The sequence below is a fragment of the Carassius carassius genome, chromosome 46 (genome assembly GCF_963082965.1).
Source record: "Carassius carassius chromosome 46, fCarCar2.1, whole genome shotgun sequence".
NCBI classification, from domain to species: domain Eukaryota; kingdom Metazoa; phylum Chordata; class Actinopteri; order Cypriniformes; family Cyprinidae; genus Carassius; species Carassius carassius.
In genome coordinates, this window is record NC_081800.1 from 1,075,561 (window position 1) to 1,219,739 (window position 144,179).

At 41.4% G+C, this 144,179-nt stretch overlaps 1 protein-coding gene across 1 annotated transcript; it reads right to left on the bottom strand.

The window, feature by feature from the left end:
• Positions 1-26,331: 26,331 nt before the first annotated feature.
• LOC132129673 (structural maintenance of chromosomes protein 1A-like) lies at positions 26,332-105,701 on the bottom strand. Its single transcript, XM_059541325.1, has 26 exons — positions 105,304-105,701; positions 97,708-97,896; positions 89,458-89,570; positions 60,777-60,980; positions 60,424-60,662; positions 52,901-53,159; positions 52,336-52,476; positions 52,168-52,250; positions 51,994-52,093; positions 51,211-51,318; positions 50,935-51,120; positions 50,676-50,855; positions 50,267-50,413; positions 50,038-50,175; positions 49,565-49,681; positions 49,367-49,473; positions 47,634-47,775; positions 46,370-46,515; positions 46,122-46,275; positions 44,847-44,960; positions 44,593-44,749; positions 31,601-31,755; positions 28,973-29,124; positions 28,821-28,890; positions 27,149-27,259; positions 26,332-26,859 (listed from the first exon to the last, which is right to left on the bottom strand). The coding sequence occupies exons 1-26, from the start codon at positions 105,410-105,412 to the stop codon at positions 26,785-26,787; spliced, it is 3,696 nt and encodes a 1,231-aa protein (XP_059397308.1). The 5' UTR covers positions 105,413-105,701; the 3' UTR covers positions 26,332-26,784.
• Positions 105,702-144,179: the final 38,478 nt, after the last annotated feature.

The window sequence follows — 144,179 nt, forward strand, 5'->3', positions numbered from 1 at the left end:
ACTGGTCTCAGAAACCTGAAAACTGACAAACCTGATTACTGAAGCTATAACATGAGTTTTTGTGCATATAACTTCTAACACATGAAAAACTGTTTTACAGCATTGCAGAAAACATTTTATTTCATAAGACAAAAGCATCTTTCAGTTTGGCAAGTTTTGCACTAAGCATTGATTGAAGCAGCTTTCTCTCATTGTAAGAGCTGCTTTTGAGCAGATTTGGGCTAGATTTCACTTCATTTGAACAGAAGCACTATTTAAACATTACTGGTCTCAGAAACCTGAAAACTGACAAACCTGAGCATTGAAACTCTAACATAAGTTTTCGTGCATATAACTTCTAACACATTAAAAACTGTCTCACTGCATTGCAGAAAACATTTTATTTCATAAGACATAAGCATCTTTCAGTTTGGCAAGTTTTGCACTAAACATTGAATGGAGCAGCTTTCTCTCATTGTGAGAGCTGCTTTTGAGCAGATTTGAGCTAGATTTCACTTCATTTGAACAGAAGCACTATTTCAACATTACTGGTCTCAGAAACCTGAAAACTGACAAACCTGATCATTGAAGCTCTAACATGAGTTTTTGTGCATATAATTTCTAACACATTAAAAACTGTCTTAAAGCATTGCAGAAAACATTTTATTTCATAAAGACATAAGCATCTTTTAGTTTGGCGAGTTTTGCACTAAACAGTGAATGAAGCAGCTTTCTCTCATTGTAAGAGCTGCTTTTGAGCAGATTTAGGCTAGATTTCACTTCATTTAAACAGAAGCACTATTTCAACATTACTGGTCTCAGAAACCTGAAAACTGACAAACCTGAGCACTGAAGCTCTAACATGAGTTTTTGTGCATATAACTTCTAACACATTAAAAACTGTCTTACAGCATTGCAAAAACATTTTATTTCATAAGACAAGCATCTTTCAGTTTGGCGAGTTTTGCACTAAACAGTGAATGAAGCAGCTTTCTCTCATTGTAAGAGCTGCTTTTGAGCAGATTTGGGCTAGATTTCACTTCATTTGAACAGAAGCACTATTTCAACATTACTTGTCTCAGAAACCTGAAAACTGACAAACCTGATTATTGAAGCTATAACATGAGTTTTTGTGCATATAACTTCTAACACATTAAAAACTGTCTCACTGCATTGCAGAAAACATTTTATTTCATAAGACATAAGCATCTTTCAGTTTGGCAAGTTTTGCACTAAGCATTGAATGAAGCAGCTATCTCTCATTGTAAGAGCTGCTTTTGAGCAGATTTGGGCTAGATTTCACTTCATTTGAACAGAAGCACTATTTCAACATTACTGGTCTCAGAAACCTGAAAACTGACAAACCTGATTATTGAAGCTCTAACATGAGTTTTTGTGCATATAACTTCTAACACATTAAAAACTGTCTTACAGCATTGCAAAAACATTTTATTTCATAAGACATAAGCATCTTTCAGTTTGGCGAGTTTTGCACTAAACAGTGAATGAAGCAGCTTTCTCTCATTGTAAGAGCTGCTTTTGAGCAGATTTAGGCTAGATTTCACTTCATTTAAACAGAAGCACTATTTCAACATTACTGGTCTCAGAAACCTGAAAACTGACAAACCTGATTATTGAAGCTATAACATGAGTTTTTGTGCATATAACTTCTAACACATTAAAAACTGTCTCACTGCATTGCAGAAAACATTTTATTTCATAAGACATAAGCATCTTTCAGTTTGGCAAGTTTTGCACTAAGCATTGAATGAAGCAGCTATCTCTCATTGTAAGAGCTGCTTTTGAGCAGATTTGGGCTAGATTTCACTTCATTTGAACAGAAGCACTATTTCAACATTACTGGTCTCAGAAACCTGAAAACTGACAAACCTGAGCATTGAAGCTCTAACATGAGTTTTTGTGCATATAACTTCTAACACATTAAAAACTGTCTTACAGCATTGCAGAAAACATTTTATTTCATAAGACATAAGCATCTTTTAGTTTGGTGAGTTTTGCACTAAACAGTGAATGAAGCAGCTTTCTCTCATTGTAAGAGCTGCTTTTGAGCAGATTTGGGCTAGATTTCACTTCATTTGAATAGAAGCACTATTTCAACATTACTGGTCTCAGAAACCTGAAAACTGACAAACCTGATTATTGAAGCTATAACATGAGTTTTTGTGCATATAACTTCTAACACATTAAAAACTGTCTCACTGCATTGCAGAAAACATTTTATTTCATAAGACATAAGCATCTTTCAGTTTGGCAAGTTTTGCACTAAGCATTGAATGAAGCAGCTATCTCTCATTGTAAGAGCTGCTTTTGGGCAGATTTGGGCTAGATTTCACTTCATTTGAATAGAAGCACTATTTCAACATTACTGGTCTCAGAAACCTGAAAACTGACAAACCTGATCATTGAATCTACAACATGAGTTTTTGTGCATATAACTTCTAACACATAAAAAACTGTCTTACAGCATTGCAGAAAACATTTTATTTCATAAGACATAAGCATCTTTCAGTTTGGCAAATTTTGCACTAAACATTGAATGAAGCAGCTTTCTCTCATTGTTAGAGCTGCTTTTGAGCAGATTTGGGCTAGATTTCACTTCATGTGAACAAAAGCAATATTTCAACATTACTGGTCTCAGAAACCTGAAAACTGACAAACCTGATTACTGAAGCTATAACATGAGTTTTTGTGCATATAACTTCTAACACATTAAAAACTGTCTCACTGCATTGCAGAAAACATTTTATTTCATAAGACATAAGCATCTTTTAGTTTGGCGAGTTTTGCACTAAACAGTGAATGAAGCAGCTTTCTGTCATTGTAAGAGCTGCTTTTGAGCAGATTTGGGCTAGATTTCACTTCATTTGAACAGAAGCACTATTTCAACATTACTGGTCTCAGAAACCTGAAAACTGACAAACCTGATCATTGAAGCTCTAACATGAGTTTTTGTGCATATAACTTCTAACACATTAAAAACTGTCTTACAGCATTGCAGAAAACATTTTATTTCATAAGACATAAGCATCTTTCAGTTTGGCAAATTTTGCACTAAACAGTGAATGAAGCAGCTTTCTCTCATTGTAAGAGCTGCTTTTGAGCAGATTTGGGCTAGATTTCACATCATTTGAACAGAAGCACTATTTCAACATTACTGGTCTCAGAAACCTGAAAACTGACAAACCTGAGCATTGAAACTCTAATATAAGTTTTCGTGCATATAACTTCTAACACATTAAAAACTGTCTCAATGCATTGCAGAAAACATTTTATTTCATAAGACATAAGCATCTTTCAGTTTGGCAAGTTTTGCACTAAACAGTGAATGAAGCAGCTTTATCTCATTGTAAGAGCTGCTTTTGAGCAGATTTGGGCTAAATTTCACTTCATTTGAACAGAAGCACTATTTCAACATTACTGGTCTCAGAAACCTGAAAACTGACAAACCTGAGCATTGAAGCTCTAAAATGAGTTTTTGTGCATATAACTTCTAACACATGAAAAACTGTTTTACAGCATTGCAGAAAACATTTTATTTCATAAAACATAAGCATCTTTCAATTTGGCAAGTTTTGCATTAAAAATTGAATGGAGCAGCTTTCTCTCATTGTGAGAGCTGCTTTTGAGCAGATTTGGGCTAGATTTCACTATATTTGAACAGAAGCACTATTTCAACATTACTGGTCTCTGAGACCTGAAAACTGACAAACCTGATCATTGAAACTCTAACATAAGTTTTCGTGCATATAACTTCTAACACATTAAAAACTGTCTCACTGCATTGCAGAAAACATTTTATTTCATAAGACATAAGCATCTTTCAGTTTGGCAAGTTTTGCACTAAACAGTGAATGAAGCAGCTATCTCTCATTGTAAGAGCTGCTTTTGAGCAGATTTGGGCTAGATTTCACTTCATGTGAACAAAAGCACTATTTCAACATTACTGGTCTCAGAAACCTGAAAACTGACAAACCTGATTACTGAAGCTATAACATGAGTTTTTGTGCATATAACTTCTAACACATGAAAAACTGTTTTACAGCATTGCAGAAAACATTTTATTTCATAAGACAAAAGCATCTTTCAGTTTGGCAAGTTTTGCACTAAGCATTGATTGAAGCAGCTTTCTCTCATTGTAAGAGCTGCTTTTGAGCAGATTTGGGCTAGATTTCACTTCATTTGAACAGAAGCACTATTTAAACATTACTGGTCTCAGAAACCTGAAAACTGACAAACCTGAGCATTGAAACTCTAACATAAGTTTTCGTGCATATAACTTCTAACACATTAAAAACTGTCTCACTGCATTGCAGAAAACATTTTATTTCATAAGACATAAGCATCTTTCAGTTTGGCAAGTTTTGCACTAAACATTGAATGGAGCAGCTATCTCTCATTGTGAGAGCTGCTTTTGAGCAGATTTGAGCTAGATTTCACTTCATTTGAACAGAAGCACTATTTCAACATTACTGGTCTCAGAAACCTGAAAACTGACAAACCTGAGCATTGAAGCTCTAACATGAGTTTTTGTGCATATAATTTCTAACACATTAAAAACTGTCTTAAAGCATTGCACAAAACATTTTATTTCATAAAGACATAAGCATCTTTTAGTTTGGCGAGTTTTGCACTAAACAGTGAATGAAGCAGCTTTCTCTCATTGTAAGAGCTGCTTTTGAGCAGATTTAGGCTAGATTTCACTTCATTTAAACAGAAGCACTATTTCAACATTACTGGTCTCAGAAACCTGAAAACTGACAAACCTGAGCATTGAAGCTCTAAAATGAGTTTTTGTGCATATAACTTCTAACACATGAAAAACTGTTTTACAGCATTGCAGAAAACATTTTATTTCATAAAACATAAGCATCTTTCAATTTGGCAAGTTTTGCATTAAAAATTGAATGGAGCAGCTTTCTCTCATTGTGAGAGCTGCTTTTGAGCAGATTTGGGCTAGATTTCACTATATTTGAACAGAAGCACTATTTCAACATTACTGGTCTCTGAGACCTGAAAACTGACAAACCTGATCATTGAAACTCTAACATAAGTTTTCGTGCATATAACTTCTAACACATTAAAAACTGTCTCACTGCATTGCAGAAAACATTTTATTTCATAAGACATAAGCATCTTTCAGTTTGGCAAGTTTTGCACTAAACAGTGAATGAAGCAGCTTTCTCTCATTGTGAGAGCTCCATTTGAGCAGATTTGGGCTAGATTTCACTTCATGTGAACAAAAGCACTATTTCAACATTACTGGTCTCAGAAACCTGAAAACTGACAAACCTGATTACTGAAGCTATAACATGAGTTTTTGTGCATATAACTTCTAACACATGAAAAACTGTTTTACAGCATTGCAGAAAACATTTTATTTCATAAGACAAAAGCATCTTTCAGTTTGGCAAGTTTTGCACTAAGCATTGATTGAAGCAGCTTTATCTCATTGTAAGAGCTGCTTTTGAGCAGATTTGGGCTAAATTTCACTTCATTTGAACAGAAGCACTATTTCAACATTACTGGTCTCAGAAACCTGAAAACTGACAAACCTGAGCATTGAAACTCTAACATGAGTTTTTGTGCATATAACTTCTAACACATGAAAAACTGTTTTACAGCATTGCAGAAAACATTTTATTTCATAAAACATAAGCATCTTTCAATTTGGCAAGTTTTGCATTAAAAATTGAATGGAGCAGCTTTCTCTCATTGTGAGAGCTGCTTTTGAGCAGATTTGGGCTAGATTTCACTATATTTGAACAGAAGCACTATTTCAACATTACTGGTCTCTGAAACCTGAAAACTGACAAACCTGATCATTGAAACTCTAACATGAGTTTTTGTGCATATAACTTCTAACACATGAAAAACTGTTTTACAGCATTGCAGAAAACATTTTATTTCATAAGACATAAGCATCTTTCAGTTTGGCGAGTTTTGTACTAAACAGTGAATGAAGCAGCTTTCTCTCATTGTAAGAGCTGCTTTTGAGCAGATTTGGGCTAGATTTCACTTCATTTGAACAGAAGCACTATTTCAACATTACTGGTCTCAGAAACCTGAAAACTGACAAACCTGAGCATTAAAGCTCTAACTTAAGTTTTTGTGCATATAACTTCTAACACATTAAAAACTGTCTCACTGCATTGCAGAAAACATTTTATTTCATAAGACATAAGCATCTTTCAGTTTGGCAAGTTTTGCACTAAGCATTGAATGAAGCAGCTATCTCTCATTGTAAGAGCTGCTTTTGAGCAGATTTGGGCTAGATTTCACTTCATTTGAACAGAAGCACTATTTCAACATTACTGGTCTCAGAAACCTGAAAACTGACAAACCTGATCATTGAAGCTATAACATGAGTTTTTGTGCATATAACTTCTAACACATTAAAAACTGTCTCACTGCATTGCAGAAAACATTTGATTTCATAAGACATAGGCATCTTTCAGTTTGGCAAGTTTTGCACTAAGCATTGAATGAAGCAGCTATCTCTCATTGTAAGAGCTGCTTTTGAGCAGATTTGGGCTAGATTTCACTTCATTTGAACAGAAGCACTATTTCAACATTACTGGTCTCAGAAACCTGAAAACTGACAAACCTGATCATTGAAGCTATAACATGAGTTTTTGTGCATATAACTTCTAACACATTAAAAACTGTCTTACAGCATTGCAGAAACATTTTATTTCATAAGACATAAGCATCTTTTAGTTTGGCAAGTTTTGCACTAAACAGTGAATGAAGCAGCTTTCTCTCATTGTAAGAGCTGCTTTTGAGCAGATTTGGGCTAGATTTCACATCATTTGAACAGAAGCACTATTTCAACATTACTGGTCTCAGAAACCTGAAAACTGACAAACCTGAGCATTGATGCTCTAACATGAGTTTTTTGTGCATATAACTTCTAACACATGAAAAACTGTTTTACAGCATTGCAGAAAACATTTTATTTCATAAGACATAAGCATCTTTCAATTTGGCAAGTTTTGCACTAAACATTGGATGGAGCAGCTTTCTCTCATTGTGAGAGCTGCTTTTGAGCAGATTTGTGCTAGATTTCACTTCATTTGAACAGAAGCACTATTTCAACATTACTGGTCTCAGAAACCTGAAAACTGACAAACCTGAGCATTGAAGCTCTAACATGAGTTTTTGTGCATATAACTTCTAACACATGAAAACATCTCGGTTACGTATGTAACCTTGGTTCCCTGAATAGGGAACGAGATGCTGCGGTGACGTCACCACGTATGGGAACACCTTCGGTGTGACGAATGTCTGAAGCCCTATACCATCCCGCCAATCCTATTGGCCAAATAGCGCGTGGCACCGCCCAGCATGCGTAGGCATATATATACCTGGTGCCGCGCGCCATTTACCTCAGATTTCATGACGAGAAGAGAAGAAAGCTATCAAGGTACGGCACGGCCAGAACCGCAGCATCTCGTTCCCTATTCAGGGAACCAAGGTTACATACGTAACCGAGATGTTCCCTTTCATAGGTCACTTCGATGCTGCGGTGACGTCACCACGTATGGGAACGCTATACCATCACGCCTGACGTACCTGATAGCTTGGATCCAAGGAAGCATCTGCTCAAGCGGAGAGAACCCGGGAGCCAGGAGCCATCCTCACATCCAGACTGTAAGACCTGATAAAAGTGCTCGGTGAGGACCAGCCTGCCGCAGCACAGATATCATCCATAGAAGATCCACTGAGAAAGGCTTGAGAAGAAGCCACTGTTCTCGTGGAATGACCTTTTACTCCTAAGGGCGAAGCGAGCCCGCGCGCCTCATAGGCCAAGGAAATAGCCTCCACCAGCCAATGGGACATGCGCTGTTTCGTAACTGCATGGCCCTTATTCTTATGTCCAAAACAGACAAACAGCTGGTCAGACTCACGCCATGGGGCAGTGCGATCCACATAAGTCTTCAACGCCCTCACAGGGCAAAGACTTAGATCTCCAGACTCTGTCGCAGCAGGAGAAAAGGCCTCCAGGACCACCTGCTGAAAATGAAAAGGATTAGACGCGACCCTAGGAACATAATTAGGCCTAGGTCGCAACAACACTTTCACAGAGCCTGGTGCAAACTCCATGCACGAGGGTGAGACAGAGAGAGCCTGTAAATCCCCAACTCTTTTAAGGGAGGATAAAGCCATGAGAAGAAGTGTCTTCAGAGACAGGAGCTTATCCGATACAGTTTCCAGGGGCTCAAACGGATGCCCTGACAAACCCAGTAACACAATGGATAAATCCCATGAAGGAACTCGCACAGGGCGGAAAGGCCTCAACCGTCGCGCACCCTGTATAAAGCGAGAAACCAGTGGATGACGACCCACTGAAACACCACCTATATGCTCATGGTGAGCTGAGATAGCTGCCACATAAACCTTCAGGGTGGCTGGTGTCAATCCCTCCGAAAAACGGTCTTGAAGAAACTCCAGTACTGAAGCCACAGGGCAGTAAACTGGATCCACATCATGAGTTTCACACCATGTCATAAACAGTTTCCACTTGAAAGCATATAAGCGTCTCGTAGAAACTGCTCTAGAGTTCAGTATAGTCTCGGTAGTTTCAGCAGAAAGACCGGGACATATCAACTCACTCCGCTCAGAGGCCACGCCCACAGGTTCCACAGATCTGGCCTGGGATGCCAGATCCGTCCCTGTGCTTGCGATAATAAATCCCATCTGAGGGGAATCTCCACCGGAGAGCCCGCTAACAGATTGATGAGATCCGCAAACCACGGCTGTGTGTGCCATCGCGGAGCCACCAGCAACAGCTGTCCCACTCTGTCCCGCCGTATTCTGCATAATACCGCTGGGACCAGCCGAATCGGAGGAAACGCATACAAGCTAGTCCTGGGCCAGCTGTGAGCTAGCGCATCCAGACCCAGGGGTGATGGAGGGCTTAGGGAGAACCATAGCGGGCAATGCGTAGTCGTGCTCGACGCGAATAAATCCATTTCCGCTTCCCCGAAAATATGCCATAGGTGATTCACCGTTTGGGGGTGTAATCTCCATTCCCCTTGTTCCAGAGTCTGCCTGGATAATAAATCCGCTCCGAAGTTCAGTCGTCCGGGGATGTGAACAGCCCGGATCGACAGAAATTTGTCGTGAGACCAAAGAAGAATCCGCCTCGCCAGTCTGCACAGAGGGCGAGAACGTAATCCTCCCTGATGGTTCAGATAAGCCACGACCGCAGTGTTGTCCGTTCTGAGAAGCACATGACGGCCGGTCAGTAGACTCGAAAAATACTGGAGAGCCAGAAAAACCGCCAGTAATTCCAATTTGTTTATGTGCCAGCTGCGTTGTGCCGCTGTCCACACTCCGTGGGCTGGGCGCCCCTGACAAACAGCTCCCCACCCGGTCAAAGACGCGTCTGTCGTGACAGTCTCTCGGGAAGCGCAAATTCCCAGCCGAACCCCGGTGAGGAGAAATTCGGCTGATGTCCATTGTTTTAACGACATCACACACCTCCGCGTCACCGAGATCGTTCGATGCGGAGAACAACGGGGTGAAATATTCTGTCGTTTCGTCCACCACTGAAACAGGCGCATGTAAAGGAAACCCAGATGAATCACGGGAAGCGCCGCCGCCATTAGACCTAGTAGTCTGAGGCACAGTCTCACTGTCACTGTGTGACCCGCCCTGAAGTGCTGAACGCATGACGTAACCGACTGAGCGCGCGGGACAGAAAGCTTTGCTGTCATCGCGCGAGAGTCCAAATCTACTCCCAGAAAGGTAATCCGTTGAGAGGGGATTAATACACTTTTCTGGAAGTTTGTGCGTAAACCCAGGCTGTGTAAATGATTTAGCACAATATCTCGATGAGAGTGTGCTTGAGTCTGAGATTGCGCTAACACCAGCCAGTCGTCCAGATAGTTTAACACACGGACGCCCCGGAGCCGCAACGGGGCCAGAGCTGCGTCCATGCATTTTGAGAATGTACGGGGAGCTAGCGCTAAGCCAAAGGGAAGAACGCGGTACTGATACGCTTTGCCCTCCAAAGCGAATCTGAGGAACTTCCGGTGTCTCTCGATGATCTGAATATGAAAATAAGCATCCTTCAGATCGATCGTGACAAACCAGTCGTTTGGTTGAATCTGAGACAAAATAGATTTTACCGTCAACATCTTGAATTTGCTCGACCTGAGTGCAAGATTTAGACGGCGTAAATCCAGAATGGGTCGTAATCCGCCGTCCTTTTTTGGTACCACAAAATAACGGCTGTAAAACCCTGACTCCATCTGAGAGGGGTGTACTTCTTCTATAGCCCCTTTGCTCAGTAGAGCTAACATTTCCTGTCTCAGCACCGCCATGTCCATCGGTTTCATCACCGTGGAGAGAATTCCGCGGAAAGGGGGCGGGCCTTTCCGAAACTGAATGGTGTATCCGTGACAAATTGTGCGTAACACCCATTGAGAAATGCCGGGCAAGCGTTCCCACGCGGCCCGAAACAATATTAGCGTTTTTTTTTTTTTTTTTTTTTTTTTTTGTTGTGTATAATCCTGAAGCGTATCCACGGCAGGATTTAATCCAACAAGATAAACATTGGGCCACGCTGCTAGCGAGAACGCGGCAGCTGTGTGAGCCGTCATACACTGGCCATCTTTGCCAGCCTCCGCGCCGTCCCTCAAACTCTGAGGGCTGGATTGTGCAGAGTGTCTGAGGGGGCGCGCGAATGAGAGCTCAGTTCAATGACGCTCGAGGTGCCTTTGCTGCGAGACAGTCAATGTTAGAGAACATGAAGGAAAACGCATGCATCAAACTCGCTGCGTTTCGTTGTGTATAATCCTGAAGCGTATCCACGGCAGGATGTAATCCAACAAGATAAACATTGGGCCACGCTGCTAGCGAGAACGCGGCAGCTGTGCGAGCCGTCATACACTGGCCATCTTTGCCAGCCTCCGCGCCGTCCCTCAAACTCTGAAGGCTGGATTGTGCAGAGTGTCTGAGGGGGCGCGCGAATGATAGCTCCGTTCAATGACGCTCGAGGTGCCTTTGCTGCGAGACAGTCAATGTTAGAGAACATGAAGGAAACGCATGCATCAAACTCGCTGCGTTTCGTTGTGTATAATCCTGAAGCGTATCCACGGCAGGATTTAATCCAACAAGATGAACATCGGGCCACGCCGCTAGCGAGAACGCGGCGGCTGTGTGAACCGTATACACTGGCCATCTTTGCCAGCCTCCGCGCCGTCCCTCAAACTCTAAAGACTGGATTGTGCAGAGTGTCTGAGGGGGCGCGCGAATGATAGCTCCGTTCAATGACGCTCGAGGTGCCTTTGCTGCGAGACAGTCAATGTTAGAGAACATGAAGGAAACGCATGCATCAAACTCGCTGCGTTTCGTTGTGTATAATCCTGAAGCGTATCCACGGCAGGATTTAATCCAACAAGATGAACATCGGGCCACGCCGCTAGCGAGAACGCGGCGGCTGTGTGAACCGTATACACTGGCCATCTTTGCCAGCCTCCGCGCCGTCCCTCAAACTCTAAAGACTGGATTGTGCAGAGTGTCTGAGGGGGCGCGCGAATGATAGCTCAGTTAAATGACGCTCGAGGAGCCTTTGCTGCGAGACAGTCAAATGTTAGAGTGTGGAAACTGCAGTGAGAGGCTTAGATGTGCATTAGCAGTCCAACAGCGCTCTCTGGAGGCGGGCACAGTCCTAAGCAAACATGAAGGAAAAACGCATGCGTCACATTCGCTGCGTTTCGTTGTGTATAATCCTGAAGCGTATCCACGGCAGGATTTAATCCAACAAGATAAACATCGGGCCACGCCGCTAGCGAGAACGCGGTGGCTGTGTGAACCGTCATACGCTGGCCATCTTTGCCAGCCTCCGCGCCGTCCCTCAAACTCTGAAGACTGGATTGTGCAGAGTGTCTGAAGGGGCGCGCGAATGATAGCTCAGTTCAATGACGCTCGAGGTGCCCTTGCTGCGAGACAGTCAAAGTTAGAGTATGGGGACTGCAGTGAGAGGGTAGATGTGCATTAGCAGTCTAACAGCACTCTCAGTGAAGGGCATAGTCCATGGCATATTAACATGAAGAAAAGCGTGTGCGTCAAACTCGCTGCGTTTCGTTGTATATAATCCTGAAGCGTATCCACGGCAGGATTCAATCCAACAAGATAACATCGGGCCAAGCCGCTAGCGAAAACGCGGCGGCTGTGTGAGCCGTAATCCACCATTTGAAGAGCAAAAACTGTTGATTAACGCGCTCGAGTGGGGGAGAGCGAGCACATGGAACTCCAGTGCATCACTGTATTCATATTCAAGCCGCACATATCGCCCCTAACCAACACCTCGTGCGGGGCCTCGGCGACCGCAGAAGCGAAACGGTGGGGGTTAGACGCGAGGCGACTTAAGAAATACACTCCAGAGCGCGGATACTTCCTAATGGCGTTAGTGCACAGGGGAAGTGTATGCATATTTTACTGTAGCCATAGGCTATCAAGGAGAGAACCTGTAGAGAGGCTGCAACGAACCTCTCATAAGTGCCTCCTCGTGATAACCCATCATACGGCTCCTACCTTTCGTTGACTCATCGCGTCCGCGGAGAGGAGTATACTGCTCGTAGATGATCGCTGAGAACGCGAGATAATAGGGCACAGAAGATTCGCTTCGTACTGAAGGAATGAAATCTGAGGTAAATGGCGCGCGGCACCAGGTATATATATGCCTACGCATGCTGGGCGGTGCCACGCGCTATTTGGCCAATAGGATTGGCGGGATGGTATAGGGCTTCAGACATTCGTCACACCGAAGGTGTTCCCATACGTGGTGACGTCACCGCAGCATCGAAGTGACCTATGAAAGGGAAACTGTTTTACAGCATTGCAGAAAACATTTTATTTCATAAGACATAAGCATCTTTCAGTTTGGCGAGTTTTGTACTAAACAGTGAATGAAGCAGCTTTCTCTCATTGTAAGAGCTGCTTTTGAGCAGATTTGGGCTAGATTTCACCTCATTTGAACAGAAGCACTATTTCAACATTACTGGTCTCAGAAACCTGAAAACTGACAAACCTGAGCATTAAAGCTCTAACTTAAGTTTTTGTGCATATAACTTCTAACACATTAAAAACTGTCTCACTGCATTGCAGAAAACATTTTATTTCATAAGACATAAGCATCTTTCAGTTTGGCAAGTTTTGCACTAAGCATTGAATGAAGCAGCTATCTCTCATTGTAAGAGCTGGTTTTGAGCAGATTTGGGCTAGATTTCACTTCATTTGAACAGAAGCACTATTTCAACATTACTGGTCTCAGAAACCTGAAAACTGACAAACCTGATCATTGAAGCTCTAACATGAGTTTTTGTGCATATAACTTCTAACACATTAAAAACTGTCTCACTGCATTGCAGAAAACATTTGATTTCATAAGACATAGGCATCTTTCAGTTTGGCAAGTTTTGCACTAAGCATTGAATGAAGCAGCTATCTCTCATTGTAAGAGCTGCTTTTGAGCAGATTTGGGCTAGATTTCACTTCATTTGAACAGAAGCACTATTTCAACATTACTGGTCTCAGAAACCTGAAAACTGACAAACCTGATCATTGAAGCTATAACATGAGTTTTTGTGCATATAACTTCTAACACATTAAAAACTGTCTTACAGCATTGCAGAAACATTTTATTTCATAAGACATAAGCATCTTTTAGTTTGGCAAGTTTTGCACTAAACAGTGAATGAAGCAGCTTTCTCTCATTGTAAGAGCTGCTTTTGAGCAGATTTGGGCTAGATTTCACATCATTTGAACAGAAGCACTATTTCAACATTACTGGTCTCAGAAACCTGAAAACTGACAAACCTGAGCATTGAAGCTCTAACATAAGTTTTCGTGCATATAACTTCTAAAACATTAAAAACTGTCTCACTGCATTGCAGAAAACATTTTATTTCATAAGACATAAGCATCTTTTAGTTTGGCAAGTTTTGCACTAAACAGTGAATGAAGCAGCTTTCTCTCATTGTAAGAGCTGCTTTTGAGCAGATTTGGGCTAGATTTCACTTCATTTGAACAGAAGCACTATTTCAACATTACTGGTCTCAGAAACCTGAAAACTGACAAACCTGAGCATTGAAGCTCTAACATGAGTTTTTGTGCATATAACTTCTAACACATAAAAAACTGTCTTACAGCATTGCAGAAAACATTTTATTTATAAGACATAAGCAACTTTCAGTTTGGCAAGTTTTGCACTAAACATTGAATGAAACAGCTTTCTCTCATTGTGAGAGCTGCTTTTGAGCAGATTTGGGCTAGATTTCACTTAATTTAAACAGAAGCACTATTTCAACATTACTGGTCTCAGAAACCTGAAAACAGACAAACCTGAGCATTGAAGCTCTAATATAAGTTTTCGTGCATATAACTTCTAACACATTAAAAACTGTCTTACAGCATTGCAGAAAACATTTTATTTCATAAGACAAAAGCATCTTTCAGTTTGGCAAGTTTTGAACTAAGCATTGATTGAAGCAGCTTTCTCTCATTGTAAGAGCTGCTTTTGAGCAGATTTGGGCTAGATTTCACTTCATTTGAACAGAAGCACTATTTCAACATTACTGGTCTCAGAAACCTGAAAACTGACAAACCTGAGCATTGAAGCTCTAACATAAGTTTTCGTGCATATAACTTCTAAAACATTAAAAACTGTCTCACTGCATTGCAGAAAACATTTTATTTCATAAGACATAAGCATCTTTCAGTTTGGCAAGTTTTGCACTAAGCATTGAATGAAGCAGCTATCTCTCATTGTAAGAGCTGCTTTTGAGCAGATTTGGGCTAGATTTCACTTCATTTGAACAGAAGCACTATTTCAACATTACTGGTCTCAGAAACCTGAAAACTGACAAACCTGATCATTGAGGCTCTAACATGAGTTTTCGTGCATATAACTTCTAAAACATTAAAAACTGTCTCACTGCATTGCAGAAAACATTTTATTTCATAAGACATAAGCATCTTTCAGTTTGGCAAGTTTTGCACTAAGCATTGAATGAAGCAGCTATCTCTCATTGTAAGAGCTGCTTTTGAGCAGATTTGGGCTAGATTTCACTTCATTTGAACAGAAGCACTATTTCAACATTACTGGTCTCAGAAACCTGAAAACTGACAAACCTGAGCATTGAAGCTCTAACATAAGTTTTCGTGCATATAACTTCTAAAACATTAAAAACTGTCTCACTGCATTGCAGAAAACATTTTATTTCATAAGACATAAGCATCTTTCAGTTTGGCAAGTTTTGCACTAAGCATTGAATGAAGCAGCTTTCTCTCATTGTAAGAGCTGCTTTTGAGCAGATTTGGGCTAGATTTCACTTCATTTGAACAGAAGCACTATTTCAACATTACTGGTCTCAGAAACCTGAAAACTGACAAACCTGATCATTGAAGCTCTAACATGAGTTTTTGTGCATATAACTTCTAACACATTAAAAACTGTCTTACAGCATTGCAGAAAACATTTTATTTCATAAGACATAAGCATCTTTCAGTTTGGCAAGTTTTGCACTAAGCATTGATTGAAGCAGCTTTCTCTCATTGTAAGAGCTGCTTTTGAGAAGTTTTGGGCTAGATTTCACTTCATTTAAACAGAAGCACTATTTCAACATTACTGGTCTCAGAAACCTGAAAACTGACAAACCTGAGCATTGAAGCTCTAACTTAAGTTTTTGTGCATATAACTTCTAATACATTAAAAACTGTCTTTACAGCATTGCAAAAACATTTTATTTCATAAGACATAAGCATCTTTCAGTTTGGCGAGTTTTGCACTAAACAGTGAATGAAGCAGCTATCTCTCATTGTAAGAGCTGCTTTTGAGCAGATTTGGGCTAGATTTCACTTCATTTGAACAGAAGCACTATTTCAACATTACTGGTCTCAGAAACCTGAAAACTGACAAACCTGAGCATTGAAGCTCTAACATGAGTTTTTGTGCATATAACTTCTAACACATAAAAAACTGTCTTACAGCATTGCAGAAAACATTTTATTTATAAGACATAAGCAACTTTCAGTTTGGCAAGTTTTGCACTAAACATTGAATGAAACAGCTTTCTCTCATTGTAAGACCTGCTTTTGAGCAGATTTGGGCTAGATTTCACTTCATTTAAACAGAAGCACTATTTCAACATTACTGGTCTCAGAAACCTGAAAACTGACAAACCTGAGCATTGAAGCTCTAACATGAGTTTTTGTGCATATAACTTCTAACACATAAAAAACTGTCTTACAGCATTGCAGAAAACATTTTATTTATAAGACATAAGCATCTTTCAGTTTGGCGAGTTTTGCACTAAACAGTGAATGAAGCAGCTATCTCTCATTGTAAGAGCTGCTTTTGAGCAGATTTGGGCTAGATTTCACTTCATTTAAACAGAAGCACTATTTCAACATTACTGGTCTCAGAAACCTGAAAACTGACAAACCTGAGCATTGAAGCTCTAATATAAGTTTTCGTGCATATAACTTCTAACACATTAAAAACTGTCTTACAGCATTGCAGAAAACATTTTATTTCATAAGACAAAAGCATCTTTCAATTTGGCAAGTTTTGCACTAAACATTGAATGAAGCAGCTTTCTATCATTGTGAGAGCTGCTTTTGAGCAGATTTGGGCTAGATTTCACATCATTTGAACAGAAGCACTATTTCAACATTACTGGTCTCAGAAACCTGAAAACTGACAAACCTGATTATTGAAGCTATAACATGAGTTTTTGTGCATATAACTTCTAACACATTAAAAACTGTCTCACTGCATTGCAGAAAACATTTTATTTCATAAGACATAAGCATCTTTCAGTTTGGCAAGTTTTGCACTAAGCATTGAATGAAGCAGCTATCTCTCATTGTAAGAGCTGCTTTTGAGCAGTTTTGGGCTAGATTTCACTTCATTTAAACAGAAGCACTTTTCAACATTACTGGTCTCAGAAACCTTAAAACTGACAAACCTGAGCATTGAAGCTCTAACATGAGTTTTTGTGCATATAACTTCTAACACATTAAAAACTGTCTTACAGCATTGCAAAAACATTTTATTTCATAAGACATAAGCATCTTTCAGTTTGGCGAGTTTTGCACTAAACAGTGAATAAAGCAGCTTTCTCTAATTGTAAGAGCTGCTTTTGAGCAGATTTGGGCTAGATTTCACTTCATTTGAACAGAAGCACTATTTCAACATTACTGGTCTCAGAAACCTGAAAACTGACAAACCTGAGCATTGAAGCTCTAACTTAAGTTTTTGTGCATATAACTTCTAACACATTAAAAACTGTCTCACTGCATTGCAGAAAACATTTTATTTCATAAAACATAAGCATCTTTCAGTTTGGCAAGTTTTGCACTAAACATTGAATGAAGCAGCTATCTCTCATTGTAAGAGCTGCTTTTGAGCAGATTTGGGCTATATTTCACTTCATTTGAACAGAAGCAGTATTTCAACATTACTGGTCTCAGAAACCTGAAAACTGACAAACCTGAGCATTGAAGCTCTAACATATGTTTTTGTGCATATAACTTCTAACACATTAAAAACTGTCTTACAGCATTGCAAAAACATTTTATTTCATAAGACATAAGCATCTTTCAGTTTGGCGAGTTTTGCACTAAACAGTGAATGAAGCAGCTATCTCTCATTGTAAGAGCTGCTTTTGAGCAGATTTGGGCTAGATTTCACTTCATTTGAACAGAAGCACTATTTCAACATTACTGGTCTCAGAAACCTGAAAACTGACAAACCTGAGCATTGAAGCTCTAACATGAGTTTTTGTGCATATAACTTCTAACACATAAAAAACTGTCTTACAGCATTGCAGAAAACATTTTATTTATAAGACATAAGCAACTTTCAGTTTGGCAAGTTTTGCACTAAACATTGAATGAAACCGCTTTCTCTCATTGTGAGAGCTGCTTTTGAGCAGATTTGGGCTAGATTTCACTTAATTTAAACAGAAGCACTATTTCAACATTACTGGTCTCAGAAACCTGAAAACTGACAAACCTGAGCATTGAAGCTCTAATATAAGTTTTCGTGCATATAACTTCTAACACATTAAAAACTGTCTTACAGCATTGCAGAAAACATTTTATTTCATAAGACAAAAGCATCTTTCAGTTTGGCAAGTTTTGAACTAAGCATTGATTGAAGCAGCTTTCTCTCATTGTAAGAGCTGCTTTTGAGCAGATTTGGGCTAGATTTCACTTCATTTGAACAGAAGCACTATTTCAACATTACTGGTCTCAGAAACCTGAAAACTGACAAACCTGAGCATTGAAGCTCTAACTTAAGTTTTTGTGCATATAACTTCTAAAACATTAAAAACTGTCTTTACAGCATTGCAAAAACATTTTATTTCATAAGACATAAGCATCTTTCAGTTTGGCGAGTTTTGCACTAAACAGTGAATGAAGCAGCTATCTCTCATTGTAAGAGCTGCTTTTGAGCAGATTTGGGCTAGATTTCACTTCATTTAAACAGAAGCACTATTTCAACATTACTGGTCTCAGAAACCTGAAAACTGACAAACCTGAGCATTGAAGCTCTAATATAAGTTTTCGTGCATATAACTTCTAACACATTAAAAACTGTCTTACAGCATTGCAGAAAACATTTTATTTCATAAGACAAAAGCATCTTTCAGTTTGGCAAGTTTTGCACTAAACAGTGAATGGAGCAGCTTTCTCTCATTGTGAGAGCTGCTTTTGAGCAGATTTGAGCTAGATTTCACTTCATTTGAACAGAAGCACTATTTCAACATCACTGGTCTCAGAAACCTGAAAACTGACAAACCTGAGCATTGAAGCGCTAACATGAGTTTTTGTGCATATAACTTCTAACACATTAAAAACTGTCTTACAGCATTGCAGAAAATATTTTATTTCATAAGACAAAAGCATCTTTCAATTTGGCAAGTTTTGCACTAAACATTGAATGAAGCAGCTTTCTATCATTGTGAGAGCTGCTTTTGAGCAGATTTGGGCTAGATTTCACATCATTTGAACAGAAGCACTATTTCAACATTACTGGTCTCAGAAACCTGAAAACTGACAAACCTGATTATTGAAGCTATAACATGAGTTTTTGTGCATATAACTTCTAACACATTAAAAACTGTCTCACTGCATTGCAGAAAACATTTTATTTCATAAGACATAAGCATCTTTCAGTTTGGCGAGTTTTGCACTAAACAGTGAATAAAGCAGCTTTCTCTCATTGTAAGAGCTGCTTTTGAGCAGATTTGGGCTAGATTTCACTTCATTTGAACAGAAGCACTATTTCAACATTACTGGTCTCAGAAACCTGAAAACTGACAAACCTGAGCATTGAAGCTCTAACTTAAGTTTTTGTGCATATAACTTCTAACACATTAAAAACTGTCTCACTGCATTGCAGAAAACATTTTATTTCATAAGACATAAGCATCTTTCAGTTTGGCAAGTTTTGCACTAAACATTGAATGAAGCAGCTTTCTCTCATTGTGAGAGCTGCTTTTGAGCAGAATGGGCTAGATTTCACTTCATTTGAACAGAAGCACTATTTCAACATTACTGGTCTCAGAAACCTGAAAACTGACAAACTTGAGCATTGAAACTCTAACATAAGTTTTCGTGCATATAACTTCTAACACATTAAAAACTGTCTCACTGCATTGCAGAAAACATTTTATTTCATAAGACATAAGCATCTTTCAGTTTGGCAAGTTTTGCACTAAACATTGAATGAAGCAGCTTCATTCAATGAAGCTGAAATATTTTATATATTCAATCTATTGCCAAGTTTGTGTGAAAGTATATTTACACAGATTCTTCAGAGGTGACGATGAACTGTAAAAAAAATGGATAAAATTGCCAGCTGATTCTATGAAGGAGCGACCATTGAGGCAACCACATGTGATGACCCCGGGCTGGACTCCGCTTCGGAGTGGATATCATCCTCTTTTGGAAGGCCAAACCAAGGTGGTGGCGGCAACAACAATACTACAATGAGAATAAAAGGTACGCCTTCTTTCTTTGCGTGAATATTTGGGCGGTGTTATGCAAATCTTCTCACATAATGACATAGACATGTGGTTGTGTGTTAGAACGAGCTGGGGTATGGATGAGTCTTAACTTTTATAAAGAATATCTCTTTGGATTTGAGATTTTAGTCTTTGCAAATTTAAAGATGTTCTCTATATACCAATAGCTTATAATGCTCCAATTTAGTAAATCTGTTTTTTTTATATTATATTATTTTTTTTATTGTGTAAACAAATGCTAAACACTAAATTTAAAACCTGCCTCTCTGTTTTCTGAGTTCTGTTTAAGCTATTTTAAAGATAATCTATTTTAAAGATATGAACTCCAACCTTGATCAAACTCACCTGCCAGTAACTTTCCAATAAATCCTGAAGACCTTGTTTAGTTTGTTCAGGTGTGCTTAATTCGGGTTGGAGCCAAACTCTGCAGGATATTAAATTGCTCAAAATTGCATTAAATTGAAAAGCATATTCAGCTTTAAAATAAACAAATATTATACCAACAATAACTTTTGAAAGGTTAACATTAGTGTTGTCAATCGATTAAAAAAATAAAAAATAAATCACACATTTTATTATTAAATTAATTGCGATAAATTGTACATTAATATATTTATGTTATCATAATTTCACATTGAACCTCCAAATTAATGAATAAACAACTTAAATATTGTATATTTTAAATAAGCTTTAATGGCATCTTTTTACTAACTGCTAACAAAGGCCAGTATCATTGATAGTAATGTTACTGATGTCTCTATTAAATTAATTTTCCCTAATTTTTTGCCAATAATTATAGCCTTTCAACATTACAATATAATTGAAAGCCATTATTTTTAAGTTAATAGGCTCTGAAAAATATGACAACTTTTAATTTAAGTGAACTTAAAACAATCTTCTCATAAACTGCAAATTGTATAGGTAGAGTGAAGTCGTGACCTAATGGTTAGAGAGTTGGACTTGCAATCAAAAGGTTGTGAGTTCGAGTCCCGGGCCGGCAGGAATTGTGGGTGGGGGGAGTGCATGTACAGTGCTCTCTCCACCTTCAATAACACGACTTAGGTGCCCTTGAGCAAGGAACAGTGTTGGGAAGGTTACTTTGGAAATGTAATAGGTTACAGATTACAAGTTACGCTATTTAAAATGTAATAGTAGTGTAACTTTTTTAATTACTTTAATAAAGTAATGTAACTAATTACTTTTGAGTACATTTTGATTACTTTTATAAAATTCTAATGAATATTAATTTGCAACTGTTAATCATCTTCAACCATTTTACACCATGCAGGTTTAACCTTAAAGTAGTGCTCAATACTGTCAGACTTTCTCCATCCTTCATCACCTGAATTAAGATGATCACATTTGAACACATCCACCACACAATCAGACTTTAGTACTGCCTTTTACTTTGAGATTAATCTGAAGTTCAATGCAGATTTAAAATCTAAAGAAATAGTTTATAGATACTGTTTTTGAAACCAAATCTTTGCATAACTACAGGCATCTAACTGCATCTAACAATGGTTTGGGGAAAAATAGTTAATAAAAAAATAAAAGCATCAACTCAAATACGGTTATCTAATAAGCATGTGTCCTATTTTGTGTACTAAACTCCTGAAACATTGGTGTCTTTTTGAAACACTGCTGTCTCTTTGTATATGATATGATGATAGTTTCTCAAAATAAGTAAAAAATGCTCATGAAGTGACTGTTCTAGAGATTAATTTCCATGAGGGGTGGACTGGGAAAAAAATAGGCTGGGAAATCTCACACTCATACACCTACAACCCATTCTGAAACATGGACAACCTTATTTTTTTTTTTGGACCTGACATGAAAAAAGATTTGAATCCTTAGGTTGGGGACATGCAACATAATCAAGAGTTCTCTCCTGAACTGCACCTTCATTTCCATTATCCACCCATCTCTCTCATGACTTTAATACTGAAGATTTTTATTTGACTTTTACCATGTTTTGTAAGTAAAATTTTGTTTTTTTGGCAAATTAATTACCACTTGTATTTATTTTTACTACAAATTCCATAGTTAAACCACGGTTAGTGCCATACCATAGGCTACATTAATTTTCCTAAGGGTTGTGTTTTTGTATCCACTAGCTCCCTCTAAACCTATGATAAAATATGATGATTTGTCTGCTAACTTACTACTGTAACATTACAATAGATAATAATGACGTCATTTATACAGTATTCTGAGTGAGTGTGAGCAATGTGCTGCTGCTGCTTGACTAAGTAAACAAAGACAAAACTACATTAGCATATTTACAGATGAAACTGACCTGCACTGCAAACCCTGAACAGAAGTGTCGCTTCTCTGCTCCAGCTGTGCGCTTACACAGTTCACTCCGGTCTCTCTCTCTCGCATTGATTACTCGGAGTCTGATCCAAACGGTTCGGCGGAGGCGCGGAGAGCGCGCGAGCCCAACCATTGCCAGTCACGACTAACCGATTCATGATTTATTAGAGATTTAATTATCGAATGGCGGATTCGGAAATAATCGCTTTAGTATATTCGGCCTGCAATTATACAATAACAATATTAAAGTAGAAGTCCAAATCGTCTGCCAGGCCACCGGGAATAGTCCCGGTTCTCCCGATGTCCAGTCAGCGCCTGATTTCCACAGACACGCAGAACGTGCAGGATTCATATTCAGTCTTTTTGCGGCTTAATATTCACAGACATCAGTCCATATCGGGTTTTGATTCAAGTGTACTGACCTACTTTTGATTTATTCGTCCAAAATGTGGCATATTGCGTCCGCGTTATAGGCTGAATTCCATTTTTATGACTGGATTCTACGAATGTGTTTTCCGCGTCTCGGAGATTATGGGCCATATGTCTTAGTGCAATTTGGGAAAGAAATAAGCTGTATGTGGATGTGTGTAAATATTCAAATGTAATCCTCTTTGTAATCGTTACAATTTTCACAAGTAACTGTAATTTAATTACTCATTTTTTCTTAGTAACTGTAACTGATTACTGTTACATTTATTTTGTAATTAAATAACGTAACGCCGTTACATGTAACTAGTTACTCCCCAACACTGGCAAGGAAGGCACTGAACCCCCAACTGCTCCCCGAGCGCCGCAGCATAAATGGCTGCCCACTGCTCCGGGTGTGTGTTCACAGTGTGTGTGTGTGTGTGTGTGTGTGTGTTCACTACTCTGTGTGTTTGCACTTTGGATGGGTTAAAAGCAGAGCACGAATTATGAGTATGGGTCACCATACTTGGCTGTATGTCATGTCACTTTCACTATAAAATTAATGTAAATTAATCTTTATTCAAATTACAAAAGTTAATCAGCGACTAGATTAGTGAAATTAATCTCCTCAGCAGCGTATGTGGAAAATTGAACGTGCAGCCTTTCAAATTCCATTTGAAAATCAAGTTATTTAAAGTCGCTTTGGTACATTTTTTCGAATCATTTCTCAAAACAACTCGTACAAAGAGCAAAACACAATGGATTACCTGCAAAAGCCAGTCTCTTGCTGAAAATCCTTAGTTCATCTCTCAAAAATAAATATCTGTGTCAATGAACATGTCAGTCCCATCGGAATGACAAGTCTTTGTGTCATAGTTTATGGATAAGACAGTCAAATTGCTTAGTTATGTTGTCAATATAACAGTGTACTCTGGAGGATGTTCTGGTGTATACTATGGCAACATATTGGATGACAGTTACTGTATTGAACAATATGCCATATGCTTATTTATGTATGCCATATAATCATTTCAAAAGTACAGATTTACACATTACTGTATGTGGGGCATTGACTGAAAGAGACTGGATAGAATTCCCAGTTACACTTTTACTAGTGGTCTGACAAAAAAAAAAAAACCTTTACAATGTCATTGTGATATAGAAAAGGAAAAAGAAATATAGGCACAAAGATGAAAATAATTCCATTGTCAGAATTTGTAACTCTTGTGTTGTCCTCTGTCTATACAGTATAAGCTTTCCAACTGAAGATTCATGTTAGATTACATGACAACTAGATTAACCATTTTGCATTTAATGGCTTATACGATGAACTAAAGACTAGATGTTTTGAGGTTAAGACTATTTGCACAGAAAAGTATATAATACATTTTTAAGTGACATGACATTATTAAATGATAATGTAGGAAATCCCCGATAAATGTGCGTAATCAATTGCATGAATGTACAAAAGCAATCGCAACTTGTTCAAAAGAATAAGAAACCGGTTTTATGAACGCACGAAACGGAAGGGTAGGGGAAAGGGGTAAGGGCTAAGGGGTAGAATTGTGATTGGGCCTCTAAAACGACAGTAACAATCATGTTTACACAGCGCACACCTGTGCACTTTCTGTGCACACCTGTGATTTCTTTCAACATCAGAATGGGGAGCTGTTAGTCAATAAAAGGGAAAAGTCACTTATTTGAAAAATCTCAGATATTTTCTTTTAAAATAAAAAGTAACGCTTTATTTTACTATTTACTTAAAGTAATCCGATTATATAACTCATGTTACCCCCAACACCAGTTGCCATAGTGGGTGATTTATATTCACTTGTGCTAGTTGCTAATTATCTCTCTCTCTACTCATGAGTACATTATCGTGAAGTGAGTGTCAGAGCAGTTCTGTAAATTAAGTTCATGTGTTCATGTGGAGATGACATTTGCAACGTGTGCACAGTTTATTCACACAGAGACCACTGTTGACAACTCTCTCTCGAGACAATGAGCAACCACGGCTCCGAAAACAAGAACAGTATTATTTATTATCAACTATTTAATGCCAATAAACAAGTATGCAACATATTAAACCAAAACCCTTTTATTTGAAAAACAGAACAGTATTTTACAAAAAATGTAAAAAAATAAATAAAAGAGGATGCACCTTCTATCCACTCATCTCCAATCACCTGTGAGCAGAACAGTACAGGAGAGATGGAAAAAAGGAGATGAAGACAAGAGCTTGTGGCTGTAACATAGCCACATACACTCACCTAAAGGATTATTAGGAACACCATACTACTACTTTTTGACCCCTTTCGCCTTCAGAACTGCCTTAATTCTATGTGGCATTGATTCAACAAGGTGCTGAAAGCATTCTTTAGAAACGTTGGTATTGATAGGATAGCATCTTGCAGTTGATGGAGATTTGTGGGATGCACATCCAGGGCACGAAGCTCTCGTTCCACCACATCCCAAAGATGCTCTATTGGGTTGAGATCTGGTGACTGTGGGGGCCATTTTAGTACAGTGAACTCATTGTCATGTTCAAGAAACCAATTTGAAATGATTCGAGCTTTGTGACATGGTGCATTATCCTGCTGGAAGTAGTCATCAGAGAATGGGTACATGGTGGTCATAAAGGGATGGACATGGTCCGAAACAATGCTCAGGTAGGCCGTGGCATTTAAACGATGCCCAATTGGCACTAAGGGGCCTAAAGTGTGCCAAGAAAACATCCCCCGCACCATTACACCACCACCACCAGCCTGCACAGTGGTAACAAGGCATGATGGATCCATGTTCTCATTCTGTTTACGCCAAATTCTGACTCTAACATCTGAATGTCTCAACAGAAATCAAGACTCATCAGACCAGGCAACATTTTTCCAATCTTCAACTGTCCAATTTTGGTGAGCTTGTGCAAATTGTAGCCTCTTTTTCCTATTTGTAGTGGAGATGAGTGGTACCTGGTGGGGTTTTCTGCTGTTGTAGCCCATCCGCCTCAAGGTTGTGCATGTTGGGGCTTCACAAATGCTTTGCTGCATACCTCAGTTGTAATGAGTGGTTATTTCAGTCAAAGTTGCTCTTCTATCAGCTTGAATCAGTCGGCCCATTCTCCTCTGACCTCTAGCATCAACAAGGCATTTTCGCCCACAGGACTGCCGCATACTGGATATTTTTCCCTTTTCACAACATTCTTTGTAAACCCTAGAAATGGTTGTGCGTGAAAATCCCAGTAACTGAGCAGATTGTGAAAATACTCAGACCGGCCCGTCTGGCACCAACAACCATGCCATGCTCAAAATTGCTTAAATCACCTTTCTTTCCCATTCTGACATTCAGTTTGGAGTTCAGGAGTTTGTCTTGACCAGGACCACACCCCTAAATGCATTGAAGCAACTGCCATGTGATTGACACATTGTCAACTGCATTTTAATGTAACAGCATGTGCTTGTGTGACTTTATGAGCTCTACATATGCCCAGTAATATGCTGCATGTGTCTATTACAACATTAAGACCACAAAGCAGTTTATGATGAAGAATTCAAATGAGATATTCATGTGCAATATTACTGGGAAGCAAATTTTATTTTCCAAGAGAAAATTAGTTAAAACTTGTAATAAAAAAAGGACAAATACAGTCAATACAAAAGTGGTGATAAAACTTTTACCAATCAACAAAAACAATGAATTAAACTGCAGGTCTTAGTCATTACATAACCTCTATTGTAAAGTTTCACATTAAAAAGCTTTAAAGCCAATCATGCGGAGTTAAACATTTTAGAAAAGTCATACTAATATTGTTTGATTAAATTTATCAAAATTACATGATTTTCAAAAACACTAAACAAAAACACATTTTGACTTTAGCAGGTGTAAAGGGGGAAAAACAAAGAGAAAAACAATCATAATGATTAAATTCAAATCTAGCAAGGGACAGTAATGTGTAATCTTTGAAACAAAACACACTACAGAAACAAAACAGACAAATGTTTCTAGGTATCTGAATAATGTCTCATTCATTGGTATTGGCATCAGGATACTGGGAGAGGTCAAAGGTCAGGACTTTACTGATGACACAGTCTCCTTGCTGTTAAGGAAAGGAAGACAATGAGTGATAAGCACATAAAGTCAAGTCACTTCATTATACAGCGGTTTTCAAAAATACACACGGTTTCAAAGCAGCTTTACAGAATTCCATACTGTTCATGTTTTTGTACTGTTCTTGTATCATGTTAACTTCTTAAGACCTTTAATTTCACATTAATATATATGTATATAACATTAAGCAGTTTAGAGGTGCATAGTAGTTGATTTAAACTCATGCCACTATATTTTACAGTATAGTGAACAACACAAGATGTTTGTGTGAATCTTACCTCTGGATAAACTCCGATCAGGGAGTCTGCTTTGGTGTAAAACTCCTCTTTGAGGGAGATAACTATAGCCTGGAAGTTCTGCTCTGACTGATCCTTGATGTAGTTTGCAACCTACACAACACACATGCACAGGACAATTTTCTATCATTTTGACAGTATACAGTATGACTTGTTAATCTGTGTGCTTACCACTCAATTTCACCTCAGAATTTTTAGGTTATGACAATCAGGAGCTATGATTCTATCTTTGGTTAATGGTAATTAGCAAATGCACTGGTGCTTAGTTCACACAAACAATGATTCTGTCATTATTTTCTAACCCGTATGTCATTTCAAACCTGTATGACCTGTATGATATTTTAAAGAAAGTCAATCTTTTGTTCATTATCTGGCTCGGCTCGGCGTTCATCTTCAGTTGTCTCTTCACAGCAGTTCAGTCAGTGTACTGTTTGAGTAAATGAATTACTCCGGCATATTGGTTTGTTTGAACTCAAAGGGAGTGTCAGCCACATTAAAAAAAGTTGACAGTTTATTTGTGGATTAATGCTTATTGGAGACGTGAACCATTTTAAACGATTCAGTTCGATTTGGTGAACTGGTTCAAGAAGATCTGGTTACATCGAGCGATTCGTTCGCAAACCGGATATCACTAAACTGTAGTGCTGTGAACGCGCTCACAACAGACATGGAAGAGAAGACAATGATGAATAAAGTCGTAGTTTTTGCTATTTTTGGACCAAAATGTATTTTCGATGCTTCAAAAAATTCTAACTGACCCTCTGATGTCACATGGACTACTTTGAAGATTTTTTATTACCTTTCTGGACATGGACAGTATACCATACACACACTTTCAATGGAGGGACAGAAAGCTCTCGGACTAAATATAAAATATCTTTAACTGTGTTACCAAAGATAAACGGGTCTTACGGGTTTGGAATGACATGAGGGGGAGTCATTAATGTTTGGTATAAATGACAGAGAACATCTAAAGTGAATTCTAATTTCATACATCGCAGTCTATTCATTAATTAAAATAAAGTATAGTCAACTAAACATATAAAAGGTTACACTGGTGAGTTTAAATAAATAAAAAGTCCTTAATGCAAATTCTACAGAAGAAACTCAATCCTACGAGTCTGGGAAGGTGTTTATACATATACCGTATTTTCCGGACTATAAGTCACACTTCTTTTCATAGTTTGGCTGGTCCTGCGACTTATAGTCAGGTGCGACTTATTTATCAAAATTAATTAGACATGAACCGAGAGAAATGAACTAAGAGAAATGAACCAAGAGTTCACATTACCGTCTACAGCCATGAGAGGGCGCTCTGTGCTGCTCAGTTCTCCTGTAGCATACACTGAGCAGCATGAAGCGCCCTCTCGCGGCTGTAGACGGTAATGTGAACTCTTGGTTCTTGGTTCTAAATAAATGTGACTTATAGTCCAGTGCGGCATATATGTTTTTTTCCTCGTCATGACGTATTTTTTGATTGATGCAACTCATACTCAGGTGCGACTTATAGTCCGAAAAATACGGTACAATTTTCATTATTGGGTCAATCATTCCTTTACAAATAGTTTTTTTGCCTTGATATCTAAGAAGAATCAATAGATGTCGTTAAATGTACATCATATTGTAGTTGCAGTCACCCCGGTGAAAAACAAACCTTGCCAATATTGGTATTGTCCAGGGCTGCATCAATCTCATCCAGCACAAAGAAGGGAGCAGGCTTATAGCTGTAGAGGTAAAGATATTGTGTCAGGTACTGCCTGATGAAGGGTGTGATTTGACATGAGAGTAAATATGTGCTGTACATACCTGTGAATGGCAAACAGTAATGCTAGAGCTGCCACAGTCTTTTCTCCTCCAGACAAGTTGTCCATGGGCCTGAAACGTTTGCCTGGGGCTACACAGTTATAGTTGATACCATCCAGATATGGCTCCTCTGGGTTCTCAGGGCCCAGAAATGCCTGACAAAACACACAAACAAAAAAACAAACAAACAAACAAAAACACAGACACAGACACACACACACACATTATTATTATGTGCAAAAGCCACTCAAAAAAAAAAAAAAAAAAAAAAACTTTCTCACCCAAAATAAAGTGGTTTTAGTCTGAATAAAATGCAAGTAGCAGGACTGTAAAATGAATAGATGTGATTATGATCATTTGATAAAAAAAAGAAAAGAAATGCGGCATATGTTTGAGATCATTTTACTGTTTCCCATCAAGGAGACCGCTGAATGCACCTCTTTATATAGTAGGCCTATTTATTTTTAAAAATCCGGTATTTACAGTGCATTAGATTGTGACAGTGTGTGCTTACATATGAGGCCGGAACGAGCGTGGGTTTGGCTAGATGTATTTGGAGGTTATTGCTCTCATCTCGTTCAACACATATCCAAATGCTTCCATATTCATGATGTATTTGAATTGTTATATATATATATATTAGGGCTGTCGCGATATACCGGTATTGACGATAACCGTGATATTCAAATAAACAATTATCGATATCGTGTTAATTTAGTGTATGAGGATATACCGGTATTAGTGATATGACTCTAACATCTGGTATATTTCATATCACATTGCCAAGATTATAAAAAGTTTTGGTTCTAGAAGACCGTAATGCATTATGTTTTTTTCCAAATGATATATGATTTATGATGATTACTAAAAAATTTATAGAGAAAAAGACAACAACAAAAAAGAGTACCAAGCGTCCCACAGGTGGGACGGTGACAGTTATGTCAGTTTATTGATTTGCTTGGCTAACTTTGGATAAATATGTTATTTTAATACCATGCAGTGCAGTGCACAAAATGATAATTCGAGAGATGGTTCAAGTCAGTGTTCAATAAATTATGATTTTAAGTTTAGAAATGTTGTGCATCCACTTACTGTTAGTGTGACATTTTAGCATGCAAATAAAGGGGAAAACTTCAAGATTTCGGCCATAAAAATCAGCAGCACATATCGGCTGACCCTGACCTCTAAACATGGGCATCGGTTATAGAAAAACCTGTATCGGCCGATCTCTATCCTGAACCCAAAATGTATTTATTTTTTACATAACGAATAGCCAAGAATATATATACTCCTGTTTATGATCTTTGCTGAATAAAATGCTTCATTCTTTTTTTCGGAGGAAATCCAATAATAATGAAGGGAGACGTGAAAAACGGACATTGCGTTGTTTTCATATGGATTACTTTATCACAGAATATTTGTTTTCAGCAGCACTTGTTTAGTTTAAAAGTACACGTCAGGCTTTCTATAGATCTCTCTCTCATGTCTCTCCGTTGAGTATTCACTGTGTTACAGTTAATTTTAATGATGCATGTCTAAATGAAGATCAGCGCAGACAAAGTTTGCAGACAGCACACCTTGTTTGTTATCTTTATTTTATAAGCGCACAAAGTTTTGTTGTTCTTATGTCTGTATACAAAAAAAGTAGACCCTTTACAGATTCGATTGATGTATTGCTTTTATCTGTACGATCAAAACTGAAAGTGTCATTTAGGTTCTTTTCGGGGTTATCAGGAGAAAATGCCTCATAATGCCTATACGCGTTAATCGACTTCAGAGGGGTTAAGGTTGTGTAGTGGTTAAAGTTCATATAGCAGGTTAGAGACCCAGTGAGTCACTGTATAGAAAAATAATGTAGTATCTGGATTTAAAATCTTTAAATCTACTAAATATGCTACTTGATCTTTCTAGAGTCGTTTTTGTGAGAAATTTTTACTTTTGTATCTGAACAATGCCAAAACTGGAAGTGACATAATGGGAGAGAGTGCAGTAAAATTAAACAATAGAATAACAATAGAACACAATGACAGCATGGACGCTGGGGTTATACTCATATTACAGACTAATATCTGGCTTTATATACAATTATAAACCCTGCCAAGAGAGCAGGGAGATTATTCTAATAATAATTAATGTTTATCCGTGCCATTGATCCCGGTGACCAAAAACTCGACTACAAATAACCTTGCTAAGAGGTCTTTGTGTTCGCGCAGAGAGAGAATGAGAATCGCTATTCATTAATTTTACTTCACAATAATATATATATATATTTTTTTTTTAATGAAAAAAAAAAAAACATCAACAGAGAGAACAAACTCCTCACAGATGTGTTTTTTTACTCACAATAAGATACAGAATACATAGAAAACTGAATCTATAGGACTAATAGAGAATCACACTTTGTTTTTGTCACACCCTATTTCATAATTATAAGTAATTGTAGCCAAGTTACAGAGAAAAATTCATTTAGGCTGTATTATAAATGTATATATGTAATTCCTACAAATTTTTTCTATACATTGACTCACTGGGTCTCTAACCTGCTATATGCACTTTAAGTACTTGTGAAGGAGGTGTATCCTTAGCTGCCTTTTTAAAGATGTGATTATTTGTTGATGTATTTTTAAGTACCTGGGCACTGCTGTTGCGGGACAGAGCTTTATATATCTCATCAATGTTGGTGGCCACAGACTCAAAGCAGGCGTTGAAACGGTCAAACCTCTCCTTCTTTATCTGTTCAAATGACTGCTTGGCTTTCTTCGCCCTCTTCCTGGCAGCTTCAAACTCTATGATGTTCAAACATACAATAAAGACAGTAAATGAACATTAGGAATGCTGCAAACACAGACAAGCTGAGCGAGACAAGTGACAAGGTCCCACTCTACAAGGTTAAGCTTTTTAAAGGGATACTCAATAATGAAAACTGTCCCATCATTTACTCACCATCACGCCCTTCCAAACCCATTTCTAAATCAGGTTTCATTGAAAATATCTTAATTTGTGTTTCGAAGTTAACCCTCTGGAGTCGATTAACGTGTATACCCATAATAATTTGTAATTTTCTCCTGATAACCCCGAAAAGAACTTAAATTACACTTTCAGTTTTAATCGTACAGATAAGAGCAATACATCAATCGAATCTGTAAAGGGTCTACTTTTTTTGTATACAGACATAACAAAACTTTGTGCACTTATAAAATAAAGATAACAAACAAGGTGTGCTATCTGCAGCCTTTGTCTGCACTGATCTTCATTTAAAAACGCATCATTAAAATGAACTGTAACTCCATGAATACTCAACGAAGAGACATGTCAACAAGCTTGATATGTCTACTTTTAAACTAAACAAGTGCCGCCGAAAAAAAAAATATTCTGTGATAAAGTAATCAATATAAAAACATGAGAAATGGATTTCCTCAGAAAAAAAAGAATGAAGCACTTTATTCAGCAGAGATCATAATCATGAGTAAGTCTCTTTTTATTTATTTATATTCTTGTACTAGTTTTCACATAACGTGTAAACATTTTACTAGTTAGACTTTTTACAAAGACTTTTTCCAAACTATAATTCCTGACTAAATGTATAATCAAGTGAAATATTATGAGGTTTCAATAACAATATACAATACTATACCATTCAAAAGCGTGATGTAAATAATATAAATGTAACAAATAAAGAAAACTGCAACAAATGTAACAAACAATGCTGTTCTTTCAATTTATCCCCCCTAAAATACCTGAAAAATATTCTCAGCTCTTTTCAACGTTAATAATAATGATAATAATAACAATAAATGTTTTTTGTAGAAAATAAGATTGTTAAAAGGATTTCTGAAGGACTGTGTGACTGGAGTAATGATGCAAAAAATGTAGTTCCCTTTCAAAAGCTACTCTCGATGCTGCGCTCAATAGCGCTAATGAGAACATTCTTTGTTCGACCGGTTGTGAAGCACGTGTGTCAAACACGCCAAGAATTGGCTTACATAACCTCGGCAGGTGACGTCACTGATAACGTGCACCTGCAGGTTATAAATAGACGTGAAACGGAAACATCCTCAGGTTTCTTTGTCTTCAGAGACCGCATTGTGTGTGTGTGTGTGTCACGCTGATGAAAGTATTAGTTTAAAAGAAAGTATTTTGAGAGTTATAAAAAGAAAAAAAGGGAGAAAGAAAGTTCTAACTATTCTTGCTGATTCCATATGAGATGTGTGCCTCGCTCTCCATGGCCGATCTCTGAAGAGAAATCGCATGTTTATTGTTAAAAAAAAAAAAAAAGGCTGCTTTTGCGTTCTAGAGTGGCAGTTGTAAGCACCGCGGTTCACTTCCTATCCGCGCTATGCTCTTTGCTCTCACGAGGAACGAGCTGCTTCCCACTCATTAAGATCGCGCTCCGATCTGGAGGATCAGACGGTTCTCGCGCCCACCTCCGAAGCGTGCCCAGGCACTTCTTCGGATTGGGCAGAGGCTGCTGTAGCTCTAGCTTCTGTTGAAATGGACATTGAGAGTGCTCTCTCCTAGCGCTCCTCTCGCGATTATAAGCACATGAGGAGTTACTAGGTGGTGACTCGTGCAGTGACCAGATTAAAGCCTTAAAATTAGATTTTGTATATTATGATTTCAAAGGTGAGAGAGACGCTAGCTGCTATCTCTCCCCTATTGGAGCAACATCATTTAAATAAAAATAAAAGTAAATGATGATGAAAATGATGATGATTATGAAAAAAAAAAAAAAAAAAAAAAAATATATATATATATATATATATATATGAAAGGACAGCAATTGTTTCCTGCCAAGCCACGTACTGCAGCAGCATTTGCACTTGGATGGAACACATTTCATGCTGTGGGTCAGACTAGTACTGCCCTGCACACCATAGGTTCTGTAGGCGTATCAGGCTGATTAAAATAAATAAAGAAATAAGTCTGAGTGCCAGGAGGAGACTTTTAATATGTTTCTCACTCACTGTGCTCAAGTGTCGGGGCTGTCAAGAAATAAATAAACAGTCCCGACTCGATCCAGCTCCTCTGGGGTAGGAGGTTCAAACAGAGAGTGTGGCGAGTTGTGCGCCCCCTCATAAGACTGGGGAGCAGCTTGTAGCACTTGGCAGCCGCAGAGGGAGCTGGACTAAAGTACGGTCATTACAACCAAAGCAAGGGCCTTAAGCTGTGCCCAGGACAAAGGGTGTGTCCCCTCAGGGAGGGCCCTGGAAAATTCTATCAGAAGTATAAGGCTTCAGTTTGCACATCGTCTTCTGCGTTTCAACAGCGTGGTCTCCACCTCTGTTAAACCGGCACGTGCATATCTGTTGACAAAGGAATCACAGACTCTGCTGGTCAAAGGGGCCATAGAATGTGTTCCCCTGCCAGACAGAGAGTCAGGCTACTACAGTCTGTATTTCTTGATTCCCAAGAAAGACGGGGGGCTGCGTCCAATCACAGATCTATGGACATGTATTTTCATTTTGAAATATTGCCACAACTCAGGAGGTTCCTGAGGTTCGCTTTCGGGGGCGAAGCTTACCAGTGTCAGGTTCTTCCATTCGGCCTAGCTTTGTTATCCCGCACTTATACGAAATTCATGGATGCAGCTCTGGCTCCTCTACGACTCCAGGGCATCCACATTTAAAATGTATATAAACGACTGGCTGAATCTGACCCAGTCTCAAGAGATGCGCTTCGACATCAGCATGTCGTCCAAGCTCATCTCGAATCTCTGGGGTTGAGACTCAATGGCAAGAAAAGCGTTCTCTCTCCGGCTCAGAGGACATCGTATTTGGGTGTGGTATGGGACTCGATCATAATGCAGGCACAGCTGTCTCCTGCATGCATCAAATCCATTCTAAACACCCTAAAGAACATCAAGCTAGGCCAGAAAGTTCATCACTTTCAGAAGGTTTTAGGTCTCATGGCAGCTGCATCCACGGTGATACCTTTGGGCCTCCTGCACATGAGACCGTTTCAGTTGTGGCTCAGAGCCAGGGGATTTCATCCAAGGGTCAATCCCCAGTGGCAATTAAGGGTTACGCGCCAGGGGCTATCTATGTGGTTCAGACCCCGGTCTCTGACTTTGGGTCCCACTCTAGGTCCATGTTGTCATCGCAAGATGCTAATGACAGACGCTTCCCTCAGGGGCAGCCTTAGTTGGCTGTCCAGCCCAAGGGATCTGGAGAGGTCATCTTCGCGAATTGGCACATCAATTGCCTCGAAATGAAGACTGTATTTCTGGCCCTGAAATACTTTCTCCAGCAGTTGAGAGGCTACCATGTCCTAGTGCGGGTGGACAACACATCTGTAGTCTCTTAAATAAATCGCCAGAGCGGACTGCAGTCGCGCTGCTCGAACGAGTTAGCGCACCAGGTTCTGCTTTGGGCACAGGACAAGTTCCTGTCCCTCAGGGCGATTTACATTCCTGGGCATATGAATGTGGGAGCAGACTTGCTGTCCAGACAAGCTGTGAAACACGGGAAATGGAAACTCCACCCCTAAGTAGTCAAATCTGGGAAAGATTCAAGTAGCAGAAGTGGACCTCTGTGCTTCACAGGAGATGGCACAATGTCCCCTCTACATCTCTTTGACTCATCCAGCTCCCCTGGGTCTGGACGCTATGGCCCATGCGTGGCCAAGACTGCGTCTTTACGCCTTTTCTCCGATTGCTCTGCTCCCGGGAGTCCTGGCCAAGGTCCGTCGACAGGGTCTCGCCTCTTACTGATAGCGTGCTGTTGGCTGACTGGAGTTTGGTTCCCAGATCTAATATCACTCCTCGATGGCTCACCTTGGGCGATTCCAGTCAGGAGAGATCTTCTCTCTCAGGCACAGGGGACAGTATTTCATCCCCGGCCTGAGCTCTGGAACCTTCACGTCTGGCCCCTGAGGGGACCAACCACAGATGCTGGCCTTCCAGCCACAGTAATAGAGACTATTCTAAGTGCTAGGACTCCCTCCACTAAAAGAACTTATGCCCTCATATGGAGTGTTTTTGAGGGCTGGTGCATGACACACCATGCAGACCCAGCTCACTGCCAAATCGTTTCAGTACTGGAGTTTCTGCAAGAGAAATTGTCCTCAGGCACAGGCCCTAGTACTCTCAGAACCTATGTGGCCGCTATTTCGGCTTGCCACGTTCTGATTGATGGGGTTTCTGTTGGAAAGCACCCTCTAGTCGCCCGCTTCATTCGTGGGGATAAGCGGTTGAGGCCACCCACTAGAGCTACGGTCCCTTCATGGGATTTAGCCATAGTGCTCGAAGGGTTGGCTGTCCCCCCATTCAAACCATTAGAATCAGCGCCTGCCAGGCTTCTGACTCTAAAGATGGTTTTTCTTATGGGCGTTACCTCTCTAAGGAGAATTCGGGATTTACAGGCTTTGTCAGTCCTGCCATCCTGTTCCGATTTTGCCCCTAGGCGAGTCAAAGCTATTTTGCATCCTCACCCTAACTATCTTCCAAAAGTTCCTTTCTCGACCATACATCCGGTCATTCTCGAAGCTTTCTGTCCTCCGCCATTCACGACACCGGGGGGGTGTAGCGGCTGCCTCCAGGCAAACAGTTTCACATTGGGTGAGGGATGTTCCTGCTCAAGTGTGTGATGCAGCAGGTTGGTCCTCTCCGCACACATTTGTCAGGTTCTACAGTTTGGATGTCCATCCTACTAATTTCCAAAGTCTTCTGTCCTCCGCCATTTACAACACCGGAGCAGAAGAGACTTCACTTACTGTGTCCAGTATGTGCTCTTCAGATTTACTTCCACCGCACTAGCCAGTGGCGTAAGTCAGAGCAGCTTTTCATATGCCGTGGGGGCCGCAGTCAGGGGTGCGGCTGCCACCAGGCAAACAGTTTCACATTGGGTGAGGGTTGCTATTGCCCTAGCCTACGAGGCGCGTGGTCAAACTTCGCCTCTAGGAGTTAGTGCCCATTCAACCAGTTGGGTTGCATCTTCAATGGCTTGAGCAAGAGGTGCGCCCTTGCAGCAAGTGTGTGATGCGGCAGGTTGGTCCTTTCCACAGACATTTGTCAGATTCTATAGTTTGGATGTCGATGCTACTCCGGGCTCGCATGCCCTTGAGTCCACATCCCAGAGTTATGTCTGAGACCTCTTCGATGTTTGTGCACACATACTACACAACCTTGGGGGTCCAGACACTTACAGTGCGGCGGCGTTGGTATTCTCGTTCCCATTAGCGCTATTGAGCGCAGCATCGAGAGTAGCTTTTGAAAGGGAACGTCTTGGGTTACTTGACTGTAACCCTGTTCCCTGAAAAAGCGGGAACGAGATGCTGCGCCTCAATGCCGCACTGTCGACGTGTCCGGACGTCTCTTCAGACAAAGGGGTAACCTGAGGATGTTTCCGTTTCACGTCTATTTATAACCTGCAGGTGCATGTTATCAGTGACGTCACCTGCCGAGGTTATGTAAGCCAATTCTTGGCGTGTTTGACACGCGTGCTTCACAACCGGTCGAACAAAGAATGTTCTCATTAGCGCTATTGAGCGCAGCATCTCGTTCCCGCTTTTTCAGGGAACAGAGTTACAGTCAAGTAACCCGAGACGTTCTCTTACGAGAGCTCTCTCGTACTGCGTCTTAGCTAAGACGCTACGGGAAAAGTCTCTTTTCACGAAATACTGAAGCAAAAAATTATCCTTAATTTTGTATTTTTGTAAAGCGCATTTGCAGCAGTACACAGCCATAGGCGAGATGGCTCGTTCGCTCATTGGCTTGTTCTGCGGCAACTGCACAGCCTATCGAGCGTGGGCTGATGCAACATCAGACCAATAAGGGCGCTTTGCGCCCTTCTTGCCACTTCCCGCCGAAACGGGTGTGGCCCAACCTATAAAAGGAGCTTGAAAAGGCTGGCTCACCTGATTTTTCATCTCTTCAGCGAAGCTCACGCATCGCTGGATCACGGAGGAAGCAAGCGCCGTCTGAGAAAGCACATCAGCAGGACGAGCCATTCTGAAGCTGCTGGCATCGCCGCCTTCCACTGCCGTTCCTGCTGCGCTATCCGGCGCCTATATCCTTTCAATTCTGTTATATCCAAGCTGTTCTTTATGTGTGTGTGTGTGTTCGCCCTGTGACACACACTCGTAAAAGAGCTCACGTCTTTTTTAAGATGCCTTCCTGCGGCTCGTCAGAGCCCCACTCAGCGAGGGAGACCGGTACGTCATCTGTGTCTCCTGCCTGGGTGAAGATCATGCAGCGCTCGCGCTCGCTGACGGCGGATGCCCCCACTGCGAGCTGTTGCCATGGTGACTCTGAGGACTCGCCTGGCCTTTTTCTCTGAGCCTGCATTCTCCGCTGCGCTGAGGCGCCGTAAAAGCATCGCTTCCAGCGGATTCCGGAACCGTCTTCAGCTCAACCGAGCTCGCCGGTTCGCCCTGCTTCACCGGCCCCCCCCTGCATCGCTTCCCGGTGGGCAGCGCCCGCTGTTTGCCGGCGCGTCGTCCAAGGAAGTCGATCTCAGGGCCGCGTCGGGGGAAGAGGACACGCGCTCTCTGCTAGCTTCGGGCAGTGAGGGCTGGGCGAGCTCCGAGGATCTCGCGCCTTCTGCTCAGAAGCCCAGCAGACGAGCTGACATCGAGAAGGAGCCGGGGCGAATGCTCGTGTTGGCCGAGATGAGTCTCGGCCGTGAGTGGTTTGCACCAGCGCCCCCCCTCTCGTTCCCGGCTGGATGATATTTCCCTTTCGGATGAGCGTACTTCTCAAAGCCCGCCTCATTTCTTCCTGAGCTTCACGAAGAGGTGGCGAAGGCTTGGAACGCTCCATATTCAACGCAAACTCGTTCGTCTGTCTCACTAGCATTCTCCACACTGATGATGCTAAAAACAGGAACTACCACTCACTTCCGCCGGTGGAAGAGGCGATTGTGACGCACCTTTGTCCGCCCTCTGCTGGACGGCGGCAAAAGCGGTGTTGCCATCTAAAGCCTGCTGTGTGACGCTGCGTCGGCACTACTAACGATGGCTGCTTCATCGAAGCGCAGGTGTACGAGTTCCGCTGTGGCCGAGCTCTCACCCAAGCGCGCCGCTGTTTCAGTTCCAGGAATTGTGACTGTCTCAGCGTTTTCTGCAATGCGCAAGCCTGCACAGTTGCCCGCTTGCCTGCACACAAAAGCCGTTATCACAACAGCTTCAGCAACGCAGCTCGAGACCCCCGTTCTCGCGCTACCGGCCGTCGCCCCGCGCCGCGGGGACCGCGGCAGAGGATTACGGTGAGGCCGGGAGCCCCGAAGCCATCCTCGGAAAGCCATCTACGCATGCTGCATGACGCTGCGTCGGCACTACACACGATGGCTGCTTCATCGAAGCGCCGGTGTACGAGTTCCGCTGTGGCCGGGCTCTCACCTAAGCGCGCCGCTGTTTCAGTTCCAGAGATTGTGACTGTTTCAGCGTTTTTTGCAATGCGCAAGCCTGTACGGTTGCCCGCTTGCCTGCACACGAAAACCGTTATCACGGCTACCCAGATATTTCCCGAAAAAAGGTGTAATTTCTGGTGTCCCGGCCACGGCCGATGGTGCTATAAATGTAGTGACGATGCCCACTGCTCAGTGCCCATCTCCACATATAAGCACAGCCCTTCACACAGGGCTCGCGCCCATAAAAGCGACTCAAGTCGATCACGTGCACTACATAGTAGACGTGCCCACTCCTCAGTGCCCGCAATCACTATGTCACACGCGTCATGTGGTTTCTGTAAAAACGAAACCCGTGCACGTTCGTCCGGCCACAGCCGATGGTGCTATAAATGCAGTGACAACGCCCACTCCTCAGTGCCCATCTCCACATGTAAGCACAGCCCTGCACACAGGGCTCGCGCACATAAGATCGACCCAGATTGGTCGAGCGCGCCGCATAGTAAACGTGCCCACTCCCCAGTGCCCACATACACTATGTCACATACGGCGCGTGGCTTCTGTAAAAACGAGGCCCTTGCACGTACGCTCTGCACAGGCAGACAGCGAGTTGAAAGTGGTAAATGTGCACATATGCAGCCCACAGTTACTCGCAGACATATCGAGTCCCACGGGACCTGCTCAGCCTTCCCCCAGTCGGTTAAGCGCCGGGACGGGGTCGAGGAGGAGCGATCTGCCCGCTGTGATCAGCGCGCTCCCCGCCTCAAATGCGCAGCACACCTGAGCGCTGCCGTTGCCCGGTCAACAGAGCGCGCTTCGCATCCAGCCCTTAGCCATTCATGCAGATGCATGGTCAGCGCTTCCAGGGGTTTCGGATTGGGTGCTAGGCATTATAAAGAGAGGCTACTCGCTACAGTTTTTTTCGACGCCCTCCGCGCTTTTCAACGCGCGTCGAAACTACGGTCAAAACAGAAGTAGCACACATACTTCGGGCCGAAATATCAAAACTGTTGAGCAAATGGGCTGTAGAGCCTGTGTCTCAAGCTCAAAGCGAGGGGGGGGCTGTACAGCAGATACTTTCTGGTGCCCAAGAGAGACGGGGGTCTCAGGCCCATACTGGATCTAAGACAGCTGAACAAGGCATTGATGAAACGCAGAAACGCAAAAATGCTTACGACCAGGAAACTCCTCGCGCAGATTCGCAGAGGGGACTGGTTCATGTCAATAGATCTGGGGGACGCGTATTTTCAAATACAGATAGCGTCAAACCACAGGCGATATTTGAGATTCGCCTTCGAGGGCCAGGCATACCAGTTTACAGTCCTCCGTGGCTCCTCGTACGTTTACGAGGTGCATGGATGCAGCGCTCGCTCCTCTCAGACTCAGAGGCATACGAGTGCTGAATTATTTGGACGACTGGCTGGTTCTGGCCCGATCATGAGCGGAGCTCGTGGACCACTGGGCCGTTTTACTCAATCACCTCGAGAAGCTCAGCCTCAGTGTCAATTGGGCGCAGAGTTCGCTGAACCCCAGTCAGACGATCCTGTTTCTGGGTATAGTTCTGAACTCGTGTTCCATGACGGCGCGGCTGTCACCACAGTGCGCGATGGGCATTCAGCGCGCAGCAAGTTCTCTCCGCTGCGGCGCGACCGTGTCGCTCAAACACTGTCAAAAGATGCTGGGTCTCATGGCCTCAGCATCTCCGGTTCTGCGGCTGGGCCTGCTCCGCATGCGCCCCCTGCAGTTCTGGCTGAAGGCTCGGGTGCCGCGCAGAGCGTGGGCGTCTGGCTGGCTGCATTTCAAGGTCGATCAGAGCTGTGTTGCGGCTCTAGCACCTTGGACAGCGAAAGGCTGGTACCGATCAGGTGTAAGCCTGGGGACTTCCCCGAGTGTGAAAATGGTGTCGACGGACGCCTCCACTTCGGGATGGGGAGCGCTGCTCGAAGGCAGACCGTCCTTTGGCCTATGGTCAGAACGGGAAAAGCTCCATCATATCAACTGCCTGGAAATGCTGCTGGCAGTGGAGAATGCGCTGACGCGCTTTTGTCCCCATATCAAGGATCACCACGTCGTAGTCCGTGCGGACAACATGTCCGTGGTGTCCTACATAAATCGCCAGGGCGGTCTCGGGTCCCTAAACCTGTGCAGGCTGACGGAACGCCTTCTGGTTTGGGCTCAGCGCAACGTGCGCTCGCTGAGAGCAGTGCATGTGCCTGGACTGCAGAATCTGGGTCCAGACAGGCTGTCCAGAGGCAATGTTCCTACGGGCGAATGGTCTCTACACCCGCAAACAGTCCGGCTGTTGTGGGAGAGATTTGGCATGGCGGAGGTGGACCTCTTTGCGTCCCACGAAAACGCTCACTGCCTCGCGTTCTTTTCTCGAGCACAGCTCGAGGTTATTCACCCCTTAGTTGTGAGGTGACGGAGGTCTTCTCCTTCCTACAGGAGCTGTTGGATAAGGGCAGAGCCCCATCCACGCTTAAAGTTTATGTGGCGGCCATCGCGGCGTTTTCTGAAACGGCGTCCGGTCAGTCAATAGGAAGGAATGATTTAGTCATCCGGTTCCTCAGAGGAGCTAGGAGGCTGAATCCTCCCAGACCTCCGTCAGTCCCTATGTGGGACCTCGCGGCGGTTTTGGAGGCCTTGAAGGGTCCCCCTTTTGAGCCTATCCAATCGGTTAGCCTTCAGCATCTGTCGTTCAAGACAGTATTCTTGTTGGCTCTCGCTTCTGTGAAGCGTGTGGGTGATTTGCACGCGCTCTCGGTGAGCCAGTCGTGCTTGGAGTTTGGGCCCAATGACTCAAGGGTCATACTCAAACCTAGGCACGGTTATGTGCCAAAATCCCTCAACACACCGTTTCGGGCTCAGGTTATTGCCCTGTCTGCCCTGCCAGTGTCAGGGGAGGATGGAGACTCGAGTCTTCTTTGCCCTGTCAGGGTTTTAAGAGCTTATGTGTCTCGCTCTGCTGCCTTTCGGCAGACGGAGCAGCTGTTTGTCTCATTCGGTGGACGTTTCCAAGGGAATGGCTGTTTCGAGACAGACTCTATCCAGATGGATAGTTGACGCCATAGCGTTAGCTTACGCTTCCAGGGGCATTCAGATGCTGGTTGGGCGTCAGAGCCCACTCCACAAGAGGCGTCGCCTCGTCGTGGGCGTGGTCTACTGGGATCTCCTTGCAGGATATATGTATGGCGGCAGGTTGGGCCTCGCCGTCTACATTTATCAGGTTCTATAACCTGGAGGTCCCCGCCTTGCAAGCAAGGCTGTTGTCGGTATAGTCGAATCAGGGCCCTGAGGGGAATTCTGAGTTCACGAGCGCTATGTGCTGCCGACTGTTATATGGGCAGTATTGCGTAAGACCCGCATTGCCACATTGGTCAGGCCTTGCCTCGGCTGTGTGATGTCATATTGCCACAATCTACGGATTCTGCTAGATATAGGACGGAGGGCTTTTTCCCTTTTCTGTCCTGGACTCTCTGTGAGTCCCTCAGGTGACTGTGCACTGTAAATCCTGGGCGTTGCTTCAGGTTTATTGGTGTGTGATCCCTGCGCGCACGGCGTTTTACATTGGGTTCCCGTAGCGTCTTAGCTAAGACGCAGTACGAGAGAGCTCTCGTAAGAGAACGTACTCGGTTACTAAACGTAACCTCGGTTCTCTCTAGAAGAGCGAACGAGTACTGCGTTCTCTGCCGTGCGCACGATTCACTCTGGTTCGCTTCGGCGATGAAATAAATCAGGTGAGTCAGCCTTTTCAAGCTCCTTTTATAGGTTGGGCCACACCCGTTTCGGCGGGAAGTGGCAAGAAGGGCGCGAATCGCCCTTATTGGTATGATGTTGCATCAGCCCGCGCTCGATAGGCTGTGCAGTTGCCGCAGAACAAGCCAATGAGCGAACGAGCCGTCTCGCCTATGGCTGTGTACTGCTGCAAATGCGCTTTACAAAAATACAAAATTAAGGATAATTTTTTGCTTCAGTATTTCGTGAAAAGAGACTTTTCCCGTAGCGGCTTTGCTAAGACGCAGTACTCGTTCGCTCTTCTAGAGAGAACCGAGGTTACGTTTAGTAACAGAGTACGTTTGAAAGTCAGCTTTGATTGTTCCCAATAAACTGTTTAACTGCACTCCCAAGTGGATATTAAATTATGTTGTAAGATAATTAAATATATTCTAAATAAACTACAAACATAAAATTATATACATTTATTTTGTCCTTACATTCTTTCTTGTAACTCCTCCCTCTTAGTCACACAGCTGAATGAAAGGCTCATTATGCAGCTCATTATGCAGGCCTTTGTCTTCTCAGGGGTAAATCACAATGATATTCATGATAGTTGACGCCTACTCGCATATGACTTTTACCAACAAAAAGTGTCTTAGAAAATTTTAATCAATATATTTTTTATAAGTGAGTAAACAAGATGATTTTCACATAATTTAGAAAGAAAAATTATAGGCTACAAGCTCCAGTTCTCAAAAGTCGAGGGAACCAATGTTCTTTATGTGTTTTTTTGCCTTATTCAACTGATTTAACATTTTTAGTTTTTCACTAACCATGCATAACATTTTTTTTCTCAAAAACACAATCATGTACATACATGCATTTCACATATTATTATAGCCCAGTTTGTGCTGATTAAAGTGAGATTAGATATAGATATTTATAAGAAACTGAAAAAAGCACAAATGTCAGGGCATGACAAAACTTCTCCAGGCCCCAAAAATACCCTTAGACTCCAGAGGGTTAAACGGAAATCTTTGGAATGACATGGGGGTAAGTACAGGGGCAGCTGGGTTAAATGCAGAGAACCAATTCCAAGTATGGGTTACCATACTTGGCAAATGTCACAACTTTTTTTTCACAATTTAATTATTTTGTGAACTAACCCTTTAGTTCATTAAGTACACACATAGTGAAGGGGAGAATTCAAATCCAAAATATTTTATGAAAATGTTTTCATAAGAATTTGTGTTGTGGGAGGGGAGAAAAAATAATATTACTATTATTATATACTAGTAATTTTGAACAAAAGCATGTTGATGGTGGTTATAGTGTAGCTCGGATACACACTAGATATGCTACCATTGTCCAGCTTCTGCTCTGTTAAATGTGCAGCCTAGGTACTGTCAGTTTCACTCAATCAACATAGTAGCATGCTGCTAAATTTAATCAAGACTCTTTAAAACAATTTTTCACGTGAGATTTATTTTCTAAAAAAAGAAATCGGCTTTTATTCTCAGGGCATGCATTTCATTTTTTTCATATAGGCAAGGAATGACTGACCGTCACTGGTCTCCTGGAATTTGTCTCTAACACTCTCTAGTTTCTCCATGGCTTTCATGTTGGGAGCACTGATTCTCTGCAGGATGCTCTGCTGCTCATTGAGTCTCTGATGCAGTGTGTTCATCTCTGCCTTGATCTCCTCCTCTGACAGTGAGTCCTGCAAAGCATCAGTCACATCACATTCTCAACACACTATAACACTTGAGTGCAAACAGTAGTTTAATGATAGTGTAAAAGTGCAAGTACTGCTGTACTTTTAGGTCCTCTGACAAGCTGCTGTAGTCAATCTCGATAAGAGCTTCCTTGGCCAGGACGGTGCTAGATGTCTTCTGACTGCTGCTGAGGCTCTCCTCAGCCTGAGAACTGCCCTACAGCACAAACACAAGCAAGGATGTTAGGTGGGTTTATAAAATACCCTAGTAAAAAGCTTTAACACATCTACTTGTCTTTAACATGCACAGACACTATTTAACTGAACAGAGATGACATAACTGAATCCAATGATGAACTGCCTTTAACTATCATTTTTGCATTATTGACACTGTTTTCCTAATGAATGTTGTTCAGTTGCTTTGACGCAATGTATTTTGTTTAAAGCGCTATATAAATAAAGGTGACATTGACATTGACATTAACATGATTAATTTCCACTTTGTAGAATGATCATGAAACTTAATATAAAAAATTGTTTTATTTCATGAAAACTATAGAATGTGTTATTACAATAATGATAATTATAAGAAGTAAAATTGTCATTACTTTATCTTTTATATTTTAGATTATTTGCCTGGGATACATTTTTAAAAAGTTATGAAGGGGGCCCACATACGCAGATCATGGAGTAGTTGCCTTTTTCTGAGCTCCTCTCCACTGACATTATATATATTGAATATTTTTGTAATTTAAGTTCCGTCAATCCACTAAAGAGTCAATAATTATTTTTTGAGTGTTACTTTGTCAGTTGTTTTGAGTACCTAGTGCAATTTAAGTGTGTGGAGAGTGTGTTTTGTCACTTTGTTGTTCTTGCAAATAAAACACTGACACAATTATGAACAAGTACATTAATATTCACAATAACATCGGTTGATTGAATAATTCAGTAAATATAATTCCTTGATTTACCTTTGTAAAGAAATCTGATTGCTCTCTGCTGTCTTTACCAAGGACATCTTTACCTGTGTCGGCCACCAGCTAAACTAAAGGGAGGGGTAAGCGGGGAACTGAGCCGTTGGCTGCAATTCACAAACTCACCGCTAGATGCAGCTAAAATTTACACACAGCACCTTTAAGTAGTGTTAAGAGGTCATATTGCAAATGAATAGTTTTTAATGAGGGAGAATTTTGGCTCATACCCTAAAGGTGGAAATTTCAACAAACAAAATTATCTGTAGGGAACTTTGAGATAAATACACACTCTGGGGACATCCAAGAACAATTTAAAATATTGTATCAAGTGTAGTCAAGTGTCCAAACTTCTGATTGGTGGTTCATGAGTTTGAGAGATTATGCTGTCAAGGCCTGGCACACACCTCTTCCTGGCTGATGTCATCCATAGTTCCTGATCGGAGGGGAAGTCTGATGTCCTGCATCTTACAAGCCTGCAGTAGATTGTGTCTGTCACTACGTTTTTGCTCCAGCTTGGTCTCAATGGCTGTAACCTCCTTCTGCAGCTGCGTCAACTCCCTAGCCAAACACAAACATTTTTCCTCACATCATCATACTCATTTTCTTGAAAAACATCCATGCATGTCTAGCATTAAAAAATGAAAGGTCTCACTTGTTGGCACCCCCCAGTTTCTTGCGGATCTCCTCCATGTCATGATTTTTATCATTAACCTCAGATTTCTTGGCCAGGTGCTGGTTTTTCAGATCCTGCAGCTGTGCCATGGTTTCATCAATGATCTTCATGTTCCTTTGCTCCTCCTGTTAAAAAATATTAAATGAAATTCAATGAGATCAAACATTATTTCTATTAATAGAGTATCATTATGATAGTACCGTATTTTTCGGACTATAAGTCGCACCTGAGTATAAGCCGCATCAGTCCAAAAATACGTCATGACTAGGAAAAAAACATATATAAGCACTGGACTATAGACGGTTTCAACGGCAACAACATAAACAAAAGTTACTTCACATGCGCGCTTTTGTGGACCTAACTTAACTTCCGGTAGACTTCCAAATAGAATCAATAACAACAGCCAAGTCCCTCTAGAGTAGAAATTTTTTGATAACAAACAAAATATGTTTGCCGCGTGGATCAGGCGGACTTAATGAAAATGCAAATTCATTCTTTGCCAGCAGGAGATGTTTTAAAGCATAGATATAAAGCGCGAGAAATAGAGGTTTCCCCAGTAACAGCTGTAAACAAAGCAGAGCTGGTACGCTCACATGCTGCTTTATCAGGCATATAACATGCAAGTCTTCCTTCAGAAATACAGCGATATAAAAAAACCTGTGCCTCGTTTTGATATTTAAACATATAAATGTAAGGAATTATTATTATTAAACGTGCAATACGTAACGTTCCTCATGTTTATTCAACAAAGCCTTTTTGAAAATCGATCAGTTTTAAAATTGTGGCGAGTCTCCAAAAATAAATAAATGTATGGGAAACACATCCCGCAGCACAACCACCTGAGCCCAACTTCAGTCTACTCATCACCTTGACTTTAACTGTGTTTGTAGAAGGCACTGCAGCCAGATCGATATACACAACACAGACCGGAAGTTAACTTAGGTCCAGGCGCGTGCGCCCGATGAAACCGTCTATAAGTCGCATTTATTTAGAACCAAGAACCAAGAGAAAACATTACCGTCTACAGCCGCGAGAGGGCGCTCTATGCTCTCAGTGTAGACTACAGGAGAACTGAGCAGCATAGAGCGCCCTCTCGCGGCTGTAGACGGTAATGTTTTCTCTTGGTTCATGTCAAATTAAGTTTGATAAATAAGTCGCACCTGACTAAGTCGCAGGACCAGCCAAACTATGAAAAAAAGTGCGACTTACAGTCCGGAAAATACGGTATCTGAAAGTTGTCTACCTTCTTGAGTCTCTCTATCTCATTCTCATCTTTCTTGACCGTCTGTTCCCACATGATCACCTTTTCCTGGTCTTCCTTAAGCTGGTTCTTCTCATAGTCCAGCTGGATAGCCAGACGCGTCTTCTGAGTCTCAAATTCCAGGCTACCCAGGAGTTTGGGGAAAGGATTAATCATCAGTTACGTAAAATATTTGCATCTGACCATAACAGTTTAGTACTCCCTACAAATTCTTATTGACAGACTTATAATAATAATAAAGATAATTCCACATTAAGGTAGGGCTGCTCGATGACAAAAATCATAATCACGATTATTTTGGTCAATATTGTAATCACAATTATTTAAATACGATTATGAGGGGGCCATATGACCAAAACTTAATGAAAGTAAAGTGAAAGTGAAAGTGCAGTGACATTCAGCCAAGTATGGTGACCCATACTCAGAATTCGTGCTCTGCATTTAACCCATCCGAAGTGTACACACACAGAGCAGTGAACACACACACTGTGAACACACACCCGGAGCAGTGGGCAGCCATTTATGCTGCAGCGCCCGGGGAGCAGTTGGGGGCTCGGTGCCTTGCTCAAGGGTACCTAAGTCGTGGTATTGAAGGTGGAGAGAGAACTGTACATGCACTCCCCCCACCCACAATTCCTGCCGGCCAGAGACTCGAACTCACAACCCTTCGATTGCCAGTCCGACTCTCTAACCATTAGGCCACGACTTCCCTAGTCGTAATGAGTGATTTATTTAAAGAAAGTGATACATATCAAATATGTATTTTCTGTAAATACGGTTGCTATGACATCTACATTGTAGAGACCAGCGAAATTTGAAACAAACAAACAAAAAGTCCACAAAATTATTGAAAATTACTGAAAATAATTAAACTGTATAAAAACAAAAGCAAAGGACAAATACAATAGACTAAAAAGATACCAATGAAACAAACTGTGCTTTAATGTTTATTTTATGCAAGTCTCAAGCAGTTTACAGCCTACTACAGAAATTAATAATCAAATGTAAAATAAAACCGCAGTTTTTTGTTTCTTAAAGCTACAAAAGTCCTTCACTCAAGAGCAGTGTGATTATAAATTTGTCTTTTGTTGTTTGATTAATAAACATACAGTCACAGCAGGAAAATAGCCCACTGTTACTTTAAGAGCCGCACGGATCCAAATTACCTTAACACACGTATTTTCATTCTCAACTCTTGACGTTCATTTATTATATGACCGACGAAGGTATACATGAATAATCACTAAGTGCAGCATTTTTGACAAAAATTTGCATTTATTTGAGTGTTTAGGCGCGCACCTTGAGCTAAATGATGACTTCACATGACCGTGTTCGATCTCTAAGCGCATATCTCTTCCTGAGGAGCAGTGAAAGTTCTCTTTCACGCTTTTAAAAACATGAATAAATAGACTTTTATAAATAAAGCATGTCCCATTATGCAAATGTCATGTAACACGATTTTACTTATTTGCACGGGAAATTGGGCTTTTATGGAGGAACGAAAGCGCAGCGCTGCAAAAAGAGGGAAGAATGGGGCACAGAAATTGTTTTATTTCGTTTATAGGATTTTTATGATCGTTGGAGGCCAAAATCTAAATCAAACCATTTTTTCAATTAATTGCACAGCCCTACATTTGGGTGGAAAATGTGCAGAATTATATATTATATGTATTTTTAAAAGATCAATGTTTTTTTTGTTTTTTTTATGACCTCACCGTTTCTTAGCAATCTCATTCTGTCTCTTTACTTTCTCTTCTTCAAATTCACGAATGTTACGAACTCCAATCTCTTTACAGAACTCTACAAAAACCTCATCCTCCACCTGGAATGAAAGACAAACATCAACAAGACTGAAGACAGGTGATAAATTAACCAAAGTAAAGTTGTTTTTAGATAACGGTGCTGTGTCCTACCAAGTTCATGCGGTCTTTCAGGTCTTTCATCTCTCTCTCTCGTGACTGAATGATTCTCTTAATGTCATTAATGCGTGGACCAAAGTTAGCAAGTTCACTCTCCAGCTTTGACTTTTCCTGAAATTACCCCAATAACAAAATGTGTGACAAATATGTCTACTGCATTTAAGTCATTTCTTAAAGGTAAGCAAGCAGCAAAACAGATGAGTTCTGACTAATTTTAGATTGGATGGGCCACATTCAAAGCTGTTACAAAATGCCATTAAACACACAGCTGTGACTGAACACCAATTAAACTCACTATTAATGTATTAAGTGGCAATGCTAATTTTTGGTAACACTTTAAAAATAAGGTTCTAATATTATTATTATTGAACATTTGGGTCTTATTTCTTCCACTTTTTATAAAAGCAATTAGCAGCGTTTTTGTGGCAGCATTTTGGAACAACACAAGTTGACTAAGTGGGGGGTACCTGCATGTTAAGGGACAGGTGTCTGGTCTTGGTTTGCTCCAGATCACTCTGAGAGTATTTGAGTCTCATCTGCAAACCATGAGCTTGAGACTGGACCTGACGCAGCTCTGCCTCCTTTCTTTTTGCCTTCATTTGCTCCTGATATTCACACATAAACATCAATCCAATCAGTCAGTGTCAAATTTTCTTGCCCATATCACATTAAGCATCACTCTGTTTCAGAAATTACTTTGAGCTCGTCTGTGAGCTTTTCCTTTCTGTCTTTCAGTTTATCAACGGCTTTCTCATCCCAGCGCCGAGCTTTGGCCTTCAGATCACTGGCACCTCCGGAGATCACTCCGGACTTCTGGAATAATGTCCCATCTAGAGCCACAGTCTAAAAAATAACATTCAGAACCAATAAACTACCAAATACAAACCAAACAAAACATTGTTTTTAATGTTTTTTGATTTCCCACAAAAAGTGAGTAATTCTTGTCTAAGAAATAATCACCACACAATTCAAGGTGGTGGTACAGGCTTTAGACAGTACATTTATGGACTCCTTTCCATACTCCAGTCACCAACAATCTAATGCATAATACACTCAAAACCTATCAATAGCTGTATTTTTTGTGATGTGATTTTCTTCCTTTTACCTTGTGTCTGTATGGTCCTCCAAAGGCGATCCTGCGAGCATCCTCCACGTTCTCACAGACCAGGGCATTTCCACAGGCATACTGCAGGGCTTTCTTAATCTGTGGTGGCTCGTATCGAATTACATCAATCACCAATTTAGCACCACGTAGCTCACGCAGTTTCTCATCTGTGGGCCTGACCTGTTGAGGACATTATAATACATGATCCAAGTGGCTCAAGCACAACAGACTCAGTGAAAACTAAATCAAGTGACATCACCTCCAGGTAGTCCAGGGGCAAGAAGGTCTCGGGCTCCCCACGCTGCTCTTTTATGTACTGGATACAGTCACGACCCGTCTTCTCGGAGTCGACAATGATGGCATCCATGTTTTTGCCCAGAACTTTAGTAACAGCAATCTGAAATTTCTTCTGTGTGGGTTGGCACAGGTCAATCAGTCTCCCATACTGGAAAATGAAATGACCATATGTGAGCATCCAGCTATATTAGACGAATATTTGAAATGACACTAGAAACAGTGAGGAATCACTTCTCACCACTGATCCAGGATACAGCCTCTTGATACTCTCCAGAATCTCAGCCTTGCGCTGTTGTCTGCTGTTCTCCTGTCTGTCAATACGAGCATCACCCAGCTGCTCCATCACCTGCATAAGTCATATTATACAGTTGAGCAAATGACAGCTTTTTTCCATTGAATAAGCTTTTCTGCACATGTTGCAGAGTTTACATCAGTTACATAGTTACTGATGCACACCTCATCAAATATGTCGTTCCTGGCATGGATTTGAATATTGCAGAATCTATTAGGTTAGGTTAAAAGAACAATCCTCAGGTTTCAAAAAAAAAAAATGCAACAGAAGGACACTCCTGCTTTATCCCTCTACATGAATCAGCACTATACTTTTTAGGCATTACAAAAAGCTGGGATGAAAAAAAAGGCATTAAAAACTTCTCAGAAGACAATTAGTTGCTTTCAGAGATGTACTCATATAAAGCCACTCCAACAAAAACTCCTCATTGACTCAAATCATGATGTGCAATTTTATTTTTTTTATTTTTAAGAGACCACCTGAAGAGACCATCAAAATTCGCATACTTTGTATTGAGAAACGTACGCAGCCCTATGTCACCAGACTATTTGCCTAATCTTCACATAACTTTAGACCTCTGTGGATAAACAGAAAGCAACAGGTCTGGGAGGGAAAAGTTCCTGGTACAATTGTTCTGGGTAATCTCGGAGGAAACGCAGCTTATGATATAACTGCATTTTTGTAAATGTATAATGAAGTATTTTAACGCTTGCCTTTCTGAACTCTTACCTGGTTAAGCTCCATGTTGATCTCATCTATTCTTCGTTTGGCCTGTTCCACCTCTTCTGTGAGCTCCTCCTCCATCCTCTTCTGCTCATCCAGCGACTGTCTGGAAATGACATGCAATGACATGCACTAACAGCTGTCTGCCGTATCAGATGTGGCTTTGTGAAGTATTTGTACCTGCTAGTGGTGATGTAATCCTCCAGCTTCTCAATGCGTTTCTGGTTCTCTTCAATCTCTCTGATCTTCTGCTTAATCTTGGCCTATCGATAACAACAATCACAACAAATCAAGCTGCTCTGTTTGTTTATTTTACTGTATAATTAAGTCTACAGAAACTTTTTGAACCTCTGTTTCTATTTTCTTCCTCTCCTCCAGGTCCAGACGGTCCTGGTCAGCTTTTTGGTCTCTGTTGAATTTCTCCAGCTCCTGAGCCAGTGTAGCAGCTCGCTTGCTTGCCTCCTCCTTCAGACGGTGATATGCCTTAACCTAAACACAAACAATGACAACAGCAACTTAAACTCAGTATTTTTAACTGCATGGTTAAAGAAGCTGTTATTAAAATTTGTTCAGGATGTAAAAGCGGTATAGCGCATTTTAGCCTTTACTGATTGTACAAAAGCAAGTAACTGGCAAGATTAAACAGGTTATTTTTTATAACAAACACTTGTTTTTCACACTAATTTTCCTTTTACAGCAAAAAAATTTTATTCCTAAAAAAGGTCTTAAAAATTAAATATCTGAACAATATCTTGAGGTGTAGAAAATGTGCAGACAACAGAAAACTTTAGCACACAATCATAGGCAGTTGGCCAACTGTGTAGTCGCACCAGGGTGGTCTATCAAAATTCAATTGCACAGGCAAATAAATATGCTGCATTTATCACAGTATAGAACCCTTTTTCAGCTGTACCTGGTTCTCTTCCAGCTGTAGATCTTGGCCCTGACTTTGAGCCTCCTCCTCCATTCGCTCCTCAAACTCCTGTCTGGCCATCTCCACTGCCCCCTGTTCACGGTCTAGCTCCTCCATGTCTGCCTTGCGTTTTTTGTAGCATTTCTGGGCGTTCTGCAGTGATTTACGGGCAGCCTCTAGTTTCTTGATCTTGTGAGAAGTGTTCTCCTTGGCTTTAATGTACAGAGGCCTCTTCTGATTAAGCTCTGCATCCTTCTCCCTGTCAACATTTCAAACAAAATGAATTACTTTTTATTAGCTGGGTTCTAATCACATATTATCATGTGTGATCAATCAGAGACTAATTCTCATCTTCTTGGCCTACCCTGATCAATTCTCCAAAAGCTCAGGACTAATTTCAGGGCATGTTAGAACTTACAAATGCTCTGCTTGTTCAGGTGACTAGAATCTGCCAATAATATTGTCCTATGACTCAGCTTGTAATCTCTCAATTTGTCATTGATTACATTTTGATTACATAAAAGATGTGGGAAGACTTCAGCAAAGAAAAATATGCACTCAAACTGATATGGCAATATTGACACCATCCTTAACTTGGCAGGGGACGGGGCGGTACTGAAACACCATAAAACACAATGCACTGGGACAACTAATCAATCACAACACATTTCATATTTTCGGTATGAAGGCCTTCATCAAACCTGGAACTAACCGAGTCGTTTTGTGCAAGGCTGGGGAGAAAGTTATTTTAATAATCAAATTTTTGGAAGCAGTCAAAAACAACAAAAAGAGCAATGAAATATAAGTGCTATAACAAGTCTCAATTAGGTTAACACAGTACACGTATCATGGGCTTTTAAATAATATAATAGTCTAATAGTCTATCTGGACCTCTGACTCTGACTGGCCATTTATAGACTGCGGGTGTCGCTGTTGGACAGTGTTTTCTCTGCTTCCTGTTGGCCTGCTGGCCTTGCTGTAGCTGATCGTAGCTCCGTGTAGCGTTTTTTTTTCCCTAGAATTTTTATCTTACTATCACTCTCTGTTTTTTTAAAGTGATAAAATATAACTTAATTCTAGTGCTGCAACGTGTCACACTGTTTACATTTCGCGTAATGGCATACTGGGAATGGAGAAAGTTGCATTCTATCACAAAAACAGAGACCACTGTTATCAAAAGTATGGGAATACTTCAAACAGAGGCCAAATAAAATTTGGCCATTTGTTCCCTTTGAAAAACCGATATTGTGTACCACGGCAGCACAACTGCGATGCACGAGCACCTCAGAGGAAAACATCCTGGAGCTCTCCGGTGTTACGGTTTAACTGGTTTAACACAGAAGATTCTGTGATTCTAAAAGCACAAACTGATGTGATATTATTAAGTGTCTAATAAACGCAGACTTGCTCATTGCATGATTCTGATATTCTTGTAAAGATTACAAGTTATTGGTATGATCACCCGTAGCGGCTCAAGTAAGGATAAAATAAAAAATAAAGTAAGTCTGTGTTGGCGCAGGTTTCGAACACGCGTTAGGGGCGTTCACATATCGCAACTAAAACGCGTGGAAAACGATAGACGCGCCGCTTTCTCCTTCTTTCCAAAGCGCTCGGGCAGTTGCGTGCCCCTGGGATGTCTGCCGTTGCTAAGCAACCATGACGTGCTCTCTCCATGAAGACGCGGAAATTTCAGCAAAGGATAAATGGATTTGCAGCACTAAAAATCGCTTGCAGTAGCTCTGCTACTAAATTTATTTAAAAATGCCAATCCATATACAGCTATGATCAGCAGTTCCTTCATCCTAGCTGAGATTTCAACGTTGTTACGGGAAAGGATGAAACTGATTGGTTAGTTCTTGACACATGACCCGCGGTGCGCTTGCGGCATTCAGAAAAGTTGAGATGTTTTTAACTCGATGCGGTGCGGACGCACCTGTTTTTGTGTGCGCGTCGCTTCCATTATGAGCGCGCATACCGCCACCTACATTGGAAATAACGAACTTGAGCGCGCAAATGACGCGATATGTGAAAGGCCCCTTAAAAGACAGCGCGGCGCAAGACAACAGTCACAGACCACCGAGCTACCCTGAATCAGCTCCAGATCTCTGGAAACCATGCTAAACCATAGCAGAACTCTGACTACATTTTATGGTTTGTGATACTAAAGAACATTTCATGACGTCTCAGACAACTGTAAATTTGTGGCTACTGTGGTTTAATTATAAACGCTATCGTAAACTCATATTTACCATAGTAAAATAATTTTCTTTGCCTCTTTATTTTTGTATACTGTAAAAACTTCAACCACATTGGTTGAAAATGAATAAAGGTTGAAATATTATATTAGAAGTTGTACTTATATTTTTTTGTAAAGTTATCCAAAGGATTCATTAGCTAATCAAAAAAAGAACATTAGATTAATTATTTATTGTAATAAAAATAATCGTTAGAGTAGTCGACTAATCGAAAAAATAATCGTTAGTTGCAACTCTACTTAATTCACACCATATTTCTGATATTATCGATCAATCTTATCAGATTAATTTTGATTGTTCACTTTTATTTTAGATCCGTGAGTGCAGTACATCTACATTGTATTAGCACTCGTTAGGTTGTCATTAGCGTTTTCATTCGAACCTATCGCTGTTTTCTTTTCTTTTCTCCTCTCCTCTCTTTCACTCCAGTTCATCAAACAACTGTGGTAAGAATATTTAATCAAGCACGGTGAGTAATGGCTTCTCCTGCTATTGTTATTTGCACCTCTTGCCACATGTACAGTTTATCTATCTCTGTCGCAGGTGAGGGAATCATATGTGATAAATGCAGGGAAATAGTTAGGATGACTAAGGATGACTAATAGTTAGATTTCAGAATAAGAGACACGCATTCAAACTTTAATTGAGGACAGTAAGAATGTTAGGGCTCTAGATACGGCTTTGGATGCTTCTAGCTCAGGGATTCCTGTACATTGTTCGGTTCCGGCAACAGAGCCCCTGCAGCAGGGCAACTGGGTGACATCGAGGCAGAACATGTTATTAAAACATGTCATTAAAATGAACTGTAACTCAGTGAAGAGACATGAGAGAGATATCTATAGAAAGCCTGACATGTCTACTTTTAAACTAAACAAGCTGCCGAAAACAAATATTCTGTGATGAAGTAATCCATATGAAAACAACGCGATGTCCGTTTTTCACATCTCCCTTCATTATCTTCTAATTCGACCACGCCCCCGCGCTGAACACTATATTCTGATTCTAATGTTAAATAAAGTTTTTATTTTTATTTTACTGTTTGCTTCGCGATGAGAGGAATAAGATATAATTCACCCCAAAATGTGATTTGGTTGAGTATTTGAGATTTGGATTTCCTCAGAAAAAAATAATGAAGCACTTTATTCAGCAGAGATCATAAACATGAGTAAGTCTCTTATTATTTATTTATATACTTGTACTAGTTTTCACATAACGTGTAAACATTTTACTAGTTAGACTTTTTCCAAACTATAATTCCTGACTAAATGTATAATCAAGTGAAACATTATGAAGTTTCAATAACAATATACAATACTATACCATTCAAAAGCTTGATGTAAATAATATAAATGTAACAAATAAATGTAACTGTAACAAATGTAACAAACAATGCTGTTCTTTCAATTTATTCCCCCGAAAAAACCTGAAAAAATATATATATATATATTCTCCGCTCTTTGCAACATTAATAATAATCTATTAATATGAGCACAGAGATGTTTAGTTCTCTGGTGACAAGAAAAGTCATGATTGCCTCCAAAGGCAGCATTTGTTACAAAGAGACTTCCACTGATGCACTACTTAAAAAAAATCTGCAACCTTTAACAAGTTAAACAATGCAAAAGTTTAAACACTATGCATGGAAAATTATAAGCATTTTTAGCAAACTGATTTTATCAATTTTATCAACTGCAGTTATCAATTTTGAAATTGATAACTGCTGGTTTTGCACATTTATTTAATATTTTGATTTATTTATTTAGAAAGAATGTCCTCAGTTTACTTTTATTTCTGACAAGATTTTCAGGTGGAAGAAGTTTCCATGGGATATACCTCCTGTACAAAATGTTCGGAGTGATTGCAGTAATTGTATAACATTTATGGTCTACTTGTATATGTTATGGAGTAACTAATAAATCTTAATTGGTGAAAGGATATTATGTGTATATGTATTATAGTGTTAGGTATCTCATAGGTTTCTCACATGTGTGTGTGCAACGGTGGAGCATACATTGGCGGTGGGCTGTCAGGTTCTCGCGTGCGCGTGGTGATGGTGGTGGGGGGGGGGGGTGCGGTGTTGTAGTACTCATAAAATTTCTTCAAGGTTGGCAGGTATGATTTATAACAACGTTTCAGGATTTCTCAGAGGGCAGGCTTCAAGTATAACTCGTTTGAAGTAATGGTGCTTCATATAACATTATCCAGAGAAACAAATGTTAATGATAAATCCCCTGTTATGTTTGTACTGGCTACTGTATACAGGCCACCAGGGCACCATACATACTTTATTAAAGAGTTTGGTGATTTTACATAGTTAGCTCTGGCTGCAGATAAAGTTTTAATAGTTGGTGATTTTAATATCCATGTTGATAATGAAAAAGATGCATTGGGATCAGCATTTATAGACATTCTGAACTCTATTGGGGTTAGACAACACGTTCAGGACCTACTCATTGTCGAAATCATACTCTAGATTTGTCACATGGAATTGATGTTGATAGTGTTGAAATTATGCAGCGAAGTGATGATATCTCAGATCATTAATTAGTTATGTGCAAACTTCATATAGCCAAAATTGTAAATTCTACTTCTTGTTACAAGTATGGAAGAACCATCACTTCTACCACAAAAGACTGCTTTTTAAGTTATCTTCCTGATGTATCCGAATTCCTTAGCATTTCCAAAACCTCAGATCAACTTGATGATGTAACAGAAACTATGGACTTTCTCTTTTCTAGCATTTTAAATACAGTTGCTCCTTTACGCTTAAGGAAGGTAAAGGAAACCAGTATCACACCATGGTATAATGAGCATACTCGCACCCTAAAGAGAGCAGCCCGAAAAATGGAGCGCAGCTGGAGAAAAACGAAACTAAAGCTATTTCGTATTGCTTGGCGGGAAAGTAACCTATCCTACAGAAAAGCATTAAAAACTGCTAGATCCGATTACTTTTCTTCTCTTTTAGAAGAAAACAAACATAACCCCAGGTATTTTTTCAATACAGTGACTAAATTAACGAAAAATAAAGCCTCAACAAGTGTTGACATTTCCCAACACCACAGCAGTAATGACTTTATGAACTACTTTACTTCTAAAATCGATACTATTAGAGCTAAAATTGTAAGCATTCAGCCATCAGCTACAGTATCGCATCAGACAGTGCACTATAGACCCCCTGAGGAACGGTTCCACTCATTCTCTACCATAGGAGAGAAAGAATTGTATAAACTTGTTAAATCATCTAAACCAACAACATGTATGTTAGACCCTATACGATCTAATCTCCTAAAAGAAGTGCTTCCAGAAGTCATAGATCCTCTTCTGACTATTATTAATTCCTCATTGTCATTAGGATATGTCCCCAAAAACTTCAAACTGGCTGTTATTAAGCCTCTCATCAAAAAACCACAACAACCCCAAAGAACTAGTTAATTATAGACCAATCTCGAATCTCCCTTTTCTGTCCAAGATACTAGAAAAGGTGGTATCCTCACAATTATATTCCTTCTTTGAGAAAAATGGTATATGTGAGAATTTCCAGTCAGGATTTAGACCGTATCATAGTACTGAGACTGCTCTCCTTAGAGTTACAAATGACCTGCTCTTATCATCTGATAGTGGTTATATCTCTCAATTAGTTTTATTGGATCTTACTGGTGCTGCGTTTGACACAATTGACCACAACATTCTTTTGCATAGACTTGAACACTTTGTTGGCATTAATGGAAGTGCATAAGCATGGTTTAAATCGTACTTCTATGACCGCCATCAGTTCGTAGCAGTGAATGAAGAGGTATCATATCGATCACAAGTGCAGTATGGAGTACCTCAAGGCTCAGTACTGGGGCCGCTACTCTTCACACTTTATATGTTACCCTTGGGAGATATCATCAGGAAACATGGTGTTAGCTTTCACTGTTATGCTGATGATACTCAGTGTAATGATAAAAACTTCCTAATCTTCGGGAAGAAGGAGGTGGGAACCGGCGGACAATCAAATAACATTTTAATTACAAAAATAAACACAAAACAGCGCACCAGCCCCTCACGGACGACTGGTGCGCTCAAATAAAAACCAAAACACAACTAAAAGCCCAGGCCTGGTCCTCTCCCCTCCTTCACTGTCGTCGCTCCAGTTTTATATCCTTCCATCTCCTACGTGGGACTCGAGACCGGCAGTGGGTCGCAGGTGTCACTGATTTCCCAATCATTGCCGGCCTCCCTCTTTGTTCCCACGTCCCTCGGCTCGGCCCCACTCAGCTCTACATTTCTTCAGGGCCGGTGAAACACACCAATTTGAAAAACTAATGAAATGCATAGTCGATATAAAAAACTGGATGACGAGTAATTTCTTACTGCTAAAAAACAGAGGTGTTAATTATAGGACTTAAAAACTCTGCATGTAAAAACCTAGAACACTGTCTAAGACTTGATGGCTGCTCTGTCAATTCTTCGTCATCAGTTAGGAACCTAGGTGTGCTATTTGATCTTTCCTTAGAAAGCCATGTTTCTATCATTTGTAAAACTGCATTTTTCCATCTCAAAAATATATCTAAATTACAGCCTATGCTCTCAATGTCAAATGAAGAAATGTTAATCCATGCATTTATGACCTCAAGGTTAGATTATTGTAATGCTTTACTGGGTGGTTGTTCTGCACGCTTAGTAAACAAACTACAGTTAGTCCAAATTGCAGCAGCAAGAGTTCTTACTAGAACCAGGAAGTATGACCATCTTAGCCCGGTCCTGTCAACACTGCACTGGCTCCCTATCAAACATCGTATAGATTTTAAAATATTGCTTATTACTTATAAAGCTTTGAATGGCTTAGAACCTCAGTATTTGAATGAGCTCCTTTTACATTATAATCCTCTACGTCTGCTACGTTCTCAAAACTCAGGCAGTATGATAATACCTAGAATATCAAAATCAACTGCGGGCAGCAGATAATTTTCCTATTTGGTGCCTAAACTCTGGAATAACCTACCTAACATTGTTCGGGAGGCAGACACACTCTTGCAGTTTAAATCTAGATTAAAGACCCATCTCTTTAACCTGGCTCACACATAACATACTAATATGCTTTTATTATCCAAATCCGTTAAAGGATTTTTAGGCTGCATTAATTAGGTAAACCGGAACCAGGAACACTTCCCATAACACCCAATGTACTTGCTACATCATTAGAAGAATATCATAAAATATAATATAAAATAATATATATATAAATAAAGGTGACTTGACTTGACTGATCTGTTTCAGACTCACTTGATCTCTTTCTCAATTGTCTGCTGGTCTCTCATCATTCTGCCTAGCTCTTTCTTCTTATCTTTCAGCTCCTCCTCCACACGGTCCATGCGTTTCCTGTCCTTATCAATCTCTTTGTTGCGGTTGGCCAGCTCTCGGTTCAGTTTCTCAATCTCTGATTCATTGTGGTAGAGTTTAAAGAGCTGTAACTGTACATGAGCACGCACAACTTCATCCTTTAACCGTTGGTAGCGTTCCGCCTGCACAAAACACATGGAGAACCCAGCTAATATTATGAACTTATAATTGCATATATTGCTTCAGGGTTTATTACACCCAAATAAAGAATAATTTACTACATAATAAGAGCCCACCTCTTCTTTCTCCTGCTTGGCTTCCTTTCTTTCAGCAGCGATGTTTTTCTTGCGATGGTAGTTAAATTGGGTGTCCTCCTCAGCCTTTACCATTTCTTTTTTGCATCTGTCATATTCTTGAGCAAGCTCTCCGGAACGAGAAATCTCTTCAAACAGAGCAGTTCTCTCTTTGGGGTTCTTCATGGCAATTGACTCGACCGCACCCTGTGGGGGAAAAAAAAAATCACCATAAACACTGTATTTCTCTATACTTAGATACTTCCTATACCTATATATATATATATACATATACTATACTGTATTTTTATGCATTGCATTTCTGGTAGCACTTTATTTTACAGTCCTGTTCCCCATGTACATACTATGTACTTATTATAGTAATTACAATAACTATGTAATAACTAGGTACTAACCCTGAACCTACCCCTAAACCTAACCCTACCCCATGTAGTTACCTTGTATTACCAGAACTTTCTTAGATAAATACACTGTAAGTATACTATAAGTACATGTAAGTACACGTACTGTAAAATAAAGTGCAACCGCATTTATTTTAGGGGTGTCAATTAATCCCTCCACTAGACCTGTATCTAGTAATAAATTTTTTTCCTACCATCTGAGTAGGGCTGGGCAATGTAAAAAACAAAAAAAAAATTGTTTTTGGAACGTTTGATGTTTCTTGATTTTTTTAATGATTTTTAACTAGTCAATTTCAAAATGTAACTACAACATGATTTTTGTAACTTTTTATTTATTAACCCTCTATTTATTCCAAGTGCACCAGACATGGAAATCACTCAGGGTTTCCCATACATATACAATTTGCATATTTATATATGGTGGCGGGGGAGTGCTGCCACAAATAGAGTGTAAGGCTGTGTCAAAACAGTGTCAAGTACAACTGACAAGTAAAAAAAAAAATTAAATGAAAATAAAATAAAAATAAAATCAGATAAGGAATAATAGTAATAGTTTAATTGGTATAATTTTCTATTTATATACAGTACAGACCAAAAGTTTGGACACACCTTCTCATTCAAAGAGTTTTCTTTATTTTCATGACATGAAAATTGTAGTGTCACACTGAAGGCATCAAAACTATGAATTAACATGTGGAATTATATACATAACAAAAAAGTGTGAAACAACTGAAAATATGTCATATTGTAGGTTCTTCAAAGTAGCCACCTTTTAATTTGATTATTGATGAGCTTCAAGAGGTAGTCACCTGAAATGGTTTTCACTTCACAGGTGTGCCCGTCAGGTTTAATAAGTGTGATTTCTTGCCTTATAAATGGGGTTGGGACCATCAGTTGTGTTGTGCAGAAGTCAGGTGGATACACAGCTGATAGTCCTATTGAATAGACTGTTAGAATTTGTATTATGGCAAGAAAAAAGCAGCTAAGTACAGGAAAACGAGTGGCCATCATTACTTTAAGAAATGAAGGTCAGTCAGTCCGAAAAATTGGGAAAACTTTGAAAGTGTCCCCAAGTGCAGTCACAAAAACCATCAAGCGCTACAAAGAAACTGGCTCACATGCGGACCGCCCCAGGAAAGGAAGACCAAGAGTCACCTCTGCTGCGGAGGATAAGTTCATTCGAGTCACCAGCCTCAGAAATCGCAGGTTAACAGCAGCTCAGATTAGAGACCAGGTCAATGGGACACGGAGTTCTAGCAGCAGACACATCTCTAAGAGGAGAATCAGGCCTTCATGGTAGAATATCTGCTAGGAAACCACTGCTAAAGAAAGGCAACAAGCAGAAGAGACTTGTTTGGGCAAAAGAACACAAGGAATGGACATTAGACCAGTGGAAATCTGTGCTTTGGTCTGATGAGTCCAAATTTGAGATCTTTGGTTCCAACCACTGTGTCTTTGTGCGACGCAGAAAAGGTGAACGGATGGACTCTACATGCTTGGTTCCCACCGTGAAGCATGGAGGAGGAGTTGTGATGGTGTGGGGGTGCTTTGCAGGTGACACTGTTGGGGATTTATTCAAAATTGAAGGCATACTGAACCAGCATGGCTACCACAGCATCTTGCAGCGGCATGCTATTCCATCCAGTTTGCGTTTAGTTGGACCATCATTTATTTTTCAACAGGACAATGACCCCAAACACACCTCCAGGCTGTATAAGGGCTATTTGACCAAGAAGGAGAGTGATGGGGTGCTGCGCCAGATGACCTGGCCTCCACAGTCACCAGACCTGAACCCAATCGAGATGGTTTGGGGTGAGCTGGACCACAGAGTGAAGGCAAAAGGGCCAACAAGTGCTAAGCATCTCTGGGAACTCCTTCAAGACTGTTGGAAGACCATTTCAGGTGACTACCTCTTAAAGCTCATCAAGAGAATGCCAAGAGTGTGCAAAGCAGTAATCAAAGCAAAAGGTGGCTACTTTGAAGAACCTAGAATATGACATATTTTCAGTTGTTTCACACTTTTTTGTTATGTATATAATTCCACATGTGCTAATTCATAGTTTTGATGCCTTCAGTGTGAATCTACAATTTTCATAGTCATGAAAATAAAGAAAACTCTTTGAATGAGAAGGTGTGTCCAAACTTTTGGTCTGTACTGTATATATATATATGTATATATGTAAAAAACCCAAGAACAAATAAACAGAACAAAACAAAAACACAAAATGGTCACCCACCGCTAAATAAAAAGCCCAATATGTTCACTTACACAGAGATAAATAAAAAACATCACAGCATTCTACAAATTCACAAGAAAAAACTCAAAATTAGTAGACGATCAGGGTGACTACACTGGAATAGCTGTAAAAATCAATCCCTCAACATGTGCAAAAAATGGACCCCAAGTTTTATTAAACTTTGCAATAGGGATGCACCGATGCTTCGGCTGAACATCGGTAACGGCCAATATTTGCCTCGTTAACTGCCATCGGGAAATAAAAATGACATTCGCCGATGTCTGATGATTATGTGTGTCATGAACGCTGTGCTAAGGAGAAACTTTTTTTCCCTCTTTTTATTTGGGTGGGGAGAGATACCGAGTCCGAGACGGGAGAGGGCGCCCGCACACTCTCCGTCCACAGTAACTTAGATTAAACAAAGAAGATGGTGGTCGTGTGGCAATATTTTACAGTTTCAGAGAAAGATCAGCATTTTGCAATTTGCAATATGTGTTCCATTGAAATTTCAAGAGGGGGGGGGGCTGTTAGAAAGTAATTTAACACAACAAATCTCATTGGACATTTGAAAAGCAGGCACGAGGCGGTGTACAGCAATTACCTGCAAGCTGACCAAAAACGGAAAAATGAAGCTGCCAAGAAAGCGCAATTGACACGGCATTTGAGAAAGCCAAACAGCTGCCTCCAGACAGCGCCAAAGCGAAACAAATAAAAAACAAGGTGATGGAGTTCATCGCTTTAGATGACCAGCCTTTCTCTGTAGTGGAGGACGTGGGTTTTCGGAGTCTGATTAAGTTTATGGAGCCACGCTATACGCTGCCGAGCCGGCGTCACTTTGCCGAGGTCTGTCTCCCCGAAATCCACAACATTGTGACCACACAAATTCATGAGCTACTGGCTTGCGACATCGCTGCAAACAGTTTCACCACAGATATATGGAGTTCAGATGTAAGCCCTGTGAGCATGCTTAGCCTCATGGCACAGTGGATTGATAAGGACTTCAATCTGGTGAAGGCAGTGTTGCCCTCCCAGGAGTTCGCAGGTACCCACTCAGCATCTGCTATCTCGGAGGCATTTGAGAAAATGTTCCAGATGTGGAAAATCGACAAAACCAGAGTGCATGCTGTCGTGAGAGATAATGCTAGGAATATGACGAAAGCTATGATGGACAGTGGTCTGGCTAGTTTTGGCTGCATGGCGCACACACTGCAACTGGCAATTCATGACGGTGTTTTTAGCCAGCGCAGCCTCACGGATGTTGTGGCTATTTGCCGAAAAATCGTCGGCCACTTTAAACACTCACCCCTCGCATATTCACGTCTCCAGGCTTTGCAGATCCAGTTGGGAATGAAACCAAAAAAGCTACAGCAAGATGTTTCCACTTGTTGGAATAGTACATTTTATATGATGGAGAGCTTGCTGGAACAAAAGCAAACTTGCTACATATGCCGCAGACTATGAAGAGATAGGATACTATAGGAGAGGAAGAATTGCATAAACTTGTTGAATCATCTAAACCAACAACATGTATGTTAGACCCTATACCATCTAAGCTCCTAAAAGAGGTGCTTCCAGAAGTCATATATCCTCTTCTGACTATTATTAATTCCTCATTGTCATTAGGATATGTCCCCAAAACCTTCAAACTGGCTGTTATTAAAGTGTAACTAAACCCCTGCTCAGAGCCTGATTCCACCCACTGACAATATTTGAAAAATGCTGAAAAGTGGGCAGATCACACCGGACATAGAGGGGACGAACCGAGGGCGGGGCTGAGCGAGTGCTGCGTGATCCTGAGACTCGCAGTGACGGATTGATTGACAGCTGCTGTCAGAGACGCTAAAATGGAGAGTGACTGTAATGACGCAAGTAGCTTTGCAACAGAGCGATCATTTGAAGTAGAGGACTTTTCTCCCCCACTTTTACCTGAAGTGGAGGGTGTCGAGGTGTCTGTTCATATCAATTCGAGCCGCTGGCTCAAACTGCGGTCTTACCTCTCGCACCGTGTCGCTTTTCAGCGCGAGCTGTGTGGAGAAGCCCATTTCCACCTCCATTGCGTTGGAGAAGCAATCCCTTGTAAAACGCAGTTTGCACACTCGAGCTCTAGGCGGGAACTTGCGGTCTTCCAGGCCAAATGCATGCAATTACTGGGGCTTAATTTTAAAGTCTGCTGGTAAACTATGCAGTCCAGCAGTGCTGTAGCAACCAGCAACACACCTCCGTACCATCCTGACCACTGTACTAAATACAGATAAATCTACGCTAACTTGAAGATCTAAATAAATATATAATTGCTATGCTAAATAGATGCTATATTAGTCTATCCTGGTCGTTACCAATACTCGCAATTCCAACTCCTGACTCACTGACCGCCACGGATTGATTCAGATTTTAAAACTATTTAATATGGGTACAATTGTATTTTATTGTAGAGCTGCGCGCTGCTTGCTCCCTCCCTCTCACAAACTGACAACGGAGGCATGCACGACTAGCCCCTCCTCTTCGAACACGATCTGAATCAAAACATGAGAATGCGTTAGTTACAGATTGTTGCCGGTGCTTAATGCTTATTCCCCCAGCGAAGATTCCAGAATCAATCCGAAGCTGAATGGTTAGTAATGAACACTGTTGCTCAACATAACTCTGAGAAGTTAGTCTATGTTAAGCGCTGTCGCGTTTCCATTACAGATTCGCGCAAAACTTTAGTGTTTTTTTTCTAAATATCGATAGACAACTATTGCGAAATGACGGCGTTTCCATTAACCGATGTTATGTGACTAAAACATCATTTTTTTCCTCTCGCGGTCAGTCATTCCAAAAATCATGGCAACGGACGTTGGTAGGTTAATATATATCACAGCCACCAGACTAGACATTATATTATTATTATCTCCAGGTTCAGGTTGGTGTGTGTTGGTTTTTGTCCACCCCAATCTTCAGGTTTGTGTGTGTGTGTGTGTGTGTGTGTGTGTGTGTCAGAGTCTGTGTGTCTCCACCTCCAGGTCCAGTTTGGTGTGTGTGTGAGCCTGTGTGTGTCTGAGTCTGTGAGTGTGTGTGCGAGTCTTTTTGAATGTTTGAGTGTGTGAGCCTGTGTTTGAGTGTGTCAGTAAGTTCGTCAATAAACAAGCTACAGGTAGTCCAAAATGCAGCAGCTAGAGTCCTTACGAGGTCAAGAAAATATGATCATATTACCCCAATTTTACAGTCTCTGCACTGGCTACCTATTAAGTTCCGTATCAGTTACAAATTATCATTACTTACCTGTAAGGCCCTAAATGGTTTAGCTCCTGCGTACCTAACTAGCCTTCTACCACGTTACAACCCATCACGCACCCTACGGTCACAAAACGCTGGACTTTTGGTAGTTCCTAGGATAGCAAAGTCCACTAAAGGAGGTAGAGCTTTCTCACATTTGGCTCCCAAACTCTGGAATAGCCTTCCTGATAATGTTCGGGGTTCAGACACACTCTCTCTGTTTAAATCTAGATTAAAAACACATCTCTTTCGCCAAGCATACGAATAATGTATCTCTTAAATTGTGAGTGTAGTTGCTCCTGATCAAATGTGCATTCTTATTCATTAGCTTGGGTTAAACTAATTTTACTTTGTTGGATCAGCAGCTATGCTAATGATGTCTCTATTTTGTGACTAGGATTTACACAAGCTCCAGTCTGGATCCAGAACACCTGAGAAGAGATGATGCTGACCCTCAGAGGACCCCAGATGATGCTAACCTTGAATCAACAAACAGAACTAACAATTATTGCTACATGTGTGACTGCATCATATAATAACTATTAATTAATAATATTGATAGTTCATCGTCTAGCTGATTATGTCTTGTATTATTATTTTTATTTTTTATTTTTTCTAAAATCCTGTCAAACGTGCACAAACTACTAGCTACTACTAAATATTGTAGAAACATAATTTTCTGTAAAGTTGCTTTGTAACGATTTGTATTGTAAAAAGCACTATACAAATAAACTTGAATTGAATTGTGTGTGTGTGCATCTCCAGGTCCAGGTTTGTGTGTGTGTGAGCAAAATTTCTGTGGAGCAGTCATAGCATAGAAAGTGTAGCAATGGCATAGCAATGTAGCAATAGCAATGTCTTTAAAGGGATAGCTCACCCAAAAATGAAAATTCTATCGTTAACTCACCCTCAAGTTGTTCCAAACCTGTATGAGTTTCTTTGTTCTGCTGAACACAAAGGAAGATATTTGGAAGAATGTTTGTAACCAAACAGATCTCGGTCCCCAGTGACTACCATAGTATATATTTTTTCTTACTATGGAAGTCAATGGGGACCGAGATCTGTTTGATTCTGTCATTCTTCCAAATATCTTCCTTTGTGTTCAACAGAACAAAGAAACTCATACAGGTTTGGAACAACTTGAGGGTGAGTAAACGATGATAGAATTTTCATTTTTGGGTGAACTATCCCTTTAAGGTATCTGACACTAAGTGTTGGCAATGGAAATGTGTACTTGTCACTAAAAATATATGATATATTTATGATATATATATATATTTATATATATATATATATATATATGATATATTTAACTTAACCCCCCCCCCCCCCCCTTCCCGGGTCCCCAAACACCACACCACCGCAAATAGAATCTAATTCTGTGGGAAACACTGAAATGGTATGTGTGAGGATTTCCAGTCAGGATTTAGACCGTATCATAGTACTGAGACTACTCTCCTTAGAGTTACAAATGATCTGCCTTTATCATCTGATCGTGGGTGTATCTCTCTATTAGTTTTATTCGATCTTAGTGCTGCGTTTGACACAATTGACCACAACATTCTTTTGCATAGACTTGAACACTTTGTTGGCATCAGTGGAAGTGCATTAGCATGGTTTAAATCGTATTTATATGACCGCCATCAGTTCGTAGCAGTGAATGAAGATGTATCATATCGATCACAAGTGCAGTATGGAGTACCTCAAGGCTCAGTACTAGGGCCGCTACTCTTCACGCTTTATATGTTACCCTTGGGAGATATCATCAGGAAACATGGTGTTAGCATTCACTGTTATGCTGATGATACTCAGCTCTATATTTTTTCGCGGCCCGCGAGGTATGACCATATTAGCCCGGTCCTGTCAACGCTGCACTGGCTCCCTATCAAACATCGTAAAGCTTTTAAAATATTGCTTATTACTTATAAAGCCCTGAATGGTTTAGCACCTCAGTATTTGAATTAGCTCCTTTTACATAAACTTTAATTGAGGACAGTAAGAATGTTAGGGCTCTAGATACGGCTTTGGATGCGTCTAGCTCAGGGATTCCTGTACATTGTTCGGTTCCGGAAACAGAGCACCAGCAGCAGGGCAACTGGGTGACGGTGAGGCAGCGTAGTCGTGGGTCAAAACACCGCTCTTCTGTTCCGATCAAAACATTAAACAGGTTCTCCCCACTCAGTGATGCACCCACTGAGAAACCTGATGAAAGTGCTCTAGTTATTGGTGATTCTATTGTACGGAACGTGAATATAGAGACACCAGCCACCATAGTCAAATGTTTACCGGGAGCCAGAGCGCCTGACATCTTGGCAAATTTAAAAGTGCTGGCTAATGCTAAACGTAAATACAGTAAGATTGTTATTCATGCCGGCGCTAATGATGTTCGACTTCGCCAGTCGGAGATCACTAAAAATAACATTAAAGAGGTGTGTGAACTTGCAAGCACGATGTCAGACACTGTAATATGCTCTGGTCCCCTCCCTGCTTACCGTGGTGATGAGATGCATAGCAGATTGTCATCACTCAATGGCTGGATGTCTAAGTGGTGCCCACAGAATAACATAGGTTTCATAGACAATTGGACAAGCTTTTGGGGCAGACCTGACCTGTTTAAAAGAGATGGTCTTCATCCCTCCTGGGGTGGCGCCACTCTTCTCTCTAGAAATATGGCAAATAGTCTTAGAGTTTATACTTGACTAACTGGGGCCCAGGTCAGGAAGCAGACAGACTGGCTAAACCGACCGTCTGCTAGCTGCCTCCCGTCACAGAGGTCATTTAATTCTCAGCACATAGAGACTCTTTCACCTAGATATCACACTATAGAGACTGTGTCTGTTCCCCGAACTAGAAAATAAAAAAAACGTCCAAACCAAGTTAAGATTAACAATTTAATTGAGGTTCAACAAATAAAAAACAGAAGCAATATGGATTAACAAATGATAAAGCTTGGCTTATTGAATATCAGATCCCTTTCTACGAAAACACTTTTTGTAAATAATATGATCACTGATCATAATATAAATGTACTCTGTTTGACAGAAACCTGGCTAAAACCTGATGATTACATTATTTTAAATGAGTCCACCCCCCAAGATTACTGTTATAAACATGAGCCACGTCTAAAAGGCAAAGGTGGAGGTGTTGCTTCAATTTATAACAACGTTTTCAGGATTTCTCAGAGGGCAGGCTACAAGTATAACTCATTTGAAGTAATGGTGCTTCATATAACATTATCCAGAGAAACAAATGTTAATGATAAATCCTCTGTTATGTTTGTACTGGCTACTGTATACAGGCCACCAGGGCACCATACAGACTTTATTAAAGAGTTTGGTGATTTTACATCAGAGTTAGTTCTGGCTGCAGATAAAGTTTTAATAGTTGGTGATTTTAATATCCATGTTGATAATGAAAACGATGCATTGGGATCAGCATTTATAGACATTCTGAACTCTATTGGTGTTAGACAACACGTTTCAGGACCTACTCATTGTCGAAATCATACTCTAGATTTAATACTGTCACATGGAATTGATGTTGATGGTGTTGAAATTATTCAGCCAAGTGATGATATCTCAGATCATTATTTAGTTCTGTGCAAACTTCATATAGCCAAAATTGTAAATTCTACTTCTTGTTACAAGTATGGAAGAACCATCACTTCTAACACAAAAGACTGCTTTTTAAGTTATCTTCCTGATGTATCCAAATTCCTTAGCATATCCAAAACCTCAGAACAACTTGATGATGTAACAGAAACTATGGACTCTCTCTTTTCTAGCACTTTAAATAAAGTTGCTCCTTTATGCTTAAGGAAGGTTAAGGAAAACAGTTTGACACCATGGTATAATGAGCATACTCGCACCCTAAAGAGAGCAGCCCGAAAAATGGAGCGCAGCTGGAGGAAAACAAAACTAGAGGTATTTCGTATTGCTTGGCGGGAAAGTAACATATCCTACAGAAAAGCATTAAAAACTGCTAGATCCGATTACTTTTCTTCTCTTTTAGAAGAAAACAAACATAACCCCAGGTATTTATTCAATACAGTGGCTAAATTAACGAAAAATAAAGCCTCAACAAGTGTTGACATTTCCCAACACCACAGCAGTAATGACTTTATGAACTACCTTACTTCTTAAATCGATACTATTAGAGATAAAATTGCAACCATTCAGCCGTCAGCTACAGTATCACATCAGACAGTGCACTATAGACCCCCTGAGGAACAGTTCCACTCATTCTCTACTATAGGAGAGGAAGAATTGTATAAACTTGTTAAATCATCTAAACCAACATGTATGTTAGACCCTATACCATCTAAGCTCCTAAAAGAGGTGCTTCCAGAAGTCATATATCCTCTTCTGACTATTATTAATTCCTCATTGTCATTAGGATATGTCCCCAAAACCTTCAAACTGGCTGTTATTAAGCCTCTCATCAAAAAAACCACAACTTGACCCCAAAGAACTAGTTAATTATAGACCAATCTCGAATCTCCCTTTTCTGTCCAAGATACTAGAAAAGGTGGTATCCACACAATTATATTCCTTCTTAGAGAAAAATGGTATATGTGAGGATTTCCAGTCAGGATTTAGACCGTATCATAGTACTGAGACTGCTCTCCTTAGAGTTACAAATGATCTGCTCTTATCATCTGATCGTGGCTGTATCTCTCTATTAGTTTTATTGGATCTTAGTGCTGCGTTTGACACAATTGACCACAACATTCTTTTGCATAGACTTGAATACTTTGTTGGCATTAATGGAAGTGCATTAGCATGGTTTAAATCGTACTTATATGACCGCCATCAGTTCGTAGCAGTGAATGAAGATGTATCCCATCGATCACAAGTGCAGTATGGAGTACCTCAAGGCTCAGTACTAGGGCCGCTACTCTTCACGCTTTATATGTTACCCTTGGGAGATATCATCAGGAAACATGGTGTTAGCTTTCACTGTTATGCTGATGATACTCAGCTCTATATTTCTTCGCGGCCAGGCGAAACACACCAATTTGAAAAACTAATGGATTGCATAGTCGATATAAAAAACTGGATGACGAGTAATTTCTTACTGCTAAATTCTGAAAAAACAGAGGTGTTAATTATAGGACCTAAAAACTCTGCTTGTAATAACCTAGAACACTGTCTAAGACTTGATGGTTGCTTTGTCAATTCTTTGTCATCAGTTAGGAACCTAGGTGTGCTATTTGATCGCAATCTTTCCTTAGAAAGCCACGTTTCTAGCATTTGTAAAACTGCATTTTTCCATCTCAAAAATAACGGCATATGCTCTCAATGTCAAATGCAGAAATGTTAATCCATGCATTTATGACCTCAAGGTTAGATTATTGTAATGCTTTATTGGGTGGTTGTTCTGCACGCTTAGTAAACAAACGACAGCTAGTCCAAAATGCAGCAGCAAGAGTTCTTACTAGAACCAGGAAGTATGACCATATTAGCCCGGTCCTGTCAACACTGCACTGGCTCCCTATCAAGCATCGCATAGATTTTAAAATATTGCTTATTACTTATAAAGCCCTGAATGGTTTAGCACCTCAGTATTTGAATGAGCTCCTTTTACATTATAATCCTCTACGTCCGCTACGTTCTCAAAACTCAGGCAATTTGATAATACCTAGAATATCAAAATCAACTGCAGGCGGCAGATCCTTTTCCTATTTGGCGCCCAAACTCTGGAATAACCTACCTAACATTGTTCGGGAGGCAGACACACTCTTGCAGTTTAAATCTAGATTAAAGACCCATCTCTTTAACCTGGCATACACATAACATACTAATATGCTTTTATTATCCAAATCCGTTAAAGGATTTTTAGGCTGCATTAATTAGGTAAACCGGAACCGGAAACACTTCCCATAACAACCTATGTACTTGCTACATCATTAGAAAAATGGCATCTACGCTAATATTTGTCTGTTTCTCTCTTGTTCCGAGGTCACCGTGGCCACCAGATCCAGTCTGTATCCAGATCAGAGGGTCACTGCAGTCACCCGGATCCAGTACGTATCCAGACCAGATGGTGGATCAGCACCTAGAAAGGACCTCTACATCCCTGAAAGACAGCGGAGACCAGGACAACTAGAGCCCCAGATACAGATCCCCTGTAAAGACCTTGTCTCAGAGGAGCACCAGGACAAGACCACAGGAAACAGATGATTCTTCTGCACAATCTGACTTTGCTGCAGTCTGGAATTGAACTACTGGTTTCGTCTGGTCAGAGGAGAACTGGCCCCCCAACTGAGCCTGGTTTCTCCCAAGGTTTTTTTCTCCATTCTGTCACCGATGGAGTTTCGGTTCCTTGCCGCTGTCGCCTCTGGCTTGCTTAGTTGGGGACACTTCATCTACAGCGATATCGTTGACTTGATTGCAAATAAATGCACAGACACTATTTAACTGAACAGAGATGACATAACTGAATCCAATGATGAACTGCCTTTAACTATCATTTTTCCATTATTGACACTGTTGTCCTAATGAATGTTGTTCAGTTGCTTTGACGCAATGTATTTTGTTTAAAGCGCTATATAAATAAAGGTGACATTGACATTGACATTATAATCCTCTACGTCCGCTACGTTCTCAAAACTCAGGCAATTTGATAATACCTAGAATATCAAAATCAACTGCGGGCGGCAGATCCTTTTCCTATTTGGTGCCTAAACTCTGGAATAACCTACCTAACATTGTTCGGGAGGCAGACACACTCATGCAGTTTAAATCTAGATTAAAGACCCATCTCTTTAACCTGGCATACACATAACATACTAATATGCTTTTAATATCCAAATCCTTTAAAGGATTTTTAGGCTGCATTAATTAGGTAAACCGGAACCGGAAACACTTCCCATAACACCCTATGTACTTGCTACACCATTAGAAGAATGGCATCTACGCTAATATTTGTCTGTTTCTCTCTTGTTCCGAGGTCAACATGGCCCCCAGATCCAGTCTGTGTCCAGATCAGAGCCCCAGATACAGATCCCCTGTAAAGACCTTGTCTCAGAGGACCACCAGGACAAGACCACAAGAAACAGATGATTCTTCTGCACAATCTGACTTTGCTGCAGCCTGGAATTGAACTGCTGGTTTCGTCTGGTCAGAGGAGAACTGGTCCCCCAACTGAGCCTGGTTTCTCCCAAGGTTTTTTTCTCCATTCTGTCACCGATGGAGTTTCGGTTCCTTGCCGCTGTCGCCTCTGGCTTGCTTAGTTGGGGTCACTTCATCTACAGCGATATTGTTGACTTGATTGCAAATAAATGCACAGACACTATTTAACTGAACAGAGATGACATAACTGAATTCAATGATGAAATGCCTTTAACTATCATTTTGCATTATTGACACACTGTTTTCCTAATGAATGTTGTTCAGTTGCTTTGACGCAATGTATTTTGTTTAAAGCGCTATATAAATAAAGGTGACTTGACTTGACCTGCTTTCTCCATGAAGACGCAGAAATTTCAGCAAAGGATAAATGGATTTGCAGCACTGAAAATTGCTTGAAATAGCTCTGCTACTAAATTTATTTCAAAATGGCAATACATATATAGCTATGGTCAGCTGTTCCTTCATCTTGGCTGAGCTTTCAACGTTGTTACGGGAAAGGATGAAGCTGATTGGTTAGTTCTTGTCACTTGACCTGCGGTGCGCTTGCGGCTCTCTGAAAAGTTGAGATGTTTTTAACTCAATGCGGTGCAGAGACGCCTGGAAAAAACGAGCGCGTCCGCGTCGCTTCCATTATGAGAACGCATACTGCTCCTACATTGGAAATAACGAACATGAGCGCACAAAAGACGCGATATGTGAAAGACCCCTAATGGAGATTCAATCACAAAAGTTTAACAGTGGGTCATAAACAGGACTATCTGGATTATTATTATTTTTTTACTTAATGTTTGAAACAGCAGGTTATCAACTTCTATTTGTATGAAGTGCCACTATGCATATCCCACAACATCAGGCTAAATGAAAAAAGAAAAGAAAAAACGATTCAGAATAGGCACAAACAATAACGTGACAACTTAAACAGCAGCAGGAGTAAGGCATATAGCCTAGCCTAATTCATTTCTTAATATGGTTGGCAAGAAACACCAGTCTATCAACTTGAGAGTTCTCTGGTACTGCGTCTTAGCTAAGACGCTACGGGAACCCCATGTAAAGCGCCGTGCGCACAGGGATCACACACCAATAAACCTGGAAGCAACGCCCAGGATTTACAGTGCACAGTCACCCGAGGGACTCACAGAGAGTCCAGGACAGGAGGGGGGGGGACCCACCGTCCCATATCTAGCAGCGCCCGTAGACGCGGCAATATGACATCACACAGTCGAGGCAAGGCCTGACCAATGTGGTAATGCGGGTCTTACGCAATACTGCCTGTCACAAGTTAAGCTTGGTGACAGGACATGAATTACATGGACTTGATACACATGCACACATCACTATCTGATTATGCCTGCATTTACCATCTTTTAAGATCAGAATGATGTTGTAATGTGTTTCCCCCATTTGAAATGAATCTGATATACATTTAGTTTTCTGTTTAATTCAATGATTAATTTTCTTTAATAACTTCACAACCAGGTATAATTGCAATCAGAATTACCTTTTATTTCTTGAAAGAATTACCCCCAAAAACTTTGTTTTGGCTGTTGGCCTACTGGTCTCATCCCATGCTGCACCATCAAACAGTCCGTTTGATTCAAACATGTTTTTGTAGCATTAGCATTGGCTAATTGGACTGAACCATTGGTAATTTTGTATGGGGGTGGGGGAATATCTGGTAAGCAATTTTTCCCTTTTCATTTCCTTTTTTTTTTGGTTAAGTGTGTTGGTGGTTAAGTACCCATGGGTTTACACAGCGTTATTTGTAAATATGTTTAGTGTTTTAATATTTTTATTTTTTGGTGTATAATGTGTTGTATGTGTATTCCCTGCTTGTTCATTTGGAACAGGCTGAGGGTGGAGTTAGCCCTTATAAATAGGGAACTGTAGAGACTATCAGGAGTCTTGGTCTGTTTAAGGCTGGAGGTGTGATACTGTTGCGAATTGGACCGAATTATTGGTGTAGCCTTTTTGCACATTGTTGCAGTTTTTGTTTTGTCTTGTTTGTATCTTTCAATATAAATATATATTTTTTTTCTCTCATTATAATAAACCACCGTTTGGAGATCCACTGAACCTCTGCCCGCTTGTTCAAATTATTCTCCCTGACTACTGGGCCATCACTTACAGTTGGTGTCAGAAGTGGGATAGCCCTGGTCATAAACAAGCTGGATTATTTTTGCTCATTGAGATGCCACCAAAGCTGAGGGGTCAGCCTGAGGAGGGCAATGAGCAAGATATGGGACAAGGTGCAAGTGGAAGTTCGTCTGCTGCTGAAGTTACTTCATCTGGAGGAGAAGCAGCCATCACCAGTCTTTCCAAGATGTTCCAGAGCTTTATGGAATATCAGCGAGATCGTGATGACAGGCAAGAGAGAGAAACGGCCCGTCGGGAACAACAATACAAGGTCCTCCAGCATCAGGTCAGCCAGATACAGCTTGACTTTGAACACACCAGGGCTGGTGTGTCTACTTCGGGTAAATCAGCTCGAGTAATGGACCAAGAGCTACGTATGACAAGGCTGGAAGACAACGACGACATTGAGCATTACCTCACAAGCTTTGAACGACTCGCAGAAGTCGTAAAATGGCCAAAGGAGGACTGGGCTATACGCCTTATCCCGCTGTTGACTGGTAAAGCACGGAGTGCTTTTGTCTCTATGGATCCAATATTGACGCAGGATTATAATGCGGTCAAACAGGCAATCTTGTCAAAATATGAAATCAACTCTGAAACCTATAGACTGAGATTCCGAGGGTGTGAGACTCCAGTAGAGGAAACTCCCAGAGAACTTTATGTACGCCTCAAGGATCTGTTCTGCAAATGGGTAGAGTTTGACAGCTGCGACAAGGAGGACATTATGGAGACTTTGGTGTTAGAGCAATACTTGCGAGTGCTCTACCCGGAAATAAGGACTTGGGTCAAAGAAAGGAATCCCTTCACTGCTAAAGAAGCTGCTACACATGTGGAGGCCTACATTGCAGCACGGAAAGGCCCTGGCAACTATCGATATGCAGGCATGATACATCCTGGCAGGGGTAAGTCTGAAGGAACTGGGGCTGGTTTAAACTCGTATACCACTAGTCCAGCCAAGATCCTGAAGCCCATCCACAATAAGACTTATACTGCTAAGGCCCCACAAGTAGGACAACATTCTGACAGGACCGATGTTGAGTGTTTTAATTGTGGAGAACGTGGTCATACTAGCCCTTTTTGCCCCTTGAAAAAGCCCAAAACCACCAGTCTTTGTTGGGTGCCCCGTCCTAATCATTCCCCCACCCATGCCCACAACCCAGAGCCCACTGTAACCGTCTTGCTTAATGGTAAACCACTCACTGCTCTAATAGACACAGGTTGCTCCCGTACGCTGGTACAGTCTCGGTACATCCCTAGAGATATGTGGAATGAGGAGGAAACCGTCTCCATTGTCTGTGTACATGGAAATAGAACAGAGTTACCCACAGCAGACGTATATATTGAAATACACAACCAGCCTTATCTGATGGGTGTGGGGGTAGCCACCAATCTCCCCTTCCCCATTTTGTTGGGTACTGATGTCCCTATTTTGTTAGATCTAGTGCAGAGCAGCACTTGGTGTGGGGTAGTTTACAAGGGCCCAAACCCAGCATAAAAGGCAGGAGACAGAGATTAATGCTTTGAATGAGATGCCTTTTTCAACTGCTGACATAGAGGCAGAGCTTAAGCCCACTGATGAAGAGAGGTTAGCGAGGCGTAGGGAGGAGGTGAAGGGACTTATTGACAACGCTGACCATGTTGATCTAGATTTAGGGGAACCTGAACTAACAGAGTCTGATGTAACTATACCCAACAACTTAGCTAAGTTACAAAAGGAAGACACCTCTCTGGTTGAGTTCTTTAAGCAAGCTGGAAAGGGTTGTCTCTTGCATGGCCTGGGAGAAACGTATGTTCTTAAGGCGGGCCTTCTCTATAGGAAGAGTAGGGAGGAAGGAACTCAGTTGGTTGTACCTAAAGCATACAGGAAGGAGGTGCTTGAGCTCGGACACACGATTCCCTGGTCTGGTCATTTAGGTTTCATGAAGACCCTTATGAGAGTTTCTAAGAGGTTTTACTGGCCTAAGATGTATACTGAAGTGAAAGAGTACTGTAAGTTTTGCCCCGAGTGTCAGCTCACAACTAGTTATAAACCTCCCTATGCACCGCTGCACCCATTACCTGTCATTGATATGCCTTTTGAGCGTATTGGAGTAGATGTGATAGGTCCACTAGAAAGGAGCCAGTCAGGGAACAGGTTCATTCTTGTTATCTGTGACTATGCCACTAGGTATCCCGAGGCTTATCCTCTCAGAGAAGTCACTGCTAAGCAGGTAGCAACTGCACTTCTCAGATTCTTCACTCAAGTAGGCATACCTAAGGAGGTCCTAACAGATCAAGGACCAAATTTCACGAGTCGCACCCTGCACCAGGTTTATCAACTCTTAGGAATTAAGAGAGTAAGGACTACCCCTTATCATCCTCAGACAGATGGCTTGGTTGAAAGGTTCAACAAAACTCAAAAAAATATGCTGAAAAAGTTTGTTTCAGAGACTGGGAAAGATTGGGGCAAGTGGTTGCCATACCTGTTGTTTGCGTATCGGGAGGTACCCCAAGCATCAACAGGATTTTCTCCCTTTGAACTCCTCTATGCTCACCCAGTCAGAGGTCCTCTTGATGTTTTAAGAGAATCCTGGGAAGCATCAGCAAAGCCAGGTCAAATAAACATTATTTCTTATGTCCTAAAGATGAGAGAACAGTTGGAGAAAACTACAGCTATGGCTCGAAAAAACCTTCTTCAGAACCAAGCACGTCAAAAGGAATGGTATGATCAAACAGCCAGAACCCGCAGCTTTGAAGAAGGAGATGAGGTATTGTTACTTCTGCCTAATTCAGAAAACAAGCTACTGGCCAAGTGGCAGGGCCCTTACCGGGTCCAACGGAAGGTAGGCCCAGTCACATGTGAAGTTTACATTCCATCGAGAAGCAAGCCTTTGTTGACATTTCATGTTAATCTACTAAAAAGATGGCATGTGCAACCTCCATCCTCTGTTTCTCCAACTAGCACCAGTGAATCAAGCCCAGAGAAATCCTTGTTCATTCGAGCAGTGGAGGACGAAGAGGAGGTAGAGGAACAATACTTCCCTCTTCCTCGCCAATCTGCTCAACTAGATTTGTGCCACCTATCCGAACATGGAAAAAAGCAATTACTGGACCTGATACCACCGGGTCTATTCAAAGAGACACCTGGTCTGACCAAAATGGTATCACACCACATTACCCTGCACAATGCTAAACCCATTCGCCAACCTGTTTACAGAATACCAGAACGACTCTTGCCTGCCTTTAAAGAGGAGTTAGAATCCATGCAGAATCTGGGGGTCATAGAGCCATCTGCCAGTAAGTGGAGTAGTCCAGTCATCTTGGTGCCCAAGAAGGATGGCAGCCTTCGTTTCTGCTTGGACTTTCGGAAGGTAAACAGCGTCAGTAAATTTGACTCCTATCCCATGCCCAGGGACATGGAAGTGACAGTCTTCCGAACACCATTTGGGCACTTCCATTTCCGGGTATTACCTTTTGGCATCCATGGGGCACCATCCACCTTTCAACGAATGATGGATCAGCTCCTACAAGGTACAGAGGGATATGGAGCGGCTTATCTAGATGACATTGTCGTCTATAGCAAGTAATGGGAAGAACATCTGCTTCATCTGAAAGATGTTCTAGGGAGGATTAAAAGTGCAGGACTCACCCTTTGCCTTGACAAGTGTTTTTTGGCCAAGCAAGAAACACAATATCTGGGATTCGTTCTGGGTCATGGAATGATTCGGCCTCAAGTCAGCAAAATTGAGGCTATTAAGTCTGCTGGAAGACCACAGATGAAGAAACAAGTGCGGTCCTTCCTTGGACTCAGTGGATGGTATAGACGGTTTATACCAAACTTTTCTGCACAAGCTGCTGCACTGACCAGTCTCACCAAAAAGGACAAACCAAACAAGGTGGTGTGGACTGATGAATGTGAACTTGCTTTTCAGGGCTTAAAAGACACTCTATGCAAGGAGCCAATACTGCAGAGTCCTGATTTTGAACAGGAGTTTACTGTGCAAACCGATGCTTCGGAGCACGGCATTGGAGCCGTTTTGTTACAGGGGCAGTCAGGACAATTAAGACCGGTGGCTTACATTAGTAGGAAGCTCCTTCCCCGTGAGTCTAGGTACTCTACGGTGGAGAAGGAGTGTTTGGCTATTATATGGGCCCTGGACTCCCTACGTTATTATTTGCTGGGCCGGAAATTTAGACTGGAAACTGATCATCGGGCCCTGTCCTGGTTGGGGCAAATGAGAGACACTAATTCTAGGATTACAAGGTGGTTTTTAGCTATTCAACCATTTGATTTTGAAGTCCTTTATAGATCAGGCACCCAAAACTGTACTGCAGACTATCTTTCACGGACACCTCACAAGGTGTCTGGAGAAGGGGGGGGAAATGTCACAAGTTAAGCTTGGTGACAGGACATGAATTACATGGACTTGATACACATGCACACATCACTATCTGATTATGCCGGCATTTACCATCTTTTAAGATCAGAATGATGTTGTAATGTGTTTCCCCCATTTGAAATGAATCTGATATACATTTTGTTTTCTGTTTAATTCAATGAGTAATTTTCTTTAATAACTTCACAACCAGGTATAATTGCAATCAGAATTACCTTTTATTTCTTGAAAGAATTACCCCCAAAAACTTTGTTTTGGCTGTTGGCCTACTGGTCTCATCCCATGCTGCACCATCAAACAGTCCGTTTGATTCAAACATGTTTTTGTAGCATTAGCATTGGCTAATTGGACTGAACCATTGGTAATTTTGTATGGGGGTGGGGGAATATCTGGTAAGCAATTTTTCCCTTTTCATTTCCTTTTTTTTTTTGGTTTAGTGTGTTGGTGGTTAAGTACCCATGGGTTTACACAGTGTTATTTGTGAATATGTTTAGTGTTTTATTATTTTTATTTTTTGGTGTATAATGTGTTGTATGTGTATTCCCTGCTTGTTCATTTGGAACAGGCTGAGGGTGGAGTTAGCCCTTATAAATAGGGAACTGTAGAGACTATCAGGAGTCTTGGTCTGTTTAAGGCTGGAGGTGTGATACTGTTGCGAATTGGACCGAATTATTGGTGTAGCCTTTTTGCACATTGTTGAAGTTTTTGTTTTGTCTTGTTTGTATCTTTCAATGTAAATATTTTTTTTTTCTCTCATTATAATAAACCACCGTTTGGAGATCCACTGAACCTCTGCCCGCTTGTTCAAATTATTCTCCCTGACCACTGGGCCATCACTTACATTGCCCATATAACAGTCGGCAGCGCATAACGCTCGCGATCTCAGAGTTCCAATCAGGGCCCTGATTTGACTATACCGACAGCAGCCTTGCTTGCAAGGCGGGAACCTCCAGGTTATAGAACCTGATAAATGTAGACGGCGAGGCCCAACCTGCCGCCATACATATATCCTGCAAGGAGATCCCAGTAGACCACGCCCACGATGAGGCGACGTCTCTTGTGGAATGTGCTCTGACGCCCAGTGGGCACTGAAGGCCCCTGGAAGCGTAAGCTAACGTTATGGCATCAACTATCCATCTGGATAGGCTCTGTCTCGAAACAGCCATTCCTTTGGAACGTCCACTGAACGAGACAAACAGCTGCTCAGTCCGTCTAAAGACAGCGGAGCGAGACACATAAGCTCTTAAAGCCCTAACAGGGCAAAGAAGACTCGAGTCTCCATCCTCTCCTGACACCGACAGGGCAGACAGGGCAATAACCTGAGCCCGAAACGGCGTGTTGAGGGATTTCGGCACATAACCGTGCCTAGGTTTGAGTATGACCCTTGAGTCATTAGGCCAAAACTCCAAGCACGACGGGCTCACCGAGAGCGCGTGCAGGTCACCCACACGCTTCACTGAAGCGAGAGCCAACAAGAACACTGTCTTGAACGACAGATGCTTGAGGCAAATCGTTAGGATAGGCTCGAAAGGGGAACCTTTCATGTCCTCCAAAACCGTCACGAGGTCCCATACAGGGACTGACGGAGGTCTGGGAGGATTCAGCCTCCTAGCTCCTCTAAGGAAGCGGATAACCAAATCGTTCCTTCCTATTGACTGATCGAGCGCTGTCTCAGAAAACGCTGCGATAGCCGCCACGTTAACTTTGAGCGTGGAGGGGGCTCTGCCCTTATCCAACAGCTCCTGTAGGAAGGAGAGAACCTCCGTCACCTCACAACTAAGGGGTGAACATCCCCGAGCTGTGCACCAGCTGGAGAACACCGACCACTTCGAGGCATACAGCCGTCGTGTCGACGGAGCTCTAGCCTGAGTGATGGTATTTAGCACTCCCACTGAGAGATCAGCGGGTAACCGTTGAGCGCCCACACATGGAGGGACCACAACTCCGGCCACAACTAAGACGTGGTGGCCTTTGATTCGGGGACAAAAACGTGTCAGCGCGTTCTCCACTGCCAGCATTTCCAGACAGTTGATATGTTGGAGCTTTTCCCGTTCTGACCACAGGCCAAAGGACGGTCTGCCCTTGAGCAGCACTCCCCATCACGAAGTGGAGGCATCCGTTGACACCATCTTCACTTTCGAGGAAGTCCCCAGGCTTACACCTGATTGGTACCAGTCGTTCGCTGTCCAGGGTTTCAGGGCCGTAACGCAGCTCTGATTGACCCTGACACGCAGCCGACCAGATATCCACGCCCCGTGCGGTACTCGCGCTCTCAGCCAGAACTGCAGGGGGCGCATGCGGACCAACCAAAGAACTGGAGATGCTGAGGCCATGAGACCCAGCATCTTCTGAAATCCTCTGAGCGAGACGGTCGCGCCGCAGCGGAGAGAACTCGCTGCGCGCTGAATGCCCAACGCGCGCTGTGGTGACAGCCGCACAGTCATGGAACGTGAGTCCAGAGCTATACCCAAGAACAGTATCGTCTGACTGGGGTTCAGCGAACTCTTCGTCCAGTTGACACTGAGACCGAGCTTCTCGAGGTGATCGAGTAAAATGGCCCCGTGTTCCACGAGCTCTGATCGTGATTGAGCCAGAATCAGCCAGTCGTCCAAATAGTTTAGCACTCGCATGCCTCTGAGTCTGAGAGGAGCGAGCGCTGCGTCCATGCACCTCGTAAACGTACGAGGAGCCACGGATAAGCCGAACGGCAGGACTGTAAACTGGTATGTCTGGCCCTCGAAGGCGAATATCAAGTATCGCCTGTGACGTGACGCTATCTGTATTTGAAAATACGCGTCATTCAGATCTATTGACATGAACCAGTCTCCTCTGCGAACATGCGCGAGGAGTTTCCTGGTCGTAAGCATTCTGAAACTGTTTCACCAATGCCTTGTTCAGCTGTCTTAGATCCAGTATGGGCCTGAGACCCCTGTCTTTCTTGGGCACTAGAAAGTATCTGCTGTACAGCCCCCCTTTGCTTTGAGCTTGAGATACAGGCTCCACAGCCCCTTTGCTCAACAGTTTTGATATTTCGGCCCGAAGTAGGTGTGCTACTTCTGTTTTGACCGTAGTGTAGCCGTAGCATGTAGCCTCTCTTTATAATGTCTAGCACCCAATCCGAAACCCCTGGAAGTGCTGACCAAGCATCTGCATGAATGGCTAAGGGCTGGATGCGAAGCGCGCTCTGTTGACTGGGCGACGGCAGCGCTTCGATGTGCTGTAACATGGGCGTTATGCCTGTGACATTTGAGGCGGGGAGCGCGCTGATCACAGCGGGCAGATCGCTCTTCCTCGACCCCGCCACGGTGCTTAACCGATTGAGGGAGGGCTGAGCGGGTCCCGTGGGACTCGTGATGTCTGCGAGTAACTGTGGGCTGTAAGCGTGCACATTTACTGCTTTCGACTCGCTGTCTGCCTGGGCAGAGCGTACGTGCACGGGTTTCGTTTTTACAGAAACAGCGCGCCGTGTGTGACATAGTGTTTGTGGGCACTGAAGAGTGGACACGTTTACTATGTAGCGCGCGCGACCGACCTGAGTCGATCTTATGGGCGCGAGCCCTGTGTGCAGGGCTGTGCTTATATGTGGAGATGGGCACTGAGGAGTGGGCATCGTCACTACATTTATAGCACCATCGGCCGTGGCCGAAACACCAGAAATAACACTCTTTTCGGGAAATATCTGGGTAGCCGTGATAACGGCTTTTGTGTGCAGGCAAGCGGGCAACTGTGCAGGCTTGCGCGTTGCAGAAAACGCTGAGACAGTCACAATTCCTGGAACTGCAACAGCGGTGCGCTTGGGTGGGAGCTCGGCCACAGCGGAACTCGTACACCGGCGCTTTCCTAGAAGTGCTAGGATGACTTCGGGCTTCCGGCTTCCTTGTAATCCTCTGCCGTGACTACCGCGGCGCGGGGCGACGGCTGGTAGAGCGAGAACGGGGTCCCGAGCTGCGTTGCTGATGCTGTCGCGATGAAGCAGGAACGCCGGCACCGGAACGAGCGCAGCAGGAACGGCAGTGGAAGGCGGCGAAGGCCAGCGGCTTCAGAAGTGGCTCGTCCCGCTGAGATGCTTATCAGACGGCGCTTGCTTCCTTCGTGATCCAACGATGCGTGAGCTTCGCTGAAGAGATGAAAAATCAGGTGAGTCAGCCTTTTCGAGCTCCTTTTATAGGGTTAGGCCACACCCGTTTCGGCGGGAAGTGGCATGAAGGGCGGGAAGCGCCCTTATTGGTCTGATGTTGCATCAGCCTGCGCTCGATAGGCTTCTGCAGTTGCCGCAGAGCAGCCAATGAGCGAGCAAGCCGTCTCGCCTATGGCTGTGTGCTGCTGCAAATGCGCTTTACAACAATTCAAAATTAAGGATAATTTTTTGCTTCAGTATTTCGTGAAAAGAGACTTTTCCCGTAGCGTCTTAGCTAAGACGCAGTACGAGAGAACTCTCGTAAGAGAACCGGGTTAGCTGATAAAGGTGCTAGGAAAGAGAAGGTCTGTAGACCAAAGTAGCGTCGAAATTGCTTCCAAATTTTAATAATGGATTTAATTAAAATAATGTTGCAAAAAAGGGAGGGAGAAAAGCTATGAGGAGCATGAATGAGAGCAGTCAACGAAGCAGGTTTAACAGAAACCATCTCCATACTCAACCATGTAGGAGGAACTGGTGCCCCCTCCAGAGAAATCCAAAGCTGAATTACTCTAAGGATGGAAGCCCAGTAATAAAACCTCAAGTTGGGAAGGGCCAAGCCCCCAAGGGGTCTTAGGTCTCTGCAACAGCTCCTTTCGCAAACGAGGGACCTTCCTGTTCCATATAAACTCAGTGATTAACTTGTCTAATTTGTGAAAAAAAGACTGACGAAGAAAGATAGGTATGCACTGGAAGAGATATGACAGTTTGGGGAGGATATTCATCTTAACCGAATTGAGCCTGGCCACAAGGGAAAGAGACAACAATGACCACCGTTGAAAGTCCATCCGTATCTGATCTAACAAAGGGGCAAAATTATAATCAAACAAATCCTTAAATCGGTCTCTAATCTGGATACCAAGGTATTTAGAGCCAAATGGGACAATTTTGAATGGGAAACCCTGAGTCACATTTTGGGCATCTTGATTTAAAGGAAACAGCTCACTCTTGTCCAAATTTAGTTTATAGCCTGAAATCTGACCAAATGACCTAAGGATGTCAAGAGCAGCTGGAACTGAGACAGAAAGATTGGACACATATAATAAGTCATCGGCATAGAAGGAGACCTTCTGTTCAAGACCATATCTTGTTATTCCAGTGATGCGTGGCTCTGACAGAAGTGCAATAGCCAGAGGTTAAATAGCAACAGCAAATAAAAGAGGACTCAGAGGACAGCCCTGACGAGTGGAGCAGTGCAAAGGGAAATAATCTTAATGGGTGTCATTAGTTCTGACAGAAGCCACAGGGGATGAATAGAGCAGCTTAATCCAAGAAATGAACTCCTGGCCAAAACCAAATTTCTCCAAAGCGTAAAAAAGGTAGTTCCACTCCACTCTGTCAGAAGCCTTCTCCGCGTCTAATGAGATTACGGCTTCCGGCCCCATTGAAGTGGAAGGATTATAAACAACATTGAGAAGTCGTCTGAGATTAAAGAACCCATGTCTGTTCTGGACAAAACCTGTCTGATCAGGAGAGATTATCAAAGGCAAAACTGATTCCAGTCGCAGAGCAAATAATTTAGACAGAAGTTTTACATCTACAGATAAAAGACTAATTGGACGGTAACTTGAGCAGGAAAGAGGGTCCTTATTCTTTTTTAAGAGTAATGATATGGAGGCCTGATTAAGAGTGTGAGGTAATTTAGAAAGAGTAAAAGATTCATTGAAAATTTCTAATAAGACTGGTACTAATTTGTCAAAAATGGTCTTGTAAAACTCGGTCGGAAAACCATCCCGGACCTGGACATTTTCCAGACTGCATAGAAAATGTTGCCCTTTTAAGTTCATCTATGGTGACTGGACCCTCTAACTGCTCAGCAATATCAGCATCTACCATAACCAACTCCAGTGAGTCAAAAAAACTCTTCAGGACTGACAGATCAGACCCAACCTCAGAATTATATAAAGAGGAGTAAAACAGTTTAAACTGATCATTAATTTTTTAGGATCGGTTGTTACACCAGAAGGAGTATGAATTTGTGGAATTTGCTGAGAGGAGGAAACCTGTCGAAGCTGATGGGCCAAAAGTTTGGTCGCCTTATCCCCAGATTCATAATAACAATATTTATCCTTAAATAAGAGCTCCTCAATCTCTTTAGTAGAAAGAACATCAAACTCAGCCTGAAGAGAGAGACGATCCTTATATATGTTAGGGGATGGGGAGGATGCATAGATATTATCAAGCTGGGAAATTCGCAACCTCAAATCCTTTAAAAAAAATTCTGTTGTTTGTTCTCATAGCTGCTGTATGAAATAATTTCACATCTTATGTATGTAAGAGCAAGACTGAACAGAATGGAGAAAACTGTTGTCCAGGTGAAAAAAAAAATCAATACGAGAAAAAGAGTGAAGTACATGAGAGAAAAAAAGAATACATTTCACCAGACGGATTAAGAAAGCGCCATGGATCAGTGACCGAGAACTCATCCATAAAGGATAAAATGGTCTTAGAAGACCTCGAGGGCACACCTGGTCTAGTAGAAGAACGATCTAATACAGGATCAAGCCAACAGTTGAAGTCACCCCCCATAATAAGTAGAAGTGTGGACATGTCAGGTAATTTGGTGAACAATTGATGGAAAAAATTGTCGTCGTCCCAGTTTGGACCATACACATTGGCCAGAATCACAGAATTACTATATAGCTGTCCTGTTACAATCACAAACCTCCCATTGGGGTCAGCTATTACATTAGAGCACACAAAAGGAACCGATTTGTGAATCAAAATTGCAACACCCCTAGATTTAAAATTAAAACTAGAATGAAATACTTGACTGACCCACCTCCCCTTTAATCTGATATGGCGGGAAGATTTTAAGTGAGTCTCTTGAAGGAAAAAAATATGGGCACCTAATTGTTGAAGATGGTGAAGAACTTTGCTACGTTTAATAGGCTGATTTAAACCATTACAGTTCCTGCTAACAAATTTGAATCCTGTCCCTGAATGTCATGGCATCCTAGACTGCTGCATGCCAGTCAAGTATTAGTACACACTGCAGCATGGAATGTTTGAATGTAACAGTCACAGAAATAAATTAAAACATGTGCGACCTGACTAACCAAAACACACAGCGAGAGAAAAAGAGAGAACTTCCCACACCCACCACCCCACGAGCTGAAGCGTCTTCCCAAACAAGATGCGAGCAAATCCCACAAACTACCAAAAACATTCTAACATGCTCCATTAACAGCACAAACTAGTAGTGCTCATGCGAGTTGTAATGAAGCATAGAATAAATATATAAACAAACACAGTATAAAAAAATGTGAAAAGTTACTCAAGTCTAAGTGACACAAACTTAAAGCAGGGCAGCTTACCAACAGAAAACGGGTTAAATTAACACCCAGTTTACCAAACAGGCTGCCAGCCGCTTTCAAAATGTAGCTCCACAAGAGACACCAGACTTTAAGTTCACCTTGACAAAGTCTATTGCAGTGGCTGGGTCCTCAAAGTTGTGTGTAGCTCCACCGGGAAGAGTGATCTTCAAAATCGCGGGAAACATCAATCCAAACTTCAATCCAAGACACGAATGTAACAAACGTTTAACGTCCGTGAATGCAGCACGTTTCTTCGCAACTGATGAAGTATAGTCAGGAAAGAGAAACAGCAAATGTCCCCTTTCAACTGATCTAATATAGCCTGGAGGTGATCCAAATTGGGTGCACACTCGGGGTCCGCGACCACCTTCGGCGGAGATGCAGGCTCAGTCGAGGGAGAAGACTTATTAGCACACTGAACACACTGAAGGTTACAATTTTAAATTAGGTAGGGCAACTTCACCTGTGAATCCCATAATGGGGGTGCTGGCTAACAGGTTAAAGGCCTTTACAGGTATTTTGAGTTAATTAGCTGATTAGAGTGTGGCACCAGGTGTCTTCAATATAGAACCTTTTCACAGTATTCTAATTTTCTGAGAAAAATGTGTGATTTTGTGATTATTCATGTATACATTCGTCGGTCATGTAATAAATGAATGTAAAGAGTTGATAATGAAAATACACGTGTAATGGTAATTTGGATCTGTGCGGCTCTTAAAGTGACAGCGGGCTATATTTTATTTTACACTTGATTATTCATTTCTGCAGTAGGCTGTACCACGCTACATGAACCTTTTCATATAAACTGCAATAAATACAAAACTAAAATCAAACTTAAACTGAAATGAGATTAATAATAAATGGTATAGTGAATAAATGAAATAATCATACTGCTTGAGACTTGCATAAAAAAGATTAAGCACAGTTTGTTTAATTTGTATCTTTTTATTCTATTGTATTTGTTCCTTTGCTTTTTTATTACTGAAAGTTTAATTATTTTCAATAATTTTAAGGACAGTAGTATAATCACACATGTCTTGTGGACCCTTCAGAGCATACATTTATTTATCATTTTAACAGTTTGGAAACGGTGCGTAAATGTGAAAGTCCTTCAAAAATGTATTATACTGTTGCGCCCTCTATAGGACAGGCGACTAGTCGACGTCAAGCTTAAAGCGTCATTGCAGAGCACTGAAATCGATTAGTCTGTGCAACGCCTACTTTTACAGTATGTCCATTTAAAAACAGCGATCTGTCGTCGATGCTTGAGGCTTAGATCTTTATAATGATAGAGTTTGTCAAGATTAAATTTGTCCCGTTTCATTTATTCTATTCGTAAACACTGACATGTGCGAGTTTAGGGCCGTTCAGGACACCAGCGTTCTGGTGCAACAGGTTAAAATATAATTGCTTTTCAAAATGTAAGAATGTTCTGCACTCGAGGCAACTATATTGGACCTAGGTCAGACTGACTAAACAATCACAGAAAACTTGAACCATGTCATGTGAACTCAGAAAAAAAAATAATAAATAAATAAAATACTCAAAACAGCCCCAACTATAATGAATTAGTATTGTGAGAATTACAGTTTACACTTTAAAATTTAAAAGTTACAAAAAGCAGCTCTAATAACCTGAAAGACAAGGAAGTTTCTGGCCTTGATGAGGATTCCCAATTTCTCCAGTTCATCGCTGTATTCAGACAGACCCACCACTTTATTATTGATGCGGTACTCTGATGAGGAACCTACAAAAAACAAACAGAAAGCAGGAAAATTTATTTATAAGAACTTTCTGTTCTATGGCTGCACAGTTAATCATAAAATCGTCTACTCTTGTGGTCTGAAATACCCTACTTGTAGCATGTTTTTGAAGCAACTGAACAGTGCAGTCAATCACAAACATGTTAACTGTGTGTAATGCAGTGTAATGCATTATTTGAATTTTAGTTTTGATTTTAATTTCGCATTGCGCCGGGTGTATGATAGGGCCCAAAATCTTTACTGAAAAGCAGCAGGTGAAAAAAGAAGGCGAGGGAAAACATTCCCTGTGACTACTATGCAAGCCCTAGTACAGTATGACAAAATTTTCGCTGTATTTATGTAGAGCCAAACGTATCCCTTCTAGCCTTAAAGGGTTAGTTCACCGAAAAATGTCATCCCAATCCCGTAAGACCTCCGTTCATCTTCGGAACACAGTTCAAGATATTTTTGATTTAGTCCGAGAGCTTTCTGTCCCTCCATTGAAAATGTATGTACGGTATACTGTCCATGTCCAGAAAGGTAAGAAAAACATCATCAAAGTAGTTAGTCCATGTGACATCAGAGGGTCAGTTAGAATTTGTTGAAGCATCTAAAATACATTTTCGTCCAAAAATAACAAAAACTTCTACTTTATTCAGCAGTGTCTTCTCTTCGGGTCTGTTGTGAGCGCGTTCAAAACACTGCAGTTTAGTGATGTCCGGTTCGCGAACGAATCATTCGATATAACTGGTTCTTCTTGAACCAGTTCACCAAATCGAACTGAATCATTTGAAACGGTTCGTGTCTCCAATAAGCATTGATCCACAAATGACTTAAGCTGTTAACTTTTTTAACATAGCTGACACTCCCTCTGAGTTAAAACAAACCAATATCCCGGAGTAATTAATTTACTCAAACAGTACACTGACTGAACTGCTGTGAAGAGAGAACTGAAGATGAACACCGAGCCAAGCCAGATAACGAACGAAAGATTGACTCGTTCTCGTTTCTGTCGGCCGCGTCCGATTCGAGAACCGAGGAGCTGATGATACTGCGCATGTGTGATTCAGTGTGAAGCAGACCGACACACAGCGCCTCTGAACTGAACTGGTTCTTTTGGTGATTGATTCTGAACCGATTCTGTGCTAATGTTATGAGTGCAAGTAAACCGAAAGGCTTGAATTAAAAGTCAATCATCTCCATGACGTCATTACATCAAGTGCAAAAGAACCGGTGAACCATTTATTTCAACCGGTTTATTGAGTCAAACTGTCCGAAAGAACCGGTTTGCGGAAAAGAACCGTACTTCCCATCACTACTGGTGATCCGAAAATGAATTAACTGGTTCTTGACTCGAGAACGAGTCAATCTTTCAACGATTCAGTTCGATTTGGTGAACTGGTTCAAGAAGAACCGGTTAAATCATATCTTTCGTTCGCGAACCGGATATCACTACACTGCAGTGAAAGCACTCACAACAGACCCGGAAGAGAAGACAATGCTGAATAAAGTCGTAGTTTTTGTTATTTTTGGACCAAAATGTATTTTCGATGCTTCAAAAAATTCTAACTGACCTTCTGATGTCACATGGACTACTTTGATAATGTTTTTATTACCTTTTTATTACAGAAAGCTCTCGGACTAAATCTAAAATATCTTAAACTGTGTTCCGAATATGAACGGAGGTCTTAAGGATTTGGATTGACATGAGGGTGATTCATTATTGACATCATTTTCATTTTTGAGTGAACTAACCCTTTAACTGCACGTATGTGTCATATCCTGAGCTTTCCGTGCGTGTGCGCTGCGCCAAGGCATCATTTGACCCTACAGCTCCAAACTTGGTCCTAGTGTCATTTAGAGTTTAGCTCCAACCCTAATTATACACACTTGAACCAGCTCTTACTAGACACACTAGAATCTTCCAGATTAGCCCTCCAGGATGTAGTTTGGAGACCCCTGTCCTACAGTGTTGTTACTTTGCACATGCTTTTTGATCATTACAAATAATAGTGTAAAATTATTTTCTTAATAGGAGATATGCTGTCTCTCACATCATAGACATTATCAGTAGTTAAGTATGTGGTCCTGAAGAGGATCCTTTTCTTTTTTCTATAATTTGGACTTGACTTGGACTCAAAACTTTTGGACTTGACTTTGACTCGAACCTCTTTGGACTCGGTCTTGACTCGGTCTCGACTAGTCCTGGTCTTGGACTCGATAAAGCTGGACTTGACTACAGCTCTAACTTAAATCGCCTCCTGCTGGCATAAAATTAATTTCCATATACATACAGTATATGGGGCGGGGGAGTGCCACCACAAATAGAGTGCAAGGCTGTGGGAAACACTGTTTAGGTTTAAAAGTCAACATGCAGTGAGAGTAATTTATAAGAGTAGGAACTGTGAAAGGACAGCAGGGTGTAATTGTCTAAATGTAAATATCAGATGCTTTTACAGGATAAAGTAAAAAGGAGACTGACTGTGATCAAAGTGTACGTGATGCGTGTTCCTACAGAGCATTACTGTGATTTTATTTGTCTTTATTATCCGTTTAAGTTTTTGATCTAGAGATTTTAGCTATATTCAGTATGTAGCCTACATTGATTAACACATTTATTAAAACAAATTTATGTGAGATTTTTAACCAATTTTGTAAGGTTTGTGTCACCGTTGTTCTTAACAAACAGTACTGGTAATTACAAAAATCATTCTTTAGCTTTCTGTATTGGTTAGACCTCATAAGCTTTTTAGTAAATGTAACAACTGTTACTTTTTAGTAACAGTTACATTTAAGTAACAATTTAGTAATGCTTTTTTAAAGCATAAAAAATTAAGCTATTTTTAATGCTGTAATATAATTATAGCTGTTATCTTAAAAAAAAATTGTCAAGTGCTTCATAGTGTTTTTTATTCAGATACCCAATTAGTCAAAAAATATATAGTGCAAGCAAGTGAGCTGTTATCAAAGGCAAAGGAGGTAATTTTTGTTAATATGTGAATAAATGCTATTTAGTTTTTTTTTGTTTGTTATTTGTCCAAAAATTACAATAACATTTTTATTATAATTTTTTTTGACAATTTCCTAAAATATTTGTGTTTCGTCTCATGACAGGTGGTCTAATAAATTATTAAGCACTGTATGTTTTCATTGCATTCAGTTGGCACATTTGTTTTAAGGACATTGGGCAGAATGTGGAATAGTGTGATTTTGTCAGTAAAATTTAAATAAAATAAAAAAATGGGATTTTAATTGATAATCTGAAAAAAAAACTTGCAGATTATCAAAATAATCGTTAGTTGCAGCCCTTTGTAATTACGATTATTAATTACGATTATCACAATTTACATTTATTGATGTTTATACCATTGTTGGATGCAAAAGCATGCCGTATTGTTATATGAAAATAAACAAGCTGAAACCCTCTAACTAAAAACTTTTAGTGCTTTTCTATAGTATAATATAAATCGAACTGGTTTCTTCTTTATATTATAAAAAAAATTAAAATATGAGTGCTATCATAACGTTATACTAAAATATAAATAATGGTAATAAGATAACATGTAGAAAGAAAAAATTGCATATTAAGAATGCAGAATAACATAAGTCGACTTTTGAACAATAAATTACCGCTCTAAATAATTACTTAATTGTGGCAACCATAATTATAATCGTGTTTAAAAATTTTATTAATTGTGCAGCCCTTAAACACAGTAATAGAGATAAACTGATTGGGTCACATTCTGTTCCCTTCCTTTAAAAGCAGTGTGGTGTCGCCCCTCCTTAAAAGCCCAAACTCAACATCCAAATCAGTCAAATCATGTAATGTTGCTTCACAAAATGCAGTCTACTGTGCAACATGTTTTCTTTTTTACAAAAGAGTTATTAAAAGTGTCTTTAAAGGCCCAACCTATTAACATGCAGTTGCTTAAAGGGAAAGTTCACCCAAAAAATTACATTTTATGTTTATCTGCTTACCCCCAGGACACCCAAGATGTAGGTGACTGTTTCTTCAGTAGAACACAAACAGGGATTTTTTTAAACAAACCGTTGCAGTCTTTTAGTCTTTTAATGTAAGTGGATGGGAATCATGGCTAAACATAGAATAAAACAAACTAAAAAACATACACAAAGCCAAATTAAACCCTGCGGCTCGTGACAATACAATCTGTCTGTGTAAGAAACATCTATCATAGGTGTGATTGGCAAAGGACAAAAAAGCAGGAAACTATACGGTGCACTTACCATGACGTGGCGACAGCCCCCCCCCCCCCCCCCCCCCCCACAAACACACACACAGTGACATAATTTATATAGTATAATAATAAATTAATAAAAAATATTGTACTTGTTTTTTGTTTAAATGAATTTATAAATTAATTAATTAAAAAGGGAAGAAAAAATTAAATACACATCTAAATTAAATGATTGAACAAAAAAAATCATAAAAGGAGTAATGTGGGAAATATGCTTCAAAGACTGGGCAAAAATAGGGATGGATTCCAAAAAATCTGTCAATGATTGGGGGGGGGGGGGGGGGTGTTCGAGTTTACGATTTAAATTTTTACAGTTTTTTACTGTTTACTGTAACTGTTTAGTTAATTTTTGCTATTTAGTTTTTTTTTTACTATTAAAAAAAGGAAAGAAAAAACCTCCAGTACACTTCTGTATAGGGCTGGGCAATATGAGCAAAAATTCATATCTCTGTATTTTTTAGCTGATTTGCTGTATACTGTAGCCTATATATCTTGGTATTTTGTATTTGGATTAAACAAATAAAGTGAATGTAAGCATGTAGGCATATATTATGTGCAAAAAGAGTTAAAGTCACATTACATTTTAACATTGCAATCTAAAAAAAAAATATTAAAGCACAAGTTAAAGTTACTAAACTAAAAATGAAAATAATAAGAATCACAGACTAATTGAGTAAAAAGGCTATTTTGATTAACCCATTATACTGGTGCTATCATACAAATACACTTACCTGTAGGTTTAAAATTCTACATGTCACATTTATTGTCCAGCTACAAGTATTTCATCAAAATGTATACTTTAGACAGAGTTATTGCGCTCCTATTTCATTGAGCGCGGTCTGTTTGGAGCGCATGCGCGCAGCGGCGCTCTTTCTAAATGAAGTCTGTGGAGTTTAGCTGAGAATCGCTAAAGCTGAAACTCATGCACTTCTGACAGCAAAATGGAAATTTTCTATTGGATTTTAACATTTACAGAATATACCTGTGCAATGTAAGTCAAGCATTAAGGAAAACGGCACATCTCAAACACATTAAACAGCGCGTCTCTGTCAGCCTCACACGCAGCCTTTCTCTGTCAGAGCTTCTAACGGGGCGAGCGCGAGCCGCTTTGAACTGAAACTATAAACTATAGGCTACTAGGTGAGAAATAAACGCAGAAATTATTTAAATGCAAAACAAACAAAAAACGCTATGATTGGTTGAACTTTTCACCTTTATCTGTTGCTTGTTTTGAATACTGCGCGTGGACAGAGGCGTCACTAGATTTTTACGTAGTTTAGAGCAGTGGTTCCCAAACTTTTCCATTCTACGACCCACCTAGACAAGTGTAATCTATTTCACGACCCACCAAAATATATATATATAAAAAAAAATAAGAAAACGATTGACATTACTTTAAGCCTAATCTTAAAAGTTTGATGACAGAAATTAAGTATTTAATAAAAATAAAAAATTTTCACTACTAATATTTCAGTTTTAATTTTTGTTTACAGACGTTAAAATATGTAGTGTCCATAAAAACGTGAAGCAGGCTCACTCTAGTGAACTGTAATCTGCGCTGCTGTGTTTTGTTGCAGAAAATACATTCATGATCTTCCGTTTGTGTCGGCGAGAACGGAGCACAATCCAACACTTATTTAGAAAAGCATGAGAAGCAAAGCAGAGCTATCTAACACAGTTTTGAGATTAAAATAATTGTGAAATTGGTAAAAAATTATAATAAACAGATGTGTCTCATTTTAAATAATAATAAAAAATATATATTTATTTTTGTGATGGTTAAATAAATGTTCAGCAATATCTTCAAAAGACTTCTGAACTTTGGCAAATTTTTCTCTAAACAGAGATGATACATCAAGGAAATATTGCAAACTTTTGTACATTTTGTTACGTGGAAATGTTTAAATCTTGTAGTGTTACAATTAATCCTGCATTTGTGCCCTGCTTATGGAATTACATTTGTTTCAATAATAATGAACGAAACTTTATAAAACTGAACGTAACTTTTTCAGAAACTATCAAAAATATGCCATTACAAAAGAAGAAAAACACTATGAAAATGAAAAAAAATTAACTCAGTCGCACAAATTTAACAGGCTCTTCAAATATGCTTCATTCTTTGTTAATGTTTTTCAAAGATTCGTTTTCGCTAATCGTGGATTCTGAATTCATTGCTACAGATTTCGCTTACGTTTCGCAGTTTTTCGTTTGGTGTTTTGACACAAACATCTCATGGGGGTGGTGTTAACAGTGATCTACTCTGATTGGATAGTGAGCTTTTGATGGACAGGTGCTCTCTGACCGGGAAGTACAGACGCCACCCAGTGGCCTCTCTCGTCCTTCACTGTCGTCGCTCCTCTTTTGTATACTTCCTATCTCCTCCGGGGTTCTCGAGACCGGTGAGTGTTGCAGGTGTCGCTCATTTCCCAATCACTCCACGGCTCTCGGCCCCGCCCCACTCGTCACATTCGTGCAGCCCTAGACTGAACTGTGTGAGTGTGTGTGTGTGTTTTTATTGAAACGCAAATTTAGCTGCAGCCAAGTGACTTTGTGTGACCCACCTTGTTCCATTCTGTGACCCACAAGTGGGTCGCGACCCACAGTTTGAAAACCCCTGGTTTAGAGTTACAAATCGTACCAGCGTACTTTGAGGTCAAAATGCGTAGCCGGTACGCAAAATGCATACAGGTTGGCAGGTCTGCGTAGAATGCGTTCATGTCAAGTAAAGTTTTTGGGAAAAGCGCGTGGAATTGCGGCGAGCATTTGTAACCTTGCACGTAGAGACACTCTTCAGAGCGAAGATACACAGTTATCGGGAAACTCGACCCAGATCAGATTTAAGCATTCATTAAAGTGAATCGGTTCAAATGAGTCATTAGTGCGCAAATCGGACGTGTCGTTAGTGGACAGATATGCTCATATGCTCCGCACATATAACGTTACTCCCAAATATATTTTTAGGTCGCACAGATTAAATTTCAGGAGCATATGCGACAAAAATTTTGGCAATTTCGAGCCTTGTAGAAGCTGCTAAACTTTCAAGCTAGAAGTAAGCAATAACCAACATGGCGTTACTTTGCTAAATTAGCCCAGAATCGTTTAACATTAATGTTATGGAAGCATGACAAAAGTGATCAATAGATTGGTTAAATTTTACTAGACCTGCATATAAAAATGAAAGACAATATATTGGATATGCTTACATGAATCATCCGTGTTCACTGTCTTCGTCAGTCAACTGAAGCTGTTCACGTGTAGATGGTTGGGTGTGTTCGCATTCAGAACGGTGCGCGTACACTTTGAACTTCAATCGTGACAAATTATTGGACTACTTGCAGAGTGACACGACGACATGAATCAGAGGCACAAAAAACATTGACGGCAGTGAGCGGTCATTATGTTTACCAATACCCGATTTCCGGATTTTTACGGAAGAATCACACTGATCTATGCTCTGGGTGTCAGCATTTCGTCCCTGTGTAGATTTCAGGCCTCTTATCATCAGGAACAAGTGGATGTTTCACTTTTAATGGCATCCTGGATCTTAAATATCTTTCAAATACACAAACGGAGTCTTTTTGTGCCTGAACAATTTAAATAATGGCTAAAATTTTGCTGATATCTCGAAAATGGTATTGGTTACATTTAAGGCATCTAAAATGTTAAGGGATCTAAAATATGGTAATGCATAATAAGGCATTAATGTGTGCTTTAAAAGTACTAATAAGCCAATATGCTGTTATAATAATGTAATAATAGTGTATAGTGTAATAATAATAATAATAATAATAATATTATCAACAAATATTATTTTTGTCAATCATGCAGTCCTAGTGTCGACTACTAATTATGCAACTGTTAAATCACAACAAAGTGTGTGAAGTACCTATGATGATTCTGGAAAATGAAAGCTCCTGTCCATTGTCCTGCTGGTACATCATGGTTACAAATGCTCTGTTAGCTGCAGGTTTACCAACTGGAGCTCCATGAATCAAATCCTTCAGTGTTTTCACACGCAAGTTACTGGTCTTCTCGGCCAGAACAAAGCTGATAGCATCCATGAGATTTGATTTGCCTAAGGATAAAAAGTTTGCATTAGATAAACATCAAAAAACAACAACAACAAAAAAAAAAAAAACACACAGAATGCAAAATAACACACTGTTACAGAGAGTTAATTAGAACAACATGAGGGTAAGTTCTTAATGACATAATTTAGCTATTTGGGTGAACTAACCCTTTAAATCAAGCAGTTTTACGGTATTAAACATTATTATTAAATATTTAATTTAGAGTGATAGTTTGGTTTGCAGTTATCAAAGCTTAATTGTCATGAGTCAGGTTTTTCTTCCGTTTTCGCTCTCGCACGCTCTCACTCATTTACTCACACACACACCTTATTAGCTTATTATATTACTCTTTGTCTGTCCCGCTGACCTCTCTCTCTTCATGCACCTGTTTGTCATTGCAATCAGCGCTCGCGCTGATTTGCTATGACACCTGTTTCTACTTTGCCCTAAGTGTTCACCCTTTATCTGGTGTTTGCTCGGGTAGATTCTTGGTTGGATTATTGTTACATGTCATGCGTTTTGTCAGCAGTTACATCCTGTCTGTATTGAGAGGTACTCACCTATTCTTGTCTTGTCTGCCTGGAACAGTCTAGCCCCTAAGTTTTTGCTGTATTCTGCTGCTGTTGCTGCTGATTGTAGACCAATGTGGTTCTCTCACCCTGCCTGAGTTATCTACTCCTGAGCTTCGAGTCTGCTACAAGGGAGTCCTGTTCTGTTACTCATCGAGACAGGAGTCTTTCCGTTTGTTCAAGTTTCTATTTACCAGTTCTGTGTGCTGAAAAGACGGACTGCCTTTGTTATATATTTTTTCATTAAAGACTGTTATTCCTGTTATCTCTGCTTTTGGATCTTTCATTTACCAGCGTGACAGAATAATCCAACCAACATGGATCCAGCAGATGAGAGGCCTGTCCGGTCGGCGATCGAGATCCAGGGAGCTATGCTTGGCAAACATGAGCAGGAGTTGGCCGCCGCTCATCAGGCTGTTAAGAGTCTTTCAGCTCAGGTGGCTGATCTATCTGCCCGTTTACTTCACCTGCATCAGGAATCTGCCATGTCTCACAATCGTCAGCTGCCCTCTGAGCCACGAGTCAACAATCCCTCCTGTTATGCGGGTGAGCCTACGGAGTGCAGAGCTTTTCTCATCCAATGTGAAGTTGTCTTTTCCCTTCAGCCCCAGACGTATGCAGAGGATCGGGCCCGCATCGCTTATGTTCTCTCTCTCCTCACGGGACGAGCACGCGAGTGGGGTACGTCAGTTTGGGAAGCGCAATCTGCATGCTGCAGCAAGTACACTCTTTTCAAGGATGAGATGATCAAGGTCTTTGATAGATCCGTCTTCGGCAGCGAGGCATCACGTCTACTTGCTGTGCTACGTCAAGGCAGAAGATCTGTTGCAGATTTCGCGATAGAGTTCCGGACTCTGGCTACTACAAGTGAGTGGAATGATCCTGCACTAACTGCTCGCTTTCTTGAAGGGTTGAATGTAGACCTTAAGGAGGAGATCTACGCGCGGGGGTCGCCAACTCAGCTCGATCAACTTATCGACCTGGCCATCCGCCTTGACAAGTGTTTCGAGCAGAGGCGTCGAGTTCGTTCTCCACTTTTCACATCCTGTGATAACTTTCCTTCTGCTACTGCTTCTGTTCAGAACCAACCTGATGCTGTACCCATGCAGCTGGGGGCCGTACGCATCTCCCCGGAGGAAAGACAGCGGCGAATTATTAACCGTCTCTGCCTTTACTGTGGTACGGCGGGCCATTTCGCTTCATCCTGCAGTTTAAAAGCCAAAGCTCGCCAGTAGACGGAGGAGTACTGGTGAGCGCTTCTGTCATCTCCTCATCACCAAGGTCTCGAACCACTATATCCGCTGTTCTCCGTTGGGCTGGTTTTTCTGTTACCGGTCTTGCCCTCGTCGACTCGGGTGCGGAGGGCAATTTTATCGATGAGATGTGGGCTCGTGAGAACAAGATTCCCTTAGTTGATTTGACTGATGTCGCCACTGTCTTTGCCCTGGATGGCAGAGAGCTTTCTTCTGTTCGTCGTGTCACCAGTCCGGTTAGTCTCACTGTTTCCGGCAATCATCATGAGACAGTCTCATTTTATGTTTTTCAGTCTCCCTTTACCCCCATTGTTTTAGGTCATCCCTGGCTTATCCAACATAATCCTCACATTGATTGGGTTAAGGGGTCTATTCATTCATGGAGTTTAGCTTGTCATGTAAATTGTCTGGTTTCCGCTGTTTCTCCCGTGTCTTCTGTTCCTCTTTTCCAGGAGGAGCCTGATGATTTGTCTGGTGTCCCGGAGGAGTACCATGATCTGCGGGCGGTTTTCAGTCGTTCCCGGGCGGTATCCTTACCGCCTCACCGTCCGTATGACTGCTCTATCGAGCTCCTTCCTGGCACCACGCCCCCTCGCGGTAGACTGTACTCTCTTTCGGCGCCCGAACGAGAGGCTCTGGAAGGATATCTTGCAGAATCTCTCGATGCGGGGATCATTACTCCTTCTTCGTCTCCCGCCGGCGCTGGGTTTTTCTTTGTAAAGAAGAAGGATGGTTCTTTGCGTCCTTGTATCGATTATCGAGGGCTGAACGACATAACAGTCAAGAACCGTTATCCTTTGCCTCTTATGTCGTCGGCTTTTGAGATCCTACAGGGCGCAAGGGTTTTTACAAAATTAGACTTGCGCAACGCCTACCATTTAGTGCGTATCAAGGAGGGAGACGAGTGGAAGACCGCGTTCAACACTCCTGTCGGTCACTTTGAGTACCGGGTTCTACCTTTCGGTTTGGTCAACGCTCCCGCTGTATTTCAAGCATTAGTAAACGATGTCTTAAGAGACATGCTTAACGTTTTCGTGTTCGTTTACTTGGATGACATCTTAATTTTTTCACCCTCTCTCCAGGTACATGTTCAACACGTTCGCCGTGTCCTGCAGCGCTTATTAGAGAATCGCCTATTCGTCAAGGCTGAGAAATGCGTTTTTCATGCCCAATCGGTTACTTTTCTCGGTTCGGTCGTTTCAGCGGAGGGGATTAGTATGGACCCTGACAAGGTTCGAGCAGTTCTTGATTGGGCTGTTCCCGATTCTCGAGTCGCACTCCAGCGATTTCTGGGGTTTGCGAATTTTTACCGGCGCTTTATTCGTAACTTTAGCCAGGTTGCCGCCCCTCTTACCGCTCTCACTTCGTCCAAGTCCAAATTTGCTTGGTCTGAGACTGCTCAGGATGCGTTTGACCGTCTTAAGATGCTTTTTACGTCTGCGCCCATCCTGATCACTCCTGATCCAGAACGTCAGTTTATTGTTGAGGTCGATGCCTCCGAAATTGGGATAGGAGCTGTCTTGTCGCAACGCTCCTCCCAGGATGACAAGGTTCATCCTTGCGCATTTTACTCCCACCGTCTTTCGCCCGCGGAGCGCAACTATGACGTGGGTAATCGAGAACTCTTGGCTATCCGTCTGGCGCTAGGTGAGTGGCGACACTGGCTTGAGGGAGCCAGTGTACCATTCATTGTTTGGACGGATCACCGCAACCTGGAGTACATTCGCTCTGCTAAACGTCTTAACGCTCGTCAGGCCCGCTGGGCATTATTTTTTGATCGCTTTGATTTTTCCATTTCATTTAGACCCGGTTCTAAGAACCTCAAGCCTGACGCCCTTTCTCGGCAGTTTGACTCATCAGAGGGTGCCTCGACCGATGAGAGGATTTTACCTCAGCACTGTGTGGTCGGGGCAGCCGTCTGGGGAGTGGAACAAGCGGTCAGGCGTGCTCTTTCTCACACTGCAAGACCGCCCCGCGCTCCTGAGGGAACTTTGTTTGTACCCGAGGCTGCTCGTTCGACGGTTCTTCGCTGGGGTCATTCTTCTAAATTAGTCGCGCATCCCGGAGTTAGAGGTACTTTAGCGGCCATCCGCCAGAGATTTTGGTGGCCTACTCGTGAGCGCGATATTCGTCGTTTTGTTGCTTCTTGTTCTATCTGCGCTCAGACTAAGTCTAGTAATAATCCTCCGGCGGGTCTTCTCAGACCTCTTCCCGTTCCTTCGCGTCCCTGGTCGCATATTGCGTTGGATTTTGTTACCGGGCTTCCCCCTTCGTCTGGCAATACGGTCATTCTCACCGTCGTGGACCGTTTTTCTAAGGCTGCGCATTTTATTCCGCTCCCTAAATTACCGTCGGCTCAGGAGACCGCACAGATTATGGTGGATCACGTTTTCAAGATCCATGGTCTTCCTTCGGACATTGTGTCTGACAGAGGTCCGCAATTTACTTCTCTGTTCTGGAGGGAGTTCTGTCGCCAGATAGGGGCTTCCCCCAGTCTGTCGTCAGGATTCCATCCACAGACCAATGGGCAAGCCGAGAGGACCAATCAGATTCTTGGTCGCATGCTGCGTAGTCTTACCTCTCAGAATCCCGCGTCTTGGTGCGAGCAGTTACCATGGGCCGAATATGCTCATAATTCTCTCCCATCGTCCGCCACTGGGTTATCCCCGTTTGAGGGTTGCCTTGGCTTCCAACCGCCTGTTTTCTCCGCCCAGGAGTCTCAGGCCTCGGTTCCGTCCGTCGAGGCTTTTATTCAGAGATGTAAGCGTACCTGGAGGAGGGTGAGATCTGCCTTATGTCAGACTAGGGAACGTACTCGTCGTGCCGCTAATCGCCGCAGGGTGAGATCTCCCAGATATTTTTGCGGTCAGAGGGTGTGGTTATCCACCCGCAATTTGCCTATTCAGGAGACGTCTCGCAAGCTCATGCCTCGTTTTATTGGACCCTTTTCTATTGTTAAGGTCATCAGTCCAGTCGCTGTAAAGCTAAGACTGTCTGGTCAGATGCGCCGTGTTCATCCGGTTTTTCACGTGTCTTGCATTAAACCCGTTATTCGTGCGCCCGCACGTCCCTCCGTTCCCCCTCCTCCTATTGACGAGGGGGCCTCCATTTACAGAGTTCGAAGGCTACTCGACGTTCGTCCCCGGGGGCGTGGTCACCAGTTTTTGGTGGACTGGGAGGGGTATGGTCCTGAGGAGAGGCGGTGGATTCCAGCCCGGGATGTCCTGGACCGCTCGCTGATTGACGACTTCTACCGGTCCCGTCAGGCTCCTTCCTCGAGCGCCTAGTGGCGCTCGTTGAGGGAGGGGTACTGTCATGAGTCAGGTTTTTCTTCCGTTTTCGCTCTCGCACGCTCTCACTCATTTACTCACACACACACCTTATTAGCTTATTATATTACTCTTTGTCTGTCCCGCTGACCTCTCTCTCTTCATGCACCTGTTTGTCATTGCAATCAGCGCTCGCGCTGATTTGCTATGACACCTGTTTCTACTTTGCCCTAAGTGTTCACCCTTTATCTGGTGTTTGCTCGGGTAGATTCTTGGTTGGATTATTGTTACATGTCATGCGTTTTGTCAGCAGTTACATCCTGTCTGTATTGAGAGGTACTCACCTATTCTTGTCTTGTCTGCCTGGAACAGTCTAGCCCCTAAGTTTTTGCTGTATTCTGCTGCTGTTGCTGCTGATTGTAGACCAATGTGGTTCTCTCACCCTGCCTGAGTTATCTACTCCTGAGCTTCGAGTCTGCTACAAGGGAGTCCTGTTCTGTTACTCATCGAGACAGGAGTCTTTCCGTTTGTTCAAGTTTCTATTTACCAGTTCTGTGTGCTGAAAAGACGGACTGCCTTTGTTATATATTTTTTCATTAAAGACTGTTATTCCTGTTATCTCTGCTTTTGGATCTTTCATTTACCAGCGTGACATTAATCTAGCTAAGGACTGTTTTGAGAGATTACCGGTCAAAAGTTTTTGAATGGTAATGTTAAGATTTTTAATGTTTTTTTTTTCTCTTCTGCTCACCAATCCTGCATTTATTTGATCCAAAATACAGCAAAAGCAGTATTATTTAGCATTATTTTAATCATTAAAAATAACTGCTTTCTATTTGAATATATTTTAAAATGTAATTTATTCTTGTGATCAAAGCTGTATTTTCTCCAGTCTTCAGTGTCACATGATCTTCAGAAATCAGAATAATATACTGATTTGCTGCTCAAGAAACATTTCTTCTTCTTATTATTATTATTATTATCAATATTTAAAACAGTTGAGTAATTTTTTTCAGGATTCTTTGATGAATATGAATATTCAGAGATCAGAATTTATCTGACATAAAAAGCTTTTGTAACATTATACGCAATACCATTCAAAAGCTTGGAGTCAATATAATTTTTTATTTTTATTGGGGTGGGGGGTTGTTGTAGAAATTAATACTTCTATTTAGCAAGGATGCTTTAAATTGACAAAGACATTTAATGTTACAAAAGATTTATATTTCAGATAAATGCTGATCTTCTGAACTTTCTATTATCAAAGAAACTTAAAAGATTATATTCAGCTGTTTTTAACATAATAATATGCGAACAAAATGTCACTGTTTTTGCTGTACATTGGATCAAATACATGCAGGCTTGATGAGCAGAAGATACTTCTTTAAAAACAATTAAAGTTTTGTATGTTTATTCCTTTTTTCTTTTCTTTTTTTTTTAAAGCCATGTTAGAATCAGGGATATTTACATGACAAACACAAGTTCAGCACCATAATCTATAACATTTTTTAATTATAATATAAAACATTTTCAGATCAAGTTAGGTTTATTTGGATAATTTATAAAATATAGCTTTACAGTAATAAACAACGTCAGGAAAAAAGTCATTGTGGCAAGGTTCTTCAAAATCTCAAATCGGTCATTTAAAACATAATTACAAAGTGAATTTCATTGACAAAGCAGTTCTACGGTTAGTCTCTTTACAGTAATAGCACGGTGTGATCGCTCCACTATAGATGGGTCAAGTTTTGCATGATTTGAATTTAAGGGAGGTTTAATTAGGGAACACATATTCTCTATTAAGTAAAACTTTTACATTAGTAAGCTCCTAATTTGCTGCTTATTGATCGTAAGGTAGTTGTTGTAGTAGTCATGTTTAGATATTGGGTAGTGCTAAAGGATACAGAATATCGCCATGCAAAATAACGCATTAATATGTACTTTATAATCAGCCAATACCCTAGTAACATGCATGCCAATAAACAACTAGTAAATAGTGTTCCCTAAAGTTAGCGAATTTGCTTTTCTTTATTTACTTTGACTTTATTCGCTTTTACTTTTCTTAATGTTTAAGTATTTTCAAAATCAGATACTTTGTGTACTTTTTTCCCCACTAGTGTTGATAAATTTTAAGAATTTGGCATGACAAATATGACATATCAAACATAACATTTTATACACGCACTTAACGTAACGTTACCTCACCCTCATTCGAATGTTAAATATTAATGAATGCGTTAGTGTTGTTTCTATTATAACAACTGTGATTATCGGTCACAGCATTTATTAAAAGAGTTATTATTATAAGCCAACACACTTACCTGATCCATTCGGCCCAATAATCGCTGTAAACTTGTGGAAAGGCCCGATTATTTGTCTGCCTTTGTAAGACTTAAAGTTTTCTATCTCTATTAACTTTAAGTAACCCATGGTGAATTGTTTATTCCAAAGAGTTTAATAACAACGAAATCTTGAAAATGTTCAGACCGCCCTCCGACTGCTAACACAAAAAAAGAGAGCGGGCTAACATTAATCTTAGCTCGGGGCACGACAAATACAATCAACGACAGACTAATATTTTTTTATAGAATAGCCTGCACTTCTTAGCAGAAAAAAAATATATCTTATTGATATATCATTGTGTTAATCGTTATAATAAAAGTAAATGAAGCGGACATAGAGGCCTGCTACAGCGCGCGCGCGCAATAACTGTTCCATAAACAACACATTTCGCGAGATCGTACGTCTTCTTCTTCTTCTTCAGTGGATCACTGGCGCGTCGCATACCAACTTTTTAGGTGCATTCTGCCTCCTCCTGTGCTGGAGTGGGAAGTTTGTGTGTTTGCTTTTGTTTTCAATGCAGATGAACAAGACAAGTATCATTTAAACAAACAAATAAATAAAGTATATATAATATATATATATATATAATTTATTTACAAAAAAATATATATGTATATATATATATATATATATATATATATATATATATATATATAGTGTGTGTGTGTGTGTGTGTGTGTATATATATATATATATATATATATATATTATTTTTTTTTTTCAATGGTGGAAAGTAGTTACAAATAAAGTCTCTTTTTTACACTTTTGAACACAGAAAAAGGAGGTTTTGTCTTCATACATTTGCATATATTAATTAAAAAAAGCCCAGAATCAACATTCCATTAATGAAAAGTTAATTATTTTTATCATCCAACAGTATTCCAAACATAATATGTTATCTAGCAAAAGCAGGCATCAAGTGAATCTGTTTCTAACCAACAATACATTTTCCCAGAGAATACGAGTACACACATGATGATATCTAGATTATATACTTAAGTCCACAGTTCTTAATAAATTTTAAAACTTTAGAATTTCATGGAATTCATGACTTTGTCAACACTTGCTATAAATAAAGAAATAGATGCATTGGAAGGAAAAAAGATATCTACTTGTGTTAGTGTGAAAAATACCACTCATAAGAAATGAAAAAGTGAGAACACAAGTTTCTGTGACACCACAATGTCAACAATATCCACAATGGAGAACAAATGCAAACACACACATATATACACACAACACAGATCAGATAATAATGTGTCATAATTGCAAATAAATAAATAAATACTTTAATACAAAAAAAGCTACTTTTTGTCATTAATGTTACAATAATGATGTCATAATGTCTAAACAAATCTTAATTGAATAACTATAAACTTAAAAAATAGCAAATTCTCCTAAAACTACACAAAGGTAGAGAAAACAAAATAACGTTAGAAAATGAGTTGTGCCCAATTATTCATAACCTTGAATGATTATATAATAAATAATTATATTAATAATAAATATGGTTAAAGAAGGCTGATATCAGGGTTTGGCAAGAGAGGACCCAGATGCAGAATTAACAGGGGACTAAAAGAAAATGGGAAGTGACCAAAACTAAGCAAGCCAGAGGCGACAGCGGCAAGGAACCGAAACTCCATCAGTGACAGAATGGAGAAAAAAACCTTGGGAGAAACCAGGCTCAGTTGGGCGGCCAGTTCTCCTCTGACCAGACAAAACCAGATGTTCAATTCCAGGCTGCAGCAAAGTCAGATTGAAGAATCATCTGTTTCCTGTGGTCTTGTCCTGGTGGTCCTCTGAGACAAGGTCTTTACAGGGGATCTGTATCTGGGGCTCTAGTTGTGCTGGTCTCCGCTGTCTTTCAGGGCTGTAGAGGTCCTTTCTAGGTGCTGATCCACCATCTGGTCTGGATACGTACTAGTGTTGTCACGATACCAAAATTATTGTTTCGATACCGATACCTAGTCAAGAATTGCGATTCCGATACTTTTTCGATACTTTTCCTGAAAAGGGAAAATACACTCTCAAATATCATTGCTGTGGTTTATTTGAAAACCGGGACAACATTCTAATCATATAACACACTAATAAATGAACATATGAACAGCAGATATATTTAACATTTGAACAAAATATGAAATATCAAAATATAAAAAATAAATTAGAGCAATGACATTCAAGGTAAAGAAAGAATAAATTTAGCAGCATTATCTCAGTTATCATAAGAAACATAAGTAATACATTTATCTTGTCTCTGAACTTTGAATAAAAATATGAACAGCGATTATATTAAACAATGTTTCTGAACTCAGAAGATTAAATGTAAAAAGATAAATGATATCAATTTAAGCAATGGCATTCAAGTTAAAAAAAATAATCAAATACAATTTAGCAGCAATATCTCAGAAATTGTAACTTATTCTGTCAGTTGTGCAACTTTTTCTTTCAGAGGAGAAAACTCAGCCAGTGAGCTTTAATGAGCGTCATCTTTATTGAGCGTCATCTTTTTCTACCAGTTGTGGACCGGCGGCCACAGTATCACTCGTGCTCGCACATGCAGCCTAGTGATGCGCGGGTCGGGTTTTTTCCAACCCGCGGGTCCCGCTTTTATGAAATTATTTGGCCCGCCCCAGCCCGCAAATAAAGTAACATTTCTTTTCTCATTTCTCGTTCACTGAAGTTCCTCCCTCCACAGCAGCGCGCGAGCACGGCACTATTAAACACAGCCGTCCATAGGGAGGCACTGGAAGCATGCATTGCACACACCAACATGAAATACGTCTCTTACAAATCTGGAACGCAGTCATTCTTTGAAGTATCGATACTAATAAATTTAGGAATCGTGAGTCTTTAATTTCCGAGAATCGGTGAAGTATCAATTTGAAGTATCGGTGCACCATGCAACACTAATACGTACTGGATACGGGTGACTGCAGTGACCCTCTGATCTGGATACAGACTGGATCTGGTGGCTACGGTGACCACCTACGGTGAGCACTTTTTAACCCGTAGTAACTCTCGCATGGAGAGTTGGTGTCCTCGACCTGCACACACACTTGCACACACATACTCGGAGCCAAGAGAATTAAGCATAAAACAATAAATAAAAACACAACAGGGCACCACAAAGGGGTCATATTCACAGCATCACCACACTACATAGCTACAAAATGAATGCACACTGCAATATACTCTTGCTTAACTTTGGGCTGTATTTAATGGCTGCAGAACATGGACTCTAGCTTACACACCTATATTACAACAAATCACATGCCATATTTCACTCATCCACATACCTGAGAGTAAACAGAGGGAAATTAAAATGACCTGAACCACACGACTCCACCAGAGAAGGCCAACGAAACAAGCCAGAGGTAACCAGAAATGGCTATACGCACCCTCAGCCATTTGTGCGTTCTGCTTTGATTAGAAGCGCAATCATGGTAATGATTAATCAGCTGGTTACTTAACACTGCTCATCAGTAGAGCAGATTATTCCTGTTTACCGTCAGGGGGTTTAAAGAGAATAGTCCTATTCGGCTACAATCCACCCCACCTATTTGGATCGTCACCCGACGATGAACCACCTACCCATAAATCTCAGCTCCAAGGTCTAAAAAGTAAAATGGGGTTAGGCACAATTATCTGAGAATTCATAGCTCCTCTCTCCCTACCCAGCACTGATATGGGCAGATGATGAAGGTTAGCATGTTGTCCAGCAGTAGTACGAGTGGTCCTCCTCAATCCATTATCCCCCAACACTGAGGTGGGTTGAGAAACTACAGCCACAGGTTGTTTGGACTCGATGGTACCATAATTCAATTGGCTTGGGGGCGAAATTGCAGGGGTGGTAGATGTTCCCAAAACAGGGGTCATAGGTGCTAGTCCGGCTTGAGCGACAAAAGGCCCGGACACCAGGACCCAGCCATCTTCCAACTCTTCCTCTTCACCCCCCAGGGTTAGCCCAGCCTCCACTTGACCACCAGCCACCAAACCTCTCTCTGGGCTCCAAGTGGCGATGTAATTCAGCAACGTGCAATGTACATGCTTGATCTTAGTTCATGGGCTGGTGCAATAGTGTACACTGCTCTCCTTTCAGTGTGGGCTTTAAGCGCTTCGTAAAAGGACAGTATTCCAGATCTTGGATCTTATTGTGGCCTCAAATAGAGTGGCCACACAGTAGTACCAATTGTCCCTCCTTCAGGGGACATCCTTGCACATGACGGTCATGGTTTCTCTTACAGGAGTCTGCCGCCGCCCTCGTTCGACATCTTGCCCCCTCAAATGCCATCTGAAGTTGAAAAATCAACAGGCAGCTTGGGATCTTGGCCAAACATCAACTAAAAAGGGGACTTGCCCGTGGATTAATGAGGAGTAGTATTGTAGCAGAAAAGCAACTGAGGGAGGCAAGCCGTCTAATCCCTCGTCCTCGTTACAGGCAGAGTTTGCAAAAGATTATGCAGGGTTCGGTTAAACTGTTCACACTGCCCAGGGACAGCAGGATAATACGGGGTAGTTTGTGACTTGGAGACCCAGTATAGGCCACACAACTGCTGAATTAAAGATCTCTCAAAACTTTGTCCCTGGTCCGAGTGCAGCTGGCTTGATACCCCAAATTTATAGAATCACTCTGTGACCAGAACTTGAGTCACCATGGAAGCACGTTGGTCCTGGGTAGGGACAGCCTGCGTGAATTTCAAGAACACGTCTTTCATAATAAGCACATTTTCCATACCATTATGAGCCTGCTCAAGAAGGGTGTAATCAATAGCCAGTGTTTCGTTTGGTCATGCAGCAAGGAGATGGTTCATAAAGGTACGCACCACTGGCTGGGAATCCTTGGAAACCTGGCATCGATCACACTCCTGACAACACTGCTTCACCTCTGATGACATGCCCGGCCAGTAACACTGCTGGGGAACCAGCTCTAGACTTTGTTCCACGCCCTGATGTCCATGCACCTGGTGCAGCTGAGTGAGCACTTCTCTGGACTTCACTGGACTTGATGCAATGACCCCAGCTCTGGATGGCCCTCCACCGTTCCACTTTCAGCAGGTTCCACCTGGACTTAATGCAATGGCCTCAGCTCTAGGTGGATCTCAACCATTCTACTTTCAGCAGGATCCACATATTGTCGTGAGAAGGTATCTGCATTTTGGTTAACTTTGCCAGATCGGTACTTGATGACATAGTCAAACACAACTGGTGCTGTAATGAGCTTCCTTTTTAGGCCCTCAAAGCTGTCATCACAATCCTGATGGTCACTGCCTTGATTTTCTCCAGATCTGTGGACACCCCAGCTCTAGAGATTACATGCCCCAAGTAAAATACCCCCTGTTTGAAAAAGGAGCACTTCTCCAGCTTTGCTTTCAGGCCTTCGTGTTTAACCCGTGCCAGCAATCCTTCTAGTCATTGTAGGTGTTCTGAAACAGAGGGGGAATACACAATGACAACATCCAAGTACAATAAAAAAGTGTGGCAATGCTGGGCCCCAAACATCCTCTCCATCAGCCTCTGAAAAGTACTTTGGGCATTGCACAGGCCAAAGGCCATCCTATTCCACTCGAATAGGACAAAAAGGGTACAGAAGGCAGTATTTGGCTTATCTTGTTCGGTAACCGGGACCTGATTATACCCACTAGCCAAATCCATTGTTGTAAACCACTGAGCACCAGAGAGGGCATCGAGAGACTCTTCAATTCTTGGGAGGGGGAAGGCATCTTTCCTGGTCTTCCCATTCAGTTGACGGTAAACCACATACATTCTGAGGCTACCATCCTTCTTCACTAATATGATGGGGGAGGCATAGGGGCTACTACTCTCCCGGATGATTTGTGCCTCTAACAGCTGATTAATATGGGCCTTAACTGTTTCATACTCTGAAAGGGGAATACAGCAATACCTCTGCCTAACTGGGATCTCATCAAGTAGAAGGATATCATGAGAAATTCAATTTGGTACAACACAAATCAGAACTATATTTATATCAATCGTACATCATGCTGATCTTGTTCAGAAAGAGGTGACAGATCAAGAGCTTCTATCATATCCTGGATAGCAGAAGCTTCCCGGAAAACACAGTTGCGGTAGCAGCCCTAACCTCTTTTACCTCAGGCTGGTAGACTAACAACACTGGTTGTAGTAAGAGTACCAATTACAGTGCGGGGATATAGTACAATATCTGTAGTTCCCACATTAACTACCAGAATGTATACTGTACTATCAATCACCCCAACCAATGATGTAGAGGCCAACAACCCAGCCGGTAGCCCAGTACTTGGAGGCTCAAACAAGTAAGAACGCCCAGCATAGTGGGCAGAACACGTAGCAGGCACCAACTTAATGGAACCACCTGGACCACGACAAAACCCTTTCCCCCCGTACTCTTACCTGACCTAAAGAATCCATAAAGGGCTTTGCCTTAGCATGATGACACTGCTGCAAGGCCTGGCGAACTGAACTTGGGGCCTGTGTTACCGAAGGTACCTCAAACAATGCAGAACCATACTCCCCAAACAACTCTGCATAACATTCTTTGAGGACATTCATCCCTTTCATCCCTGGGACTCTAGAACTACTTCCTGGAGGATCTTTAACTACTAACACCCCACACCTAGACTTTACCTTCCCACAAAGCTCCATGTCCACCTCAATGTACCCTACATATGGTATGGCTAGGCCATTGGCATCCTGAAGCTGTAGCCAATGACAAGAATGAAGTTGGGCTGGCCCAAAAGCGACAAAGTGCTCAGAGAAGAAACCCTCCATGATGGAGAACAAAACGCTTAAGTTCCCTACGAAGGGCACATTCATAGTCATACTCTACAAATTGTTCGCGCAATAAAGCATCTACATTAGACATAGCATGGGGAGCATTTTCCCCCTTCTCCATTAAACACAACAAGGCATGTGAGAACTCCTGAAATGACTCACCTTCCTGTTGTTTTTGGGAGAAGAACGCTTCCTGTAAAGCTACGTAGGACTGTGAACACCCATAAAGTTCTTGTAAAATAGTTAGAATTTTTACAGGGTCCTCCCTTTCCTCCTACGATCGGTATTTAATCTCCTCCCTCCCTTCCCCTTCTAAGTGATCATAAAAAATGCTTGATCCACAGAAGATAAGTGATGAGCACGCACACTAGCCTCTACTACTTCCACCCACTCAAGCAGAATTGGACCACACCTAACTCTAAACATTGAACACCGCCATTCCTTAGGGACATAGAAGAACTGATCCTCTCCCTCGCTCCAGTTTTTCACAAGTTCATCAAACAACCGCAGTAAGAATATTTCATCAAGCACGGTGAGTAATGGCTTCTCCCGTCATTGTTACTTGCACCTCTTGCCACATGTACAGTTTATCTATCTCTGTCGCTGATGAGGGATTCACATGTGATAAATGCAGGGAAATAGTTAGGCTGACAGAGAAGATTTCAAAATTAGAGACACGCATCCAAACTTTAATTGAGGACAGTAAGAATGTTAGGGCTCTAGATACGGCTTTGGATGCGTCTAGCTCAGGGATTCCTGTACATTGTTCGGTTCCGGAAACAGAGCCCCAGCAGCAGGGCAACTGGGTGACGGTGAGGCAGCGTAGTCGTGGGTCAAAACACCGCTCTTCTGTTCCGATCAAAACATTAAACAGGTTCTCCCCACTCAGAGATGCACCCACTGAGAAACCTGATGAAAGTGCTCTAGTTATTGGTGATTCTATTGTACGGAACGTGAATATAGAGACACCAGCCACCATAGTCAAATGTTTACCGGGAGCCAGAGCGCCTGACATCTTGGCAAATTTAAAAGTGCTGGCTAATGCTAAACGTAAATACAGTAAGATTGTTATTCATGCCGGCGCTAATGATGTTCGACTTCGCCAGTCGGAGATCACTAAAAATAACATTAAAGAGGTGTGTGAACATGCAAGCACGATGTCAGACACTGTAATATGCTATGGTCCCCTCCCTGCTTACCGTGGTGATGAGATGCATAGCAGATTGTCATCACTCAATGGCTGGATGTCTAAGTGGTGCCCACAGAATAACATAGGTTTCATAGACAATTGGACGAGCTTTTGGGGCAGACCTGACCTGTTTAAAAGAGATGGTCTTCATCCCTACTGGGGTGGCGCCACTCTTCTCTCTAGAAATATGGCAAATAGTCTTAGTGTTTATAATTGACTAACTGGGGCCCAGGTCAGGAAGCAGACAGACTGGCTAAACCGACCGTCTGCTAGCTGCCTCCCGTCACAGAGGTCAGTTAATTCTCAGCACAGAGACTTTTTCACCTAGATATCACACTATAGAGACTGTGTCTGTTCCCCGAACTAGAAAAAAAAACAAAAAACGTCCAAACCAAGTTAAGATTAACAATTTAATTGAGGTTCAACAAATAAAAAACAGAAGCAATATGGATAAACAAATGATAAAGCTTGGCTTATTGAATATCAGATCCCTTTCTACGAAAACACTTTTTGTAAATAATATGATCACTGATCATAATATAGATGTACTCTGTTTGACAGAAACCTGGCTAAAACCTGATGATTACATTATTTTAAATGAGTCCACCCCCCAAGATTACTGTTATAAACATGAGCCACGTCTAAAAGGCAAAGGTGGAGGTGTTGCTTCAATTTATAACAACGTTTTCAGGATTTCTCAGAGGGCAGGCTACAAGTATAACTCGTTTGAAGTAAGGGTACTTCATATAACATTATCCAAAGAAACAAATGTTATTGATAAATCCCCTGTTATGTTTGTACTGGCTACTGTATACAGGCCACCAGGGCACCATACAGACTTTATTAAAGAGTTTGGTGATTTTACATCCGAGTTAGTTCTGGCTGCAGATAAAGTTTTAACAGTTGGTGATTTTAATATCCATGTTGATAATGAAAACGATGCATTGGGATCAGCATTTATAGACATTCTGAACTCTATTGGTGTTAGACAACACGTTTCAGGACCTACTCATTGTCGAAATCATACTCTAGATTTAATACTGTCACATGGAATTGATGTCGATGGTGTTGAAATTATTCAGCCAAGTGATGATATCTCAGATCATTATTTAGTTCTTTGCAAAATTCATATAGCCAAAATTGTAAATTCTACTTCTTGTTACAAGTATGGAAGAACCATCACTTCTAACACAAAAGACTGCTTTTTAAGTTATATTCCTGATGTATCCAAATTCCTTAGCATATCCAAAACCTCAGAACAACTTGATGATGTAACAGAAACTATGGACTCTATCTTTTCTAGCACTTTAAATAAAGTTGCTCCTTTACGCTTAAGGAAGGTTAAAGAAAACAGTTTGACACCATGGTATAATGAGCATACTCGCACCCTAAAGAGAGCAGCCTGAAAAATGGAGCGCAGCTGGAGGAAAACAAAACTAGAGGTATTTCGTATTGCTTGGCGGGAAAGTAACATATCCTACAGAAAAGCATTAAAAACTGCTAGATCCGATTACTTTTCTTCTCCTTTAGAAGAAAACAAACATAACCCCAGGTATTTATTCAATACAGTGGCTAAATTAACGAAAAATAAAGCCTCAACAAGTGTTGACATTTCCCAACACCACAGCAGTAATGACTTTATGAACTACATTACCTCTAAAATCGATACTATTAGAGATAAAATTGCAACCATTCAGCGTTAGCTACAGTATCACATCAGACAGTGCACTATAGACCCCCTGAGGAACAGTTCCACTCATTCTCTACCATAGGAGAGGAAGAATTGTAAAAACTTGTTAAATCATCTAAACCAACAACATGTATGTTAGACCCTATACCATCTAAGCTCCTAAAAGAGGTGCTTCCAGAAGTCATAGATCCTCTTCTGACAATTATTAATTCCTCATTGTCATTAGGATATGTCCCCAAAACCTTCAAACTGGCTGTTATTAAGCCTCTCGTCAAAAAACCACAACTTGACCCCAAAGAACTAGTTAATTATAGACCAATCTCGAATCTCCCTTTTCTGTCCAAGATACTAGAAAAGGTGGTATCCACACAATTATATTCCTTCTTAGAGAAAAATTGTATAAGTGAGGATTTCCAGTCAGGATTTAGACCGTATCATAGTACTGAGACTGCTCTTCTTAGAGTTACAAATGATCTGCTCTTATCATCTGATCGTGGGTGTATCTCTCTATTAGTTTTATTGGATCTTAGTGCTGCGTTTGACACAATTGACCACAACATTCTTTTGCATAGACTTGAACACTTTGTTGGCATCAGTGGAAGTGCATTAGCATGGTTTAAATCGTACTTATATGACCGCCATCAGTTCGTAGCAGTGAATGAAGATGTATCCTATCGATCACAAGTGCAGTATGGAGTACCTCAAGGCTCAGTACTAGGGCCGCTACTCTTCACGCTTTATATGTTACCCTTGGGAGATATCATCAGGAAACATGGTGTTAGCTTTCACTGTTATGCTGATGATACTCAGCTCTATATTTCTTCGCAGCCCGGTGAAACACACCAATTTGAAAAACTAATGGATTGCATAGTCGATATAAAAAACTGGATGACGAGTAATTTCTTACTGCTAAATTCTGAAAAAACAGAGGTGTTAATTATAGGACCTAAAACCTAACCTAAAAACTCTGCTTGTAATAACCTAGAACACTGTCTAAGACTTGATGGTTGCTCTGTCAATTCTTCGTCATCAGTTAGGAACCTAGGTGTGCTATTTGATCGCAATCTTTCCTTAGAAAGCCACGTTTCTAGCATTTGTAAAACTGCATTTTTCCATCTCAAAAATATATCTAAATTACGGCCTATGCTCTCAATGTCAAATGCAGAAATGTTAATCCATGCATTTATGACCTCAAGGTTAGACTATTGTAATGCTTTATTGGGTGGTTGTTCTGCACGCTTAGTAAACAAACTACAGCTAGTCCAAAATGCAGCAGCAAGAGTTCTCACTAGAACCAGGAAGTATGACCATATTAGCCCGGTCCTGTGAACACTGCACTGGCTTCCTATCAAGCATCGCATAGATTTTAAAATATTGCTTATTACTTATAAAGCCCTGAATGGTTTAGCACCTCAGTATTTGAATGAGCTCCTTTTACATTATAATCCTCTATGTCCGCTACGTTCTCAAAACTCAGGCAATTTGATAATACCTAGAATATCAAAATCAACTGCAGGCGGCAGATCCTTTTCCTATTTGGCGCCCAAACTCTGGAATAACCTACCTAACATTGTTCGGGAGGCAGACACACTCTTGCAGTTTAAATCTAGATTAAATACCCATCTCTTTAACCTGGCATACACATAACATACTAATATGCCTTTATTATCCAAATCCGTTAAAGGAATTTTAGGCTGCATTAATTAGGTAAACCGGAACCGGAAACACTTCCCATAACACCCTATGTACTTGCTACATCATTAGAAGAATGGCATCTACGCTAATATTTGTCTGTTTCTCTCGTTCCGAGGTCACCGTGGCCACCAGATCCAGTCTGTGTCCAGATCAGAGGGTCACTGCAGTCACCCGGATCCAGTAGCCAACTGGATCCGGGTGACTGCAATACACAATGTATTTTAAACAAAATACATTGTGTCAAAGCAACTGAACAACATTCATTAGGAAAACAGTGTGTCAATAATGCAAAATGATAGTTAAAGGCAGTTCATCATTGAATTCAGTGATGTAATCTCTGTTCAGTTAAATAGTGTCTGTGCATTTATGTGCAATCAAGTCAACGATATCGCTGTAGATGAAGTGACCCCAACTAAGCAAGCCAGAGGCGACAGCGGTAAGGAACCGAAACTCCATCGGTGACAGAATACAGAAAAAAAACCTTGGGAGAAACCAGGCTCAGTTGGGGGACCTGTTCTCTTCTGACCAGATGAAACCAGTAGTTCAATTCCAGGCTGCAGCAAAGTCAGATTGTGCAGAAGAATCATCTGTTTCCTGTGGTCTTGTCCTGGTGGTCCTCTGAGACAAGGTCTTTACAGGGGATCTGTATCTGGGGCTCTAGTTGTCTTGGTCTCCGCTGTCTTTCAGAGCAGTAGAGGTCCTTTCTAGCTGCTGTTCCACCATCTGGTCTGGATACGTACTGGATCCGGGTGACTGCAGTGACCCTCTGATCTGGATACAGAATGGATTTGGTGGCTACGGTGACCTCGGAATAAGAGAGAAACAGACAAATATTAGCGTAGATGCCATTCTTCTAATGATGTAGCAAGTACATAGGGTGTTATGGGAAGTGTTCCCGGTTCCGGTTTACCTAATTAATGTAGCCTAAAACTCCTTTAACGGATTTGGATATTAAAAGCATATTAGTATTGTGACGAGTGGGGCGGGGCCGAGGGATGTGGGAACACAAGCGAGGCCGGTGGAGTGATTGAGAAATCAGCGACACCTGCGACCCACCACCGGTCTCGAGTTCCACAGAGGAGATGGAAGGATATAAAACTGGAGCGAGGACAGGGAAGGAGGAGGCGGGAACCAGCGGACAATCAAAATGAAACTTTAATAATTCCAAAATAAACACAAAACAGCGCATCAGCCCCTCGCGGACGACTGATGCACACAAATAAAACCCAAAACATAAAATAAAGCCCAGGCCTGGTCCTCTCTCGTCCTTCACTGTCATCGCTCCAGTTTTATATCCTTCCATCTCCTCTGTGGGACTCGAGACCGGTGGTGGGTCGCAGGTGTCGCTGATTTCTCAATCACTCCACTGGACTCGCTCGTGTTCCCACATCCCTCGGCCTCGCCCCACTCGTCACAAGTATGTTATGTGTAAGCCAGGTTAAAGAGATGGGGCTTTAATCTAGATTTAAACTGCAAGAGTGTGTCTGCCTCCCGAACAATGTTAGGTAGGTTATTCCAGAATTTAGGCGCCAAATAGGAAAAGGATCTGCCACCCACACTTGATTTTGATATTCTAGTTATTATCAAATTGCCTGAGTTTTGAGAACGTAGCGGTGTGACAGTGGGGTGAAGGAAGGCCTGGAAACAATAGTGAGTTAGACGATTTAATGAAAATAAATAAACAAACAGGAAAAAGACAATGATGCTGGGAAGACGACAATCCAAGATGGTGGTGAGGTGGTGAGGAATCCAGATGGTGACGGTGAGAAGGCAGCAGGAGAGGATGGCACAGGAACTGCGGGGAATAGAGTCGAAGGTAAGTATTTGTGGCTGAGTGGAAGTGCGTAGAGTGGATGAGGTTCTGGGAAAACACGAACATCCAAACGCAGACAACACTGAAGCCAAACAAACAGAGTAAGCGACATTAAACAATAATCTCACAAACACAAGACGTGAGACAAGCCAATATAAAGGGAATGAGTAATGAGTGACAGCTGCTGCTGATGACAATTAATGGAGACGCCCACAAACTAATCAGTGCAGACACGAAACACACAGGGTGCTTCTCAATTCATATTTGTGCATCCTCGTTTCCTTTCCTCGCTTCCTTTCCTTGTGTCTTAGCTCCACCCTTTCAGGATGCGAGGGAAGGACGTGAGCACCGGACAATCAGCACCGGAGCTCCCCAGGGCTGTGTTCACTCCCCACTGCTCTTCTCCCTGTACACTAATGACTGCACATCTAAGGACCCCTCTGTCAAGCTCCTGAAGTTTGCAGATGACACCACACTCATCGGCCTCATTCAGGACGGTGACGAGTCTGCTTACAGACAGGAGGTCAAAGAGCTGGCTGTCTGGTGCAGTCTCAACAACCTGGAGCTTAACACGCTCAAAACAGTGGAGATGATCGTGGACTTCAGGAGAAACCCCCCTGCACTCCCCCCACTCACCATCATGAACAGCACTGTGACTGCAGTGGAGTCATTCAGGTTCCTGGGCACCACTATCTCTCAGGACCTGAAGTGGGACATTCACATTGACTCCATTGTGAAAAAGGCCCAGCAGAGGTTGTACTTCCTTCGCCAGCTGAGGAAGTTTAACCTGCCACAGGATCTGCTGAAACAGTTCTACTCCACCATCATCGAATCCATCCTCTGCACTTCAGTAACTGTCTGGTTCAGCTCAGCTTCTAAATCGGACCTCAGAAGACTACAGAGGGTAGTCCGGACTGCTGAGCGAATTATCGGTACAACCCTCCCATCTATTCAAGAACTGTACTTATCCAGAGTGAGCAAAAGGGCTGTTAAAATCACTCTGGACCCCTCACATCCAGCACACTCCCTCTTTGAACTGTTGCCATCTGGTCGACGCTACAGAGCACTGAGCACCAGAACGACCAGACACAGGAACAGTTTCTTCCCTCAGGCAATCCATCTTATGAACAGCTGATAATAACTGTGGGACACACTACACTATTTATATTTATATACACTACACTTTTTATCCAACACACATACTTAGCGTACACGTAAATCTTTTGCACATAATATACATGTACATACATGGAACACACTATACTACTTATATTTATATTTATATACACATACACTTATTTATCCAAACACACATACTTAGCGTACAGTTACAATTTTTCCACATAATATACATGTACATACATAAATGCTCATTTTAATATACCTGCCATACATTGTCAATTTGTATATTGTCAATCCTTACCCACCTATTTGTATTTTTTTGTATTTTTTATTCCTTATTGTGTTTTTTGTTCTGTCGCTGTTATGTTGCACTGCGGAGCTCTGTCACGAAAACAAATTCCTCGTATGTGTGAACATACCTGGCAATAAAGCTCATTCTGATTCTGATTCTGATTCTGAGGATGGAGGACTTGAATCAAGTGAAATGATTTATCCTCGCTCCCTTCAGCGTTACTTCAAAGTGTCATCAGCTGTAATTAAAGGGATCTGCCCTTATGTTGTTAAAGTTTGTTAATTAAGACATTCATAATAAATATTAATAAAGCAAGATGCCCTGTTTGAAATATATGACATGCATGGTTTATTTGAAGTGAAAAGGTAAAATATAAATAAAAATTGTTACAACAAATGTGAAGGGGGAGGAGAATTTATACGTGCGTCACGTTAAGTCGATAAAATACTTCCGCATAGGATACACCTGTGTATCCTCGCTCATCACTCCTCTTGAAGCCTCCTCCCTCCTCGATCCTCGTCTCCTCGTGGTGCAATTAGAGAATTGAGATGTCCTTCAAGACGGCTGTGTTCGATCGGTTTCCGGGTCATAGGATGGAGGACGGAGGAGTGAGGAGACGAGTAGGGATATTGAGAAGCACCCACAGACCTCACCACAAAGTGCAAATACCCAGAGATCACGGTTTACCAACCGTGACAATCGGACGTAGAGGATTATAATGTAAAAGGAGCTCAATCAAATACTGAGGTGCTAAACCATTCAGGGCTTTATAAGTAATAAGCAATATTTTTTAAATCTATACGATGTTTGATAGGGAGCCAGTGCAGTGTTGTCAGGACTGGGCTAATATTGTCATACTTCCTGGTTCTAGTAAGAACTCTTGCTGCTGCATTTTGGACTAGCTGTAGTTTGTTTACTAAGCGTGCAGAACAACCACCCAATAAAGCATTACAATAATCTAAACTTCAGGTCATAAATGCATGGATTAACATTTCTGCATTTGACATTGAGAGCATAGGCCGTAATTTAGATATATTTTTGAGATGGAAAAATGCAGTTTTACAAATGCTAGAAACGTGGCTTTCTAAGGAAAGATTGTGATCAAATAGCACACCTAGGTTCCTAACTGATGACGAAGAATTGACAGAGCAACCATCAAGTCTTAGACAGTGTTCTAGGTTATTACAAGCAGAGTTTTTAGGTCCTATAATTAACACCTCTGTTTTTTCAGAATTTGTCATCCAGTTTTTATATCGACTATGCATTCCATTAGTTTTTCAAATTGGTGTGTGAGAAATATAGAGCTGAGTATCATCAGCATAACAGTGGAAGCTAACACCATGTTTCCTGATGTTATCTTCCAAGGGTAACATATAAAGCGTGAAGAGTAGCGGCCGTAGTACTGAGCCTTGAGGTACTCCATACTGCACTTGTGATCGATATGATACATCTTCATTCACTGCTACGAACTGATTGCGGTCATATAAGTACGATTTAAACCATGCTAATGCACTTCCATTAATTCCAACAAAGTGTTCAAGTCTATGCAAAAGAATGTTGTGGTCAATTGTTTCAAATGCAGCACTAAGATCCAATAAAACTAATAGAGAGATACAACCACGATCAGATGATAAGAGCAGATCATTTGTAACTCTAAGGAAAGCAGTCTCAGTACTATGATACGGTCTAAATCCTGACTGGAAATCCTCACATATACAATTTTTCTCTAAGAAGGAATATAATTGTGAGGATACCACCTTTTCTAGTATCTTGGACAGAAAAGGGAGATTCGAGATTGTTCTATAATTAACTAGTTCTTTGGGGTCAAGTTGTGGTTTTTTTGATGAGAGGCTTAATAACAGCCAGTTTGAAGGTTTTGGGGACATATCCTAATGACAATGAGGAATTAATAATTGTCAGAAGAGGATCTATGACTTCTGGAAGCACCTCTTATAGGAGCTTAGATGGTATAGGGTCTAACATACATGTTGTTGATTTAGATGATTGAACAAGTTTATACAATTCTTCCTCTCCTATAGTAGAGAATGAGTGGAACTGTTCCTCAGGGGGTCTATAGTGCACTGTCTGATGTGATACTGTAGCTGACGGCTGAATGGTTGCAATTTTATATCTAATAGTATCGATTTTAGAAGTAAAGTAGTTCATAAAGTCATTACTGCTGTGGTGTTGGGAAATGTCAACACCTGTTGAGGCTTTATTTTTCGTAAATTTAGCCACTGTATTGAATAAATACTTGGGGTTATGTTTGTTTTCTTCTAAAAGAGAAGAAAAGTAGTCAAGTCAAGTCACCTTTATTTATATAATGGGCTTTAAACAAAATACATTGCATCAAAGCAACTGAACAACATTCATTAGGAAAACAGTGTGTCAATAATGCAAAATGATAGTTAAAGGCAGTTCATCATTGAATTCAGTGATGTCATCTCTGTTCAGTTAAATAGTGTCTGTGCATTTATTTGCAATCAAGTCAACAATATCGCTGTAGATGAAGTGACCCCAACTAAGCAAGCCAGAGGCGACAGCGGCAAGGAACCGAAATTCCATCGGTGACAGAATGGAGAAAAAAACCTTGGGAGAAACCAGGATCAGTTGGGGGGCCAGTTCTCCTCTGACCAGACAAAACCAGTAGTTCAATTCCAGGCTGCAGCAAAGTCAGATTGTGCAGAAGAATCATCTGTTTTCTCTGGTCTTGTCCTGGTGGTCCTCTGAGACAAGGTCTTTACAGGGGATCTATATATGGCGATCTAGTTGTCCTGGTCTCCGCTGTCTTTCAGGGTAGTAGAGGTCCTTTCTAGGTGCTGATCCACCATCTGGTTTGGATACGTACTGGATCCGGGTGACTGCAGTGACCGTCTGATCTGGATATAGACTGGATCTGGTGGCTACGGTGACCTCGGAATAAGAGGGAAACAGACAAATATTAGCGTAGATGCCATTCTTCTAATGATGTAGCAAGTACATAGGGTGTTATGGGAAGTGTTTCCGGTTCCGGTTTACCTAATTAATGCAGCCTAAAAACGGATTTGGATATTAAAAGCATATTAGTATGTTATGTGTAAGCCAGGTTAAAGAGATGGGTCTTTAATCTAGATTTAAACTGCAAGAGTGTGTCTGCCTCCCGAACAATCTTAGATAGGTTATTCCAGAGTTTAGGCACCAAATAGGAAACTGATCTGCCGCCCGCAGTTGATTTTGATATTCTAGGTATTATCAAATTACCTGAGTTTTGAGAACGTAGCGGACGTAGAGGATTATAATGTAAAAGGAGCTCATTCAAATACTGAGGTGGTAAACCATTCAGGGCTTTATAAGTAATAAGCAATATTTTAAATCTATACAATGTTTGATAGGAAGCCAGTGCAGTGTTGACAGGACCGGGCTAATATGGTCATACTTCCTGGTTCTAGTAAGAACTCTTGCTGCTGCATTTTGGACTAGCTGTAGTTTGTTTACTAAGGGTGCAGAACAACCACCCAATAAAGCATTACAATAATCTAACCTTAAGGTCATAAATGCATGGATTAACATTTCTGCATTTGACATTGAGAGCATAGGCCATGATTTAGATATATTTTTGAGATGGAAAAATGCAGTTTTACAAATGCTAGTGTAGCCAAGTGGAATAATCATTACAGAATGACATTTGACATAAATTGGTCGTGGGTCCTTTAAGAGATGGTGTTGCGACACTCACTTTACGGCATTGACTCGTGCAGTGTGCATTGCGCTAGTTTGAGTGAGGAGAGAGCAGAGATTGCACGCTAGAGCTCCCGGTTTTGATCAAATACACACCCAGTTAAGGTTTGATGAGGTAAATATCCATTCTTAGACCAGTTAACAGAATGTTTGAATGTTATATTACATATCACATATGTGTTCAACGATAAATGTTTTATAGATCGTCTTTCAAGGACGTTTGAGAGTTTGTGCGCGCTGGATCTGGGTTGATCACGCGTGAGACAAGTGCAAAGACTGGGTATGTGTTGTAACAAAGGTTAATACCGTATTTCATTTCCGAAATTGTGCTAACTGTTATACAAGTACTTTGTTAGCCGAATGCATCTCATTCTCTGCATTGTATTTAATTTGATTTGACTTAACTTTGTTAACCAATTGCCTTCCAAACCAAATTAGTACATCAAGAAACAAAAGACTTTATCATTTAAATTGTATTCTTTTTGTTTATAAATATTTGCTCCATCCGACCGCTGTCCTTCATAGAGGCAGCAGCCAGAATAAAGCCCCAAAAAGTAATTTTTGTATCCTGTGTTGTTTCATTTAACCACTGGTTACATAATTTGGTACCAGGAGTGGGGTATCTGGCTGTTGGGAGCTTATAGGTAAATTTTTTTATTCGGTTTGAAATACGGTAGAGGTGAAGATAGGTTTCTGTGAAACGTGGAGTGGAAGCTGTCTTCTGGGGTCCAGGCAGTAGTGAATAGAAGTCGGTTGGAGGTGACTTGGTGGTGACGATACTGCTGGAGGAGAGAGGAAGAGTGCTTTATTTTCACCGGAATCCACAGAGTGCTGTGTGCAGAGACACCTATCCAGAGACAGTCTAAGAGAGATACAGAAGTATCCAAAGAATTGAAAACATATCCTTTTGCTTCCAAAAGAGTGACAAACTGATTAAGAGACTGGTTTTGCTCTGTCAACTGTTTTTGTCCTGTACAGCTGAGTTAATTTGTACATGTGAAAAATGTCACAATCAGATGATGGTGCTTCAGTTACAAATGAGCATGATGATGCACAGGGTGCAGGTAGTAGTATGCATGACATTCAGGGACAAATTAAAGAACTTAGCCGTAAACATGAAGAGACTAGAGCAGCCATTGCTAATCTGAGCAAAGAGCCATCCAGGTCTTATATTTATGTACCTAGAGAACGTCAGATACAACCATTTAGTGGTGATTTAAGCAAAGATGGGAGAAATGTTGACGAGTTTATTGAAGAAGTAGAGAGGGTGCTACTGGTCCGAAATCAGACCACAGAGGATCAGTTAGACTTCGTCCTGTCACTCCTAAGGGGTGCAGCTTTAGAGGAGGTCAGATTACAAATGGGGAATGAGTCAGACGAAACATGTGACCTTTTTGACTATCTGAGAGCAGCTTTTCGAGAAAAGCGCAGCATATCTCAGCTATTGCAGACCTTCTATAGTCGTAAACAAATGGAAGGTGAAGATATCCGTGCGTACTCGCATGCATTGTCACAGATTCAGAACTCCATCCTGAAACAGTCACCAAATGCAATGGCAAATGTGAGTTCAGCTATTCGGGACCAATTCATTGAGGGCATTAGAGATGCTAGCCTCAGAAGGGAACTTCGGAAGCTTGTAAGAGACAAACCAGAGTCCACACTTATTGATGTGCGTGACGAAGCCCTCATGTGGTTTTTAGAAGATCCAAAGCCTCGGGTCACAAAAGTGGTCAGCAGTCGAAATGTTGTTTCTGAGACCCCTGAAACTCAGTGTGCTGCTATTAATGTACCTGAAACAAAACCAGTTAATCTGGAAGACGTTTTGAAAATTGTAGCAGAACAAGGAAAGGCTATAGGGGAGCTTACAAGAGCAGTTGAGAAACTCACAGCACAGGGCAGCAAGTCAGAACCTATAAACCAAACTAGACCCAAGGTACAACCAAGGTTTACAGAAGATGGCCAACCAATATGTTTCCGTTGCAATGGTGTAGGACACATCGCTAGGAGGTGTGTGAGGAAAAACAGACAGGCTGATGCAGAGAATGCTACTACTTCTGTACCGCCGGGAAATGCCCACCCTCGTTTGCTGTGAGCCAGGCAGTTCGGGGGCAGTCCATTGGCTCAACTAACATGGATACTAGTCGTGACAGACTACTCGAGCGTGCTGTGGGAAAATGTCCTATTGCTAACCTCAGTATCAACGGAGTGAGCGTTGCTTGTCTACTGGACACAGGGAGCCAAGTCAGCACTATTTCAGAGAGTTTCTTCAGGGAACACCTGTCTGGTGAAGATAAAGATATACTTTCAACAGCAGGCTGGTTGAAGCTGACTGCAGCTAATGGTTTGGACATACCTTATCTTGGTTACCTGGAGTTGGAAGTCAAAACCATGGGTATTGTCCTTCCAGAATGTGGCTTCCTGGTTGTCAGAGACACACAGAACTCCTCTCTAGTACCAGCACTAATTGGCATGAACATTATCAGCAGATGCAGGCAACTGGTCCATGCGGAGTTTGATACCACACTTGGTGGGAAATTGCAATCAGATTGGAGAGAAGCATTTCAACAGCTGCACAGTGCCCATAGCCAAGAGAAAAGAATAGCAGTACGGGTAGCTGGAAAAGACATGATCCACATACCTGCTTCTTCAGTTGCCAGGGTGATGGCCAAAGGTACAACAGATGTGCTTCATGATGGTTCATTTGATTACCTGTTGGAGCCCATGAACACACCATTACGGGGTGGACTCATTGTTGTTTCTTCTCGGGTGTCGGCAGAGACATCGTTGTTTCCTGTGCAGGTGTTGAATCTTTCTTCAGAAGACATCTGGTTACAGGCCCGAACCAGGCTCGGGACTTTAACGCGTGTTGAGAGTATGAAGTTAAATGAAACTTATGAGGTGAAATTCCAGCGTGTTTCAGCTGATATGGAGGAGATCACGGTTAATGCCAAAAGCAGTCAGGTATTGGAGAGCAGCACAAAAGAATTCCTCAGTAAGCTTCATATTGGTGGCACCATTGATCAGCAGGCAGAGCTGAGTGCTTTGTTAATGCAGTACTCTGATGTGTTTGCGCTCGAAGATGAAGACCTTGGTTTTACCGATAAGGTGAAACATGAAATCCATGTGGCCGATGATGTCCCAGTTACACAGCCGTATAGGCGTATCCCACCCACACAGTACAGAGAAGTTCGAGAACACATCAGTAGGCTTCTCAAGAAGGGAGTGATTCAAGAAAGCACCAGTGCTTATGCTTCCCCTATTGTGCTAGTAAGGAAGACGGATGGCAGCCTCAGGCTGTGTGTCGATTACAGACAGCTGAACGCTAAGACCCGCCGAGATGCATTCCCTTTACCTAGGATAGATGAGAGTTTTGATGCTCTTAAAGGAGCAACATTCTTCTCTTCAATTGACCTGGCAAGTGGATACCATCAGGTTGCTGTTAACGAGCGTGACAGGCATAAGACTGCATTTACAACTCCCTTTGGGATCTTTGAGTAATCCCGTATGCCTTTTGGGGTGTGTAATGGGCCATCAACGTTTCAACGCCTGATGCAGACTACAATGGGTGACCTAATCTTTCAGATCATGCTAGTGTATTTAGATGATATACTGGTGTACTCTGCCACTTTTCCAGAGCACTTGCAGAGATTGGAAATAGTCTTTAAGAGGTTGAAGGAAACCGGCCTTAAAGTAAAGCCTGAAAAGTGCCACTTCCTGCAGCAAGAAGTAACCTTTTTAGGTCATCAAATCTCAGCAAAAGGTGTTGCTACCGATCCAGGGAAAATTGAGGCGGTAAAGCAATGGAAAGTCCCCAACACTGTGAAGGAATTACGCTCATTCTTAGGGTTCTGTAGCTACTACAGAAAGTTCATCGAGGGTTTTTCTAGGATTGCTGGACCCCTTCATGATTTAGTGAATCTGTGTATTTCCCAGTTTGGCAGTGCGAGGAAGGATTTTAGTGCTTTGTGTTCATCTGAGTGCCAGTCAGCATTTGAGCTCCTGAAAGTGAAACTCACCTCTGCTCCTGTGCTGGGTTATGCAGACTTTAGTCTCCCGTTCATCTTAGAGACTGATGCGAGTAATGAAGGTCTGGGAGCAATACTACACCAGCAGCAGGGCGAGTCTCAGAGAGTCATTGCATTCGCTAGTAGGAGACTTCGTAAGGCGGAAAGAAATGACCGAAATTACAGCAGCATGAAACTGGAGCTGTTGGCCCTTAAATGGGCCATCTCGGAAAAGTTTCATGGTTATCTGCTGGGATCCAAATTTGTAGTTATCACAGATAACAACCCTCTGTGCCATCTTAAAACAGCCAAGCTCGGTACAATTGAACAAAGGTGGGTCGCCCAACTAGCTGTTTTTGACTTTGAGGTGAAATACCGCCCTGGCCGACACAATGCAGCTGCTGATGCTCTGTCTAGACACCCTTCAGCAGGGGAGCTTACCATTCCAGACGAGTATGACAACTGTGTTGCTATTTGTAATGTAGTCAACAAAGGGACAGTCCTGGAGCCTGACTTAGTGATTGCTGGTGAGAGCTGTTGTAGGGTCAGACAAATTCGTGCCTTGGATTGTGGAGAAAATACAGGCAATGACAACCAGAGGAGTACGCATACCATGCCGGGCGATAAAGTAGAAGAGCTGGTAGATTTCCAGAAGAACGATCCTACCATCAGTTCTTTCAAAACCTTCTGGGAATGCAAGAAAAAGCCCTCCCGCTCAGAAAGATCTCTGCTTTCGAAGTATACCTTATCTCTAATAAAGCAGTGGAAAAGTATCCAGGAACAAGATGGTTTGCTTTATCGCATTGTGAAGGATCAACATCAAGGTGAAATTAAACAGTTGCTCCTACCTGAGTGTTTAAAAGAACCTGTCCTCGAAAGTGTGCATGAAAACATGGGACATCAGGGGATTGAGTGCACCATTAGTCTGTTGAGACCGCGATGCTTCTGGGTGGGAATGTACAATGATGTGAAGCAATGGATCAAAAAGTGTCAGAGATGCATCTTAACAAAAATGCCACAGCCCAGGATACATGCTCCAATGAAGCCCTTTCTAGCGTCCAGACCCCTTGAAGTAGTGGCAGTGGATTTTACTGTGCTTGAACCCTCCTCTGATGGTTGGGAAAGTGTGTTAATCGTGACCGACGTGTTCACAAAATTCACACAAGCATTCCCAACTAGAGATCAGAAAGCTGAGACTACCGCTAAACTTTTGTTGAGGGAATGGTTCATGAAGTATGGTGTACCTGACAGATTGCATTCTGATCAGGGAAGAAATTTTGAGAGCGAAGTGATTGCTGAGCTGTGTAAAATGTATGGTGTGAAGAAAACCCGCACTACACCTTACCGGCCTCAGGGTAATGCTCAGTGCGAGCGTTTCAATCGAACGCTCCATGATTTGCTACGCACGCTTCCCCCTGAAAAGAAAAGGCGCTGGCCAGAACACCTTGCTGAGTTGGTTTATGCATACAATGTCATGCCACATGCGACCACTGGATACTCACCGTACTACCTACTTTTTGGAGTCCATCCACATCTTCCCATCGATACCCTGTTAGGTCATGAACAACCTGTGGACAGAAAACAAGACTGGTTAGTGGTTCATCAGGAGAGATTGAAGGAAGCACACAAAAAGGCAAGAGAATATGCTGACCACAAGGCCGCTGAGAGGTTAGCCCTTCTGAATGACAAGGTGTATTGTCCTGTGATCAATGTTGGTCAACAGGTGTATCTGCGTCACAGACCTTTGGGTAGGAATAAGATACAGGATTCATGGGGTCCTACTGTATACAAGGTCATAGATGTGCAAGGTACCACATACACTGTTGAGCCTCTTGAGGGTGGCCCTATAAAGAGAGTGCATAGAGCTGACTTGCGACCCTGTGTCATTTATACTCCTGAGCCAGAAGTGATGGAGAACCATCCTCCTTCAACACCACAGCCTAAAAAAGTTTCTGAACTGGTTGAAGTGCATTCTGATCCTGATTTCGTTGTGTTAGAGGAAGTCACTTACCCCAGTTTGCAAGAGACAACACAGATTGAAAATTTCATGGAAGATGAAGCATTGGTAGATCAATCCAACTTGGTTTCAGCTAACACTGAACAGAAAGATTCTGTGGGTGAGCAGATTGCCCCTGACACTAGCCGTGCTCTAGAAGTGGAAGAACCAGTACTGAGAAGGCCTGTACCAATGCCTAGGAGAACAAAAAAGGCCAATGCTGGTCTGCACTCGAACCCCTTTAATGAGCCGAGATCTGCATGTAATAATCATTACAGAATGACATTTGACATAAATTGGTCGTGGGTCTTTTAAGAGATGGTGTTGCGACACTCACTTTACGGCATTGACTCGTGCAGTGTGCATTGCGCTAGTTTGAGTGAGGAGAGAGCAGAGATTGCACGCTAGAGCTCCCGGTTTTGATCAAATACACACCCAGTTAAGGTTTGATGAGGTAAATATCCATTCTTAGACCAGTTAACAGAATGTTTGAATGTTATATTACATATCACATATGTGTTCAATGATAAATGTTTTATAGATCGTCTTTCAAGGACGTTTGAGAGTTTGTGCGCATTGGATCTGGGTTGATCACGCGTGAGACACGTGCAAAGACTGGGTATGTGTTGTAACAAAGGTTAATTTTTATTTTGTTTCCTTTATTTAGAGCCCAGTGTTCGTGAATGTTAAATGTATTGTCATGTTAAGAACAGGGGATTTAAAAGCATTTCATGTCTGGCTAAGAGCTATTGAAACTAATTAAATGCTGTTTGAACTGTTTATTATTTCTTTATTTGTAAAGTGAATGCAGATAACTGTGAAGTTTAATGGTATGCTAATGTACTGTTTTTCATTTGACTATTAGCCTCTACCGTATTTCATTTCCGAAATTGTGCTAACTGTTATACAAGTACTTTGTTAGCCGAATGCATCTCATTCTCTGCATTGTATTTAATTTGATTTGACTTAACTTTGTTAACCAATTGCCTTCCAAACCAAATTAGTACATCAAGAAACAAAAGACTTTATCATTTAAATTGTATTCTTTTTGTTTATAAATATTTGCTCCTTCCGACCGCTGTCCTTCATAGAGGCAGCAGCCAGAATAAAGCCCCAAAAAGTAATTTTTGTATTCTGTGTTGTTTCATTTAACCACTGGTTACACTAGAAACGTGGCTTTCTAAGGAAAGATTGCGATCAAATAGCACACCTAGGTTCCTAATTGATGACGAAGAATTGACAGAGCAACCATCAAGTCTTAGACAGTGTTCTAGGTTATTACAAGCAGAGTTTTTAGGTCCTATAATTAACACCTCTGTTTTTTCAGAATTTAGCAGTAAGAAATTACTCATCATCCAGTTTTTTATATCGACTATGCATTCCATTAGTTTTTCAAATTGGTGTGCTTCACCGGGCCGCGAAGAAATATAGAGCTGAGTATCATCAGCATAACAGTGAAAGCTAACACCATGTTTCCTGATGATATCTCCCAAGGGTAACATATAAAGCGTGAAGAGTAGCAGCCCTAGCACTGAGCCTTGAGGCACTCCATACTTCACTTGTGATCGATATGATACATCTTCATTCACTGCTACGAACTGATGGCGGTCATATAAGTACGATTTAAACCATGCTAATGCACTTCCATTAATGCCAACAAAGTGTTCAAGTCTATGCAAAAGAATGTTGTGGTCAATTGTGTCAAACGCAGCACTAAGATCCAATAAAACTAATAGAGAGATACACCCACGATCAGATGATAAGAGCAGATCATTTGTAACTCTAAGGAGAGCAGTCTCAGTACTATGATACGGTCTAAATCCTGACTGGAAATCCTCACATCTACCATTTTTCTCTAAGAAGGAATATAATTGTGAGGATACCACCTTTTCTAGTATCTTGGACAGAAAAGGGAGATTAGAGATTGGTCTATAATTAACTAGTTCTTTGGGGTCAAGTTGTGTTTTTTTGATGAGAGGCTTAATAACAGCCAGTTTGAAGGTTTGGGGACATATCCTAATGAAAATGAGTTTTTAATAATAGTCAGAAGAGGATCTATGACTTCTGGAAGCACCTCTTTTAGGAGCTTAGATGGTATAGGGTCTAACATACATGTTGTTGGTTTAGATGATTTAACAAGTTTATACAATTCTTCCTCTCCTATAGTAGAGAATGAGTGTCCGAAGACAATAATGACCAAAACAAATTTACAATGAAGACAAAACAGCAGCGTAGTCCAGGTCTGTGTATCCCTCCGATTAAGAACTGTAAACAAGCCGTTAGGCATGTCCCCTCGACCTGCACACACACATGCACATACATAATCGCAGCCATGAGAATTAAGCATTTAAAACAAAATGTAAAACAGTGCACCACAAATGGGTCATACTCACAGCATCACCACACTGTATACAAAATGACTGTATGCTGCAGTATATTCTCGCTGAATTTTGGGCTGTATTTAATGGCTGCAGAACATGGACTCTAGATTACACACCAAATTACAACAAATCACATACCATATTACACGCATTCACATACCTGAGAGTAAACGGAGGGAAATAAAAGAGAAAAGAGAAAAGTCCCACTCAGCTACACATATTTTATGAGTAATCAATGCAGAAATCTAGGTAGGAGGTTCACAAACATATATGTATATCATTGGTGTTTACAACATCTTACTCTTTCTTGAATTGCTTGGATACATGTAAATTTGGCTGAATGACCATTCTGTCCTGATGTCACTCCAGGTGAGCTGCCTTATCCGAGTGTCCTTTGCCTACGGTGTTGAAACTCACTTCTGTTGCCTATAGTCAGAATCTCTCACTCTCTTCTGAGATATAACTGTTTACATATAGATTGAAAAAAATATCTATTTTTATTTTGTATTTCCAGGTTGAGAAGTTAAGCCCATTTTCTTGAATGTTGAAGCAGTAAACACACACAGAGACAGACCTGTGGTAAGCACTTATTGAAACATTTATGAACTTAAAGGGTTAGTTCATCAAAAAAATCGAAATAACGTTATTAATAACATTATGAGCAAGACACTTAACCCCTAGTTGCTCCAGAGGCGTGCGACCTCTGACATATATAGCAATTGTAAGTCGCTTTGGATAAAAGCGTCAGCTAAATGAGTTAATGAGTGAAGAATGGAAATTTGATCTTCAGCCATCACCTACAGGTACTGGTTCATTTGAATCACATGCCATTACTGTAACCCACCCTGTTAAAATCCACTTTGTGGTCATTTATCGTCCCCCAGGTCAATTGGGAAACTTCTTGGAGGAGTTGGATGTGCTGCTATCAAACTTTCCTGAAGATGGTACTCCTTTGGTACTGCTTGGTGACTTAAACATCCACCTAGATAAACCCCAGGCTGCTGACTTCAAAACTCTGCTCACCTCATTGATCTCAAGCTAGTGTCTACTACAGCGACTCACAAATCAGGCAACCAACTGGACCTCATCTACACGTGCTGTTGCTCTGTGGACAACTCTTCAGTTGCTCCACTGCACACCTCAGACCACTTCCTCATTACTGCTAACCTAGCACTTACTCCTGAAGTGCCTCACACTCCAACGCAGGTCACCTTTCGACGGAACCTACGCTCCCTCTCTCCATCTCGCCTATCTTCTGTGGGTTCATCCTCGCTTCCTGCACTCTCTCAGTTCTCTGCTCTGGACACGAACAGTGCTACAGACACTCTTTGCTCCACTTTAACATCTTGCTTGGACAACTTTTGCCCACTGCTGTCTAGACCAGCACGCATCGCCCCATCTGCCCCCTGGCTGTCCGAGGTTCTCCGTGAACATCGCTCTAAACTCAGGGCTGCAGAGAGGAAATGGCAGAAATCAAGGAACTCTACCGACCTCAGTGTGTATCAGTCTCTCCTCTCTTCCTTCTCTGCAAATGTCTTCACGGCTAAAACATCCTACTACCACAACAAAATTAACAGCTGTTGTGACACTCGGACACTCTTCAAGACTTTCTCTTCTCTTCTTAATCCGCCGCCACCACCTCCTCCATCGACTCTTACAGCGGACGACTTTGCAGTTTTCTTCACAAATAAGACAAGATCCATCAGTGACCAATTCTCCACACCGCAGACTGAGGACAACTTCACAATGACCGACGCACACTCTTTCTCCTCCTTCTCCCCACTCTCAGAGATGGAGGTCTCCAAACTTCTCCTGTCCAATCATCCTACTACTTGTCCACTTGATCCGATCCCCACTCACCTCCTTCAAGCGATCTCTTCTTCAGTCATACCTTCGCTTACTCACGTTATCAACTCCTCTCTTCACTCTGGAACATTTCCCTCAGCATTCAAGCAGGCTCGGGTAAGCCCACTGCTCAAGAAACCATCTCTAAATCCAGCACTTCTTGAAAACTACAGACCGGTATCTCTTCTTCCATTCATTGCAAAGACACTTGAGCGAGCTGTGTTCAACCAGTTTTCTATGTTCCTTGTACAGAACAACCTCCTGGACAGCAACCAATCTGGCTTCAAAAGTGGCCACTCAACTGAGACTGCTCTGCTCTCGGTTACTGAAGCCCTGCGACTAGCAAGAGCAGCTTCAAAATCCTCGGTACTTATCTTACTGGACCTTTCTGCTGCTTTTGACACCGTTAATCACCAGATTCTCCTGTCCACCCTCAGAAAGATGGGCATCTCTGGAACCGCACTCCTGTGGGTTATGTCCTATCTCTCTGACAGATCCTTCAGTGTGTCTTGGAGGGGTGATGTTTCTAAGTCACAACACCTTGCTACTGGGGTTCCTCAAGGCTCAGTACTTGGACCACTTCTCTTCTCCATCTACATGACATCATTAGGATCTGTCATTCAGAAGCATGGCTTTTCTTATCACTGCTATGCTGATGACACCCAGCTCTACTTCTCATTCCAACCAGATGACCCGACGGTAGCTGCTCGCATTTCAGCCTGTCTGAGTGACATCTCTAGCTGGATGAATGACCATCACCTTCAGCTTAACCTTACGAAGACAGAACTCCTGGTGATTCCAGCTAACCCATTGCTTCATCACAACTTCTCTATACAGCTGGGCTCATCAACCATTACTCGTTCGAGGACAGCTAGAAACCTAGGAGTTGTGATAGATCATCAGTTAAGCTTCACAGACCACATTGCTACAGCTACCCGGTCCTGCAGGTTTGCCTTATACAACATTAGGAAGATTAGACCCTTCCTGTCAGAGCAAGCAACCCAACTTCTTGTCCAAGCTCTTGTTCTCTCCAGACTGGACTATTGTAATGCTCTCCTGGCGGGCCTTCCTGCATGTACTGTCAAGCCTCTGCAATTGATCCAGAATGCAGCAGCGAGGGTTGTCTTCAATGAGCCAAAAAAAGCTCACGTTACTCCTCTCCTCATCAGGTTACACTGGCTACCAGTAGCTGCTCGCATCAAATTCAAGGTACTGATGCTAGCCTACAAGACCACCACTGGCACGGCACCAACTTACCTAAACTCATTGGTTAAATCTTATGTGCCCTCCAAAAGTTTGCGCTCTGCAAGTGAACGACGCCTTGTGGTACCATCCCAAAGAAGTTCAAAATCAGTCTCACGGACCTTTTCCTGGACTGTGCACAGCTGGTGGAATGACCTCCCAATCTTAATTCGTACAGCTGAGTCTTTACTCATTTTCAAGAAACATCTAAAGACTCATCTTTTTTGCCTGCACTTAACCAACTAACACTAGCACTTTTCCTTTTCTTGTCTTTTTTCATTTTATAAAAAAAAAAAAAAAAAACCTGCCTATGCGTTCTATACTAGACTAACTGAGACTTGTCATGGCACTTGTATACTGTTGTTGTTCTCTTGTTGACCCGATTGCTTCTATTGTTCTCATTTGTAAGTCGCTTTGGATAAAAGCGTCTGCTAAATGATTAAAGGAGCATTTCACCCGTGGGAACATTGATCTTCATTGAAAGTGGGTCATATATGTAGTCGAAATCTATTAAAACTTTCAAATTTGGTGCCTTTTTGACTGAGTTATTACAGAAAGTAACTTTAGGGCTCATTTGTATGGAAAACCACAACTCCCACAATGCAACACATTTGCACAGCTCCACAAGCCACTCCCACTAATCCAGAACACCGCTGTTAGGCTGTTAGGCGATATTGTCTACAAGACATTGAGGACACAGTTAGCGATGTATGGTATTTACGTGCCACAGTAGTAAACAATGCCATAGTAAGCTTTTTGTGCATTAAAAAAGGTACTGCACAAATAGTTTACAGTTGATGTTACGTAACTTATTAACCGGGAATCATTTCGCGATAATAATGCTTGAAGAAATTGTATACATTTCACGAAATGAATAATAAATTAAATTGAAACACTTATTTTACAGTTAGACGTCCATTTGTCCCTGCAGGCTTCGGCTGGCGTTTCCAGTTTACCTTCGAAATTCTGAAATATGATTCCAGGACGCCTCTGTCCATATGCGGGGCGAAACTAGGATGGTTCACAACGCAAACATCCGTGTCCTTGTCTGCCTCAGACATTTCTTCGAGGAGAAATTGGCATCTTTCAAATTCTTTCAGCAGACGGACTCGAGCTCTGTGTCCGTAGGCGCACAACGAGAGCACAGGCACCACCAGTCCGCACCAGCTCGAGCACGCCCGGGCTCCTCGGACGCGACAGGCAGGTCTCCGGCCTCGGCTGCAGCCGCCGCCTCCTGTTCCTCCTCTGCGCTATATTGTGACTCGTATAGATAGCCACGAACATCTGTTTCGAGCAACAGACTTTGAAAATCCTCTTCTTCCATATCATGAGTTGTTCCTCCAGCCATTCTCGTAAATCTGACTCCATAAGCGCTTGTTAGCTTAGCTACATAGCTTCCAAACAAGATGGCGGATTTTAATTTTTGTTTCTGTAAGTTTAGTCCCACCCACTGATCTGTAATAGGCCTGTAGGGAGAGTGGGTCCCACCCCCTGGAATAATAATAAGCTAGTGTCTGTAGGTTCTACACTTTTCAATGAATTTTGACTTCCTGCTTATTATGACGCAAAATGACGATTTTTACGTCATAATAAGCAGGAAGTAAAACAATTAAATCCTTATTTCTCCCATCTCAGGGAAAAACAAAGGAAAAATCCATGATCATTATAATATATGACTGGGTTTCTAACAATACAAAGCTAAATGCAAATGGGTGAAATGATCCTTTAAATGTAAATGTAAATGTAATGTAAATTTGTGGATTAATGCGAATTGGAGACGCAAACCGTTTAAAACGATTCAGTTCGATTTGGTGAACTGGTTCAAAAATATCCGGTTACATGGAATGATTCATTCGCAAACCGGATATCACAAATTGCTTTGTTTTGAACTATCTCACAACAGACACGGAAGAGAAGACAGTGATGAATAAAGTCATAGTTTTTGCTATTTTTGGACCAAAATTTATTTTCGATGCTTCAAAGAATTCTAACTGACCCTCTGATGTCACATGGACTACATGGACATACTACTGTTGATGTTTTTCGTACCTTTCTGGACATGGAAAATATACCGTACACACAGTTTCAATGGAGGGACTGAGAGCTATCGGACTAAATCTAAAATATCTTAAACAGTGTTCTAAAGATAAACGGAGGTCTCACGGGTTTGTAATGACATGAGGGTGAGTTATTAAAAACATAATTTTGATTATTCAATGAACTAACCAGTTAAGTGCAGTGTCCAGGTTTTTTTTTTTTTTGCTTTGGTACTGTTTTCACAAGAAATTGGTACATATTTACAGCCCTTAATATTAAAAAAGAAAAATTCTGCATGTTCAGTTCACTAAGTACAAAGCAAAGAATCATAAAGTGATCGATATGATACATCTTCATTCACTGCTACGAACTGATGGCGGTCATATAAGTACGATTTAAACCATGCTAATGCACTTCCATTAATGCCAACAAAGTGTTCAAGTCTATGCAAAAGAATGTTGTGGTCAATTGTGTCAAACGCAAAATTTATTTTCGATGCTTCAAAGAATTCTAACTGACCCTCTGATGTCACATGGACTACTTTGATGATGTTTTTCGTACTTTTCTGGACATGGAAAAAAAACCGTACACACAGTTTCAATGGAGGGACTGAGAGCTCTCGGACTTAATCTAAAATATCTTAAACAGTGTTCCAAAGATAAACAGAGGTCTCACGGATTTGTAATGACATGAGGGTGAGTTATTAATAACATAATTTTGATTATTCAATGAATTAACCATTTAAGGGCAGTGTCCAGGTTTTTTTTTTTTTGCTTTGGTACTGTTTTCACAAGCAATTGGTACATTTTTACAGCCCTTAATATTAAAAAAGAAAAATTCTGCATGTTCAGTTCACTAAGTACAAAGCAAAGAATCATAAAGTGATCGATATGATACATCTTCATTCACTGCTACGAACTGATGGCGGTCATATAAGTACGATTTAAACCATGCTTATGCACTTCCATTAATGCCAACAAAGTGTTCAAGTCTATGCAAAAGAATGTTTTGGTCAATTGTGTCAAACGCAAAATTTATTTTCGATGCCTCAAAGAATTCTAACTGACCCTCTAATGTCACATGGACTACTTTGATTATGTTTTTCGTACCTTTCTGGACATGGCAAATATACCGTACACACAGTTTCAATGGAGGGACTGAGAGCTCTCGGACTAAATCTAAAATATCTTAAACAGTGTTCCAAAGATAAACGGAGGTCTCACGGGTTTGTAATGACATGAGGGTGAGTTATTAATAACATAATTTTGATTATTCAATGAACTAACCATTTAAGGGCAGTGTCCAGGTTTTTTTTTTTTTTTTTTTGCTTTGGTACTGTTTTCACAAGTAATTGGTACATTTTTACACCCCTTAATATTAAAAAAGAAAAATTCTGCATGTTCAGTTCACTAAGTACAAAGCAAAGAATCATGAAGTAGATTTTCCTTCTAAATCTAAAAAGAATTAGCCTTTAATGACATTATGATGAAAAAGGTTTTAAAAAAAAAGGATGGTTGTCAAATAATCTGTAAGGATTTCTTGATCAGTAGCAGGTGCTAGTTAGGTAATAGAGTCAAAGGCTATTGGCCATATGTTGGATCATGGCTATGGGATTTGATACCATTGAGACACAAAGGCGTTAGTGAGGTCAGATCCTGATGTTGGATTATAGGGCAATGCTCATATTGTAGCTCCAATTCATTTCAGAGATGGCACACACTTTAGTTTGGGGACCGATTCTCACTATTAACTAACTATTAACTATGAGTTTTCCCTCAGTAAACTCCTAATTTGTTGCTTGATAATAGGTATTGAGATTAAGAGTAAGAATTAGAGAAGGCATTAATACTGTATGTACTAACAAACAGTAAGATGCATGCTAATAAGAAACTAGATAATAGTGAGAATTTCCCCCCAATGTTACCCATTAGATGTTTAATATGGTTCAGGTCGAGGCTTTGTGCTTGCCAATTCTTCATTCAGTTTTTCAGTGCCTGCTTGTGCATAAATTGTATTGTGACAAATTAGCATTGCAGTCTATAAATTAACTTTTACTTGTGTGGTCTTCGGTCAAAAATGACTAACCATAGGAAAATGAATGGGAAAGGGGGACAAAAATGAAAATACAGAAAGTTATTGTGTACAACAATCTATAAATCTCCCACAATGCAGAAATAAAATGCACAGCAATGAAGGGGTGAAACTCTGAAGCATCTAGAATGCAAAATCAACAGAACCACACGACTCCACCAGAGAAGGCCAACGAAACAAGCCAGAGGTACCAGAAATGGCTATATGCACCCTCAGCCATTTGTGCGTTCTGCTTTGATTAGAAGCGCAATCATGGTAATTATTAATCAGCTGGTTACTTAACACTGCTCATCACTGGAGCAGATTATTCCTGTTTACCGCCAGGGAGTTTAAAGAGAATATTCCTATTCGGCTACAATCCACCCACCTACGAGAAACTACAGCCACAGGTTGTTCAGACTCAATGGTACAGTAATTCAATTGGCTTGGGGGCGAAATTGCAGGGGTGGTAGATGTTCCCAAAACAGGGGACATAGGTGCTAGTCCGGCTTGAGTGATAAAAGGCCCGGACACCAGGAGCCAGCCATCTTCCAACTCTTCCTCCTCACCCCCCAGGGATAGCCCAGCCTCCACTTGACCACCAGCCACCAAACCTCTCTCTGGGCTCCAAGTGGCGATGTAATTCAAAAATGTGCAATGTACATGCTTGATCTTAGTTCATGGGCTGGTGCAATAGTGTACACTGTTCTCCTTTCGGTGTGGGCTTTTAGCACTTGGTAAAGGACAGAGTTCCAGTGGTCTTGGATCTTATTGTGGCCTCAAATAGAGTGGCCACACAGTAGTACCAATTGTCCCTCCTTCAGGGGACACCCTTGCATATGACGGTCATGGTTTCTCTTCCGGGAGTCTGCCGCCGCCCTCGTTAGACATCTTGCCCCCTCAAATGCTATCTGAAGTTGAACTTGATGGTCGATGACCCAGTCATGTATACCACCTGCCACAGGGTCCTCAATCCTACCCAGCAGAAAATCAACAGGCAGCTTGGGATCTTGGCCAAACATCAAATAATAAGGGGACTCGCCCATGGATTGATGAGGAGTAGTATTGTGGCAGAAACGCAACTGAGGGAGGCAAGCCGTCTAATCCCTCGTCCCCGTTACAGGCAGAGTTTGCAAAAGATTATGCAGGGTTCGGTTAAACCGTTCACACTGCCCATTGACAGCAGGATAATACGGGGTAGTTTGTGACTTGGAGACCCAGTGTAGGCCTCACAACTGCTGAATCAAAGAGCTCTCAAAACTTTGTCCCTGGTCCGAGTGCAGCTGGCCTGGTACCCCAAATTTATAGAATCACTCTGTGACCAGAACTTGAGCCACCATGGAAGCAAGATGGTCCCGGGTAGGGACAGCCTGCGTGAATTTCAAGAACACGTCTTTCATAATAAGCACATTTTCCATACCATTATGGGCCTGCTCAAGAAGGGTGAAATCACTAGCCAGTGTTTCGTTTGGACGTGCAGCAAGGAGATGGTTCATAAAGGTATGCACCACTGGCTGGGAATCCTTGGGAACCTGGCATCGATCACACTCCTGACAACACTGCTTCACCTCTGATGACATGCCCGGCCAGTAACACCGCTGGTGAACCAGCTCTAGAGTTTGTTCCCCACCCTGATGTCCATGCTCCTGGTGCAGCTGAGTGAGCACTTCTCCCTTTATTGACATGGGGAGAACCAACTGCAATGCTTCCTCACCCCCATCAGGACATAATGTATGGCGGTACAACACTCCCTCCTGCTCCACCAGACAGTTCCTCTGTCTCAAGAGTGATTACACCGAGCCTGTAAGCTTCTACCGCTCCTCAAACCTTGGCTGGCACCTCTTCCTCCAGAAGACAAACATTTCCTTGATGACTGGGTCCTCTGTCTGCAAGGCACCCAAACTAGCAGGGGAATAACAGGGCAAAAGAGAGATGGCTGCTTGAGTTACCTGAAAGGCAGGCTCCACATGGACTTGATGCAATGACCCCAGCTCTGGATGGCCCTCAACTGTTCCACTTTCAGGAGGTTCCACTTGGACTTAATGTAAGGCTCCACATATTGTTGTGAGAAGGTATCTGCATTTCGGTTAACTTTGCCAGATCGGTACTTGACATAGATACTTGACATTGACATAGTCAAACACAACTGGTGCTGTAATGAGCTTCCTTTTTAGGCCCTCAAAGCTGTCATCACAATCCTGAGTCCACACAGTGGATAGGCTCTTTCCAGACCCCTTCCTCTTCTTTGAGCCTACCAATTCGGCCACCAGACGATGTAATGGAAAAGCCAAGGAAGGACCTTAACTCAGAGACATGGGTGGGCCTTCTCCTCTCTGTCACTGCCTTGATATTCTCCAGATCTGTGGACACCACAGCTCTAGAGATTACATGCCCCAAGTAACATACCTTCTGCTTAAAAAAGGAGCACTTCTCCAGCTTTGCTTTCAGGCCTTTGTGTTTAAGCCGTGCCAGCACACTTTCTAGTCATTGTAGGTGTTCTGAAACAGAGGGGGAATACACAACGACAACATCCAAGTACAATAAAAAAGTATGGCAATGCTGGGCCCCAAACATCCTCTCCATCAGCCTCTGAAAAGTACTTTGGGCATTGCACAGGCCAAAGGCCATCCTATTCCACTCGAATAGGCCAAAAAGGGTAGAAAAGGCAGTATTTGGCTTATCTTGTTCGGTAACCAGGACCTGATTATACCCACTAGCCAAATCCATTGTTGTAAACCACTGAGCACCAGAGAGGGCATCGAGAGACTCTTCAATTCTTGGGAGGGGGAAGGCATCTTTCCTGGTCTTCCCATTCAGTTGACGGTAAACCACATACATTCTGAGGCTACCATCCTTCTTCACTAATATGATGGGGGGGGGGCATAGAGGCTACTACTCACCCGGATGATTTGTGCCTCTAACAGCTGATTAATATGGGCCTTAACTGTTTCATACTCTGAAAGGGGAATACAGCAATACCTCTGCCTAACTGGGATCTCATCAAGTAGAAGGATATCATGAGACATCAATTTGGTGCAACTAAAATCTGTGTCATGAAAGGAGAAAACAGAACTATATTTATATCAATCGTACATCATGCTGATCTTGTTCAGAAAGAGGTGACAGATCAAGAGCTTCTATCATATCCTGGATAGCAAAAGCTTCCCGGAAAACACAATTGCGGTAGCAGCCCTAACCTCTTTTACCTCAGGCTGGTAGACTAACAACACTGGTTGTAGTAAGAGTACAAATTACAGTGCGGGGATATAGTACAATATCTGTAGTTCCCACATTAACTACCAGAATGTATACAGTACTACCAATCACCCCAACCAATGATGTAGAGGCCAACATACCAGCTGGTAGCCCAGTACTTGGAGGCTCAAACAAGAAAGAAAGCCCAGCATAGTGGGCAGAACACGTAGCAGGCACCAACTTAATGGAACCACCTGGACCACGACAAAACCCTTTCCCCCCGTACTCTTACCTGACCTAAAGAATCCATAAAGGCCTTGCCTTAGCATGATGACACTGCTGCAAGGCCTGGCGAACTGAACTTGGGGTCTGTGTTATCGAAGGTACCTCAAACAATGCAGTACCATACTCCCCAAACAACTCTGCATAACATTCTTTGAGGACATTCATCCCTTTCACCCCTGGGACTCTAGAACTACTTCCCGGAGGATCTTTAACTACTAACACCCCACACCTAGACATTACCTTCCCACACAGCTCCATGTCCACCTCAATGTACCCTACATATGGTATGGCTAGGCCATTGGCATCCTGAAGCTGTAGACTAATGACAAGAATGAAGTTGGGCTGGCCCAAAAGCGACAAAGTGCTCAGAGAAGAAACCCTCCATGATGGAGAACAAAACGCTTAAGTTCCCTACGAAGGGCACAGTCATAGACATACTCTACAAATTGATCGCGCAATAAAGCATCTACATTAGACATAGCATGGGGGGCATTTTTCCCCCTTCTCCATTAAACACAACAAGTCATGGGAGAACTCCTGAAATGAGTCACCTTCCTGTTGTTTTTGGGAGAAGAACGCTTCCTGTAAAGCTACGTAGGACTGAGAACACCCATAAAGTTCTTGTAAAATAGCTAGAATTTTTACAGGGTTCTCCCTTTCCTACTACGATCGGTATTTAATCTACTCCCTCGCTTCCCCTTCTAAGTGATCATAAAAAATGCTTGATCCACAGAAGATAAGTGACGAGCATGCACACTAGCCTCTACTTCTTCCACCCACTCAAGCAGAATTGGACCACACCTACCTCTAAACATTGAACACCGCCATTCCTTAGGGACATACACCACTCTCAGTGGCTGTGGAACTAGTAAAGGGAACACTGACGTTACTGCTTGTAGAAAGATGACAAATAATAAGAACAAAATAATAAAACACATAAAAACTAAATACCCACTAAACCTAATGGAGCCTACTGCTGTTTTGTCTTCCCATAAACAATTTCAAACTTTAACAGAACTTCTCAGCCTCAACAGTGAAAGTACCCTGCCGACTACACCAGATTGTGACGGGATGGTAAGGCGGATAGAAACTAATAACCAAACTGAACAAAGAAGTTCACTTTAAGCAGAATCTCAAATAAACTCTTAAGGTAGCCAACTACGTCACCTCGGGACTTTCACACCAAATTTTATTCCATGTTCTTAAAAACAATTCACTGATAAATACCTTCCAGACAGTTACCTCTTAATTACCCAAATATATATATTTATATAGAAGGTATTGTAAATCAACAAGGGAAAAAATAAATATAATAAAATTGAAATAAAATATCAAATCTACAGGGGGAAACCCGGATTGCCAAGGATACTGACAGAAAAAAAGAATCCCCTAGCTCACCCAATGAGCCATCACTGCAACCACACTAGTGCTCCACACCAAAAGACATTTTAAAACTCACACTCAAGCGTGTTTTAAATTTATCATAAAAAGATGGGTGGGCAAAGTA

What these genes read in the sequence shown, in the direction of transcription:
- LOC132129673 (XM_059541325.1), bottom strand. Translation starts at nt 105,412, where the DNA reads ATGGGTTACTTAAAGTTAATAGAGATAGAAAACTTTAAGTCTTACAAA. An exon ending in ACAATTGAGAAAGAGATCAA is followed by an intron (nt 53,160 to 60,423) that starts GTGAGTCTGAAA and finishes AAATGTTGACAG; the next exon opens with GGAGAAGGATGCAGAGCTTA. An exon ending in TTACTGTTTGCCATTCACAG is followed by an intron (nt 28,891 to 28,972) that starts GTATGTACAGCA and finishes TTACCTCTACAG; the next exon opens with CTATAAGCCTGCTCCCTTCT.